Source organism: Macaca thibetana, chromosome 5, assembly GCF_024542745.1.
Source record: "Macaca thibetana thibetana isolate TM-01 chromosome 5, ASM2454274v1, whole genome shotgun sequence".
Classification (NCBI taxonomy): Eukaryota; Metazoa; Chordata; class Mammalia; order Primates; family Cercopithecidae; genus Macaca; species Macaca thibetana.
The window spans coordinates 86541422-86685600 of NC_065582.1; the positions used below are offsets into that span (position 1 = coordinate 86541422).

General features: G+C 38.2%; 1 protein-coding gene across 1 annotated transcript; it reads left to right on the forward strand.

The window, feature by feature from the left end:
• The first annotated feature begins 19475 nt into the window (after window positions 1–19475).
• SLC39A8 (solute carrier family 39 member 8) lies at window positions 19476–105069 on the forward strand. The gene is given in 10 exon segments (XM_050791926.1): window positions 19476–19659; window positions 19900–20371; window positions 49518–49539; window positions 49542–49679; window positions 58051–58220; window positions 60548–60670; window positions 61157–61321; window positions 98367–98574; window positions 98791–98975; window positions 103545–105069. Coding segments are annotated over 9 exon segments (1380 nt in total). The 5' UTR covers window positions 19476–19659; window positions 19900–20152; the 3' UTR covers window positions 103695–105069.
• The last annotated feature ends 39110 nt before the right edge of the window (window positions 105070–144179 follow it).

The following is a 144179-nucleotide window of genomic DNA, read 5'->3' on the forward strand; positions in this document are numbered from 1 at the left end:
ATCCCAAAGATAACACTAGTAGCTGTTATGTATATCTATGTTTTCTTTTCTCTTTTTAAATCAATATTTATGCCTGAAAGTTTATTTATGTCTCTATATGCCTCCATTAATTGTTCTTATAAGCTCGAGGATTATACTCTATAGTTTTGTATCCTTGCTTTTTCTTCCCACTTAATATTATGTGTACATCATGGAAGATGGGGTATTCACTCCCTCAAGCATTTATCCTTTGTGTTGCAAACAATCTAATTACACTCTTCTAGTTATTTTTAAATGTACAACTAAATTGTTATTGACGGTAGTCACCCTGTTGTGCTGTCAGATACTAGGACTTATTCATTCATTTTAACTACTTTTTGTACCCATTAACGATCCCCTCCCCGTCTCCTCTTCCCCCCTTGGCAACCTGTTTTGTTCATCGATAATCCCTCAGTACACAGAAGAGTATCTAGAGGGCACCCCAAAAATATTTGTTGAATAAGTGAAGGAATTGTATTTTTGAAATTTGCATGATCTCATTAGCTATTCCTTAGAATCAAACCAGAACTTACTTGTAGTAAAAGTTATTGCCTGTTAAATTGAGGATCAAAATAATCATGCTGTCTCACAGTGTTTTAAAGGAACTGATTTCTATAGTGGCTTTCTCATATAGTTAGTGATGACAATGTTTTTACCAGCTCATCTTTAGCAGGTTGTGCAACTTGAGGTTTTTCATTGATGGGGTAATATTGTTCCTGCCCTGCCCCTTCTCTTGAGAATAAGAACACACTGTTGCTAAGAGGCTGGTAAGGATTAAGCATTCTCTTGAGCAAAATAACACTGGTTTATGCTGGAAATAACTGTAACTTGGTAGTAACAATGCGCTGCTGACAGGGTCCCAGCTAGAACATGCATTCCTCACCATCTTGAGGCTTCCTGGATGAGAACCACTCACTGAGAGCAGTTTGTAAGATTCATCAAGGCTGTGCCTTGTCCTCCATATATTTCCTGTAGATTTACCTGGGAAACCAACCTCTTCACTTCAGCTGACCTGAAATCCCCACAGGTCCGCTCAAATGCTGGTATTTGTTTGCGTCCAAAGCGGAAGTACAGGGAGTATCAGTGATAACATACTGTTTACATGAGTGATAGCTGGGAAGAGAAGTTCACCAGGAAATCCTGGTGAGACTCCTACATTCACCAAGGGGTGTGGCAATGGGCAGACTCAGGAGTCTTCAGATTTCAGAGCAAGGACCTGCAATATAGGCAGGAAGAGGACAAAGGGTGCTGTCAGGGTGAGCAATTATGGAGTCAAAGCCTGGAACAGATGTTATGTACTTCTCAGTCTCAGTGAAGGCTAGCCCTGTTCAACATCTTACAGTTCTATTGGGTGAGCTGATAAATTAAAGCCATCTCCATAAAATGCCATTCCAGACTAACATATGGGATTGACTTAATTTTTCCATTTAAAAATGCCTGCTTTATATTATAAGCTTTAAAATTGCTTTCTAAGTAATGGATTTAAAAAAATCTGAGTAGGCATGTATCCATGGTTATAGCAATGATGATAGCAAAGATTTCTGAAGATAGAGTTTTTGTCCTAGATTTTTATAGGGTTTCTATTTATCAACCTTGCTTCTGCTTTCCTTCAGCTCTTTCTATATGATTTGAAAATTTGTTTACCAGTTTTTTGTTGTTAAAAAATTTAACATTATTTAACATTTTTATTTTACTCATCAAGTCATTTATTTTATCAGTTATTTATTGAATACCTAAAATATGTGGAGTATTTTAGACACAATGGGAAATAGAAAACTTCAAAAACTCTAATTGAATAGATGACATAAACAAATCTAAACAGGTAATTAAAATACAGTGTAATGTTTTAAGAACACATAGGAGGGGCACCTAACCAAAAATTAACATTACAAGATTTTCAAGAGTAAATGCAGTCTAAACTAGAAGCACTAAAAAGCTGGAAGTGTAGATGAGGAGTGAAGAAGAGCATTTCAAGAGAAGGAGGCAGCATGTGCAAAGTTCCTGAGGTGACAGACCACATGGCTGGTCAGAGACCTGAGAGTAGCTCATTGTGACTAGTGTATCAGGTGAGAAGTAGGAATGGTGAGAGATGTGACTGTGGAGGAAAACTAGGTCTTTATTAGGACATAACTCAAAAATCATATTACAGAACTCAAAGACAATGGGAAATAATTGAAGGCTATTATGACTGAGTTGGATTAGATAGTCCATTTAGAAAGCACACATTGACTTCCCCATGGAGAATAACTTGGTAAGGGACAATTTGCAAGTCAGGGAGACAGAAGATGACAAATTATCCAGGTAAGAGTTGATGGTAGCCTATCCTAGGATAAAGGCAGTGGGCTTAAAGAGAGTAGATCAATTTGAAAGCCATAGTAGAATTACCATGATTTGATAATTGATGGCCAGAGAGGGTATACAAAGGAGAAAGATAAGGGAATGACATTGACTGTCTTAGTGTGGTTTCTCCTAAAAGCAAGTCTGTGTCAATAACTGGGATGCAGGAGGTTTATTTTAGAGATTATCCCAAGAAATAAGAGTGAGAGAATGAGGAGGGAGTGTTAGAGAAGGAGAAAAGGAAGAAAGCCAGTAAAGGGTGCACTATTGAACTATTTATTGCTGTAAAACCCTGGGGCACATATCGTAGGAATTCCCTGAGAAACCATGTTGAAAGCTTTTCAGAAGTGACCCTTTGAAAGACTGGAGACTGAGCCTTTCTTCTCTGACTCTCATTTCTCTTTGGTTTAAGGTTGCCTCCAGGGATGTTAACTCCTCTATGCTTGAAAGCTGCTGAGCAGGTTATTAGAATTCTAAAGAAAACCTGAGGTAAAAAATATGAGAGAATGACTTGAAGTGAAACTACAATTAGAGGTGGGCTAAGAGGATATGATGTTGGGCACAAGTAGGGTCTACTACAGTGACCATGTTTCTGGCACAGGTAACTGGATGAGCCAGCATATGTTGAATTCCTGAAATATTTTTGAGACATCCATGTGGTGAGATCCAGTAGGTAGAGGGATACAGTCTGGCATTCAGAGCTGGCACCACAGTAATGAATTTAGAAGCCACAGTCTAACCGGAGGGAGTGTATTAGTTTTCTAGGGCAGCCCTAACAAAATACCACAGGCTGGATGGCTTAAAAAACAGAAACATATTGCCTTCCAGTTCTGGAGCCTGCTGACAGGATTGATTTCTTCTCAGGTCTCTCTCCCTGGCTTGTGGATGGCCGTGTTCTCCCTGTGTCTTTACATAGTCTTTCCTCTGTGTCTGTGTCTTAATTTCCCCTTTTCACAAGAATGCCAATCATACTGTATTAGGGCCCACCCATGTGACTTCATTTTACCTTAATTACCTCTTCAAAGGCCTTATCTCCAAATAGAGTCACATTCTGAGGTACTGGGGGTTAGGAATTCAGCATATCAATTTTTTTTTTGTGGGGCAGGGGGGGGGGGGGGGGGTAGGTGGGACACCACCAAGCCCATAACAGGTAGTAATCGGCACAAAGGGAGTAGATAAGGTGTTCAAGAAGCATGTGTAGAATGAGGGAAAGAACAAGGTTTGAAGGGATACCAACATTTAAAATGACTAGCATTTAACACTAACAAAACAATACAAAAAATGGAAGGAAAACTGGAAAGTATGGCTTCCTGGAAGCCAAGGGCAGGACTGTTTGAAGAAGGATGGAGTAGTCAGCCAATGTCCAGTGCTCCTGAGAGGCCCAGTAGAGGAAGACATATGAGATTGCTGAGCTTATGGGTTGGTGTTTGAAAAGAAGGTGAAAACTTGGGCTGGGAGAAGGAGCATCCTCAGGACACCACCAAGTAGGTGTACAGGTTTGGGTGCTGCTGAGAAGAAGACAGAGGTGGGTAAGGAAAGGTCTAAAGAGGCAGGAAAGAGAGCAGCTGACTGGCGGAGCAGCTGACTGGCTTGTGGCAGTCGAAGAGAAAACTGTCCACAGCTCAGACACAGAATTCATCTTAGATGAGTGTAGAGACACCACTTCCATGTAACTAGGGTGGAAGGAGGAGATGATGTGAAAAATGATTGGAGAGTAATAGGGGATGGTTATACGAGCAGAGCTTTGAGGGAGAGAGAAGTTCTTTTGAATTAAACTAAAGTTTGAAGTAAGATGTGATACAAGAGCATACAAATGTACATTTAAATGATTTCTATGCTGTGAAGTCCAATATCACTTCATCATTGAAATTTCTCAAATCTTTCTTCATGAAAGCGGTATTGTTAAGGCATCCTCTTAAAAAAGATGAGTTCAGTGGAAATATGAACATAAAGTATTAATAAAATTATTGTTATTATGTACACACATAGATTACAAAAATGCTGTTGTTATATTAACTCATGTCCAAAAGGTAGCTTGAATAAAACATATAGTGCTCTTCTTCTATGGAGGCCTTGATAGAAAGTATAGTAATTTAAGAAACTGTAACATTTCATCCCTGATATCTTCAGTTAGCACAGTATCTTTAATATGCTGCTCTATCTTGCTATTAAACTACTGTTTACTACTGATAAACAAGGCAATGAGAAAATGGAAAAGGCAAATTTATGTGGATATAAGTGGTGATTACTGTAAATTATCACATCATAGACTAATGTGATCATAGCCCCCTTCAAATTAGATATTGCGTTTTATGAATACATTTAACAGTGCTCCTTAATTTTCTCTTTTTACTCAGTTCATTGTGCTAAATTTCTGCTGGCCCACAGAATAAGAACTGAGCAAGAAATCTTCATTTATTGCATATATTTGCATAATATCTGATTTCATATTCCTTATCTGTAAATTGCCCTAATATCCAGGAGGAAGTTATTTTTTCTCATTTGATATAACTAAGATAATAATTGTACATGTCAATGAAATTATAAGGTGGTGTTGTTGCTGGGGGATTTTAGTGAAAATTAAACTGATTTGATAGTTCAAAGTTCTTATCCCAGTTTGCATTTTATCATTTATCCACTTAGATATCACAGAAAGGCCCTTTGGTCTTAAGTCTCTTCATTTCCAAATCTGTCAGATAAACGTTAAACATCTCTTTTTCCTAATACATAGGATGAATGTGAAGATTAGTGTCTGCTAATAGCTGTAGAAGGTGTAATATAAAGACATCATAATTTACCTTGGGATAAAATATAAGTGATAATGTATGCTTGCACAGCATATAAACTTTATATTAGTAGTAACTTCCAAATTCTTGAAAAATTATAACAAAATCCTTGCAAAATTTTACCGTCCATAAACAAAGAGTGTTTATATCCAAATGGAAATTTTCTGTACTAAATGTAATTAAAAATCTGAAAGCAAATGTATTGCATCAATTTTCTTTGAAGATATATGAAGTACCAGGGCCTGGAGTGTGGTTAAAAAATACATCTATCCCCTGTCTTTTTGGAACTTACAGAGTCTAGTAAATGAAACAGAAAATAGCTACATTAAAAATAAACATATAATATTACATGTTATAAAGAAAAATAAAGTACAATAAATTACTTTGACAAAACTATCTTCTGGGGAGTGGAGAGTGGGATGAGGGATCGTGACCAGAATAAGTGCATTTGAGAATGGGAGGAGAAGTAAAGACAGCAATTGTAGGTAACTCAAGAAATTTGGCATCAAAAGCAAGCAAAACAATAAGGCAATAGCTTAAGAGAGATATAGGGTCAAGGAAACTTTTAAGAGATAAGAGATAATGTTTTCTGCTCATGGGAATGATTTAGTACAGAGTGGGAAACTGATGACCTTTTAGTCTCCTAGGGCTGCCATAACAAAGTGCCACAAACTGGATGGCTTTACTGTCTCGCACACAGTTTTGGAGGTTAAAAGTCTGAAATACAGTTGTTGGCAAGGGCCATGCTCCCCTGAAACCTCTAGGGTAATCTTTACACGCCTTTTGCTAGCTTCTGGTCGTTGCTGGCAATCTTTGGCATTTCTTGGCTTGCAGTTGCATAATCCAATCTCTGTCTTTGTCATCACATGACATTCTCCCTGTGTGTCCCTCTGTCTTCACACAGCTACCTTCTTAAAAGGACATCAGTCATATCAGATTAAGGGCCCACCCTGTTGATTAAGATGATCTCATCTTAACTAATTCCATCTGCAACAACCCTATTTTCAAACAAGGTTACATTCTGAGTTACTGAAGGTTAGGACTTCAGCATATCTTCCTTTTGGGGACACAATTCAACCCATAACAAATAGAGTGGTAGCTTGACAGAGATGTAGGGTGGGAGGAACTTTTAAGAGAAAAGAGACAATATTTTCTATTCATGGGAATGATCTAGTCCAGAGCCGATGATATAGCAGGAGAAAGAAGGTTAGAATTGTGGAGACAAATAACTTGAGTAGGAAAAAGGATGAGATCCATCGGAAGGCTGGTCTTGTAAGAAAGCGTGGAAAAATCATTTGCTGTAACAGAAAAGAAGGCAGAGTTTAAGAATTCAGATAAGGTTGGGTTGTAGATATTGTGATGGCAAAAGTTTCTCTTTTCAGTGCTTATATATTTTTTACTAAAGAAGAAATAAATATCCTCCCTTCCCTCCCTCCCTTCTTTCCTTCTTTCCTTCCTTCCTTCCTTCCTTCCTTCCTTCCTTTCCTTCCTTCCTTCCTTCCTTCCTTCCTTCCTTCCTTCCTCCCTCCCTCCCTCCCTCCCTCCCTCCCTCCCTCCCTCCCTCTTCTCTCTCTCTCTCTCTTTCTTTCTTTCTTTCTTTCTTTCTTTCTTTCTTTCTTTCTTTCTTTCTTTCTTTCTTTCTTCTCTTCCTTCTCTTCCTTCCTTCTCTTCCTTCTCTTCCTTCTTCCTTCCTTCCTTCCTTCCTTCCTTCCTTCCTTCCTTCCTTCCTTCCTTCCTTCCTTCCTTCCTTCCTTTCTTTCTTTCTTTCTTTCTTTCTTTCTTTCTTTCTTTCTTTCTTTCTTTCTTTCTTTCTTTCTTTCTTTCTTTCTTTCCTTCCTCCCTCCCTCCCTTTCTTTTCTTTCTTTTCTTTTCTTTTCTCTTTTCTTCTTTCTTTCTTTCTTTCTTTCTTTCTTTCTTTCTTTCTTTCTTTCTTTCTTTCTTTCTTTCTTTCTTCCTTCCTTCCTTCCTTCCTTCCTTCCTTCCTTCCTTCCTTCCTTCCTTCCTTCCCTCCCTCCCTCCCTCCCTCCCTCCCTCCCTTCCTTCCTTCTCTTTCATCTCTCTCCTTTATCTTTTTTTCTTTTTTTGTGATAAAATCTCTCTATTGCTGAAGTTGCAGTGTAGTGATACAATCTCAGCTCACTGCAGCCTCAACTTCTTGGGTTCAAGCCATCCTCCCCACTCAGCCTCCTCAGTAACTGGGATTACAGACATATGCTACCATGCCTTGCTAATTTTTTAAAAACACTTTTTGTGGAGATGATGTCTCACTATGTTGTTCATGCTAGTCTAGAACTCCTGGCTCAAGCAATCCTCCAGCCTTGTTCTCTCAAAGTGTTGGGATTATAGGCGTGAGCCACTGTATCTGGCCACAAATGTTTTTGATATGAAATTCAGACCAATGTCATAATCATCATTAGTATTCTTTTAGGGCATTGTGGTATATACTGGAAAAGGAAAGAAGTATATGAAAGCACAGCACCATGCTTGAGATACACATACATATACTTTTATACATTTTGCATTTACTGAGCCTCTGCTATGTGGCTTTATGCTAGACACTTTATATATACTATCTACTTTAATCCTCACAACATTTCCGAATGGCATTCCCAGGCAAAAAAGTCCCTCTTTTTCCATATATACTTATACTATCTAAATATTAAATAAGTTCATGTCATAGGCCAGAGGCTAATAGCACACAGTCACGTGAACAGGTCCTTTGAAGGTTGTTATGTAGTCAGTACAAAGTTGAGAATCATAGAGTTTTATAACTTTTTAAAAAGAAATATTTAGGATACAGATTAAAGACCAATTAAAAAATAAAAAAGCCAGTATTTTAACAATTTTAAAATAATTGAAGGTAAAAATACACTGTGACCAAGCACACGTAGGTTCTTCATAACAAACTTCACGGGCTGATCAAACACTGCAGTCTCTTTGTACTTTAACCTGGGCTCTTGGCAAGAAGCCCGGTCAGTAGGCATTTTTTTTGTTTGTTTGTTTCTCAAATGTAGATCAGCTTATTAATAGATAATGGTCTTGATCATCTCTATCAATATTTATATCAAAAGAAGATTATAAATTTGAAATATGTATTGCTTATGATTTTTAATTCTGATCTTTGTTTTAAATGAATTGACATTTAAAAACAAATTTGTTTGTCTGTATTTTGTCTATCTTTGATTTAAATTCACTCTTAATATTTAAGAATATATAGAATATATATATTCTTTGCGTATGCAAAGTGTTCTTGTCTGGTTAAGGCAATAAATTAATTTTCCACATATTCACATACCAGAATTGAAACATCAGATAACAAGTCAGGCAAAGGTTATACAAGGAAATGAATATCTGTAAGAAAATGATGGCCTTTAGCTGATGACATGTTAATCTGAATGGCATAGTGAAAATACTGTTATCTTCAAAATAGGCTTCAATCAGATCTGCCCCACAGACCTAATTGCTCCAGAGTGATTATGTCATCATAATAACTGTGGATTAGAGAGGGTAATTATAGATATTATTTTTGTTGATGGTATTGTTTTTATAGTCATAAACATTGAATTCTACAGCGTCAACAGGGACATAGATGAGTAAAAAAAAAAAATACCAGTGATAAACATTCTCTATTTATCTTAAAACCCAGGCATCTCTGAACTAACTCTGCAAACAGGTTTGATATGCTTTGGTCTGTGATGACGTCCATTCTTCAGTTCTATACCTATCACACAGGCCAGGTGTAGTGTTTGCAGACAGTAATGCTAAACATCCTGCTTCCTTTTCTAGTCCCATTTTTCTAATCTTACTTTCCAGCATTGGCTAAGATGGAGGACTTACAGGCTTCTCTTAAGATAAAAGAGCAGAAAGGACATTTGAGCTTATCGGCTTTGACTTTCTGTCCTACTCTCTGAATGGCAAATTTATTTCGGTTCCATGTTTGTTCCAAGATTTTTCTGAGTATTTTTAAAAGATTCAAATCCCAGAATCAGAAAATGATGAACAGAACAGGCAGCGACCTAAAAGACATAATTTTGCATTTTAAAGATTGAAAACTTTGACATAACATTGGTAAAAGTTTTCTTTGTATTAAATCTCAGTAGTCTAAGTAGGAAGAAACAACTTGGAGAAGTTGCATTTTATTCCTATTTTAGATACTCATATGAAATATTTTTGGTGATTTTATCTTAGATTAAATATTTAAAGTTTATTTAGACACTTAGTAATATTTTAGATTAAAACTCTCTAACTTATTTACTATCCCTATGAAATATTTTAGACGAAAATTCTGTAATGTGGTAGCTATTTATTAGGTCACCTATTATATCTTACTCATTTGGATTTTAAGGTTTTAGTCTAAATTTTCCCTTTACATGTGGGAGGGTGCAGTTGCAGTTGGCAAGTTTTATGGAGCATAATAATTCTGGCCTTGGGGAATTTCTTTTCCTGCTAAATATAGGGTTTGCTTACTTAGTTCTTGTTTCTACAGCAGTAGGATTACAGTTTAAATATATAATAAGTCCTCAAGGTAGTTTGAAAATAAAAGTTTGAAAATTACAGTTTGAACATGTGATTACACCTTTAATAATAAAACAAATTGGGAAATGTCAAAGGAAAGAAGAACTTAATATGTGAAACATATTGTCAAACTCATCCTGTTATAGAATATCTCTTCTACCCTCCTTATTTCTTTCTTTCCCCCTCAGATTCACAAATGATAAATAATAAAATATTGAAAACGAATCCATATGAACTCCCTATTTTGCTGGAATTAACTCCATCATAGCAATTTATTCTTCTTTTAGATAAGAGAAATGTAGGCGATTAGGCAAAAGGGACTTCGGAACAAAGCAAAGCATCTACTTATTCCTGTTTGTTGTTAACCTTAAAAAGACTCATGTGCTTTTGTCTAAGTAAAGTTTTACACTTCTTTGAACATAAAAAAATTGTTTCAAATCTAAATTAGTTCCAAAACTGCAGTGGAAAGTATATTTTTTCATTTTTAGAAAGATAATAAGCATGTTTTGGTTAACTTGAATTAATGACTGGATTGTAGGGTTCACAGAAGACATACAAGGTCCATATGTTGCCCACAGACTTTGAGAAATACACATTTACCAAAGAAGGCAAAGTGTAGTGTTTGCAGACTTTATAAGCCAGCAACAATTAGGGCCTGGAACATAAAAATCATTGGACATTAGTAAATCTGTCATTTTTTCCATGGCCCTAGACTTTGTGTCTTGTGAATGTTTCTTCTACCTCAAATACAAATTAAACATTTCTTTATGGTTCTTAGGATATTGGAACATACTATTTTTGGACTGTAAGTTTCCTGTGTATTTAAACCATTATCTTTTCCTGTAACATCTGTCCTTAGTTTTAGTTTATTTTTGTGTAAATCATACTTTATTTCAAGTGCATTGATCCTCATTAAGTCTTTACTACAAGAATGGCTTATATATAAATGTAAAACCACAGGTACCAAATATTGGTTTGTCATTTGTTTGTGCCCCCCCAAATTTTTTCTCTTCCTGAAGTGTACCAACCAAAAGTATTAGAACAGGAAATAGAACCGGAAAACATTAAAACAGTTCATGGTAAAATGAAAATTTCCACCCAGGTTAAAAAAAAAAAAAAAAAAAAGAGAGCAGTGTTGTCTGCAGTGGGTTCCCTGGAGCTGCAGAGAACTAATTTTCCATTCTAGAGAAGATGTGCTACCTAGCTTGTTTGATGTTGTTATGTGTGTACAGACAAACAAGTAGTGTCACAATGCTGTAAATCATGCTCAAAATGACTTCTCAACCTGGTTTGGCCAGTTTGAAATTTTAGGTTTCCTTGAATATATAACTTATAAAATGCTTTAATTTATGTCATCTTAACTAATTCTTGTAATAACCTCCTGAGATACACAGAATTGTTAAGGGACTCAAACTATGAATACTACAAAACTGTTCACATTGTTTCAGTTAGAATCAGAACTCAAATCTTCATTCTTATTTCATTGCTCTTTCCACAATACTGTGCTGCCATGAAACCTTGGGTTGGGATAGTTGATGCTCATTCCTTAGGGAACATAAACCTCTTTCAAACAGGGCTTTTTGATTTAACCACAAGTTACAGATGAGTACCTAATAATAGAGAGAGTAAACACATCATTTCACAAAGGTGTTCTGCAGCAAGAATGTGATGTGAATAAATATCTGGAAAAGACGGAAACTAATCAAGAAAATTCTTGTATAGATTTAAGCTCCTAGTAGTGCATATACTGAAGAGAGGACACTTTCTCTGTTTGTTTTTTAAATTTCCAGTAGTCTCACTTAAATTCTTAAGTTAAAGGTACTTTGCAAATTACATAAACCAGGGATATCATTAACAAAAATAAAAAATAAAAAATGCAAATAGAGCTTGATCAGTTATCATTTTTTGTTCTTAATTTTTAATATTTTAGCATGCATAAAGTTACTGGGGTTAAGAGATTTGAAGGAAAAGAAGGCAAGAGAAGAAAGGGAAGAGAAGAGGCTGTAGGTTCCTGGTACTAAGGGGTTGAGAACCCAGGGGAGAAGAGTTCCTTGTCATAATTTCATTTCATAAGTTTGTCTAAGGCTAGGCTTTGTACTAAGCTCTTATCTTGAAAGGAAAGTTTTTAATTGTTCTCACATGATTACATTTCCCAGCAGCTCAATTTCAGTCAGGCTTTTGGACTCTGATCGTTAAGAGTTGGGAGAGTGGAGATATGGGAAGTACTCTCATGGAGAATTATTCATGCCTGCTGTTCAGCTTACCCCATGCTGCATCAAAGACGTGGCATTATTGAGAATTCAGAGTGAAAGGAGTTGGATGCTTTTCAGGGCTTTGTAAAACATTTATTTTAAATAAATCTCTGCTTTTTGGTTAGCTTTCAGTAGTAAAGAAGCATGCCAGCCACACAGCATGGGGTCTTCCTGTCTGCTGCTCAGGACTCTCTTCTCACCAGGTATAGGGAGACAATCTACTGAGCCTTACTCTCCCTGTCCCCATTTAGAGTCTACTCAAACTTCTTCCATCATCTACATTTTGATAACTTTTTACTCCTTTAAGTAAAACATGCCTTTTGAAAAAATGTTAAGTACTGGCCAGGTGTGGTGGCTCACACCTGTAATCCTAACACTTTGGGAGGCTGAGGCGGGTGGATCACCTGAGGTCAGGAGTTCAAGACCAGCCTGGCCAACATGATGAAACCCCATCTCTACTAAAACCACAAAAATTAGCTGGGCATGGTGGCACATGCCTGTAGTCCAAGCTACTTGGGAGGCTGAGGCAGGAGGATTGCTTGAACCTGGGAGGCGGAGGTCGCAGTGAGCCAAGATCGTGCCCACTGCACTCCAATCTGGGTGGCAGAATGAGACTCTGTCTCAAAAAAAAAAAAAAAAAAAAAAAGAGGATATAAAGGAAAACAACACATTTTTCCCCACAGAGAAACGTATTGTTCTTCCCCCTTTGAATCACCTGTCCTCAGACCTACTTCTTAAAAGGAAAACATCGTAAACAGCTTGGCACATATTCCTCAGACCTTTGTTAATGTACACACAAACACGCATGCGCACAGTTGTTTACATTGTTTTAAAACGTGTTCTGCCTCAAATTTTTTTCATTAATTTACTCAGTATATTTCCATGTTAGTATATGTAAATTTTCCCAACACTCCAATAATAATTTTAAAATTTACAGAATTATAAAGCACAGAAACCATGCTGAGCTAATGCTGGATGAGCTCAAGTGAAACAGCAGCGTAAAGGGTGGGGACACTGGTTCAGGAGAAAAGAATGAAAGGAAAGGGATAAAGAAGAAGAGCTAGGAAGAACATAGGTTAGTATAATTTCCAATTTCACTTACTCAATGACATTAAAGTCGTAAGGGTGTTATTCTTGAAACATTGACTGGTGTTTATTTTGTGGTGGTGAAATGGAAAAGGACAAGTTTGGGCTTTCGTTTCAGTCTAAATGTGTTACTTGGCCATACTGCTTAACTCTCCTGAGCATTCCTTTCCTGATCCCCTAAATGACAAGATTAGACTTGGTGTAATTTATGGATCTTTCCATTTCTGATTAACGCTTTAATTTCCTGGAAAAAAAACTAAGAGTTTTGTAAGGTATAAAGTAGTCTTTGTTCTGAGATATTCTTAGTTGTTCTTGTCCATTTCCCATTGGCCTTTTGCTAGGCTTATTACATGGGTCATGTTACCTACCATTCCAGCATATATGAACACCTGCATTCAGCTTTACAGTTGATAAAGGGATTTCACACACTTTATCACATCTGATTTTCACAATTATTCAGTGTGGTAAATTTAGCAGGTGTTATTTTAATCCCCATTTTAGAGATGAGGAATTAAGAGGGGCCTTGGAGAAATCTAATTCCTACCTATACTGTCTCTGGTATGGATGGCTGAATAGACATAGATGGTCCAGATATAATAATTATCTAGCTCTTATTTGAGCATTTTAGGTATGGCTTATTGGTAATAATGAGAAATAAATATTGATACTGATAATACAGGATAAAGGAGGTTTAAATTCACTGAAGAGATTTTGTTGTTGTTGTTGCCTCAGATGATCATAAGGAATCTTTGAGGATATCATTAGACAAAGACTTGGAACTTTGAGACTTTTCCTGATTCTGCCAGATGCTGCCTTTATATTCCAGATTCTCCAATTCCAAGAACCCCCTTGCAGTTCTCTTTATTCTCTCAGGTCTCTCAGGGCATTTTATTTTGCATTTTCTCATCTTGGAATGTTCTTCCTCATTTTTTATTTTTTATTTTTTGTCTTTCTGTTAAACTTCTACTTATTCTTAAAGCTCAGGGTTTACCCACTCTGGAAACTATTTGCTCACTTCATCTGCAGACACTGGTGCTCCTATCTCTCTCCACCGCAACATTTAAAGTCTTCATTACAGCAACCATCTTTCACCTTCCTCCAACCTGTACCTATAAGCTACTTAAGAGTAAAATAAGGAGTATCTTTTCATTCTTATATTCCAGACACAATGGACTGTGATGCAAATGCTAAAAATATGTATTAGTGAGTAAATTAATTTCACTGAAAATTACACTTTTTGTAAAATTTTAGATTTAATTTTAACGTAATTTGTTGCAGGAACTTTCTCCTTTCCTCATCAGTATTCAATGTTTAAATTTTAAAATTAGGAGGTACATATAGGGAAGTGGTCAGCACGGTAAAAATACTTGTATTCATTCTGATCCATTTTAGAGTAAGCTGCTAATCTCATGTTATCCTGGAATAATTTAACATGCATTTTTGGACCATTCCCTTGCTTTCAGGCACAAGGTGATATTCCAGGTTCATCCTGTTCTTTGTCTGCTTCTGGAATCAGCCCTTTTTCTAAGGGGCTCTGGTTCCGTTTAGTAGAGAATAGTAATATTTAGAAGCCAAGCTCAGTGCCCTAGTTATGCTCTTTGCTATTAGTGTCATTGTTCTCAGACCCGGTCAGTGGACAGAGCTGGTAATTATTTACATATATATATATATAGTGTGGAAACACATGCTACACGTAGCAAACCATGAATTGATACTGATCTCTCCAATTCCTACATAAGACCAGAGGGTTCGTTCATTCTAGTTTTCTCCCTCTCCATATTTGCAACTCCCTACTGTGATAACGAGAAAACTGGCTATTATAATCTAATATATTTACTTATTTAATGAATCCCCTTATGTATAACTAATGTATTTCTGCTGCATCCTCTTCCCCACTGATTCTTTCCTTATCCTCTTTCGGTTCTGACACACCATGCCAGGCTGCCATCCTCACTGCACAGACTCTGACACCTCATGCTACTGCTCTTCAGGGTCACCTTCCTCCCCCTTGCCCATCTCTGACATTCTCTTATGACCACTGTCAGGCCTGGCTGCCTTCGTCACCTTCTCAGGCTCTGACTCTCCACACTGGCTGACTCTTTCTCTCTCCCCTAGATCCATGGATGCTTCCTAGCTGTGCTCAGTCTTTGGCACCCAACACCTGGCCACTACTTTGGTGGACACCCTGCTCTTCCAGCTTGGGCTCTGACAGATCATGCTTGGAAGGATACTCTGCTGATCATACTTGGGTCTGATAGTCAGTGCTTGTGCGCACGCATACACCCTTATCCCATTAGTGATGCAGCTCTGATTTCCCATGTCTCTTCCCAAATCTGGACACCTTCAGGACCCTACTTGGGCTCTTACTGTCCACGCTACATTCTCTCCTACTTAGATATACTTTTTTTCTTGTTCAAGCTCCAACACCCCTCTTTGGGTCCCTATGGCTCCCCTTCACACAGACACTATTGTGCTACACTCCACCTAATGACTTCCAGGCTGGATGGTAAGGAAGAGAAGGGAAGAAGAAGAAGAGAAAGGGGTGAGCCATCTTTTAGATTCCCTCATTAGTCCTTCCACAGAGAAGATACATGCATGAAAATGTTTAGAAGAGGCCAGTTTACTTCATATTTGCAATAGTCACAAAAGATCTGAACTGAGAAAAAACTGAAACCATTAGAGAAAGTTAGATTTGAAGTTAACTGTCCTTTCACTTGGGGAAGTGAAGTCTTATTTCTTTTTTAGGTATTTCATGTTTTGTTCTGACAAGCGACTTCCAAATTAGACACTTAGAAATAATAAGGCTAGTATGGAGACTTGATATTCTTCTGTCCCAAGTATCTTGTTTTACAGACGAGGGAATTCATCCTGGTGAGGTCAAATGACTTTCCCAGGTTTCCCAAGTGCCTGAGTCAGAAACGTGACGTTTTTCAACACGCTGGCCAGTGTTCTTGGCATGCTACCCTCATTATCATTTAAAAGTATTCGATCTTTAAGGCAAATTTCTAAGTAAAATATATTTTATATATTATACATTATATTTTAAATTGTAAGTATTTTTCTTTTGTAATAATAGTACTTATAGAATGCCATATTTTGGGCCCTAAAATTTATCTGGCTGGGTGCGGTGGCACAGGCCTATAATCCCAGCTATTGAGGAGGCTGAGGTGGGAGGATCACTCGAGGCCAGGAATTCTGGGATGTAGTGGGCTGTGCCAATCACTAAGTTTGGCATCAATATGATGCCCTTCAGGAGTAGGGTGGTGGTGAGTGGGGACCACCAGGTTGCTTGAGGAGGTGTGAACTGGCTCAGGTCTGAATGGAGTAGGTCAAAACTCTGTGGTAATTAGTAGTTGGATTGTGCCTGTGAATAGCCACTGCATCGCAGCTTGCGCAACATAGTGAGATCCTGCCTCTTAAAAAATAAATAAATAAATAAATAAATAAGTAAATGAAACATTATCTGGTTATTAGTTGATTTGAAATGCTTGGGACCAGAAATGTTTCAAATTTGGATTATTTAAGATTTTTGAATATTTGCATATATATAATGAAATATTTTGGGGATGGGACCCAAGTCTAAACACAAAATTCATTTATGTTTCATATACACCCTATAAACATAGGCTGAAGGCAATTCTACATAATATTTCCAATAATTTTGTGCACCTGTCAAATGAGGTCAGGTGTAGAATTTTCCACTGGTGTTATTTCAGCACTCAAAAAGTTTCATATTTTGCAGTATTTTGGATTTGGAATTTTTGAATTAGAGATGCCTAACCTGTAGTTTTTTGGTGATTATAGTTTATTAGTCTGGATGATCTAGAAATTAGCCTTACCTATTTGGTAGTTAGTAACTTGAAATTTTCTGAATACTTTCTCTTAATTGCATTATGTTAACTGGGCTTAGTAAAGTTGGCATGCAGGTTGGTCATTTATTTTACTGTTTCTTATTTTGTGGAGTTGATGGGCTGCCATAATGTATGTGCATAGACATGAATGACTGATAAATAGATAAATTATATATTCTAAAAATCCACAATGTAAGATTTGTATTTGTATTTTTATTATTTTCTTTTTTGAGGCAGAGTCTCACTCTGTCACCCAAGCTGGAGTGCAGTGTCCTGATCTTGGCTCACTGCAACCTCTGCCTCCTAGATTCAAGCCATTTTCATGCCTCAGCCTCCTGAGTAGCAGGGATTACATGTGCTCACCACCATGCCTGGCTAATTTTTGTACTTTTAGTAGACACAGAGTTTTTCCATGTTGGCCAGGTTGGTCTGAACTCCCGATCTCAAGTGATCCACCCACCTTATTCTCCCAAAGTGCTGAGATTACAGGCCACAGTGCCCAGCCAAGATTTGTGTTTTTAAAAACCTTTTATAGTTGTTAAAATCCAACACTTTATGAACAAATTTAGTTTTAGAAAAGCTGGAAATAAACAACTTGCTGGGTATAGATTAGCCATTTAGAGTATTCATTAATTTCCAAAAATCATTTTGCATCATGGAGGTCCAAAGGAAAAATAGGTAACAAACTATATTTTAAAATCCAATAAAAGGCTTGAAGAGTCCCATGAGCTGAGTGATTTAAGAGCACAACTTACTCTTAATATCAACAAGTGATATTAACTTACTTCTGGCCCTTAGGTGAAATATTTGCCCTTTTAGCATCAACATAATTCTGTATATTATTATTAACAAATGCATAGATTTTATAATTGGAAAGAGCAGAGTGTTAAGATCATTTAGTTAATCTTCCTTCAGGCATGCATCCTTCTAGCACATATTATAGGTGGTCACCCAGGATCTGTTGATTTGAATCACTTTTGATCATGGAGAAATCACTATCTCCCAAGGCAGCCATGCCTTATAATTCTGCAGAAACCTTCCTCTGGGTGACTTTGCCCCATGACTGCTGCCTTCTGTCCCCTGGAGTTAGATGTAATATAGTTAAACCTTCTTCCATATGACAGTCCTTCCGCGTCATCTGCCTAGATCCTTAGCCTCTGGGAATGTTCTCTACCTGTCTCTTTCTTTTGCAGTTATGTCTTTAGGTTCCTCTTGTAAGATTAAGATTTTTTTTCCCTTTCCCCATCTTCTCCCCCTTGTCTAGACTTAATGTCTCTTTAAAATGTGCTATTTTAGAAGGCTGTGCATTCTCCTGATGAAAGGCAAGAACAGCACCTTGAATTCTTTTTATTGTCCTTAGTCACGTGAATGCAAAATATCTGAGACAGGTCTCAGTCAATTTAGAAAGTTTATTTTGGCAAGGTTAAGGACATGCCCCTGACACAGCCTCAGAAAGTCATGTGCCCAAGGTGGATGGGGGGACAGTTTGCTTTTATATATTTTAGAGAGACATGAGACATCAATCAATATGTGTAAGATGTACATTGGTTCAGTTCAGTAACTGGAAGTGGGGGCTTCCATGTTAGAAGTATAATAGACAAGAGACAAAAGGTTACATTCTTTTGAAGCCACGATCAGCCTTCCACTGAATACACAGTTTAGTCTGGCCCAGTGAATCTGCATTTTTTGCATAAACAATGGAGAAGAGAAAGCAATCAGATATTCATTTGTCTCAGATGAGCCTCAGAGGGATGAGTTTGAATAGAATGGGAGGCAGGTTTGCCCTAAGCTGTTCCCTGCTTAATGTTTCCCTTTAGCTTGGTGATTTTGGAGTCTCAAGATTTATTTTCCTTTCACAGCCATCTAACAGTGAAGCATGGTTTCACTTTACACTTGAACCGCTATATCCACCAGATACAACCTTTGCCTCAAACACCACACTCACTTTACACAAACCTGTTGACATCACACCTAAGTCAGCTTTTCTTGAGCCTCCATATGAACAAATAAACATGCCTCTGATCTGCGGATATCCCGCCAGGAAGTGCCGGCTTGGGTAGTGCTGGCTCAGCTAGCCCGCCACCGCTACCGTTGGATTTCCTCTTTCTCCTCTGATTTTAAGAAGTGAGACAAAAAAAGCAATTCCTGTTAATCATGTAGACAATGCAAGGGTCTCCAGGTTCCATTTCAGGAAGCTGGTTTCATCAAGGTCACGAAAAGGTGCATGCGTATCTGAGACCAGAGAGCAGTTAGGGACCCCGACACGGAGGTGGCATCAGGTAACCCTTAGGGATGAGGGTAGGGAAGAGGGCCCGGCTGATGCTGGGAATGAGCAGCGCAGGCGGAGGGAAGGCCGGCGGTCCTGCGCCCCGGCGTGGACGCGTGCGGGACTTCAGGCTGGAGAAATGGGTCACCACGTGCTATGGAGGCGGGGACATGGCCCTCCTCCCCTTATTTGTAAAGAGCGCCGGAGCGGATCGCGGAGTTTCACTGCGGACCTGTCAGAGATACAGAGGTTGTGGGGGCGGGAGACAGAAAGAGAGAGATCCAGAGACCGAGTCTCACGTTGACACGCAGACAGAAAGACGCAGAGACAAACAGAAACAAACAGATAGGAGAGGTGAGAGGCCAGCGAGTCCTTCTGATTAACTTGCCAAGCCCAGAGAAGAGATCCGGGGAGAGGGAGGGTCCCGTTTAGACACACAATCCCCAGGACTCCGGAAGAGCCCCTTTCTGCAGTTCCTTGGGGACTGCACGTCTCACCTCTTCTAAGTTTGCGGCGGAGAGAATAAAGCAGAAAGACAGGAAGAGGAGGTAGAGTTCTACAGTTAGTGTGGTTTTAGTTTTTCCTAAGAAGTGGCGTGGTTTGGGGCTTTATATCCGGGAGGAGCATATGTACGCAAATCCTGGGGCGTTTGCAAACCCGGATCCGGGGCGTCTGGCCCCATGCCCGGCCGGGCTTTTGAGGGCTACTGCCACGCAGCGTTTCTGGAGCCGGCCGGCTGGTGCCCTGGTGGCCTTTATCTCTGTCCCCCTTTGTCCTCTTTATCTCAGGCTCTCCAGGAGGCCGGGGGGCCCACTCCGCCTATCGCTCCCCGCGGCTACGCTGCCACTTCAATGCCCCGCAGGTCGCGAGCTGCTGTTCTTTCGAAGGCGTCGGAGAACCAGAGGCGTCCCGCGCCACCTCTGACTCGGAGCAGCGCCGAGCACTGACGCTCGCGCCCTTGGGCACGGACGCCAGTGCGCCCGCGCGCGTCCCTCTGCGCGGCAGCCAGTCGCGGGCCCTCAAGGGGAAGCCCAGGCCAGGATGACCCCGGTCCGGGCGGTGGCCGGGCTCCTGCTGCTGGCGGCCGCCGGCCTTGGAGGAGTGGCGGAGGGACCAGGGCTCGCCTTCAGCGAGGATGTGCTGAGCGTGTTCGGCGCGAATCTGAGTCTGTCGGCGGCGCAGCTCCAGCACTTGCTGGAGCAGATGGGAGCCGCCTCCCGCGTGGGCGTCCCGGAGCCTGGCCAGCTGCACTTCAACCAGGTAAGGCCGCCAGGCCCGGGCAGCCCTCTGTACTGTGGGTGTCCCTAGAGTTCACTTTGTATATGAGCCGTTTTTATTTGGGAAAAGGGCAGAAGAAAGAATCTTGTTTTATTTCTGAAGTAGAAGGCGGTATCTGGTGACACTTACTTTTCACTAGACGAAGCTAAAGGATTAAAAGGTTAATATTGTTAAGGGATTTGGCAGCCAGAAACTGCAGTTTTACGCCCGATGAACTGAGAGGTCAGACTCTTGTGATTATAAGGTTTTATTCAAAAGTTTATGCAGTAGTTGAGGGTGTGACGCCACCTTAACATGCTTTTTAGATAGGAATGAGTTACTTAAATCTTCCCAGAAAGATAACGGCTCACACACTTCCTACAAGGTCAGCAAGGAAGAAGATTATCACATGCACCCTGGTTAACAGTTGCCCGGTGGGTAACCAGTGCCATTTGAAAACGAGATATAATGTAGTTCTGGCTCCTGTGTACATTACATGAGGCATTCAGGGCTGAAACAGGGGCGGCCTTGAGACCAAGCTTCTAATTTGGTCATCCAGATGGTGGTAGACTAGGCTTATATTGTTAGTTCCTTGTCATATGTCAGGTCTAATATTTGATTCTAGTATTTATCCAAAATGATTAAAAAAAATATTCTTCAGTACATAAACAGGGTACTACTAGGCATTTGGTAATACCTTGGCTTTGAGAACAGCTTGGAACTACCTAGGAGCAATTAAACATCATACCTGTTTGTAAACATAAAATCAAATTATCCTAATTATTTCTATAATAAATACTCTGTGATTGGGTAATTCTTAAAATTGTGAAGTAGACAAAGTGTAGTTTCTGCATCCTTCCGAAACTGCTCTCTGTCTTTTAAAACTCAGTTAATTCAGTGCTTTGACTTGTTTTCCTTTACTCCTGTCCCACTGACAATTGCTACTGGAGAGCAGAATATAGTATTTTCCACATTGTTTGTCATTTTTGGACGATGTTAGTTTGTTACAAAAAATTTTTGGAGTCCAAGATGTTTGGGAAATGCTACATACTATACTCTGCTCTTGGAAATTTGGCGTTTCCTAATGAACATGACTTTAGATTACAGTTAGGGAAACTGTAATCAAATAAATTCCATGTTAATAACATTATAGGTAGGTTGGTATTCTTTTTGTTAGAAATATCTTACCACAATTAAAGTATATGGGCCTTAAGGAAATGTAGAACTTTCTGACGCCATGACGTATCAGAGGTGGTCTCTCTTTGACCTAGAAGGGCTTTGTGGTCCCCTTACGCATGTTCTTTAGTAAATTGTCTATAGTTCCAGTTCTGAGCATGCTGTTATATCTGGGGTAATATCTGAGAAATGATGTGTTGGAAAAATGGAAATGCCCACAAATTATGCTAATATTTAAGAAAATAAAGTATTTGCTGTCTAGTTGCATTCTTTTCTTATCAAATACGGGGAACAGCTGAGCTGACTCCAGTATTTCCAGGTAGGTATGGTCATGCACTTGGAAAGAAACTTAGAGGACTGACTTGAAGCTGCGTATCTGTAGCCCACACATTGTTTTGACTTGCATGACCTCCTTATCTTGCAGTGTCTGGAGGTGTTGATGAATTTTAAAGGGGCAAAAGACCTCCCCGCACCACATTCACAAAGACATTGGAAAACATGCCTAAATTATTTAGGAAAATTGGTTAAGTGTACCAGTAATATGATTCTCTGTTTATTAGCAGGTAGGATGTCTCAATAGGTAAAATTATATGTATCTTGCCACCTTTTTTTCTCATTCTTATGTTTGCATATTTAACTGCCCTCATTATGGCCTCTGTGGGCAACAAAAAGAGACAGGAAGAAGCTCATAGTTACCTTGGAAAGAAAAGGAAGCCAAGGAAAATTTGCCACTTAATCAGCCTAACAAACATCTCTTTGATGTTCTCTCTTTTTCTTTCCTTTTCTTTTTTTTTTTTTGAGACTGAGTTTCACTCTTGTTGCCCAGGCTGGAGTGCAATGGCACGATCTCGGTTCACCGCAACCTCCGCCTCTCGGGTTCAAGCAATTCTGCAGCCTCAGCCACCCGAGTAGCTGGGATTACAGGCGTGTGCCATCACACCCAGCTAATTTTGTATTTTTAGTAGAGATGGGGTTTCTCCCTGTTGGTGAGTCTGGTCTCAAACTTCTGACCTCAGGTGATCCGCCAGCCTCGGCCTCCCAAAGTGCAGGGATTATAGTCATGAGCCACGGTGCCCTGCCTGATGTTCTAAAAAGTCCTAGTGAAAACAATAATCATTGGTTAAACGATGACAAATGAAATACCAATCCAAAAGAATCCATCGATTTGCTGGTAGTTGACGGACTTGAGCCCACGGCATTTGTGTATGCTCCAGTGTGAAACCACCCAATTCTGGAGTAAAATTTTAGGGTCATTAATGCTTACATACCCTAAAGAATACAACTTCAGTTTCCTCATAGGGTGGAATAAACAATGCACATGTTTATTGTGAGACACTGGTTTTTGACTTTGAAAAAGGCTAATAAAATTTCTTTTAAGGTCCAGGAATTTACTGAATCTTCTACAAGACTTAGTTTTCAAATAACTGTTCTTTTGGTTGAGGGCTGTGATATTTATTAGGTCAGCTTTTCTCAGGTGATAGACTAATGAACTCTGGAGATTTGTTAGACAATTTTGGAAGGTTTTCTAAATATTTTTCTTCTGTATCCTTAAGTAAGTACTATTAAATTAGCTTGTTGCTTTGGGATATCAAAGAGGCCTGAGTTCAAACTGTAGACAGTAGAACAATTGAGCCAATAGTTTTGCTTCTTATAGCTACTGACAGTGCAAAGAGTTAGATAGAAACAGTAACCCAAACAACAAAGAGGAGGGAGCCCTTTTAGCCAAATGGGTCTCTGGAGCCCTCATTTCTGGATAAAGGTCTGATCTATTGAGGGGAGTTCCGAGCATACACAGGGAAGCCCCAAATATCTGGATACTCCTGGGTTATTAATCTAGGACATTTAAGAATGGCCTCAGTGCTGCCTTTTGTTTGTTCAGGTGTTCCTTTCTCATTCTTCGAATGTTCCTTTCCCTCATTTCCTCTTTCAATTACTGTATTTTCAAGTTCTTATGTGTAGATAGTGGTTAAACAGCCTGATAGAAGGAAGATCCTATTTTCTGAATTATCACACTGAGCTGCTGGAAATGCCTCCATTCAGAGAGTTTCTTCTTCTGATACATAATTTTTGATATATATCTTGCAGCCCATCTCCTGCATTGCACATAAGTTTTTTTCTTCTCACATTTCTACCATCACCTGGTTGCCAGGTTCTATTTTTAACCTTTTTCAATTTTCAATATTGAGTCTTCTCAAAGCAACACTCTTTCTTTCGAAAAACTTCCATGAACTGTCTCTTAGCTGGTAAACTCTAAATCTTGAGCCTAGCATTTATGGCCTGATCGTCCCGTGTCATCCTACTGCTCCAGACCTAGCACCCACTAAACTAAACTACTCACTGCTCTATGGATTCCCATAAGCTTTCACTCAACCACTTCTGAGCTCATTATCTTCCTTGGACCCTTCCTGCCTTTGGCTGAAATGTTCTTCGTTTCCTTAAATTGCTCTGTGAAAATCTACTTTCTTAAGCCCAGTTAAACTGCACCATAAAACCTTTCTGGGGTATCACAGCCAGCACTGATTTACTGATTTCTGTATTTTCTGAATTCCTGAAATATTTTTTACCGTGCTAATGTCACTTAACTATTCATGTGTTCTACAGACATTTTAAATGTCTGCTGCACTCTAATTTGAGTGGTTATTTTAAAATACAAATCTGATCATATCATTCATCCTGTTAAAACAATTCAGTGCCTTTTAGATAAACTTCAAACACTTATAGTGGCTTTAAAGTCCTTTTCTGATTTGGTCCCTGAGTGTTTCTTAAACCTTATCTTTGTCACAGTTCTAATTTTAATGGACCATTTACAGTGCCTGGTTCTCTAGAAATACCTGATTATGCTCTGGTATCAGTTTAGACATTACTTCTTCTGAGTAGCCTTTCTTGATCTTCTCAAGAGTGTAGTCGAAGTCCCTTCAATGAAATCCTGTATTTCTTGGTGCTTGTGCAATTATAACATATTATATATTGCAATTATATTATAACAGGTAAATTATTTTATATGTATTGCAGTTTTCTGCTTATGTGGCTATAACCCCTGCTGCCTCCCTCTACCCTCCAAAAGATTTTTAACAAGTTGAAGGGCATGGTCTGACTCCTCTCTCTAGGGACTAGTGTAGTGCCTGGTTTATAATATGTATTCATTAGAATTTTTTTGAATAGATGGGTGAAGATTGTTTAAGATGAGGTCGATAATTTGAGTGCTTACATGACTTTACAGTCTACTGGAGGACATATGACATATGCACATATAATTATAATGTGTGATACAGTGATACGTCTGATTAAGGAACAACCCATTTATGCCTAAGGTTGCAGTTTTTTGAATTTTTGCAATCAGACCTTGGCAATGACCTTCAGCAGAAGGATATAAATAACTCCCACTAGGAATAAATGTGTTTAAAAACCAAAGTGGGATAAGACCTTTGTTTTCAGAAAATTAATCTGATGTGAGAGTGTGGAATGTATTGGAGTGGGTCAAGGTGGGAGCTAAGGAGCCATCCATCCACAGTGGATTTCGTGAGATGTAAGGACCACTTGAATCTGGAGAAAGTCAGAACGTAATATAAAGGCTCTGCCTGCAGAGACTTCTAGAAGAGCAGGCATGGCTGAAGAGTATGCAAAAGGCCCCAAAGATAAGCCTTTTCTATTTCAATATTTTGCCTGTAATGGTTATTTATTTAAGTATTGTTAGATCTCTTCCTTCATTATCTTCTGGCCCTGTGATGCCAGAGAGGGAGAACGAATAACTCTGGGCTCATATTAATGGTGGCCAGGCTAGTGGTATGTAGCAAAAAGGAGTGTATGTATGTGTGTGGATACTGCAAACATGTTGTTTGCATTGCCTGTTGTCATCTACTGCAGTTTTTCCTGGGGTAGGGGTAATGATGGGTTAGATGAGGGTGTTTCTGGGAAGCACTGACTGTGGACAGAAGAGATAAAGAACATTAGTTCTTCTTCTTCTTTTTTTTTTTTTTTTCCTCTTTATGGGCTGAGAAATGGTGGGGGTAAACCTTCTAGGAATGCCTTCTAACCTGCTTGTTCAGGTGAGAAACTGGAAAGGCAGGACAGAGGGTGAGGTTACCTGGGTCTCTTGTCAAGAATCCTCCAAGACAATGGCCCCATTCTGATCTATTAGATCACTCTCACATAAGGTGATTGTGTACAGTATGTTGATTGTATTTCAAGGCTTTGGGAAAATGAGGGACATTCGTAATTCATTTGACTGTGATGTCAAGAGCTTAGTTTGCCTTGATGCCAGGTGTGATTGGGATCCATTAGGAAAATGCTTTTCATTCCTTTCATATCTAACTCCCAAAATCACATCTTTACCCACTATTCTAGGAGTCATATGAACCCTTTTATATGTAATATAATAATTATAGCTAGGATTTATTGATCTTTTACTATGTGACATTACTTCCTTAACCAATTTATTTGTATTATCACATTTCATACTCATACCAACTCTATGATAAAGGTCCCATTATTATCTTCATTTTATACGTAAGAAAAATGTGGCACAGAGAGGTTAAGTAACTGGACCAACGTCACGAAGTAAGTAGTAGAACCTCAGGCAATCTTACACACTATGCTATAGTGCATTTTTTGAATTACAATCTAGAAAACCATACTTTCTCTAGCTAGAGCAACCGTGACCTTAGAATTTGAACTAGGGACAGAAGTTACTAGTCATCCACTGCCTATCTGGCTACATTGCTTAGTCACATTAAGGAAATGGTACTAGAGCTGCGGAGGCTAGGATGATGATGACTTTTATCCTCAGAGACCTTATAATTAAGAAATAAGATGGAGGCCGGGCGCAGTGGCTCTCGCCTGTAATTCCAGCACTTTGGGAGGCTGAGGCGGGCAGATCACGAGGTCAGGAGATCCAGACCATCTTGGTTAATACGGTAAAACCTCATCTGTACTAAAAATACAAAAAATTAGCTGGTTGTGGTGGCGGGCACCTGCAGTCCCAGCTACTGTGGAGGCTGAGGCAGGGGAGAATGGCGTGAACCCGGGAGGCGGAGCTTGCAGTGAGCCAAGATCGCGCCACTGCACTACAACCTGGGCGACAGAGCGAGACTCCGTCTCAAAAAAAAAAAAAAAAAAAAGAGAAGAAATAAGATGGAAACTGTGAAAAGTGACTATGGAAGGCAAATCTGCAGTAATCACGAAAGCAGACATTGTAAAACATATCACAAGGCCATATATGATTGTCACATGGGTACTAGAAAACATCTGCTACTAGTTTAGAAAGGTGAGGGATTTTGGGGGGTTGGAAATCCCTCATGGAAAAGTTACGACTCAGTCAATTCAGCTTATCTCGTTTGGGTTTTAAAAAGTTTGTTGATTGAACTCTTGCTTATACCAAATGTGATGAATTTTCATGTGAATTACATGAATTCTTTTTTAGAGGATGAAATTTTCTTTTACTCTTTCATATACAATGAATTTTTTTAAGGGACTATAAGCGACAATAGTACTTTCTTCTATGGATAGACTTCAGGCATGTCTAGTATGAAACCTTTCAGTCCATTTGTCACTTTTATGCTAGTTTTCTGCCAATGAATCCACTGTCTCTTCGGCAGTTTAGAATGGAAATCTTCCCTTATGATGCCTCTGAAGCAATTGCATTCTTAACTGCACAACACTGGAGCAAGTGGTTTGTGCATAGGTGTTAGGGAATGAGTTGAAGCAAGGAGGGAAGAGTAGGTGAGCCGAGCCGAGTACTTCAACAGAATCACTGACTCCTTACATAGGTAAGACAGTGCTGCTAGGAGGCAGTTTGAGCTTTCTCACACAGTTATCAGGTGAACTTTCCTGAATTGGGATAGGTCTTTGTTTCTCTCTAGGGATGTTCTCTAGAGATGTTCTCTCATCTGGGTGGGAGATTTGCAGCTGTTATGCTTTCCATGGTTTATTCTTATCTTGGGTGATATTGAGGGGCAGGGACTTAGTTTTCTGCTTCCTAGTCATAAAAACCCATTACTTTTCAACCATAATAATCGTTTAAAGGTGTTTTCTTTGAATTTAACATACTTTTGTTGTTTTTTGTTTTTTTTTTTTTTTTTTTTTGAGAAAAGTGAATTTCTTTTGGTGGTAGTAGGGATTGGGGGAGAAAAATAGGAATATAAATAGAAGTGGAAAATAAGGCCTGAAGTTGAGAAGGATCAGTGATCCTCAGGAAAAGGAAAGCAACCTCTAATGAAAGTGGTTTAATGTGGCTGGTAATGGGTTTGAAGTTATTTGTATTCCAAGTGGTGTTTCCTTAAGGGATGTACACATTACTAAGTGCAAACAGCTAGTATTAGGGTCATTTACAATGCAATTTATTTTAAAAAAAGAATGTTTACTCTAGACTACCTAAAAAACTATGTAATTTTCAGAATTTTCCCATTTCCAACTTTATAAAACAGTAGATTCCTGTTTGCAATCAAAACTAATTAATTTATTCTCACACTATTCCAATTGTCTGTTTCAGTAGTCTTGAGATTTATTTTATAAAGAAATGGAACTTTCATCCAATTACCTTTGTGTTGATAGGATTTGGGAGCATTGAAAACATTCAGAATGGAGCCTTGTTTAATTTGGCTTCCGTCTCTTTCTAAGATACTCTGTTGTTTTTCTTGGCCTGAAGTTTAAGGAGAATAAAAACAAAAATCTGTGAGTCTAGATTAAAGGTGAACCTGAAATGTAGCATTATGCCCTCCAAGGTCAAATATTTAACACCTTGACTTTTTTTTTTTCTTTAAATAACTAATTGAATAGCTAGAGAAAAAAAATCAAGTGAGCATTGATAATGCCTCTAAGTCTTTAGTTTTTTGAACCTAATTAAAAATAATCCATAATTGTAACCAGTTTATTTGGTGAGCTTCTTAGACCTCTAACTATCTTAGAGAATACAGCATAATGGTTTACAACTTGGCTTCTGGAGTCAGGCAAGCCTGGGCTGAAATTCTAATTCTCTTGTTTACCACCTGGGAAATCACAGGCAAGTGACTTAACCTCTTTTTGTAATCCTTAGGTTTTACATCTGTCAATTGAGAAAAAAAGAGCCTTACTCATAGGACAGCTTTTTGGACTAGAAAATAAGAACAATATTAACATTTATTGAGCATTTAATGTATTTCGGGCAGTTATATATTTAGTATATGTGCCAACTCAATAAAGATATAAGACATTTTTAATTACCTGCATTGCTTCCAATAATACATCATACAAAAGACAGTTTATGTAAAATACTTAGCATTGGGACTGGCTCAAATTATGTCCTCAATACATAGTTATTATCATCATAATACTATGTTACTCGATATAGCTACATTATCCTTAACAAAATTGTCTTCCATTGAAGATCTGAACACCCAAGGGTCTGTCAACTTAAAGAAGAAAGCATAGCCATAAAAAGACAGTAAGAATTAATGAAATAAAAAGATCAGTGAGAAATAAGTCAGTCCAGTGCCTTTGATTTCAGTCTTGGTTTCCATGGTGACTCACCTTCAGAAAGACTTTTACAGTTTACCTCCACTTCACTTTCACCAAGCACTGGCAGTAAATCCTTGAAAATGTAAACCTTAGGTGTAGAGACTACTAAAATAATTTGAGTACTTCAATATGCATTGAAATTATTACCTCCCCTCTAGGGGACTTCTGGTGCTACATTTAGGAGTTGGCTCTATTTTACTATTTTTGCCGCAGATGGGCATCACCACTGAAATGTGAATGCTTGGGGAACCATATAATACTTCCAGAAATGGATAGAATTGTGGTTTTAAATTGAGATCTACTTCTAAATCTATATGGACCTCTATATGGATTTTGCAAGCCAAAGAATCCAGGACCCTCTGCGTTTAGCTGAACCCTGTTGATTAGAAAGCAGATAAGAGAATGAGACCATTTTGTTCTAACAGGAAGGAGTGAGAGATGTATCTCTTCAGGGGCAGGGAAAGTTAAACAGTGAACAGTAAAATCAGTAGACTGATTCTGAGCTTGGCAAAAGATCCTACTTTATATAAATATTCATCGTATGTTCTATAAAACACACAGCCCCTTATGTTAAGAGATGCATGCTATGATGGTCCCAGGTAATAGAGTTTGAAATATTAAATCATAATGCTCTACAGTTTTCTTCAGGAGCAGAGTTCCCCAGAACATGAGTATATTATTTGGTTACTTCACCTACACATATTAGCAGGAACAGCTAGACACTGGCTCTGTCTCTAGTCCTGGGATGAACACTGTTTAAGTAAATGTTGTGGGCAGGGCCTTTACTGTGGCAGAGGAAACAGGTCCTGTCCTAGTAAGAATATTTACTAACAATTATGGAGCACTTCTTGTGTTCCTTGTGTTCCAGGCATCCTGCTCAGTTCTTCCTTAGACACCATTCTGTTAATCCTCCTGATCCCATGGAGTAAACACTCTTGTTATTCCCTTGAGGAAATTTAACTTTAGTTAGGTTAAGTAACTCAAGTCAGATGACTCATATTGGCAGAGCACATATTCCATTCCAGGGTGACTGGATTCTCTAACTGATGCACTTTCCACTGTTGCCTCTTATGCTGAAGAGTATCATCCCACAGAAGGACTTATTTTCCAAAGAGCCAAGTGCCTCTTGTGTCATCCAAGTGTCTGGATGTCAAGCTGGAACTAATGCCATTTTCTTGAAGCCACTGGGAACCGTACACTCATTTATTTGAAGCAGGAATATGTTCTCTGCTCATGTTCCCCTCTTGTTTGAGTAAAAAGAGGGGAAAAAAGTTTTTTCTTCCCCTTGTTAAAGTTGTACTTGCAATAATCAGGGCTGGCCCTAAAACTCATTATTACTTCCTCTACAAAGTAGTTTTTAATCTTGCAAAGTTATTTCCTGACAATTAACATTTGATACTCAAAACAGTATTGTGAGAAAATTGGGACATATCCGTTCCCCCAGAAATTGAGATACGAGTAAGTCATTTGGTAAAAGTTAGACAAAGTGCCCAAATTTTTCTGGGAGACCAGACATTCCAATTTTGAATCCTCAGTTCTTTTCCCTTGGGCTAATTTTAATCAGATGCTGTATTAGCAAGGCCATTGTGCTCTGACTCACCTGAATATTCCATGGTCTTTGTGCTTCGTTTTCTGTGGATAACTGGACCATAGAAAGGTACGAATGCCTATTCTGTTTTCTCACCTCTCAGTCACTATTCAAACCATTGGTTCTGGCTTTTTTCCGCTCACCCCCCACCCCCACTTCCCTGAAATTTATACCAAGTCACGTGGAACCACCTTATTGTTAGGTTCAGTGGGTGCTTCTCAGGCCTCACTGCTCTGATAATTTTGTTGGTGTTGATCACATCCTACTTGAAACACATTCTTTTCTTGCTTGCAGCTGTTTGTGCCATGTTTTTCTTACTTCTCTGGCTGCTGCTTTTGAGTTTTGATTTTCTTTGCTCACTCTTTAAATATTGGTGCTCCTCAGGTTTCCATCTTGAGCCTGTTTTCTTTTGATGTCACACAGTGTTTCTGTATATCTTCAATGACTCATATGGCTGTGATTATCTATCTGTAGATGCTTTCTACATGAGTTGGCTTACTTCGGATTTCTCTCTTGAGATTCAGCCTTGCGCACTCAGCTGACAATTGATGTCTAACTCTTTTCTTTTCCCCAACTCAACAGGTCTAAACCTGCCTCAAACAGAACTCATCAACTCCATCCCTTTCTCCATCAAAATCTTTTGGTATTCCTGTTTTGCCCATCTTAGTGATAGGTATTACTATCTGCTCACTGAACTAAACTGAGGAACTGGATGTTAACATTGACTCCTCAGTTTTTCTTTCCCCTTCCCGTATCAAATGCACATAAGCCTTGTCATAATAACTTGCAGATATCTCTTAGTTAATCTCTTGAAGCTCCAACATCCTTTTTGTGTAATGGGGAAAATTGTACCTACCTTATGGGGTTGTAGTGGAGATGAAATCAGATATGTCTAGCCACTCTGTCTTTTGCCTGGCATGCTGTAAGTGTTCAATACAGATACACTCGGTTACTGCTGCCGCCCTCTGCATGCAGTCTTGCCTTACATCTCTCTTTTCTCTACATTTCTGCCAGTCTTGAATATGTGTATACTTTTTGTTAGACTTCAAGTTCTGGGATACATGTGCAGAACGTGCAAGTTTGTTACATAGGTATACGTGTGCCATGGTGGTTTGCTGCACCCATCAACCTGTCATCTACAGTAGGTATTTCTCCTAATGCTATCCCTCCCTTAGCCCCCCACCCCCTGACAGGCCCCAGTGTGTGAGGTTCCCCTCCCTGTGTCCATGTGTTCTCATTGTTCAATTTCCGCTTATGAGTGAGAACATGTGGTGTTTGGTTTTCTGTTCCTGTGTTAGTTTGCTGAGGATGATGGTTTCCAGCTTCATCCACGTCTCTAAAAAGGACATGAACTCATCCTTTTTTATGGCTGCATAGTATTCCATGGTACGTATGTGCCACATTTTCTTTATCCAGTCTATCATTGATGAGCATTTGGGTTGGTTCCAAGTCTTTGCTATTGTGAAAGTGCTGCAATAAACATACGTGTGCATGTGTCTTTATAAAAGAATGATTTATAATCCTTTGGGTATATACCCAGTAATGGGATTGCAAGCCATCAATTGGTATTTCTGGTTCTGGATCCTTGAGGAATTGCCACACTGTCTTTCACAATGGTTGAACTAATTTATACTCCCACCAACAGCATAAAAGCTTTCCTATTTCTCCACATCCTCTCCAGCATCTGTTGTTTCCTGACTTTTTACTGATCGCCATTCTGACTGGTGTGAGATGGTATCTCATTGTGGTTTTGGTTTGCATTTCTCTAATGATCAGTGGATGATGAGTTTTTTTTCATATGTTTTGTTGGCCACATAAATGTATTCTTTTGAAAAGTATCTGTTCATATACCTTGCCCAGTTTTTGATGGGGTTGTTTTTTTTCTTGTAAATTTGTTTAAGTTCCTTATAGATTCTGGATATTAGCCCTTTGTCAGATGGATAGATTACAAAAGTTTACACCCTTTCTGTGGGTTGCCTATTCACTTTGATGATAGCTTCTATTGCTGCGCAGAAGCTCTTTAGTTTAATTAGACCCCATTTGTCAATTTTGGCTTTTGTTGACATTGCTTTTGGTGTTTTAGTCATGAAGTCCTTGCCCATGCCTATGTCCTGAATGGTATTGCCTAGGTTTTCTTCTAGGATTTTTATGGTTTTAGGTGTTATGTTTAAATTTTCAATCCATCTTGAGTTAATTTTTGTGTAAGGTGTAAGGAAGGAGTCCAGTTTCAGTTTTCTACATATGGCTAGTCTGTTTTCGTAACACCATTTATTAAATAGGAAATTTGTCCCCATTGGTTGTTTTTGTGAAGATCACATGGTTGTAGATGTGTGGCGTTATTTCTGAGGCCTCTGTTCTGTTCCATTGGTCTATATATCTGTTGTGGTACCAGTACTATGCTGTTTTTGTTACTATAGCCTTGTAATATAGTTTGAAGTCAGGTAGCGTGATGCCTCCAGCCTTGTTCTTTTTGCTTAGGCTTGTCTTGGCTATATGGGCTCTTCTTTGGTTCCATATGAAGTTTAAAGTAGTTTTTTCCAATTATGTGAAGAAAGTAAATGGCAGCTTGATGGGGATAGCATTTAATCTATAAATTACTTTGGGCAGTATGGCCATTTTCGCAACATTGATTCTTCCTATCCATGAGCATGGAATGTTTTTCCATTTGTTTGTGTCCTTTCTTATTTCCTTGAGCAGTGGTTTGTTGTTCTCCTTGAAGAGGTCCTTCACATCCGTTGTAAGCTGTATTCCTAAGTGTTTTATTCTCTTGGTAGCAATTGTGAATGGGAGTTCACTCATGATTTGACTCTCGTCTGTTATTGGTGTATAGAAATGCTTGTGATTTTAGCACATTGATTTTGTGTCCTGAGACTGTTAAAGTTGCTTATCAGCTTAAGGAATTTTGGGCTGAGACGATGGGGTTTTCTAAATATACAATCATGTCATCTGCAAACAGAGACAATCTGACTTCCTCTTTTCCTATTTGAATACCCTTTATTTCTTTCTCTTGCCTGATTGCCCTAGCCAGAACATCCAACACTATGTTGAATAGGAGTAGTGAGAGACAGCATCCTTGTCTTGTGCTGGTTTTCAAAGGGACTGCTTCCAGCCTTTGCCCATTCAGTATGATATTGGCTGTGGGCTTGTCATAAATAGTTGTTGTTATTTTGAGATACATCCCATCAATACGTAGTTTGTTGAGCATTTTCTTTTAGTATGAAGTGGTGTTGAATTTTATCAAAAGCCTTTTCTGCATCTATTGAGATAATCATGTGGTTTTTGTCTTTGGTTCTGTTTATATGCTGGATTACATTTATTGATTTGCCTATGTTGAACCAGCCTTGCATCCCAGGGATGAAGCCCACTTGATCATGGTGGATAAGCTTTTCGATGTGCTGCTGGATTCGGTTTGGCAATATTTTATTGAGGATTTTTGCATCAATGTTCATCAGGGATATTGGTCTAAAATTCTCTTTTTTTGTTGTGTCTCTGTCATGCTTTGGTATCAGGATGATGTTGGCCTCATAAAATGAGTTAGGGAGGATTCCTTCTTTCTCTGTGGATTGGAATAGTTTCAGAAGGAATGGTACCAGCTCCTCCTTGTACCTCCGGTAGAATTCAGCTGTGAATCCATCTGGTCCTGGACTTTTTTTGGTTGGTAGGCTATTAATTACTACCTCCATTTCAGAACTTGCTATTGGTCTATTCAGGGATTCAGCTTCTTCCTGGTTTAGTCTTGGGAGGGTGTATGTGTCCAGGAATTTAACCATTTCTTCTAGATTTTCAAGTTTATTTGCCTTGAGGTGTTTATAGTATTCTCTGATGGTAGTTTGTATTTCTGTGGGATAAGTAGTAATCTCCCCTTTACCATTTTTTATGTGTCTATTTGATTCTTCCCTCTTTTCTTCTTTATTAGTCTAGCTAAGCTTTTCAAAAAAACCAGCTCCTGGATTCAATTATTTTTTGAAGGGTTTTTTGTGCCTCTATCTCCTTCAGTTCCGCTCTGATCTTAGTTATTTCTTGCCTTCTGCTAGCTTTTGAATTTGTTTGCTCTTGCTTCTCTAGTTCTTTTAATTGTGATATTAGGGTGTTGATTTTAGATCTTTCCTGCTTTCTCCTGTGGGCATTTATTGCTATAAATTTCCCTCTAAATACTGCTTTAGCTGTGTCCCAGAGATTCTGGTGCATGTGTCTTTGTTCTCAAAGAAATTACTTATTTCTGCATTAATTTCATTATTACTCAATGGTCATTCAGGAGGAGGTCGTTCAGTTTCCATGTAGTTGTGTGGTTTTGAGTGAGTTTCTTAATCCTGAGTTCTAATTTGATTGCACTGTGGTCTGAGAGACTATTTGTTATGATTCCCATTCTTTTGCATTTGCCGAGGAGTGTTTTACTTCCAATTATGTGGTCAATTTTAGAATAAGTGCCATGTGGTGCTGAGAAGAATGTATATTCTGTTGATTTGGGGTGGAGAGTTCTGTAGATGTCTATTAAGTCAGCTTGGTCCAGTGCTGAGTTCACAGAGTTGAATCTTTTTTTTGAGACAGATTCTCACTCTCTCCCCCAGGCTGGATTGCACGATCTTAGCTCACTGCAACCCTGTCCTCCAGGTTCAAGCAATTCTCCTGTCTCAGCTTCCCAAATAGCTGGGACTACAGGCACCCACCACCATGCCTGGCTAATTTTTGTATTTTTAGTACAGACAGGGTTTTACCATATTGGTCAGGCTGGTCTTGAACTTTTGACCTTAGGTGATCCGCCTGCCTTGGCCTCCCAAAGTGCTGAGATTACAGGCATGAGCCACTGTGCCCAGCCAACTTGAATCTTTAATATGCAAATCTGAGCATGTCACTATCCTCACATGACTTCCCATTATTGTTAAAATAAACTCTAAACTATTTGCCTGGTATTTGCAGCCCTGAAGCATGTGCCCCCACTCCCATATTTCTCCAGCCTTATTTCTACTTTTTATTTCACATTTCACCTTCAATGCTGCTTTCTCCAGGAACCCTTTAACAGTCTAATTGCTTCAGAGTTGGTTAATACCTCTGTCTTCTCCAAATTCATGGAGCTTACCTCCGCACTTACCAGGCCATGCTGCAGTTATGTCTTTTTTTTTTTTTTTTTTTTTTTTTTTAGAGGTGGAGTCTCTTTCTGTCACCCAAGATCCGCTTCCCAGGTTCACGCTATTCTCCTACCTCAGCCTCCTGAGTAGCTGGGACTACAGGCGCTCACCACTACCCCCGGCTAAGTTTTTTGTATTTTTTTAGTAGAGACAGGGTTTCACTGTGTTAGCCAGGATGGTCTCGATCTCCTGACCTCGTGATCTGCCCACCTTGGCCTCCCAAAGTGCTGGGATTATAGGTGTGAGCCAGTGCGCCCAGCCCCTGCAGTTATATATGTCTTAATATGGACCCTGCAATAGACTGTATGGTCCATGAGGCAAAGGACTGGGTTTACCTGGAAAGCGTCCGCTATGCCCATAACTAGCATAATGTCTAACATTTAGGCGATATTCAAGAAATATTTGTTGAATGAATGAAATGCTTGATAAATAACTTCAACCTTTTTAACTGATACATTTTTAATGATCAATTTTAAACCAATATAACCTAAATTAATATTCCTTTCCCTCCTCAGCATCCTTTAAAAGGACACATGAACTCTCTATTCTGCTGGTTTAAGCAGATCTAGACATCAACCTAGATGCATCATTTAATTTAATTTAAGGTAAACTAGCAATTCAGTTTTTTGTTGCTGACAATGAATTAAAAAAAAAAATTAACAGAGAGATAAGGCCTGAGAAGCACCCATTGTATTTAGTTCCAGTGACCTTGTGTAGAATACTTTTAAGGAAGTGGTGGGAATAGAAGCCAGACCACAATGGGTTGAGGAATGACTGAGAAGTGAGGAAATGGAATAGGTATTCATACATTTCCATGGGTCCAATTGCACACATAAAAAACATAAAAGTAATAGTACATTAAAATTTAACCCATGGGTCACCTAAATAGAAGGAAATAAAGTTTTTATTACTTTTAGTTTATGAACTTTCCAGGAATTTTTTTCTTCTCATTTAGCCTGGGATTTTCTCTGTAGCCCATTACTATATTCTTTAGGGTGACTTAGAAACACTGATGTCAGGATTAGTTTATTTGTAGCATCAGGGCCACATTGAGCTGATTCTAGGAAAGTTTCATAGAATGAGAAGAAAAACTGATGGCTGGAATATTTGCCTCCTCACAGGTCCTGGAAGATGATTCCCAGGTTATTGATTTGTTTTTCTCAGAATTGTATTCAAACACAGTGTGCTAGTTTGAAATCTCCTTTCATTCACTTCCTTTCCTTAATCTACAAAATTAACAATTGTTTATAAATTGAGTGTCTTACGTGTCCAAGGACTTATTAGCAGTTGAAGAAGATATAAAAGGGAAGAAGTCCATCCTCTGTAGATTTTTATGATCTTATTGAAGAAATATCCATTTCATGAGAAGATAATAATACATGGAAGCACACATTAAGTGCTATACAAATAGATAACAGGGATGTCTGGAGTCTGAAGAGAAGGGCTGGGTATAGCAGTATTAGGCAGAGAAGATGAATTCCAAATGGGCCTTGCAGGACAGACAAGAGTTGGGTACTTTGAGAGGAGGTGTATTGTATTCTAGGCAGGGTTCATGGGAGATGCAAAGTCACAGTGAAGTTAAAATATAAGGCTGATTATAACTGTTTGGTTAGAATAGCGTGTTCATGTATCCTTTTACAGCGTGCTGAAGGGGGAAAGGAATATTAGAGACAGGCAAGTGAGATTCTTAAGTGTTAGGACTTTAGACTCTTGGCATAAATGTGTAAAATTTTTTTGAGACAGTGTCTCGCTCTGTCACCTACATTGGATTGCAGTGGCACGATCATGACTTGCTGCAGCCTTGACCTCCTGGGCTCAAGCAGTCCTTGTGCTCAGCCTTTTGAGTAGCTGGAACCACTGGTGTGCACCATGATGCATGGCTAATTAAAAATTTTTTTTTGTTGTTGTTTTTCAGGCTGGTTTTGAACTCCTGGGCTCAAGTGATCCTCCTGCTTTGGTCTCCCAAAGTGCTAGGATTACAAGTGTGAGCCATCGTGCCAGGCCAGAAATATGTAATTTTGAAGGTTTTTGTTTTCATTTTTGTTTTTTTGGTATGTGTGTGTGCAGCCGGGGGCAATTTGGGCAGAAGAAGGACATGCTGATGGGTGATGCATCAGTAGCAACAACCTTGTGGAGTTGTAGGATAACCAGGATGAGAAGGGTATGGGATATGATTAGGTTAGAAGTGCCTAGCTCCTCAGTGAAGTGGTATATAAGGGTTCTGTTGGTGTGTCTTTCTTATCTGCTAGATTCTCAAACGTTTTGGTCTCAGGATCTCCCCCTTGTACTCTTAAAAATTATTGATAATACCAAAGAGCCTTAGTGTATGTGATTTATATCTATTAATACTTACCATTATAGAAATTAATGTTAAGAAAACTTGAAAATATTTAATTTATTAAACATAAAAATAAACCCATTCCATGCTAATTTTTTTTTCTTTTTTTGAGATGGAGTCTCGCTCTGTCACCCAAGCTGGAATGCAGTGGCGCAATCTCGGCTCACTGCAAACTCCGCCTCCCAGGTTCACGCCATTCTCCTGCCTCAGCCTCCTGAGTAGCTGGGACTACAGGTGCCTGCCACCATGCCCGGCTAATTTTTTGTATTTTTAGTAGAGATGGGGTTTCACCGTGTTAGCCAGGATGGTCTTGATCTGCTGACCTCGTGATCCACCCGCCTCGGCCTCTCAAAGTGCTGGGATTACAGGCGTGAGCCACCACACCCGGCCCCATGCTAATATTTTTAAATGAAAAATAACTATATTTTCCATGACCAAAAAATTAGTAAGAAGAATGGCATTGTTTTACATTTCTGTAAATCTCTTCAAAATCCAGCTTAAAAGAAAAAAGTTTGAATCTCATATATGCTGCCCCATTCCACCAGTTATGACATACCTCCTGTAGTGTTCACACATAAAAGAATTACAGTGAAAAAGGAAAATGCAGTCTTCACACTATTTTCAGAGAAACTTTGACCTTGCATTTTCTCTGACAGGGTCTTGGCAACCTCCAGGGGTCCCTGGACCATGCTTGGAGAACCACCACGCTAAAGAAGTGTCATATACTAGGGCCTGTGATGGACACAGCTGGTCCTTGTATGTGGAAGTGAGATGGCTTTGAAAGGCGCACTCGTTTCTCGTGGCATCTCCCCAGCCCTGAGGTGAAGAAGCAGCATGCTCTCCACACTTTATCCCCAGAGGGACTGAGTGGGAGACCCTTGGTGCACAGCAAGGAAACAAAAGCTTTGATCTTGGCAATATGCGATAATGCCCATGGGATTCCCTGGCAGATGATGGGAAGTAGGGTGGCCTCTGCCCCCTGAAGACATGTCAGGAGTGGGAAGCCAAGGATCTAGACTGGGTGTCTGTGCTCTGACAACACACCAGGCTTTCAGGGCTCTAAAAGAACACCTTCTCTTTTCAAGAGAAGATCTTGAAAAGCTGATTATGGAATTGGGTAGGGCTGGGAAACTTGTCCGTCACTATGACAAAGACAGACAATGTTGTAAACGTCTTTTAAAAAGATTGTTGTAGCTTTCAACATTCTTTTTCTTTAGTAAAATCTTTAAAGAATTCCAGCCTGCCTGGTGTTTAGGGGAACCTGGAAAAAGAGATTTTAAACAAACAAATCATGACTTAATTTTATTTTTCTTAAAAGAAACTGAAATACAAGTACATTGTTAAAAACTTTGGCAGATATAAAGAAGCAGAAAGGGAAAAAATAAAACCACGCATAATTTTTCCACCCAGAAATAAACACTGTTAACGTTTTGGAGCACAGATTTATCCTTATTTATAGTATCATTCTCTATATATTGTTTCATATCTTTTTATCCCTAGCAGTGTATCATAAAACAAGGCATCTTTCTCCTTTAAATTATATATTCAGGAAAAGCGCTCTTCATCTTCTCTTCAAAAAGAGTTTTGAGTGTGAATGTAGGTGTGTGTGTATGTATGTGTATACATGTGAGTGTGTGTGTATATGAGTGTGAGTGTGTGTGTATGTGAGAGAGTGTGTGTGTTGTGGGTGGCATCAGTGCCAGAGTGGCTTCAGTAAGAAGTGTAAGAAAACCTGAGGAAAAATGGAAAAATTAATCTTGGGGAAACAGAGTTGGGGTCACTTGACTGGCCATACCTTAAACCTAGAGATTATTTTTATAGAGTGTTCTTGGCTCAAACCTTAGAAAACTGTATTTTATCTTTTTGTTTTTTTGTGTTTTTTTTTTTTGAGACGGAGTCTCGCTCTGTCGCCCAGGCTGGAGTGCAGTGGCCGGATCTCAGCTCACTGCAAGCTCCGCCTCCTGGGTTCACGCCAAGCCTCCCGAGTAGCTGGGACTACAGGCGCCCGCCACCTCGCCCGGCTAGTTTTTTGTATTTTTTTTAGTAGAGACGGGGTTTCACCGTGTTAGCCAGGATGGTCTCGATCTCCTGACCTCGTGATCCGCCCCTCTCGGCCTCCCAAAGTGCTGGGATTACAGGCTTGAGCTACCGCGCCCGGCCATCCTGTATTTTATCTTGATAAAATAATAATGAGTAAACTTTGAAGAGGACTTTAAAGAAGGAAAAACTTCAAGAGAAGATGGAGAGAGTGATTCAGCATGTGTGTATATGTGTATATATATGCGTGTGTGTGTGTGTGTGTATGTATATGTCTATATATATGCATATATCAGGAGATTTGGAAGTGAAACTTGAGTGCCTTGTAATTGAGGCAGTTCCATTATTGCAGGAAGAACCAATCTGGAAGCAATTTCCTCAGTCATTCCTGCTTTGAATGTTCCTGCCATGAGTGTGGAACTTGTAAGTCACCAATTCCATTGTTCAGTGAGCCCTAAAAGGATAAATTAATGGGACTGTTCACTTGTTTCAAGGGTCAGAAGTGGCCTCCCAATTGTTAAACTCAAACTACCGTTTTAAATTTAGGTATTTCAATTGCTCTCTTGGGATCTTTGGCCAGTTGCCATATTCGAAACACTTTTAGTATCCCAATGATTATTTAATAGGAAAGAAACCTCTGGAATCCTGGAATTCATATCTACCTTAGTATTTATTAAGACAATTACTAATATTACTATGTGCCTGGCATGTAGTAGTGCTCAGTTAATATGTGTTGAATGTATGAATGAGTAAATAAATGAATGAAGCTCTCACTTGTCTTCATAGCATTTTTGGAGCCAACTGCAAAAATGGTTTAAATTCATAGCTGCAAACTAAACAAAATTATGAAAAAGCAAAAGAAATGAAGTGCAGAAAGTGAAGTATACCTAAAATTTTCACCCTGGTGAGAACAGTTGGCTGATATTTGAACTGTAGGATTTTTTTTTTTTTTCTTGAGACGGAGTCTTGGTCTTTCGCCAGGCTGGAGTGTAGTGGCACAATCTCAGCTCACTGCAACCTCTGCCTCCTGGGTTCAAGCAATTCTCCTGCCTCAGCCTTCCGAGTAGCTGGGATTACAGGTGTGCGCCACCACACTCAGGTAATTTTTGTATTTTTAGTAGAGACAGGGTTTCACCATGTTGGCCAGGATGGTCTTGATCTCTTGACCTCGCGATGTGCCCGCCTTGGCCTCCCAACCTGCTGGGATTACAGGTGTGAGCCACTGCGCCTGGCCGGCTTTTTAAAAATTTGTATAAATGTAAGGAGTACAAGGGCAGTTTTGTTACATGAATATATTGGGTAGTGGTGAAATCTGGGTTTTTAGTGTAGCTGTCAGCTGAATAATATACACTGTGTCCATTAAGTAATTTCTTATTGTAGGGTTGTTTTTGAAGTCTGTCTCTGAGTGGGATCCTAAATATGGTTTAATAGTTAATTTAATTGTGTGTTTCAACTCACTGTTGGGGCAACAAAGTACATTCTCTGCCAGGGTTTCAATGATTCTTTCATTGAGTCCTTGTCAGTGTTCGACTTAAGACATAGCAGCCAGAATACTGGCTTATAAGTCAAAAGGCATGAGAAGACATATATCTGAATTTTGTCTTTAACACTTATATGTTGTTTAATCTTGTACTGTTAGAAATGTACTTTTCTAGATGGGATTTCTTCATCCAAATTTAATGTAAAATCTATTTGAGTGGTTGATTAAAGAGGTTATATGTGTTAAGCGTATATTATGGTTTGCTATTACTGTAGTCCTTATATGCTTCCCAGAACTCTTATGATAAGTATTGTTTATAAAATTTATTCACCAACTAATTGCATACTCATTTGCATTGCTGATCTCTCCATTAATTTTTTTTGTGTGTCATGTCTTATTTCCCCAAGAATCAGATGCATCAAAATAACAAACTTAGCGCATGTATCTCCTCTTCTAGGAAGCCTTCCCTGACCTCATTCCTTTAAGCACATAATATGTCGTGCATATTTTTATTTGCTTATCTGTTTTATATGTATCTCCTTTATTTATTTATTTATTTATTTATTTATTTATTATTTATTTTTTGAGACAGAGTCTCACTCTGTTGTCCAGACTGGAGTGCAGTGACATGATCTCAGCTCACTGCAAGCTCCGCCTCCCAGATTCAAGGGATTCTCATTCCTCAGCCTCCCTGAGTAGCTGGGATTGCAGGCACCCACCACCATGCCCGGCTAATTTTTTTATTTTTAGTAGAGACGGAATTTCACCATATTGGCCAGGCTGGTCTCGAACTCCTGATCTTGTGATCCGCCCTGCTCGGCCTCCCAAAGTGCTGGGATTACAGGTTTGAGCCACCACGTCCGGCCTATATGTATCTCCTTTCTATGCTGAATGATGAGATTGTTGAAGATGGAAACCATGTCTTATTCTCAACACCTACTAGAATACCTGACTCAGAGAAGGTGTGAGCAACCTGTTCAGTTAATGAATAAATGAATGAGAATGAAGGAGAAGTGGAATAGGCTTCTATAAGAGCAGAACAGATGAAGATTTTAGGTGGATTCTTATTAAACCTCTTGTTGCATCTCTTTAAAGAACAGGAGATCGCCATTTACTTGGGGTGGGAGAAGGATGATGGCTTTCATCACAGCTGCATACATGGCAAATTTCAGAAAGTACCTGTAGTTCTTACTGTTTAACAACAGCTGTAGCAATCACTGGCAAGGGCAGCGTAGAGGTGGCTAAAATGAAGGAAGCTGGACAGAGCTCTTTCAGACTTGGGTTCTAATCCCAGTTCTGCTGCTGGCTCCCTTTGGGGCTTTCTAATGGTATTTAAAGTGGATTGTCATTGAGTCTAAATGCATTACAATAATCTGTCTCTCCCTGCCTTTACCTCCACAGAGAGAATAAAACTACACCTAGCACTGTCCTTACTGGGAATGTGAGCTACTCAGCCTCCCATGGAATCTCAATCTATTGCAAAACAAAATCTGAAACCGTTTCTGGGGTGGCTTTTGAATGGGATGATATTTCATTTTTGGTGTGGTGTGAAGGCCTTGGTATAATGGTACAGGATCAGATGGTCTTACTGTATTGTATTATTTAATGGGTGCCACTTGATAAGACAACCAAGTAGAGAAAACAGCCTGTGTGTGGAGAACAGGAAGAAGTGGGGAAGATTTAAAGAGTGGAAAGGCTTATCTTTTTGTTCTCCTATAGGTTATGATTAGCATTCATTCACTAGCTTTTAAAAGTGACTTTTAAATAATTAATTTATGTATCCATCAGCACTCTTTTATTTCTAAGAATAAAGAATAAAGAAATAAAGGATAAAGAAAAAAATATCAACTTTAATTAGCTTAAGCCGAAAGGGAATTCATTGGCCCACATAACTTAAGAGTCAGGGTGCATATCAGCTTTAGGTACAGCTGTATCCAGGGTGTTGTGATGGTATTGAAAATCTGTCTTTCTCCACTTCTTAGTTAGTCTTCCTTCACATGGCGGCAGAAATGGCTTAAGATGACCCAGACTCACAGCAGGACTAGTGGAGAAAGAGTTTTTCAGTAGCACAGGTGAGTATAGGATCCAGGTAATCCTATGCTTACCAAAATCACATGGAAGGGAGTTCCCATGGCAGTAAGGAGGTCTGTTACCAGATGGGACAAAAACCCAAGGGTTACATGTCTTTCATCATTCCAGGAAGGCAAAAACCACAGACAGCTATCAAATTTGACTGGCCTGGGTTGTTTCTTATGTTCTGAGCTTAATTCACTAGGGCTTGTACACTGGCTCCTTTTCTTGCTTTTGCACAAATTGTTTGTATTTACAAGCCTTTGTTCTTCTTTCTATATGCTGATTCTCCTGATCAGCTCTGCTACTCCCACTCAGCTATGATCTCTTTGCAGAAGCAGCCACATCCTTATCTCTAGGCTGTACTTTTCTCAGAGAAAGCTCACCAATCATTTGCATTGGGGTTCCAGGAGCATTGCAACTTGAAATGTCTAAAACCAAAGTTGCCACCATCCTGCCAAATGGGCTTCTCTTCCTAGGTTCCCTAATCACAGTGTTGCAGAACTTTGTTCCTTAGTTCAGCTTAAACTGGGTTCTTGTCACACGACCTGAAAAAATTAGGCACATAGACACATTGAAGGGTGAGGAGAGTGGAATTTATTGGGCAAAAAGGAAAAAAGGAAAAAACAACCTCTCAGCAAAGTGAGAGGAGTTCCTGCTAACAGGCCGCCATCTCACAGATTGGTTCCAGGTCACAAACACAGGAACTGAAGAGGGCAGGCTCCTCCCCCTTGCACACACGGGAACTTCCCACGGCTCCACCCTATTCTCCCTCCCTGCAGGCGGATAGAGATTCTCCAAGGACCATCCCTTTTATCTGCCTCCTGCATCTATCAACAGCAGTGGCAGCATCCTCTTTATACTCTTCCAGCATTCTATTGTCAACGTTGTTTTTGGCTATTTCCTCTGCATATCATTTCTCCCTCTTGCGGACTCTCAGAGTTCTTTATTATTATGTGTTTTTTTTGTGAATTTATAATTTCCTCTCTGGTTCTATAGACCTTCATGTATCTGATTTATTTCTGCCACAGTTATTTAAGTTTGCTAATCGAAGGCAATTTTACTTATTTATCTTTGTACTATTTCCTTCCTGGTTGTCATCCTCCAGCTTTCCCCACTTTCTATTACTCCCGTCAATATTATACCTAGACTTTTATGGTTTGATAAATATTTGTAGAATAAAGGAAGGAGTTAATGCAATCTGTAGTATAACTACATGGCTATTATACTTGATAGTGTTAAAAAACCAGAGCCTAACAGCAGTTGAAGTGGTAAAAACAGGTTTTATTCAGGAAACATTGCAATAGGGGTATGTTAGAGTTCTCCAACAAAACAAAACCAGCAGGAGGGGTGTGTGTGTGTGTGTGTGTGTGTGTGTGTATATATATATAAATATACATAAATATATATTATATAAAAATATAATATATAAATTATATTATATAATACATAAAAATTATATTTTATATATATCTATATATTAGAGTGAGAGAGAGATTATGAGGAATTGGCTCATGTGATTGTGGAGGCTGAGAAGTCCCAGGATCTGCTGTCTGCAGGTTGCAGATTGGGAAAGCCAATGCATAATTTAGTCTGAATCTGAAAGCCCGAGAACCAGAGGAGCCAGTGGTGTAAACTCTAGAGGGAGTTTTGGAGAAAACGAAATAAAATGACCCAGTTCAAGCAATGGGAAGGAAAAAAGGGACAAATTCCTTCTTCTGCCTCTTGTTCTGTTCAGACCTTCAATGGATTGGACTCACATTGGGGAGGGCAGTCTACTTCACAGAGTCCACTGATTCCAATGCTAACCTCCTCTGGAACCACCCTCGCAGACACCTCAGAAATAATGTTTAACAGCATAGAAATAATGTTTAGTTTGGGAACACAGTGGCCAAATTGACACAAAATTAATGATCACAAGGGGAAAAGAGACCTCAGTACAGAACTTGGCTCAACTCCAAATACAACACGGACAAGTGGGGATTTACAGTCAAGGAGGAGGAGGGGTAGGAGTGGGGAGGTGGTCAGTCAATGGAAAATTACTAAGAGGAAACGTTAAGGGTAGGGGGGATTTTGGTTAAACAGACCTAACAGGATTCTTGCTGAAGACAGAACCAGGGTGATCAGATATGGAGGGTGGGGAAACTCTCTTTAAACTGATTAGAAGGTTTCTTGCTAATACTGGGTGATGCAGGTCCTGTAAGGATGGATACTAGGGTCGAGGCCTGGGCTCAGAGGAGCCTGTATGCAGTTTAGCCAAGGAGAGAATCTGTCAGTATTGAAGCTTTCAGATCTTGCCACTCTTCCGCATTTATTATAACCAAATTTCAATTGTGTATAATGCTAAGGAAGGAACTTGCCCTAATTCCTTGAGCTTCCTTCATCCCCTCCCTGAACCAGCCCCCCACTTTCCCATAAGGACATGTTTAGGAAAGAGGCAGAAAAACTTCTGACTTATAAAAACTGGTGAGGAAGAAGGAAGAGCAGAAGCAGAAGCCAAAATGCACAGAACTGTTTGCTGAAACGGTTTTGAGCATGCTAGGCTGTCTCTTTTGAAGTATATACCTGGCCTCTACCTCTAATGCTACCTTACTTTGATGTTTCACATATATAAGGCCCATTTGAGGTCACCCTAATGTGGCAAAAGACCAGTGAATAGGAGCTTAACTTCAAACTTAGAAAGAGTCTTTATGTCTTTATGAAAAACGTCAATCGGATGAACACGAGGACATCTGAAACCTTAAAAGGCCACAGCAAACATCAGGGCAGCATGCTTGAGAACAGCAGTGTCATAAATACAAACATGAAAAGAAGTAGAGCTGTCATAAATACGAAGGAGCTGGTGAAAGCACATGGAGTTTTATCAAGGCACATAGCATTCCGTACAATCACCCTGAATTGTTTTCTGAGGAGCCCTGGATGATCCTACCCTTTCCGTAATGTGTTTGTTCATTGTTTTGGAGGTGAAAGGGTGTGCTTGTGAGGGTGTTTGGGCCTCCTTGTCCATGGTATAACCGGTTGGTTTTGTTGCCCTCACTCTTCAGGCGCTGGACTCTCATCCTGTTTGTTCCCGCTCTGGGAGGCACCACCCTTTCTAAGACAACGGCTTTCTTTTGTTTCGGGTTCAACTTTGTTAAGTCAAAGTATAATAAATATCAAGATTGTTTGAAGCCAAAAATAGGCCACTGTCCAAAATTGTGTTCATTCCACTTGCTGGTAGATAGCTATTTTAAATAAGTCAGGCTTGCCATTAATTCAGTTCTGCTGCACTGTTAGCATTCTGTTCTCATTCTCTTATCATGAGGTGAGGCTTTGAGTTTTATCATCTCTACATCTCTGTGTTCTTCGTGGTGATTGGACAGTTGCCACTCTCCATGACTACCGCGACTATCCCTGACCACCTGTCCGGCTAAAATTTCAACACAAATGCTGCACAGCTAAGCTATCTGATGGTATTAATTATATATTTATTTGAATGCACTATTTTTTTTTTCTAATTGTAGATAGGAGGGTGTCTTTAATGATGCACAGTGGGCAATTCTGACATCCTTAAGGCTGGTGGCATTCAAGCTCGTGACTGCCATTCACAATAAGAAATACATTTTACATCGTGATCCAGTATACATGTGCATGTTATATATGATGTGTAACTGAAGCTAAAGTTTGGTTAAGCAATACTTACCCTATTATGTGTGATATAGTTTATAGTCTCTATTCTTTTGCATTTTACTTCATTAAAAAATGCTGACTGTGCCTTAGCAAGTGGACGTCCTTATTCAGGAATGGGTTACAATTTGAGTCTGAAAAAGAACTGCTTAACAGTCATCAGGTGTTAGGGAGTCTTACAATGCTAATTCCGAAAAGTCTTTGGAGATTATCTAGAGGCATCTTCCCTTTTTCCTCCTATTTTACAGTTGGAGGAATTTAAAGTCCAAGTAGGGTAAGTCTTCCTTGCAGGGGAACAGTGGTGCTCTCTGTGTGCTATCATGTGCTATCATGCCTATTTTTTCCTGGAAACACACAGTGTCCAGTTCAACCACAAGGGTTGTGTACTTTTTGAGTCTAGTGATTATGCTTCTGGATGCCTTCATGGTGATGAATAAGCTGTGCACACTTTCCCTTCCCCAGTTGAATCTTGAGGTATTTTCTCCCTCCATTAGTTTATTATACATCATTCTGAGTTAAAGGGAAGACTGTTAACAGGGCATTGGGTGTGGTGTATCCTCTTCTATGGATGGCACGCAGCTATCATTAATCATAAACTCAAAAGAGTGGGTTGAATAAGGAACAATTTTAGGTACATACTTAGACATTAAAAAAATCTAAATGTGCATTTTCTATAAGGTAGTTGTAATCTTAGCTTTGGAAAACTGCATAGATCTTGGTGTATTTGATGTTTTTTTCATTTTTCCTTTATAAACAGTAGTAATCTCCTTGTATCAAAATACGACATTTTAAATTTCATTGTTTCTGTCGTAAAGGGAATTACAGCATCCTATGGTCAAACAGTTAACATCAACTTTTGAGTTATTGATACCATTCATAGTGTAGTAGTCAGCTCAGGCTGCCATGACAAAGTACCATAGCCTAGGTGGGTTAAGCAACAGAAATTTATTTTCTCACAGTTCTGGGGACTTGAAGTCCAAGACCAAGGTGCCAGAATGGTTGCTGTCTGTGAGGGCTTTCTCCTTGGGTCGCAGAGAGCATTTTCTCGCTTCCTCATATAGCAGAGAAAGAGCAAGTGAGCAGGCTCTTTGATGTCTCTTTTTATAAGTGCACTAATCCTACTGGACCAGGGCCCCCCAACTTCATGAACTCATCTAAACTTGATTACCTCTCAAAGGCCCCATCTCCAAATACCATCACACTGGGGATTAGGGCTTCAACATGTGAACCTGGGGAGACATAATTCAGATCATAGTACATGGCTAAGGTCTTAGTGGGGTCTAAGCATTGGCGGAAGCATGCAAATAACTTGCCTAAATTACATTTATTAAAGACAGACTCTTCCATTTGAGTGAATGGATGTTTTTCACACTATAATTCTTATGACATTCATTAGCATTTATTTTATATTTTTCTTAATAGTGCAAGTACTGCATATGGAAGAGAGCTTACAGTTAAAATGTGAGAACAACATTATACCTTTAAAAAGTTATTTTTGCAGTTTTTTTCCTAATGCAGATTCTAGTCCTCGTTAATAGTTAATGAATTTCTAAACAGCCCAGCACTATTTTCAAAACTTAATCTAATATAGAAAAGCTACCCACCATCACTGAGAATAATGCATATTTTAACAAAAAACACTTTGTGCTAAAGACATATTTTAAAACAACTTTTTATATTTATATTTATTACAGTGTAGAGAAGAGAGGAATTTCTTAGCATGAAACTGTAGGGAGCCAGGTGTTTGTCTACAAGAAAGGTCATAGAGACTCATGCCAGTAGCACACAGAAAATATCCATTCAAACTGAAGAAAAGTAAACTAAGAGGGGGTACTGACAACATAAAATTGTTTTAGAGCCCTTTGTTTGAATGGTGTTGGTGCACCCCTATTTAAGTCCTTGGTATGCCCAAACCAATTTTTATCTTTTTTCTGCTGTAGGAAGGCTGTTGATTAAGAAGGGATTTTTTTTTCTTCCATTTTTCTTGTTTCTACGTTTAAAGTGGCGTGGGCTGTTTTACAACTTTAGGGGCCTTTCAATTTCTGTGGTGGGCTTTTGTATAAAGAGTGCTGTGCATCTAGATGAAATAGTGTGTGTCTCTTTATAGCATTTTTGCTTATGTGCTTTTACACATTATTAACACTTTTTTTTTTCTTTGTTTGTTTTTTCTATTTCAGTGTTTAACCGCTGAAGAGATCTTTTCCTTCATGGCTTTTCAAATGCTACCCAAATAACCAGCTCCAAATTCTCTGTCATCTGTCCAGCAGTCTTACAGCAATTGAACTTTCACCCTTGTGAGGATCGGCCCAAGCACAAAACAAGACCAAGTCATTCAGAAGGTATATTGAAAGCATTTTTTCTCTTTTATTTGAAAAGTCTATAAAACCATTATGAAATGAAGTTAATATGCCTCTCTTTCTGCTTTATTGCTTTTAATTAATCTACACAGAGCCTCTTAGAATAATACTTATATTCTGAAAGTATTTAGAATAAGAGAATTATAACTTATTTAAGCTTTGTAAGTTACGCTCGTCTCTTTGTTGAATCAAAATTGTATTTAGTACACTTAAAAACTATAAAATCCAGTTCTTGATTTTAAACAATATATATTTTATGCTGTGCATATTGGATTGCATTTTATTTGACTTATAATTGATCATTTCATTTCCATTATCTTTTGCTTACCATATTATTTTAAAACTTGTCAGTTTATCTGCAGTTACCGATGAAGAGATAAGAGAACTAGCATACTTCTAGATTAAATCTTCAGGGACCAAATTATTAGTTTTAATTTTCATAGGTGAAAGAAAATACCAGAGGCTATTTTAAGTGACTATAATGGTATTGCCATGAATATGGTACTTTAAAGGTATGATCTGCTGCAAAGAAATTTTAAACCATAATAAAATATGTGTATGCTTAATATACAGCTCACGTACTTGAATGTGTAGAAGAGTAACTTTCACCAATGAGATAAACCAATTGTTCAGCGAGTCTTTTTGACAATTATGTTGGAATTTAAAATTTTTTTTCGTATGTTCATTAAGCAAATATTTATTGAACAACATAACAAGCATTGTTCTGTGCACTAAGGAGTCAATAGTAAACAAGAAGAAAAATTATGTCTTATTAGGGCTTACAGTGTAGTGGAGAAGAGAGATAATAAATATTTAAACAAACAAGCAAATAAACAACATAGTTTCAGAGTGAAAGGTGCTATGAAGAAAATAAAATATTAGTAGGTGAGGGATAGAAAGTGATGGTGGATGAGTATCATCTTAAATAGATCAAGAAAGCCCTCTCTGATGGGGTATCATCTGAGCAGAAGGAGAGGGCCACAGCAAGGTCTTCTCTAGGGGAAGAGCATTCTTGATTGAGGGCACAGCCAACATAGCTTGGCAATGAGCTTGGCATGAGTGAGGAGCAGCAAGAGGGTCCTGTGTGACTGGAGCCTAGTGAGTTGGCGGGGAAGGTAGAAGGAGATACGTCCTGGCAGGAGATGGAGGCCAGATGAGGAAGCCTTGTGGGAGGTGGTAAATTGACTGGGTTTTATTCCGAATGTAGGGTGAAGTCATTGTACCATTCTAAACAGGGGAGTGCTGTGATCTCATTCAAGTCTGTAAAAGGGCATTCCACCTGCCTACAATCTGAAGAACAGATTGTAATGGGGCCAGAGTAGAAGCAGGGTGATTGGTCAGGAAGCGACTGCCAGGAGCTGATGCTCAGGATGATGGGGACTTGGACTAAGGTGGGGGAAGTAGAAGTGGGGAGAAGCAGTAGATTTGGGATGAGTCCTGGAGATCATGCTAAATGGTTTGCCCTGCATTGATTGTGGGAGAGGGAACAATGAGTCAAGGCTTGAGCCAGAGAAACAGGAGAGATCGTTATACCATTTCCCAGGATGGAGAAGACTGGGAGGAGCCATTTATTGTAGAGGAAGGGAGTGGTAAGGATGAAGAGTATAATTTTTGGCGTGGTTGCTTTGAGACATTGACATACACAGGTAGACAGAGAGGTCCAGTAGACAAAGACACACAGACATTTGGAGAGGAGATTGCTTTCAGAGGAGAGGTCAAGACCGGGGATTTGCCTGTCTAGAGATGACATTTAAAGACACTGGGGCTAGGCACGGTGACTCATCCCTGTAATACCAGCACTTTGGGAGGCCAAGGTGGAGGATTGCTTGAGGCCAGGAGTTCAAGACCAGCCTGGGAAACATAGTGAGACCTCATCACAACAAAAATTAAAAGAATTAGCTGGCACGGTGGCATGCATCTGTAGGCCTAGCTACTTGGGAGGCTGAAGCAGGAGGATCACTTGAACACAGGAGGTCAAGGCTGCAGTGGACTATGATTACCCCACTGTACTCCAGCCTGGGTGGCAGAGGGAGACCTCATCTCAAAAAAATAAAAACAAAGATGCTGTTCTGAGTGAGCTCATCTGACATGAGTATAGATAGAAAAAAAGGGAAGACTTAACAAAGAAAGTGCCTGTTTTCATTTCCGGATTCCTTTGTGTATATACACTTCAATCTCCCTCTATATGAATAAAAGAGATAACAACAATGACAAAAATAACAATGATAGCCAATTCTTTTGCAGTACTTACTATATGACAGGCACTCTTTGAAGTACTTTACACATTAACATATTAATCACATGCAACTATATGATGTAGGCACTACTATTCCCATTTTACAGCCAAGAAAACAAAGGTACAGGGAGTTTAAAGTCATTTGCTCAAAGTTACACAACTTGCATGTGGTAGAGCCAGATTCAACTGAGGTTGTCTTGGCTTCAGAACCCATGTTCTCATTGATATTCTGTATTTATATATACAAAGTATAGAAATCATCAAGTATCATTTATCAATATAATTCACAATTTTGTGAATAACAGTAATTTCAATTTTGAAATATTAGTAATTTTGAATTGCTAATTGTTCAAGCAAATATTTTTGCTAGAGTATATTTATATTTCTACAAGCCTGTTTAATACAATTTGCACTTTACTTTCAAAAGTAAATTCAGCAAATGTTTTAGGATACTACCCTTGACTAATAGTATTGCACAGTAAAAGCACAGACTCTGAAGCCAGTTTACCTGGGCTCAAATCCCAGCTCTGTAATTTTCCAACTATGTTGAGAACATGACTTTAACCTTTTCCTGCCTCAACTTCCTCATCTAAAATAGTACCTTTCTTATGGGCTTGCTGTAAAGATTAAATGACTTAGTATTTGTAAAGTACTTCAAACATTATTCAATACATAGGTGCCGTAGTGGGCCTGTTAGTTAGGTCTGTTATTAACTACATCTAACATGTGCATAACTCTAGGTACAGGACGTGAGGTTTCAGAAAAAGCAAATACTCTACTCTGTTCAGGTTAGTTACTTATATTCAAAAGTAATTTTTTAACCCCAGTTGCTATGTGCAAGTTAATTACTCATATTCAAAAGTAATTTTTAAACCCCGGTTCTGTTTCAGGAACCAGGAGTTGAGAACTGGAAAGTCAGAAGCAGGATGTGAGAAGTACAATTCTAGGGCCAACACTACAAAGTTATAAAATAGAAAAGTCAACAATTCTGAGTTATGAGATCATAAAGGCAACAAATATTCAGACAACCCAATAAAAAGAGAAATGCCTCTTAGGGTGCATATTGTGTTAGGAATTGAAATGAGGCTGGAGTGGAGTGGGATAGGGTGGGAGAAGATATGGAAATGTTTCTCAAGGAATTTAGGTAATCTAGTAGAGTGCTTGTTACTACTCATCTAAGATGTTTAACTTGGCAGTCTATTGCTATTTTGATGTGATATCTTGATTGTTTTATTTTAGTGCAACTGTATGATTATTTAATATCTCTATGGGTCAGTTACTTTAATAGTACCTTTATACAATTGTTGGGAGTATCAAATGAGTTAATATATGTAAGTGCCTAGAACAATGCCCGGCACAGAGGAATAAGAATGTCTTTGTTCTTATACATGTGTTCATAGATTCACCACATTCCCTGGCCCCTGTGTAATCCTATTGTTTTTCTCACTGAGAAACACATTTTAAAATAATTAAATGCACTGGATTTTTCATATAACTTTTCACTTAATGAAGAGTCAAGTCTTAGCCCATCCAAAGCAATAAAAAATCAACATAAAAGCAATCAAAATGATACAAGAATTTGAATACATTTATGTTGACATTTCAGTGGGCAGATAAAATAATATAATTTCTCAGAGGCCTCACATTTTATCTTTGAAATGTATTTCATGTGCTTTATAAAATGATATTGATGAGTACAGTAAACTGATGATAAGTTAAATTCTCTAGGGGAGAAATTAATTGCATTTTAGTAATAATTTAATGATCTGAAATTGCTTCATTTTTTGATGAAGTTACAGAATAGTATTTAATTCAAATAGTAGACAAAATAAAGAATATTACTTGAAGCATCCTTGAAAATCATATTGTCCAACTCTGTTATACAAGCAGTGATATAAGTCTAAGTTCCAGGGAGGTTAAGCGGCTTCTTGTAGGTGTAGTACCTAAGGTGAGATGAGAACTCCTGATTCTTAGTTTGTTATTCTTTTCACTGAATAACAGTGAATTAAATGAACTAACATTTATATCATGGTCTACTTACTAATTTTTAAAAACATAATAATAATCAACATTTATTAAAAGCTTGCTATATTCCAGGGACAGCATTAACTGGTTTTATTTTATTCTTGTGAAAACTCTATGAAATATGAGCTATTTTAATCTGCATTTTAAATAGGAGAAAACTGAGCCTTAGGGAAGTCAAAGAACCAAACTATGATGCCAGTGAGGGGATGAGCTGAGATTTGAACACAAATCCTCTAGCTCCAGAGTTCACACTGTTAAACACCATTCTATACAGTTTCTCAGTTGAATGGGGCCAGGCAAAAATTGAAGCCTGGGCAGTATGCAGATCTGCAAAATGGGGATCATAATAGAACCATATTTCCTTGCTAGTAAAACTGGAAAAATAATAGTACTTATCTCATAGGGTTGTTGTGAGAATGAAATGAGTTAATATAGGTAAAGTTCTTAGAAGAATCTTACACAGTGGACATTCAATAAATGTAAACTATCATGACTATATTTCTTTGAAATCTATTAAAAATCTTTCGGGGTTCACTTATTAGGAGACTGGTCCCTCTCTGAAACATATCATTTGAGAAAGTCCCATGTATATATGGAGATGTCCAAGGAATAGATTCATACCAATGTATTCTTTTGGTGCTTCAGTTAAGTGGAAAGTGCTTCGGCTGAGTGGAAACTCCAGACATTATTTTTCTGAATAATGTTCTAACAATACAAGAAGGGGAAGCTATGCAGTGTGCCCAGAATGTGATGAATTACACTCCCACCATCCCCCAAGTTGTGCTCATAAATGTGCAAGGGCAAAGAAAGTTAGAAAGGTGGATAAGCAGATGGATTGGTATGTCTTTTTGACAGAGTTCTGCTGCACTTTGAAATGGGAAATTTATTAATTCATTCAGCAAGGAATGTGTGCTTTTTCCTGGACGATTTTCTAGGCACTGAGGATGAATAAAACATAGCCCTTCTCATTGAGAATCACACAGTTTATATGATGTAGGCAAACGTATCAGTAATAAAATTACTGTAGCACACAAGAAGTGGTGAGCGAACCAATTAGTTTCAAACAAAGAGTAAAGGGAATCCTGATCAGCCAGGAAGTACTATCTGGAGAGCAGGGAAGCTTCATAGAGGAGATCTTTGCATTGGCTTGGAAAGCCACGTGTGAGTTTCTTAGGCAAGGAAGATAGGAAAGTGTTTTCAGACAGAGAACCACAGTGTAAAGGTAAAGTTCGGTTGGGAAAACATGGTGTTTGGGTAAAGGCCATGTTGAGAAGAGGCTAAATAACACTGGAGAGGCTGTGTGAGGGTCAGTTTATGAGGGGCAATTTCATATGGGGGCATGAGATGATCATTTCTGTGATTTAGTATAAGTCTGTAGGCCATGTCAGTTAGTAGAAGGGGCACCAGATAGATAACTGCCACGTTATATAAGATGAGGGAGTGAGAGGTGATGAGGGTCTGACTTCAAGGCCACTGGCAATGAGGAAGGAGAAGCTGGAGGTGAGAGATACCTGAAGCAGAATTGGTAGGGTTTGATCACCAGTTGTCTACGGAATTAACTGGTGGAAAAATTGAAATTGATCCTACTGTTCCTGTTATTTATGTAGGTAGTGAACGAGGGTAATGGAGCAGGTGTTTGCAGGGAAGCTGATGAGTTTAACATGTGCATGTGGCTTTGCTTCTATTGGCACTTAACAATTTCTTTGCCTTTTAATTTTAGTTTTCAACATTATATCTTGTCTACGCAGTGAAATTATAAATATTTGTTGAATGGATGAATGCATGTAGGCTAGTGATGGACAGAAGTATGTTTGTGTTAAGAGAAATTCCATGTAGATATACCATGAAAAAAGGTGTGGAATTGAGAACTCTCTCCAAGTGGAATGTCTGTGGAGACTAGTAGTATTGTTTAAGGTGATAAGGTAATAAATGGGAATGAAGTGGGCTGTTAGATGAAGTTGTAGGGCATGGCCAGGACCTGAAACTGATAGGAAAGTGTCTGGAGAAGATGCAGTCATCATGGTCAGTGCTGTGATGATTCTTGGAGTTATATAGTACCATTTATAATCTCACCTTTTCATTTGGTACTTAGCACAGGTGACTTTGTATCACGCTGTGTGTGTGTTTGCACGTGTGTGTGTTTGTGTATGGTGGCAGGAACCATGGTTTGGTCCACATCATCTAGGCTGAATGAACATTTACTAAGTTTGTTTATTTGTACATAGAAATTCTAGACTAACAATAATTATAGTGAAAGCCTGGCGCGGTGGCTCACACCTGTAATCCCAGCACTTTGGGAGGCTGAGGCAGGCAGATCACGAGGTCAGGAGATCGAGACCATCCTGGCTAACACGGCGAAACCCTGTCTCTACTAAAAATATAAAAAGTTAGCCGGGAGTGGTGGCGGGCGCCTGTAGTCCCAGCTGCTCCAGAGGCTGAGGCAGGAGAATGGCGTGAACCTAGGAGGTGGAGGTTGCAGTGAGCCGAGATCACGCCACTGCACTCCAGCCTGGGTGACAGAGTGAGACTCCCTCTCAAAAAAAAAAAAAAAAAAAAATAAATAATAATAATAATAATTATAGTGAACAATCTTGTGTTAATGAAGTACATATAATTCAGGATAACATTTTTACAGTTTTGTTGAGTCCTTTGGCCTTTCTAAAAATGAGATTACCTCTAAAGGAATAATAAAGCATATTGCTAAAAAATGTGGGCCTGGGAGCCAGACTGTCTTGGTTCAAAATTCAGCTTTCTATCTGTGTGACTCGGGCAGCTTACTTCAACTCCATATGCTTTGGTTTCCCTAACTGTATGAAGGCGGTAGCAATATTTCTCTTACAGGGTTTTGTGAGGTTCAAATAAGTTGGCCCATGTTGATCACTTAGCACAGGGCCTGGCACATGGCAAATGCTCCCTGAGCTGTAGGTGTTACTAGTGTTCTCCACCGACAGTGCCATGGAGAGAAGTGGCCCACCATTTAAACATGCTTTCTGGATATTTTAAAGAAGTGGCTACGCAGAGGCAGCTTTCTGCTCTGTCGCATTGTACTTTGTGTACAGTGTGTGGGGCCAGAGGCAAAGCCACATGTTGCACAGCCCTGAGGCCAGGTTGTATCTCAGCCTGCACCCACACATAGGTGACTGTCCTTGGTATGTTTCACTTGTGTTCCCATTTTTTCCTTAAACCAGCCCCTCTAGGATAGAGAGAGGGAAATTGAGGCCCAAAGGCAACAGGTCACACACGCCACTAGCTATAGAGCTTAGGATAGTATTCGTTCATTTCATTCTAAGCAACACTTATTGTGTGCCTACTGGGTGCCAGGCCCTGGGTCTCGAGAGATGAAAGATGCACCACGTTCTTCTGTCACCAGCATCTCTTCTGTATGGAACATTTTTGCCTAATCTGTGTCTCGCAGGGTGAGTTATGTAATGCAGCCGCTCCCTCCTGTCCCCATGTGCTCACTTCCTGAGTGCTTATTGCATCAAGCTGACTTTAGTTCCCAGGAGGCCCCAGCTGGGGAGCTGAGGTGCTGCTGGGGCCACCTTCTCTGAGGAGGTGCTGTGCTCAGGAGTCTGAAGACAAATGATTGTGACAAGCTCAGTGTTAGCAGCTATGGTCACCTTGAAGCTAGCCCACTGTGACCCATCTCCATCTCTGCCCTCCACCCATCATCCCATACCTTTGTCCTGAGGCTCACACTGCCTCTGTTTTTTTTTTTTTTTTCCCCCAAAGTGCTGTTTTAATCTATTCCTTGAGCCATAGATGAAACTAGGTGGCTTGGAGCCTGTGGACCTCAGATTGTTTGTCACTGTTCTAGATGTTCTCCGAGTTCCCTGTAAGCTGTAAAACTCATTAATACCATAAAGATGATTTAGGGCTGATTAAAATGTAAACTGTATTACTATTAATGCTTGCTATGCCATAATTTATATTCTCAGTTTTCTGTATACTTTTCGTTGAGTAGATTTTGTTCTTTTAAAGACGACATGTGTCTTAAGCTTTTAAAGACACTTTTAAGCTTAATGTACAGGAAAACTTCATTTGGTTCCTTGCTCTAATTAATTTCTACTCTCTTTTCCCTCTGACCCACAGTTTGGGGATATGGATTCCTGTCAGTGACAATTATTAATTTGGCTTCTCTCCTCGGATTGATTTTGACTCCACTGATAAAGAAATCTTATTTCCCAAAGATTTTGACCTTTTTTGTGGGGCTGGCTATTGGGACTCTTTTTTCAAATGCAATTTTCCAACTTATTCCAGAGGTAAGGATGTTGGCTATTTGTTTCAGTGAATAATTGTTTCTTTTGAATGTTTTAGCACTTTGTATGTTTTTAGCCTCCATAATTCTTACAGCGTTTTATGGTCGGGTTTATAGTGTCTTGGATAAGAGAAAGCTGAATCACAGCAATTGTAAAGGCTTGTCCCAAGCTACAGTGGATGTCAGTGTCAGAGACAAAATTAATATTCTAGGAGGCCAGCCACTAGGACGTGCTCAGACAGCTCTGGGACACCTCAGAAGGCCTTAAAACTTTATTCTGCCTTGCACTTGGCAAATTTAATTTTTTCACACACAGTTTCATTATTTATTTATTTGTTTTTCTAAAGAGGGTGCAATGTCAAATATACTGCGAATGTCAGATGTAAATTTGTAATTTATTTAAGATATACCACTAAATTCCCTCATATATTTACTACAGCTATAAGCGACTAGAGAATAAATGAGAGCACGGTCAACAAACCTTTTCATTTTTTCCAATTGTGGAAAACATATCAATTGAGGACTAATAAATAAATAGCAACTTATTTTTTTCCTTTGATAAAATGTGTTATTGATCTGATCTTGACTGTAGTGCACACTATTCAATTTATTTCAAATCTGCATTGTGCCCATATAAGGAAGAGAAATGGAGGGAGGAAAATAAATGAAAGGAAAAGAGAGGCAATGTTGAAGAGGAAGGAAAGGAGAAAGAGACTTTCATAGAAGGGATCCACAAACGGGAATTAGAGAAATATATGCATACATGGACTATATCTGCCACCCACAATGCACACACAGAGAGAGAGACAAACTCCATACAGAGAGAAACTATTAATAGTATTTTAGGGAGTATCACCCTCATCTCATTATTTTTAGAAAATTATGACTAAAGCTTCCTTTAATTTTCAAGCTATACGTGAAAGTGGGGATATAACTTTTTAGGGTTATAGATTTATTATCATTATTTGATCTAGAACCTAAGAGAATATCTATTTCAAAGCTTCAATTGCAGAGATGAAAAATATTAAAATTCAGGGTGATTAAATAATTTGAGTATAGCCTTACAATCAGCTAGTAACAAAGCTAGGATGACAATACAGATTTTCTGATTTAAAAGAGTATTATATATATAATATATTTAATATGATATAATATATGTGTTTATTATCTCATCTGCTTTATGGGTCAAATTAAATTAAACTAATACTGTATGTGGACTAGAGACTCTACATTTATGATGTTAAGGTTTTCTATTTTATTGAAATTTAACAATATAAATAATCTGTAATAATATCTTGAATTTCCATAGAGTTTTTTATAGCAAAATGATTTTCCTTTTCTTATTTAACTTTATTTTCATAATGTCAATGTTAGGTAAATGGAACAGGCCTTTTTTTTTTTTTTTTTTTTTGCCATTTTTGCATTGTATAAACAGGCACAAAGAAGTTACTCAAATGAAGATGCGGCCATGATGTCTCCCCAGAGGCAAACAGGGGACAAGAACCCAGACATCTTCTATTCTGCTTCAGAGGGGAGACTTACAATGTGTGGAATGGTGTGAAGCTGTGGCTTTTCACCCATTAGTCTCTCCTCTGATTCTGTTTATTTGAAGTTTATGTGTCTTGTCTGTTAGGAACACCTTGACTCTTTATAACTTCAAACTCTAACTCCAGTTCTTTGTCCTTTAGACAAAGAATTATTCCATTCTTATTGCTGTGTGTGTGTATGAGAGAGAGAGAGAGAGAGAGAGGTGGCAATTTTAAATATTCTTTTTGCTTTTATTCTTGGGCCTAGCTCTTGATTTATTTGCCTTTTTAGGATTTATCACAGTTTTGTAGGCATAAGAGGATTTCTCTTGGGAAAACAGTAATCCAAGTGGCCTGCCATATTTATTTTAAAAGTTTGACTCTGGATATCATGGACTAACACATTACTTTTAGAGACAGTAGGTAATCAATATCTCATTTATCTTCATTATCTAGACCTAATATTGTATTCTAAGGATGGGAATCAGTGCTGCTGCTTTACTGCTAAAAGTTTAGTCTTTCAAGGCAAATATTGCTGTAGGTGTTATAGCTGGGAAACTGTAAGGTTCTCTGGTGGCTTTATTTAATGAGACTTCTGGTTGTAAGATTTTTGTGCCATTTCATACAGTTTTGTCATTCAAATTTCAAAGTTTTCATTTTGTAATTTTTGGCAGCTAAGTTTCCAATATTACTTGGATGTGAAGAGAGACTTAGAACTTTGGTGAGAATTGTATACTGGTATTATTTTCCAGAAATCAAGTTAAATTTCTTGGTTTTACTTGAATTGCCCTTTTTTCTCCCTTAGGCATTTGGATTTGATCCCAAAGTCGACAGTTATGTTGAGAAGGCAGTTGCTGTGTTTGGTGGATTTTACCTACTTTTCTTTTTTGAAAGAATGCTTAAGATGTTATTAAAGACATATGGTCAGGTAAATGGACTTTATTTAAAACATATGACATTTTACCCCCTAAAGTTACTTTATATAGGCAAATAAAGACAGGATTTTTATTCTTAGAATTATGAGAATGGTTCAGTTATTAGGCTTGTGAGTTTGAGAACGAAGAGTCAATATATTGACAAGCGTAAGATAAATACTTGATTCATGTTGTAAAATTTGAAACAAGTACCAGCAATTTAATACTGAATAACGGATGTGCCTAATTTGTATTCTATTCATGTTCATCAAAATAAGAATGTGTACGTGTTCTAGCATGAACAAACAGTAACAACAGAATCTAATAAATGAAAATACATGTAAAAAAGAGAAATTTTATATATCTAAAAAGATTTCTTTACATATAGAATAGACATACAATTTTCCTCTTATAAATAAAAAGCAGTAAACTCTATTTCCCTGTCTGTATGAATCATCTTTTTTCTTCTTATAATCTCTTTGGTTTTTGTTCCCATATAGAATGGTCATACCCACTTTGGAAATGATAACTTTGGTCCTCAAGAAAAAACTCATCAACCTAAAGCATTACCTGCCATCAATGGTGTGACGTGCTATGCAAATCCTGCTGTCACAGAAGCTAATGGACATATCCATTTTGATAATGTCAGTGTGGTATCTCTACAGGTATATGTTGATTCCATTTTTTCTTGATTATACTACATTCTTTATACTGTGTAAACACGAATGTGTATGAAGCTAAGTCAGTATTTTGTACCTTTATGTATGTCAGACTTATTCTTATATATGTGGGATAACTGGAATGTAAGTCTGCATTGTTTTTCCACCTTCCCTCTAAATGTTTACTCTAAACAAGTGAGTTAAGAAAGAAATTGTGGATCACTGGTCTGGGCTTCATTATTCTCTAAGATTATATACTATATGAGAGTCTCTCAATTGCATTTATACAATATTACATAGCAAAATTAATTCAGGGCATTTATTTTACAATTGTTTGAAGATCCAGAATCAAATAATGCTTTGACTGATTTTGAAACTGCAAGAAGAAATTATTAAAATTGTTTTTATTAATTGTCTGACATACAATGTATATTTATATCCACATTTTCTAAATAATATTAATAGGCACAGGCCAGGTGCGATGTCTCACGCCTGTAATCCCAGCACTTTGGGAGGCCGAGGCGGGTGCATCACAAGGTCAAGAGATCAAGACCATCCTGGCTAACACGATGAAACCCCGTCTCTACTAAAAATACAAAAAATTAGCCAGGTGTGGTGGCAGACGCCTGTATTCCCAGCTACTCGGGAGGCTGAGGCAGGAGAATGGCGTGAACCCAGGAGGCAGAGCTGGCAGTGAGCCGAGATTGCGCCACTGCACTCTAACCTGGGCGACAGAGCAAGACTCCGTCAAAAAAAAAAAAAAAAAAATAATAGGCACAATTTCTTGAGTGACTATCATATACCAGCTAATATGCTCAGCACTTAATTATTTGATCTCATTTACTTTTTATAACAACTACTCAGTGTAGGGATTATTTCTTATGTATTAGAACTGTATTGGTTTCAAGTGATAGAAATCAAATTATATACGCGCAAAGGAGAACTTACTGGAAAGATATTAGATGCCTAATGGAACAGCCAAGCTACAGGAAAAACAAGAACCTAGGAACCATTAGAACCACTAGGACTCTCCCTCCTTCTCTTTCTTGCCTCTTAGTATCATTCTTTTCTTTTACCGTAGGCTATCTTTTCCATAAGTGGTATACATAGTCACTAGCAATTCCTGAGATTTGTCTTAAAATTTCAGCTACTAGAAGGAAATTGACCTGACTCTTTCAGTCCTAAATCCAAAGTCTCTGGCAAGTGTCTTCCTGGTCCAGCTTGAATTAGATGATCACTTCTAGACTAATCTAAGTGCTTAGAGGGTTGGGCCCCTTTAATGATATCAAGGGAGTGTGGATGGAGTAGAGGAGTGGTTATCAAAAAGGGATGCTGAGAAGATAGTATCACTGGTGTCTACAACAATTCTCATTTGACAGATGAAGAAAGTGGAGCTTTAAATGTTAAATAACCCCCCCCCAGGTTTACTCAGCTAGTGAATGGCAGATCCACAAGCTATATAGTTAAACATGATGTAAAAGTGAATAGTTAAAAACAAAATAAAAAGGAAAGCCAGGTAAGGGGGAAAAAAGCAAAAAAAAAAAAAAAAAAAAAGAGCAATCTGGAAGAGATTATTATGGCAAATACCTGAGTTTCCTTCTGGAAAGAAAACATGATTGGTCATATGCTTCTCTCCACCTGATTAAGGAAAATTTCAAGTGTATTTGAAGAGCCAGTTCTGTGTTAGCACTATAGTAGCTAAGGGGAAATTATTTTTTTGCAGTGTGATGAATGATGCTTTCAGCCAAGAGTTTGCAAAGAATCTGGAAATGTTCGAATATATAATTTCTTACAATAATACTTGCAGCTAACATTCATTAAATGCTCAAGGACTATGCCTAGAACGTTAGATGAATTACTTCATTTGTTCTTCCTAATAACCTAGGGGGCAAGTGCTATTGTAATTAGGAGAGTATGACTTAGAGAGGTTAAATAGCAAACCCAAAGATGCTCAGTTCCTAATGGCAAAGCTTGGATTAGTACTGAGGCTGCCTTATACCGAAACCTGTGTTCTTATATACTTTGCTGGAGTGGCTTCCTTACGTTGCTACTCTACTGTAAGCAAGATGACAACATCAACTCTTAAATATTTATTTTTTTGTAATGGGGAAAAATAATTTGGCCAAGGATATTGCTTTCTGAGGATATATAATTTAATGCGAGGCACAGCAGAAAGAGCCTAAAGAATAGTAGTTAAAACCCTTCCTTATGTCATGCGTCTAAATTCTAGTTGCCTTATGCAAGCTTTTGACAAATACTAGATTATAGTGAGATTATGGTTGAACTCTGACAAGTCATTCAAGAGGTGCCAGTCAGCTATATTGCTAATTTAAACACTGATTAATAATTATTTAGATACCAGATGGCAGAGGGATAATCTGCCATGAAATTTGGAGCCTAACTTGAATTCTTGCTCTGATGGAAGATTTTCCTGTATCTTTCCAGGGTTAACAAGATAATTTTAGGCAGGGCTACACTTCTACAGAGAAGGAGCTTTGAACCTGGTCCAACCTTGAACACATTCTCCTTTGGGATCCCCAAGTCCTGTAACACAAAGCACGGAAGAGATACAGTTTGAGATTTAAAATATTTAAAGGGCTGATAACCTCCTTGACCATACTAGAAATTCAGTGTGACTTCTCCTGATTTCAGGAAAGTTCCTTCTAATGAACCTACTACGATAAACTAGCTGCTAAATATGCCTTGAGTATCAGAATGAGCTGATAGGAATATTTATATTTAGAAAGGAGGATGGTTATCAAAGCCTTCAGTTTTTGTAAGAGGCTAATTTTTAAAAAAATAATAATTAACAAATAAGTTTAACTTCTCAAAAGTTACATTTTAGTTAAACCTTTAAGGCTCCTGATTTAGGATTAACTATGAGCAGAGGACATGTTTGCAGTAAATCTAAGCACCATGACAGAGATGAGGCCCTCGACATGATCCTGTTTTACATAATTTAGAAACACAATCAGAAGGCTGTTTTTACTCCACTTATGACAGGAGGGCTTTCATTTACTTATTCAATAAACATTTATTGAGTTTCTGTTCATTGTCCTAGGCACTGGAAATTCAGAAGCAAATTCTCGAGGAGATTACAGCTTATTCAGTGGAAACATAAAATATAGAAATGGGCAAAACAAGAAACTATCGTATAGTAATAACCTACTTTGATGAAACTAAAGCATGGTGATGTGAGAGTGATGTGTGGGAGCTTCTTTTGGTTGACTGGTCAGAAAAGGCCCCTCAAGATGTCAGCAGAGAATTGTATAATGAGAAAGAACCAGTCATGCAAATATCGGGGAAGAAAATGTGCTAAAGACTTTGAGAATAATCAAACAGATCACACACAAGGGACCCAGAAGCTGAATGGTAGTGGACTTCCCCACATCAATGCTGGAGAGCAGTGGCACAATTCCTTCAATATTCTGAATGAAAACAACTGTGGAATTGTAAACCTAGGTAAACTACCTATCTAGCGAGAGGGAAAAATGGAATTAAGATTCTGGAAATACACTTCCAGGAATAAGAAGGCAGCTGAAGAAAGAAGAGAAGGTGCGTGCCAGGGTGGCAGCCCCACACAGGCCTTGAGATAATAGTTTTCATGCTAATTTCTTATGGGGACTATTTTCTCACTGTTTTAGTTGAAGGTATAGTCTCAAGTAAATAGACATTTAAACCAATTGAGCAACAGACTGCAATTTTCAGTTTTGTTTACATTGCACAAAAAATCAAAAGAAATGAAATTTAAGAAATAAGTAGGTCTGGATATTGCTTTAAGAGAGTAAGTATTACAATATAAGTGATAGTGATTTTAATAATAAAATTAAAATACTTTCTAATATTTTATATTATAAAAATAATCTAACCTAAGTGACCCCATTAAAAGGATTGAACATGATAATATAACTCAGGGTTCAATTTGAGTTACAAGTGTGGATTTAAGAATTTTGTTGACAATCCCAGTTGTCACTGCTTCAACAAAGTTTTTCCAAATTGAAAATAATAAGGAACTCTCTAAAAATTACAGTGAGTTAGGTGGTCTAATTGGCGTTACTATCAATAGAGTGCAAATTAGGTGAAAATCTAGATTATAAAAGCATCATTTTTGATCTTGCTGAAATGTAGGAAGAACAAAGACATGTTATAGAATACTTAAACTGTATGACTTAGGAATGTCTTTGTTATTCATCCGAGCAATTCTGGCTCATCACAGAATACTCAGCTAAACCATAATATATAAATTTAGAAGTCTCTGGTGTTTTATCTATGTTTAGCCATATAAAAATCATAGTTTTACACGTTTTTATTTTGTTTTCATGGAAGCATATTTATCACAGTGAAATAATGGAAGATATTAACATTTAACAGTTACCTTGATTATAACTTTTAAATATTTAGACTAAATGATTTGAGAGTTCCTTAATACCTTTGCTCCAGGCCTAGTAAGTGTGAGGCACAACAGTCCATGTGGCATGTGTGTGTGCACGTGCATGCGTTTTGGGGAAAAATGTGGGTCATAGAGGGGTAACAAGGAAGATGTAGGGAAAAAGAGGGGTGCGCGAGATGCTGTTTCCCCATGTGATTCAGTTATTGTTACTAGGTAATGTGTCACATGTCACCTTGTGACATGCTTTGTTTTTTTCTCTTCGACTTTCCTGTGTAGCCAAGTGTGGAGTCATTTCAGTATCTGTGCAGCCGGGTGGGGCTCCCCAGCCCAGACACAGCCTTGGTGTTTGCTGGATGTTGATTGCTGAGGAATGTTTGGGACTTTGGGGAGGGTGTCAGCACTTCAAGGCCACTAGAGGGCCCCTGGAGCTCGTTCCTCCAGCAATCTGTCACCAGTCTCTCTTTTTATGAAATTTTCTGTACTTTCATTTAAGAATAGATACTACTAAATATAAAGTGATTTTTAGAAGTTGATTATTGTGAATTTTATGTGTAAAGTTGAGGTGCAATGAAATAGAATTTAGCTGCAAAGTGTGGAGATGCTAGGGAGATTTTCTTTGTTGATGACTGATACGAAGTGACACTCTACGAATAGGATAACATTTTTGAGGTGGTTGGGCCTCCATGAGAGTTTAAATACACACAATTCATTCAACAAGTATTTTTCCAGTACTTAACCTATACTTGGCACTATTCTAAGTGCTGGCACAAAGGCGACAGTGGAGAGGAGATGAGGACCCAGAGCAGTTTTCAAGAAGTAACAGATGAGGTGAGACAGCAGAGTTCACAAATTCCAAACTTTCCACCTTTCCATAACATAACTGAAATATTACACATTTAGCACAGAAAAATGGAAAGCACTCTCTTTGTTTTTAAGGTATGAAGTACAAAAAAACTGACTGGCAGCTCTGTATGTACATATATGTGTGGGGCTTGTCTACCGTCTTTTGGGTGGTGTCTTTTTCTACATTCTTGCCTGGCGTTGGGAAGAATGGTAGAATATTACTGACTACCTTATGTTCTAGGGTACATGTGCACAATGTGCATGTTTGTTACATATGTATACATGTGCCATGTTGGTGTGCTGCACCCATTAACTCATCATTTACATTAGGTATATCTCCTAATGCTATCCCTCCCCCCTCCCCCCACCCCACAATAGGCCCCGGTGTGTGATGTTCCCCTTCCTGTGTCCAAGTGTTTTCATTGTTCAATTCCCACCTATGAGTGAGAACATGCAGTGCTTGGTTTTCTGTTCTTGCAATAGTTTGCTGAGAATGATGGTTTCCAGCTGCATCCATGTCTGTACAAAGGACACGAACTCATAAAAAAAAAAAAAAAGAGTCCTTAAACAAAAACAAAAACAAAACAAAACAAAAATAATATTACTGGCTACCACTTGGGAAGTGGAGTTGCAGGAGAAGGGGACGGGGGCACTAAGAATATTTGACGTAACACCCCTTTCTTTAGTACTGTACTTCACAACAGTCTTCAGTTTGCTCTGTGTCCTTGAATTGAGGGTCTCTGTGGTTCACTTTCCCCAGGGGTAGATCTCCAGTCATCATTTGGGGTGGCTGCCTTGCCACATTGGCTTGGGAGGAAGGACTTGAGGTTCTACTTGTTCCCTAAATAGACTTGCAGCCACTTCTCTTATGTTTAGTTCCAGTCTTTGCCCTCTGCCTTCAGAAGCACTTGGCGCCTCTAATCCCTGAACTTTTTTGAGGTTCTGGGTCCTGCATCACTTTGCTTCTTGTTGACTTTCTTCCTCTGTGAACTCAATTAGAACTTGCCTTCCTCTTTCCATCTGCCAAAATACAAATCTCAGTGCTGTCATGTTGTCTCTCTTTCTTCCTGTCCTTGCGACTTTATGTCTTCTTTATTCCTTTATAAGGACGTAGTTTCAGGAGGGCATTTCAGGAGGGACTAGAGATAAATACATATATCTGGTCCACCCTATTTCACTAAAAGCCCATTTACTATTTTAAATCATATAGTTCTTGAACATCGCAAGATTTAAAAACAAATTAATTTCCCCTATAATAATAATTAATTAAAATAGAAAACTATACAAATAATAAAATGACATAACAAATGATATCCACTGATCTTGATTGACTGGTACTTACATAAAAACAGTAACTAGAGGCAGATGATGTAGCCAATCATGAGGTGAAATTCTGGGTTGCCTTTGCTATTAGTGGAATTTCTCACTCACTGTGTTTATCTCAGGGCATCCCTGAGACAGTTCATTTTATCTGGCTTCACTCTATGTGTTGCTAAGGTCATGAAAATTGGTACCTGAATCCACTGAGTTTAGCCTACATTTCATTGATATGAAGTATACTTTTATTCATGAAAAACTGCTCTAAAGTTTTTTTTTTTTAATTACTCCACGAAATTCTTATATCTCATTCTTCTTTAACAAGGAGACTGAGATGATTATTTGGAATCTGTGACCTCTGCTGTCTTGCCTCATTACTTCCGTTACTTCTTTAAAAAACTACTCTGGGTCCTCATCTTCTCTCCACTGTTCCGCTGTCCCCTTTGTGCCAGAGCTGGTGTCCTTTCTCCTTTTTAAGGCCAGTTCCTCTAAATATTATCATCTTTCCCATGGCCTCTTCCAGTTTTGTTTCATTTTGTTGTTTTAGAACAGGGTCTCACTCCATAACCCAGGCTGGAGTGCAGGGCTTAATCAGAGCTCACTGAAATCTCAAACTCCTTAGCCTCAAGGGATCCTCCCACCTCAGCCTCCCAAGTAGTGGAAACTGCAGGCACATGTCACCATGCCTGGCTAACTAAATTTTTTTTTTTTTGTAAAAATGGGGTCTTGCTATGTTGCCCAGGCTGATCGTGAACTCCTGGTCTCAAGTGATCCTCCTGCTTTAGCCTCCCAAAGTATTGGGATTACAGGTGTGAGCCCCCATACCTGGCCTGTTTTCGTTTATCTTTCCTGAATCTCTCCTTTTCCTGTGTCTACAAACATGTTCCATCTTTTCTACCTCATGGTATTATTTTTTTCCTCAATCTGCTACTCCCCAAGTTTTCTCAAACGTTCTTTCCCACAACTGTCCAACTTTCCTAAAGACTGGCTAATTCTGAAATAAGACTATACATGTTAGGCAGGTTCTTAAGTGCTTTAAATATATTTACTCATTTAGTCCTCACAGTAACAACCCTGTGAGGCAAGTACAATTGTTACTTCCATCTTGCAGATTTGGAAACTGATGTACAGAGAATGTAAGGAACTTACCCAAGGTCACACAGGTACCACATTAGGATTGAAGTGCAGGAATCCTGTTTCCTGGTCTGTGTGGTTAACTGTTACCTTATACTATGCTGCCTGTTGTTTCCATTTGTTAGCCAGCCTTTATATGCTCCTCCTCTTCCTCATCATCTCCTCACATGCTTAATCATGTACAGTTTCTAAAGTCACTCCCTATTCTCTGAACTTTCTTTTTAGAATAATGTAAGTGGTTGTTCTAGGCAGCATGCTATAATCCTCTTTTTAAAATTAAATTATTCATTTTTTTTTCTTTTTTTTTTGAGACACGGTCATTGTAACCTCAGACTCCTGGGCTGAAGCAATGCTCCCACTCAGGCTTCAGAGTAATTAGGGCTACAGGTGTGGGCCACAAGCTATGTTCCTAATCCTCATTCACTGTTTCTTCCTGAGCCATTCCTACAGTTTAACACATAAGTGAGTACCTACTATGGGCTAAATGCTAGAAATATAAAGGCAGGTTTTTCACTGGAACCCCTCCCCTCCCTGTTGAAATTACTTATGTCTTGGTGACATGATACCATCCTTGCTCTGTCACCATTTTAGCTGCTGTAATACTTTCCTGGTGCTTCTTCTGAGTCTCCTTTTCTTGCAGGGCAGTTGGACGTGGAAGAGAAACATAGGCTTTGGAATTACACAGGCCATTGTTTGCATCTTAGCATTAAAATATGTTGTGTAATTTGGGAAAAAATAATTAACACCTTTGAGCCTTTGCTCATCTGTTAGATGAGGAGCAAAGATTCTTAATTTACTGAATTTTTGTGAAAATGAATTAATTTCTTATGGGTCAACTATGCAACATTGTGTCTGATACATTGTACACTTGTGATAAATATACATCTCCCTCCCTCTTCCATTTACCATTTTTGTCTGTTCTTAGTTTTTATCATAGTCATCTTATCAAGTCGTATCACTTCATCTTTTGCACCTATGGGAATAGCTCCTAAATCTATATGCTTAATTATGTAAAGATCATCACTTAAAAGATGGCTTCTTGTGTTAAACCATAAAGGTGTTTGAATCTATTTGTATATGTTCCCTCTAGGTTAGGGTAACAAAATGAGAAAATAAAATGTATAGAATTCCATGCTTTCTCATTTCTCTTATCTACCTTAAAATTTGAGTAGATTTTCTAGAAAGTAAAGCTGGACTTTAAAAGCTCATAGGTAATTTAGTAATAAAGATAACCTTCTGAATATAAATGCCCACAAGCCTGCCTTTGACCTGTCTGATAAATTAAGAGAATTTGGAACATTTACTCTCTCTTAATGGAGGAGAACCTTAAAGTCCAATATAATTTGCTATTCAAATGACGATTTATCAAGCTTTGCACCACAGATTCTCTGTTAGAGCCTTGAAATACCAGCTAGAGCCACTTGCCAAGGAAGGAAAACAGTACGTTAAGAACTACTTGCTTTTCCAGATAAAAGCACGTCTAAGTTATGTAAATTTGACAAAGCATTTTATTTGATAGCTAATGTCAGGAGGGATCTAGGGTTATCTGTTGTGGTTCCTTATATTAGCTAATCATTTGGCCAGCTAGTATATTCCGTTCTTGTGGAGGCTGGAGCATCAACATTTACACAGAAAGTTATTAAAAAATAAAACAAACATTGGGCCAGGCACTGTTGGCTCATGCCTGTAATCCCAGCACGTCGGGAGGCCAAGGCAGGTGGATCACTTGAGTTCAGGAGTTGAAGACCAGAGTCCAGGAGTTGAAGACCAGCCTGGGCAACAGCGAGACCCTGTCTTAAACAAACAAAATGTTGATGTTGCCAACTCTTAGGTCAGCTAGTATAATCAAATAAGATTAGGTATGAATGTGCTTTTAAAGGTACCCAAATCTGTACTATTTACTCTATTTGGAGAACAGACAGTTACTTATGGGTGTCAGTCATGGACTACTTTGATATCCATATGAAAAGATAACATTCTCATTAATTGCATGATAAACATTTAAATAGTCAGCATTTTTGTGGAGTTTATAATTTTAATCCTTTGGAATGTGTTTTCAGATCCATGCAAACATAATTCCAATGTTATAAAGTTTTGACTTCTAGAAATAATCTGTAGACTTTTAGGTTTTTCTTTTCCCTCTGTGTATAGTTTTTCTCATATATATATTATATATATACACTTACATATATGCACATATATAAATTTTTATATTATATATTAATATGTATTATATACATATATTATTATCTAATAAATAGATGTATAAAAATGGGTCATAGAGTATGCACACATTTAATTTTGCTGAATAACAACAAAATGCTCTCCAGCCTCTTATGTTTGTTTACCCTCTCATGAACAGCAAAAAATAATTCCTGTTTTCTCTTTGTCTTTAGCAATACTTGGAAATTTCAGACTTAAAAAGATTATTGTCAATTTAAGAAGTTTGAAGTGGTATCTTTTTCTGATTCGTCTTTCTGATTATAGTGCAGTTGAGCATCTTTTCATATGTGTTTTGGTCATAAGTTCACTTTTATGTTTCCTATTCATCTGTTTTGCACATTTTTAGTTGAGTATTTTTCCTTAATGATTTGTGTTAAAGAAAAAACTATTCTGACACTTCTTAAAACAGTAAGGAAGAGTTTATTCAAGACTGTTGCATTAAGGGTTGCCTCTATGGCAATAGCAGGGAAAGATTGGGTTCAACTCTAAATGAAGACAAGATAAAGGTGGGCATTTAGAGCCAATAAACAGAGAGAGGGGAAGAATGCATGGAATATTATTATTAAGAGAAAATATCAAGGGTAGGGGGATTCTTACTAAGCCGACTTAACAGAATTCTTGCTGAAGGCAGGCGAGGGTGATTATATATCACTTGGGGGATGGTGGGGAATGAAGAATTTTTAAAAAATAATTATTTGATTTTTCCCTGAATCAGAGGGCATGAAGAATTTGATCAGATATGAAGGGTGATCATATATAAAGGATGAGGGGATTCTTGCTCGACTGACTTGGCAGGATTCTTGCTATGACTGAACTCTGCAAAAATGGACACAGAAGTCCAAGATGGAGGTCTAGTTGAGAAGAGACCTCAGAAGAGCCTAACTGAAATTTGGTCAAAGAAAGAGTCTGTCACTTGTAGGAATTTTACATATATGCTAGATGTTAATTTTCCTTGATTAAATGATTTACAAATATATTCTCCAAATCTATTGTTTCTCTTTTCACTTTGCTTATAATATACATTGTTTTCCAAAAGTTTTAATTTTAATGCAGTCAAATATATCAGTACTTTTCTTCAAGCTGACTGCTCTGAGTGTTATTTAAGAAATATTCCCTAAAAAAACATAAAAGTTTCTTTCCATATTTCTTTCAAAAATTTTGTTTAATTTATTTTTGTATATGAGGATCCAGTTTTTTCCTGTATAGATAAACAATTATCCTCGCTGCTTTTGCTGAACAGATCATTTTATTCCTGCCATGTATCAAGTGTGTATGTATTAAATTATCTGTATTTTGGCTTTCTAGTCTCTTTTACTTGTCTATTTGAAAAAAAAAAAAAAGACAACAAACCTCTGACCTACTACCACCCTGCCATAATTGTTATAGTTTTTATTCAGCTATAAAGACAAGGTCTGCTCCTCACCTTGTTTTTTCACTAAAAGTTGTCTTTGTTCTTCCATATCAATATGATTGTAGAGATTTTCATTGACATTGCATTGAATTTAGAGATTAACTGGGCTGCAGTTTACATTTTTATGATATTTAAGATTTTTTGGTTTGATAATTTACTGTATTAGAAATATTTTAAAAATATTCTGTTAGATTTCTTCCTAATTACTTTGTAGCTCCGTAGGTATCACAAATGATATCTTTTTTCCTACTGTTTTCTTTTTTTCTTTTCTTTTTTTTTTTGAGACGGAGTGTCGCTCCGTCGCCCAGGCTGGGGTGCAGTGGCGTGAACTCAGCTCACTGCAAGCTCCGCCTCCTTGGTTCACACCATTCTCCTGCCTCAGCCTCCCAAGTAGAGTAGGGGGGACTACAGGCCCCCGCCATCACACCCGGTTAATTGTTCTTGTATTTTTTAGTAGAGACAGGGTTTCACCGTGTTAGCCAGGATGATCTGGATCTCCTGCCCTTATGATCCACCCGCCTCGGCGTCCCAGAGTGCTGGGATTACAGGCATGAGCCACCGCTATGTAAGAGTACACTGATTTTAGTATACTGGTTTTCTATCCTGCAGTAGTGCTGAATTCTGCCAGTATTGTTTTGTTTGTTTATTCTTTTGGACTTTCTGCATAGATATTGAAGAGCAAAAAAGCCCTTTTTAATTTTTTTTCTAATTGTTTTAACTTTTATTTTTCTTGTCTTATTTTATTGGCAAGAGCTCATAGGACAGTGTTGAGTAGAAGTAGTGATAGTTGGTATTTTGTCTTGTTTCCAACTTTAATAGGAATGCTTCTAAGCTCAGTAGGTTTGCTTTCTTTAGTTTTCTTTTTCTTTTAAATAGCCTTACTTAGATTAAGAAACATTTTTCTCAGTGTTGAATTTCATTGCAACATTTTTCTTTTTCTATATTGCAGCTAAATATAGGTAATCTGTACTTGGCTGATTTTTCTTTTAGAATTAGGGAGGCTTAAAGCAGAGTGAAAAATTAAATGAATGAATAATTATATTTTCTCACAAAATTTGTTTCATTTTTGAATTACACATTATTCATTAGGTGTTAATTAGTAACATGAAAATTAGAGCAACTTATCTTTTTCAAAAGTACTTGAGTCAGGTAGATTTGAGTTTAAATCTGACTCATAACTAATTGGGTTACTTCAACTTCTAAAACTCACTTTCTTCATCTGAAAACTGGCAATAATATCTACAAGGCAGGATTATTATGAGGATTGAATGAAATATTATTAAAGTTGTGACTAAGAGTAGGTATGCGTTAAATCCTAAATCTTATTATTTCTGTGTCTACCATACAACCATACATCACCATCACGCTCCTGATAAGTGAGGGTGATGGGTATTAAGTAAGAGAAACAGCATCTAACATTATGTGTAGATGCAAAGCCACAGAGTCCTCTATTTCAATGACAGAATATTGAGCAGCTGTTGAAAGAGTAGGAGACTTGGTTCAAAGTTGTGGCATCACATGCCGAGTTTATAAGCACTTATCAACTGGAAGGAAGAAAGCATTTTATGCAGTGGGGTTTCTTGAAGGCATAATGGGGATCATTTCAAAGATTCAAAAATAGATGGATTACTTCATGTAAGAGCAATCTGTAGCCAAGAGTGATATTTATGAAGGCTTCCAGACTAGACTAAGAGAACAGGGCCTCCATGGCAGTTTGCAGATAGCAAAATCAAACAGCAAGTTTGAGCAAAGGCTGTAAAGGCAGTTGGATTGAATTCTTAGAAGTTAGTTAATTAAATCGACAAGTAATAATTGCATATATTTATAGGGTATAATGTTATGTTTTAATATGTGTATACATTGTAGAAAGATTAAACTAACATATTCATCACTTCACCAATTTTTCATTTGTTTTGTGGTGAAAACATGTAAAGTCTACTTTTTAAAAAGCAGTTTTGAACTATACATTATGCTATCATTAACTATGGTCACTATGTTGTGTAATAAAGCTCTAAATCTTATTTTTCCTTTCTAAGTGTAACTTTGTCCCTTTTGACCAACATCTGTCCTCCTCCCAGTCCCCAAGCCTCTGGTATCAAACATTCTACTTTGTTTTTAGGAGCTCAACTTTTTTAGATTCCACATGAAGATGAAATCATGCAGTATTTATTTCTGTGCCTGGCTTAGTGTCTTCCCAGGTTTTAAAATAGCAACCTTTAAAAAGAAGGAAATAACAGGATTTCCTTCTTTTTAAAGGCTGCGTAGTATTCTCTTGTATGTCATTACCACATTTTCTTTGTCCATTTATCTGTTGATGGATTGAATTTTGATGGTTTGCCTCTTCCTGAGAACACACTTCCTAGTGTCAGATTCATTAGAAGAGAGCTTGATAGACAAAGTCCCATGTGCTAGGCAATACCGTCCTTAGGGGCATAACAAAGAAAAAACAGAAGAAACAGAAGAAAATGACCAGAGGCCAGAGTGGAATGGAGTGGTGGTGTATTTTTAGCTGTGAATACAGTATACTGGACCTTCTTTGAGAAGATGTGTCTTTGTTTGCATTGCCCTGGCTCAGACAAATGAATGAGAATAATAGATCATCTTCCATAGTATGTTTATCTGAAGATAGAGAACTGGTATGGGGTAGGGAGAGAACATTTTAGAATAATTTTCAAGAAAGAGAAGGTTGGGAGTATCTGCCATGGACAGCAGAAACTCTGTGGGTAAGGTGAGAGGTCCAAAGTATATTTAGGAAGTGTTGCTGTGTGGTGTGTGTGTGTGTGCTGAATAACTCCTTCCTTGGTTTAAAAAGCCTTTGGCAAAGAATGTAAAAATTTTCAGTGCTTCTAAAGTTACAAGTAGCTACTCTGGGGAACATTATTGTGCTGCAAGGAGCTGAAAGAAGAGGAGAGACTGGATCTGGGAAAGAGATATAGGAAAAGACTAGAAAAGTAAACCATTTCAAGTAGTTTGTCATTGAAGTGAAAAAAAAATGAGGGATAACAGCAGTTCAGTGGAATGTCAGGATTTGGGATTTTGTTAATCTGAAGGAGATTTAAGACAGGGAGGAAAGGCCAGGTGGACAGGGAGAGGGTGAAGATTCGAAAGAGAATGGAAGTCATGGTAGGGGTATCTTATGGAGTGTATTTCTAGAGAAGAAATGAAAACAGAGTACAAGTGGAGTTGTTCACAGTGAAAAGGAGAAGCACTCTTATTCTAAGATGGGATGGAAGGTGGAGAAAGTGTTTGTGGGTAAATTATGTGTTAGATGTTCTCAATTTCAGGCAGGTGGGAAGTAGGAATGAAGGACTGTGGGGTTGGGGAAAAGTGGGAAAGGCTTTTAATAGGCTGTCTCTCAGTGTGGTTCACGTTGACTAGCGATGATAATACATTGCTGAGTAGAAAGTCAGAATCCTCAGCCCTGAGCCAGTGTCTTCACTTTCAGGGGCCAACTGTTGACTTTTACCTCCTTCATACCTACAAACTAAACGATGTACTACACAGCTGTGAGATACAGAGTGGTGGCCCATCTAGTTAGAATCACACACTGTTGTAGACAAGGAGAACAGTATGCCTTGAAACTCTGGAGTGCCCCGGGAGCCAGGTGATCACATGAAATTAGTCTACTTCCTCGTATGAAGTTCCAGAAACATCATTGTGTTCTTTACCTCCTGGAAGGCTGTCCCTGCTCAGATTTTCTCTGAATCATAGTCAGCGTCAAAATCAGGTGAATTTGGTTCCAGACCACTGCAATAAAGCAAATATCACAATAAAGCAGGTCACATGATTTCTGGTTTCCCAGTGAATATAAAAGATATGTTTTCACTACACTATAGTCTATTAAGTGTGCACTGGCATTATGTCTAAAAAATGACATTGATATCTTAATTTAAAAATACCATATTGCTAAAAAGTGCTACTGATCATCTGAGCCTTCAGCAAGTTCTAATCTTTTTGTAAGTGGAGGGTTGTGCCTCTGATGTTGATGGCCGCTGACCAGGGTGGTGGTTGCTGAAGGTTGGAGTGGCTGTGGAAGTGTTTTAAAACAATGAAGTTTGCAACATCGATTGCTTCTTTCATGAAAGACTTCTCTGTACATGCGATACTGTTTGACAGCATTTTACCCACAGTAGAACTTCTTTCCACATTGGATGCGATCCTCTGAACCTCTACCACTGCTTTGTCAACTACATTTATGAAGTATTCTAAATCCTTTTTGTCATTTCAATGTTGTTCACAGCATCTATACCAGCAGTAGATTCTGTTTCAAGAAACCACTTTGTTTGCTCATTCATAAGAAGCAACTGCTCATTTATTCAAGTTTGATCATGAGATTGCAGTAATTCAGTTCCATCTTCAAGCTTCACTTCTCATTGTAATTCTCTTGCTATTTCCACTACACCTGCTGTGACTTCCTTTACTGAATTCTTGAACACCTCAAAGTTATCCATGAAGGTTGGAATCAACTTTTTCCCAACTCCTGTAAATGTGGATATTTTGACCTCCTCCTCTGAATTGTAAATGTTCTTAATGGCATCTAGAATGATGGATCCTTTCTAGAAGATATTCAACTTCCTTTACTGAGATTCATTATAGGAATCACTACTATGGCAGCTACAGTCTTGCACAATGTATTTCTTAAATAATATGACTTGTGAGTCAAAACTACTCCCTGACCCATGGACTTCAGGATGGATGTAGTGTTGGCAGGCATGAAAACGACATTCATCTTCTTGTACATCTCCGTAAGAGCTCTTAGGTGACTAGATGCACTGTTAATGAGCAGTAATATTTTGAAAGGAATGTCTTTTATTTTTCTGAGCCATAGGTCCCAACAGTGGACTGAAAATATTCAGTAAACCATGCTGTAAACAGATATGTTGCCATCCAGGCTGTGTTCTTCCATTTCTAGAGCACAGACAGAGTAAATTTAGCATAATTATTAAGGGCCCTCGGAGTTTTGGAATGGTAAATGATGATTGGTCTCAGCTTAAAGTTACCAGCTGCGTTAGCCCCAAACAAGAGAGTCAGCCTGTCCTTTGAAGCTTTAAAACTAGGCATTGACTTCTTCTCTCTAACTATGAAAGCCCTGGATGGCATCTTCTTCCAACAGAAGGCTGTTTTATCTACATTGAAAATTTGGTGTTTAGTGTAGCCACCTTCATCAATGATTTTAGTTAGATCTTCTGGATAACTTCTCCATCAGCACTTGCTGCTTCACTTGGCACTTTTATGTCATAGAGATGGCTTCTTTTCTTAAACCTAATGAACCAATTCTGCTACCTTCCAACCTTTCTTCTTCAGCTTTCTCCCGTCTCAGCCTTCATAGAATTGAAAAGAGGGGCTTGCTCCTACTTTAGGGTATGTTATGGCTGACTTGATCGTCTATCCAAACCACTTAATTTTTACTGATATCAGAAATAACGCTGTTTTGCTTTCTTATCATTTGTGTGTTCATTGGAGTAGCACTTTTAATTTCCTTCAGGAAGTTCTCCTTTGCATTCACAACTTGGCTATTTGGCACACAAAACCTAGCTTTTGGCCTGTCTTGGCTTTTTGACATGTTTCCCTCGCTAAGTTTAATCATTTCTAGCTTTTGATTTTAAGTGAGAGACATGCAGTTCCTCCTTTCACCTGATCACATACAGGCCATTTTAGGATTATTAGTTAGCATAATTTCAATACTCTTGTGTCTCAGGGAATAGAGAGGCCCTACAGAAGGGAGGAAGATGGGGGAATGTCTGGTCACTGGAGCAGTCAGAACGCATACAACATTAATTGGTTAAATCTGCCATCTTATGTGGGCACAGTCATGGTGTCCCAAAACAATGACAATAGTAACATCAAAATCACTGATTACAGATCACCATAATAGATATAATAATAATGAAAAAGTTTGAAATATTGTGAGAATTACCAAAGTGTGGCACAGAGACATGAAATGAGCACATGCTGATAGAAAAATGGTGCTGATAGACTTGCTTAATGCAGGGTTGCAACAAACCTTCAGTTGTAAAAATCACAATATCTGGAAGCACAATAAAGTGAAGCACAGGAAAAAGATGTATGCCTGTACCTGTCACTCCTAAATAACTAATAGAAATAATAATGGTGGTAGTTGGCGGTGTGATACTGGTGGTACCTGTCATGTGCAAGTAATACACCAATACTTTGCAAATAGTATTCATATGCAACATTCATTTAGGTATAATTATCTCAATTTTATAGATAGGGAAGCTGAATTTCAGGGAGGTTTAACATTAGAGTAACGGTTTGAACTTAGATTTGTTACACTCAGAGTTCTTTTAAAAAAGCAAAATTTCTTCCCGATTTGTATGCTTCTCATCAATTAAAATGACTACTTTAAATAAAATCTAAGTATACATTTTTGTGAAAAAATTATTATTTCACTAGAACTTTTTGAGCATGTAAAACTAGAACTTACCGACATGTAAAAAATAGTTATTGTGTAGTGTGATGAGTACTAGAGTAGAGGCATATACAAGTTACTGTGCTGAGAGAGATGTTGTGTGTGTTGGGGTGGGACGTGATGCAAGTGGAGTGGCACATATTGGGGATGGAACGTGATGAAAGCGAAATGGTCAAGGATGCTCTTCTGAGAAAATGATGCTTGTATCCATCTTGACCTTGCATCCATCCTGACAGATATGTAAGACTTTACTGGGATAATATGCTTGGGCAGAACAGCAACTTAAGTGCAGAGGGTGCTTCCAGTCATTGTTTTTAAACATTTGTCATTTTCTAATTTTGAAAAATGCAAGAAAGTGGCTATAGAACAATGGCTTTTAATCATTCCCTTAGACAACTGCTTGATGAAGCTCATTACCTTTTGCAACAGACCTACCAAATTTTGCATACAATTTAAAGGGGTTCATGAACTTGCTGATGCTCCTCTATGACCTGCCAGCCAACAATCTCTGATATAGAGAAATACTTGAACAAGGAACATAAATGCCTACGGGTAAGAGCAGAGGGCACTGGGGTAGCTTTTTAGCTATTATTCTGTTAAATTCCTACAATAGCACTGTGAAATTGGTATTAAGTCAACTTACAGCTGAATAAATTAAGATCCAGTTAAATACAATGACTCCCTCAAGTTCACACAGATAATAAACAGCAAAACTATGCTGAGATCCCCTTCTGGGGTCTTGCATTCCAAGCTCATGTTTGCTCCATATACATAATACCAACTTCTTAATGAGAATATGGCTCTAATAAGTTATGATTTCTAACAATTAACTTACAAATGAACTTTTGTAAAACAACTCGTAGTGAGTTGAGGATTGCCCGCATAGCGAAACTTTGTTAGTTTTGATTACCAGTCTGTCATAGCTGATAAGTTATGATTTGTTCTATTTTGCTATGGGCTTGGCTGTAGAGTATTTTGGCAGCATCTATAAAAATTTCTTTTGAAATAATTTTTTTTGGCAAGATTGCACCTAAAGCTTCTAAATTATCTAGAGAAATTCCAAGTTGTTATTATGTGTTTGATATATTGTGTTAGTCTTATCCATACACTGTGGCAGGTTTTCTTAAGAACCTCAACAAAGGATCTCGCCTTTGATCCTGGAAAGCTCAGTTTGTTAGTGTTAAGTTCTGGAAAGCTTAACACTTAAAAGTGCATCTATCTAAACATGTTCTATAATAAATTGCTTTCACTAATCAAGCAGGACTTATCCCTGTTTAGAAGAATTAGTGAGGTTTTAGTCAATTAGGCTTGATGTCAAGTTAATTTTGCCTCCATTAGTGTAATGAAGAATTGCTATGTTGTTCTGTCATGCATGCTGATTGATAAAAAAAGTTAATAATGAATGCCAATACATTTTTTCTCTTGAAAAATGAACAAATAATATATGAGGTTCAAGTAAATTATTCTGCTCATCAGAAAGAATTGCGTATTCTACTGTGTGGAAAACCCAGTGGCAAGCCAGGGGAAGCAATGGAATATTTAAATACTTACTCTATTGCTGGTCAGTCTTTAACATCAGCTTTTTAAAAGATTGCCTTATAAAGGATATCCATTTCATAATTGTTGGATGACTAAAATAGATCACTTTGTTTTCTTTGGCTTCTGCTATTTGCTTATTTAAAAAATTTATATTGTGCTCTATTCTTTGCATGCTGCATTCTGCAGTTTGGGAATACTGAATCAAGACCTGGTGAGTAACTTTTACTCAGTGGATTGCATGATGGAAGATTTGCCAAACCATGAGGTGTTTTATTGTAATAAATGAAATCCATCTCCCTTGAAGAAGCACTTGCAGAGGCAGAATTTATTCTACATTTTATTATTCCATTTTATTTATTATATGTATTCAAAATAAGAATTCTAAATTAAAAAGATACCAAAGCTAAAGCATCCTGTAAATGAAGTGTGGTCTTGCCAAACTGCTTTCTGAGGTCATTACTATATTATATAGTAATTAGCAGACTGGCTCATGCACACACACACACATGCACACACACACACCCTCACCTATAATATTTATTTGTCTCTACAATCATATCTATTCAGTTTTGTGTCTGAGGTAAATTTCCAGATAACAAATTTCACTTTTATAACTATTAATACTTCACTTATAATCTTAGTGAATAAAAGAGAATTGAAGGTATTTGAAGAACAATTTAAGTGCTCACTCTTAATAAAAGTATTAAGTGTTAGAGTTAGGGCATTGATTGGGTGATGAAATTTGATTCTACTATATGTCTGCTTCTTAGATAGAGAATTTCAGTCCTGTTCTAAGGCTCTCAATTCAATTAAGTTAATAACTCCTCATTTATTTAAATTAAGTGGTGACATTCTCCTGCCTTTAACTTTGCTCTCCATGCTAATTATTGGCTCAATTTATTTAGAAATATTATTATAGAAGTTTTGAATTCTAATAAATAGAAGGGAGAGACCAATATGTGAGCCTAATTCTTTTTCAAAGTGGTTAAGGTATTATTACTTTTTATTTGTTATCAGGTGTCAGAACATTAAAAGTAAAAACAAAAAAAACAGACTTTATTTTACTGAATCTCTTTCTACTTAGGAATATCAAAGTGCTTAATGAACATGACTTTACTGAACCTTTATACCAACTTAGTGAAAGTGGATAAAAGTCAGAAACATTTAATAGCAGAGGAAACACCAGTAGAGATTACATTTGAAGGTTCCAGAAGACATTCAGGCCTCTGGCCTTATGCTTTCTAGTGTATCCTCCTTTATTACTAGGTTACAAAGTATATATTGGAAAAAATAAGTGAGGGATCAGCCATCATTAATAGTTTCCTGGGTTGCAAACACACACCCAAATCTAGAGATTGTTTCCATTTAGAAAGTAGAATCTCAAAAATTCTTTTTTGGACAAACACTACTTTTGCAAAAATAGTCTGTATTTTTTCTGTAATTTTTATAGTGTTTGTGACTTTGATCAAAATCCCAGAATCATGTAACTTTTATATTAAAACAATAATGGCAATCTTAAACTGGGCCTCTGTGATATATCAGGCTACTTTTAAGACAACATTTTATATTCTGAATGATATCCTGGTCCATACACTAAATCAGTGATGCCATATTAAAGTGTAGGAAGATGGTATTCCGTCATTCAATCCATCATTTATTTTCTTCTCATGTATTCAGTGATCACCTGTCAAGTGCCAAGCTCTGCTCTACATCCTGGAAATGCCATGACAAACTAGATAGAAAATGTTCCTGTGCTCTGGCATTCCAGTTCATTCTAGTGGGACACACAGCCCAACATCATAGAATTACAAAAGCCATGCTGGCATTTATAAGTACGAGGTACCTAATGTGTACATGTGGACATAGAATATGGAATGATAGACAATGGAGATTCAGAAGGGTGAGCAGGAGGGAAGAGGGTGCGTGATAAGATATTACTTAATGGGTACAATGTACTTTATTTGGGTGATGGATATCCTGACATCACCACTACTCAATCTATACATGTAACAAAATTACACTTGTACCCCATACATTTATACACATAAAATACAAAAATAAATTTTAAAATGTCCTGTGGGGAATTAAAATGTGATAGGATGATGTCTGGGTCACTATATTAGTGTGGGTGGTCAGGGATGACTTCCTGAAGGAGAACACATTTAAGTTAAAATCTGAATTGTAAGAAGGAACCATCCATGTGAATATCAGAGAGAATAATGTTATGGCTGAGGAAACAGCAGTGAGAAGTCTCTAGGGGAGGAAACAGTTCAGCTGGTTTTAGGAACAGAAAGATGAACAGAGTAGGTAGGCACAGTGGATGCTTGTATAAAATGACATTGGAAAACATTCTGGATAGAAATTCTTCTTCAAAGTAAGCATTCCTGTGTTCTAACACTTTAACAGTGTTAATAATGCAAGCCATTGGCTCCAAAATTACATTTTATTAAGTGTGATAAACTAAGAACAGGCCAGTCAGGAAAACAACTGTCTTTTGCAATCAATTTTTGCAATCTGTAAACAATAGATTATACATAGTGGATTTGAAAGCTCTAGGATGGTGCTTTTTTCCTCCTCAACGATTGGAAGTATTATTTTAAGTGTGTGTGAAGTGTTAGCAATCCTCAGAACACCTCAGCACATTAATTAGTTCAGTGTCTTCTACTCAAAACCAGAGTTACTTGAATCCTGGAGGTACTCCACCTTCCAGGATGGAGACTGGCAAACAGCAATAAAATAATTTCTTTCTTTATAGCAACAAAGAAAGTAGCAACAAGCTACTTAAATCAGAAATTCCTCATCTGAAAAACTCAATTCTCTTGAGCAGTCTCTTGGCCTCTTATTGCATAGGCTTAGGAGTCAAATAGTCTGGGCACAAATCCTGACTTTCCCATTTTCTAGCTGTGTTGTTTTGGGCAAGTCCTTTCTTCCAGTGTCCTCATTTACTTCTTCTGTAATCGGGATGATGCACTCATCACAGGCAAACAGTGTCTTGCAAACAGTAAATCTTCAACAGGTTATCTGCTTTCATTGCTAATATTCTTACTTTTATGCCCTCCCTTCCCAAATGATCTTCTGAAAAAATGTGTAAGTTCACAAAGTTAGATGCAAAATGGTTGCCAATAAAAATCTCCTGCTTTGAGGGCCGGGCGCGGTGGCTCACGCCTGTAATCCCAGCACTTTGGGAGGCCGAGGCAGGCAGATCACGAGGTCAAGAGATCAAGACTATCCTGGCTAACATGGTGAAACTCTGTCTCTACTAAAAATACAAAAAATTAGCCAGGCGTGGTGGCGGGTGCCTGTAGTCCCAGCTACTTGGGAGGCTGAGGCAAGAGAATCGCTTGAACCCGGAGGCAGAAATTGCAGTGAGCCGAGATTGCACCACTGCATTCCAGCCTGGAGGACAGAGCAAGACTCCTGTCTCAAAAAAAAAAAAAAAAAAAAAAAAAAAAAAAAAAAATTCTTCTGCCTTGATCACTAGAATAGAGGGGGAAGCCTCTGAGGTCCATTGACTGAAATGTATTTTGATATTTCATTTCTCTACATAATTCAGCACCCCCCACCATTTAATTAAAAATAATATTTATTGAGCACCCATTAAATGCTAAATTCTTGGCTAAAAAGAAAAAACGAACTTGTCCTGCCAGGAGATTTTGATCCAGTTCTTCAACTTTCAGTAGCTAAGAATTGGCAAACAAACAACAAAAGCATCTCTGCACTGAATTTTATGTTATAGTGATGAATCAATTTGGAATTGATTAGTGAACTTTTTTTATGCACACCCTTTCCATGTTGTTCTTAAATGTCCATGTGTTTGCTCTTTGGAAAGATTGGAATACATGCTTCATGGGACAATGATTTGTGAACTTGTCATGAGAGAAGATGTACTTTTACTATTACTACACCTTTATTTAGTCAGTCAACAAACACTCACTGAGTGCCTTCAGTGCTACATTCCGGGTGAACAGGAACAAACAACACAGAAAATAAAATTACTTATATATCCTAGGGATCACAGGCTTAGCTTCTTTGGCATGGAGGCTCAAATCCTGTTTCTAAACATTTCTAGAGGTATGACTTTGGTTAATTTACCTAACCTTTCTATACCTCAGTTTCCTCATTTGTAAAATGGGGATCATATCTATATCGGGTTGTGAAGATTGAATGATGGTATATGTAAAATGCGTAGCACAGTACCAGAAGAATAGTGAGTGCGAATGTGGCAGGAGGCTCTGTTATTAGTATGAATATTATTATCACTACTGCTCTGTGCTCCAGTAGTGTATTCTGTATATTTCATGCCGAATTCTTCTTTTCTTAAATGGGTCAGCACATCTTTAGAGTGGCACAGTGACAGCTTTCAGAGGGAATGTGGTCCCAGTACTTTTATCCTGTGTGGCTCCTACTTCTCAAGCTCCATGTACAGAGTTGAGACAGCTTCTGTTGTCCTGAACTATTGAAATATAAACCAGGGTGCCAGTTGCCCCTTGCAGGTAATAGCTTTATATTTGTCTCTCTGTTGGCACCTTGCCTATTCCTTATCACCCCTACTTGGTCCTAAGTACCCGTTCTGTTGTGTTTGCCGTTACCACTGGCTCTAATCTCTCATCTCATCTGTTTCTTTGCCTCTTGCCACTTTCCCTAAGCTCCTTGACAGTGTGTTTTTAGATCTTCTCTGCCACAGAAGTCAGTCTCTCTTTTTTTGCAGGTGAGTCACATGGAGTATATTGAGTGGGATCTTGAATATTTCAGTTCTTGACGTAATTCATGTCAAATGTTAAGACATGACAGGCAGCTGCTGCATGGGGTTGGTTTCTCCACGACACCCCATCCTATTCCTGTTTTCTCATATGAATTATTCTGAAAGCCTTGATGCTGATCAGTGTACATATTCCTTATTTTGGAAACACTACTTTTAAGGATCCTAGCAACTGATTTCTCCAACTTACATTGAAACTTAAGAAATTTCCTGGTGCCTCCTGAATCCCTTTAAGATGTTGCAGTAAGAATGAGAGTTGTGTAGGCTGAGAGTTACATTTTATGGGCTTTTTATAAGAAACGATATCCTGTGTCCTGAATGTACCAGTGCATTAATGCCATCCTCATCTGTAGCAACAGTAAGCAGCCTTTTAGAGTGGTATAAATAGTCCATTAAGATAACCGTAAATATTTAACTATTATTTACTTTAGATTCCATTTGCAAAATAGTAGCAGATTTCTTGAAAACCTCTCAGGTTTCTCCTAAATTGTTCTTTTCAAGGCAGTAAAAATGCTATGGTCGCAAACTGAAAATAACTGATTATTAATTAAACTACTAAAGACCAGAACAACTTTACTCACATTCCACAGAAGGATTGGAGACACAGGAAACAACTTGCAAGGTTTCTAGAAATTGTCATTTTCTTGTTAATGGTTATTTTAATTAGCAAAGAGAGTTTTGGAAATAGTTTTGAGCTTTGCCTGAAACCGAATGACTGGAAGGTAAGTGCATTTGAATTATATTTGGTTACATGCATTAAAGATAAATAATTTTTCCTTTCTCATGTGAAACTTCATTTTGGTTGTAGTTAGCTGACTTTTCAGGGTGAGGAGAAGGACCAAGTAATCACCAGCTATAAAATACAAACATTGAAATCATTGGAAAACCTAGTAATAAAAGCAACGCCTATCAAAACTTTATATTTTTAGAATGCATTTAACTCTTTTTAGTATATTCATGTCTATGTAATCCTTTTTGTTACTTTTTTCATGAAAACTTATTTAATAGTATTGTGTTGTTGAATGAGCATTAGACTTTGGATTAGTCAAATCCTTTCCAGAGAGAGATGGCCCACTCAAATAAGGATAAATAATAGAGGAGAGACAATTTATAAAACTCTGATCAGGGTGTAGGTGAATCACAGGGCAGTAACCTGAGGCTATTAACAGTGGAGCTGTCAACAACCTATGTCCAAAGGGAAAAGGGAAGAAAGAAGGTTCTCTAGAACTGGAAAGGAGCTAGTTTTGTATAGAAAGCTACTGTAAGTGGAACAGTGATCTTTAGTTGTGGACATAGCCAGCCTAAGTTACCTAACCTTCAAGGAGGGAGCCAGGGGAATAAATATCCCGATCCCCACTCCTCCTTCCCTCCAATTTTGTTAGAGCTCACTGTCTGGAACCTGCTGAGCACCTGGACATGAGGGCCTTTGATAGAGTGCATATAGGCTTTATGGGGAAAGAAGGGTGGAAAGTGGATCTGGAGGGAGAAATGAAAGATATATTGAATACTCTACCCCTTTTTCTCTCTATCAACCTCCAATCTTGTCCTCCATGTGGTTAACAAATGCATGTTCCTAACATAGGGGATGCATAAAATCCCATCAACTACCATATCATTCCCGTGATGTCTTTTACTAATTCTGCAACCTGACTAAAATATTAGTCCCCAGCAACACTCTTCACATAAAATATTGGGAGAAGATGATGCAATTAAGGAACATTAATTATAGCTGCAGCTCACTTCTGGAGCTGGTCATGAGGCCTAAACTGCTCATTATAGGGTCTCCCATTGACAATACCTTCTGTATTTACCACACTGTCTGACATCACCTTGACTGGATGAGTCATTTTCCAGTTAGGGCAATTGAAATCTTCATTTCTCTAAGATCTGAGTGCTTGGTAGTCTTGTTTTTATTGGGGGATGGTTGCTATTTTCCCTTGACCAGGACTATCGGGGAGGAGTACTTAGAGGCATCCCACTGAATTCCCTGAGTTCTAAGCACTATCCTTGTCTTCATTCTGTAGCAGAAAATCAATTCCCCCGGATCACTAGGTGTGATAACCCTAGCTAGTTATAGTGACTTCCTCATCTCTGTTAGTTCAGGGGCATAAAGAACTTTAAATTGCCAGGAGTTAGTCTCTACTTCCAATGAATCAGAAAATGACCATGTTTCCTGGTATAAGAATTACTGCCTTGGACAGTAGGTCCATCAAACTCATCAAGTCCAAGGTTTTGGGGACAGGAGACAAGAATTCTTTTTTTTTTTTTCCATACTTTAAGTTTTGGGATACATGTGCAGAAAGTGTAGGTTCGTTACATAGGTATACATGTGCCATGGTGATTTGCTGCATCCATCAACCCATCATCTACATTAGGTATTTCTCCTAATGCTATCCCTTCCCTTGCCCCCACCCCCCGAACAGGCACCGGTGTGTGGTGTTTCCCTCCCTGTGCCCGTAAGTTCTCATTGTTCAGCTCCCACTTACAACTGAGAAGATGCAGTGTTTGGCTTTCTGTTCCTGTGTTGGTTTGCTAAGAATGATGGTTTCCAACTTGATCCATGTCCCTGCAAAGGACATGAACTCATCCTTTTTATGATTGTATAGTATTCCATGGTGTATACATGCCACATTTTCTTTATCCATTCTATCATTGATGGGTATTTGGATTGGTTCCAAGTCTTTGCTATTCTAAATAGTGCTACAGTAAGCATACATGTGCATGTGTCTTTATAGTAGAATGATTTATAATCGTTTGTGTATATACCCAGTAATAGGATTGCTGGGTCAAGTGGTATTTCTGGTTCTAGATCCTTGAGGAATCGCCACACTGTCTTCCACAATGGTTGAACTAATTTACACTCCCACTAACAGTGTAAAAGCGTTCCTATTTCTCCACATCCTCTCCAGCATCTGTTGTTTCCTGACTTTTAATGATTGCCATTCTAACTGGCATGAGATGGTATCTTATTGTGGTTTTGATTTGCATTTCGCTAATGATCAGTGGATGATGAGCTTTTTTAAATATGTTTCTTGGCCACATAAATGTCTTCTTTTAAAAAGTGTCTGTTCATATCCTTCACCGACTTTTTGATGGGGCTGTTTTTTTTCTTGTACATTTGTTTAAGTTCCATGTAGATTCTGGATATTAGCCCTTTGTCAGATGGATAGATTGCAAAAATTTTCTCCCATTCTGTAGGTTGTCTGTTCACTCTGATGGTAGTTTCTTTTGCTGTGCAGAAGTTCTTTAGTTTAATTAGATCCCATTTGTCAGTTTTGGCTTTTGTTGCCACTGCTTTTGGTGTTTTAGTCATGAAGTCTTTGCCCATGCCTATGTCCTGAATGGTATTGCCTAGGTTTTCTTCTAGGGTTTCTAGGGTGTTGGGTCTTACATTTAAATCTTCAATCCATCTTGAGTTAATTTTTGTATAAAGTATAAGGAAGGGGTCCAGTTTCAGTTTTCTGCTTATGGCTACCCAGTTTTCCCAAAACCATTTATTAAATAGGGAATTCTTTCCCCATTGCTTGTTTTTGTCAGGTTTGTCGAAGATCAGATGGCTGTAGATGTGTGGTGTTATTTCTGAGGCCTCTGTTCTATTCTATTGGTCTGTATATCTGTTTTGGTACCAGTACTATGCTGTCTCGGTTACTGTAGCTTTGTAGGATAGTTTGAAGTCAGGTAGCGTGATGCCTCCAGCTTTGTTCTTTTTGCTTAGGATTGTCTTGGCTATACAGGCTCTTTTTTGGTTCCGTAAAAAATTCAAAGTAGTTTTTTTCTAATTCTTTGAAGAAAGTCAATGGTAGCTGGATGGAACTAGCATTGAGTATACAAATTTGAACTGTATGGCCATTTTCATGATATTGATATTGATTCTTTTTATCCATGAGCATGGAATGTTTTTCCATTTGTTTGTGTCCTCTCTTACTTCCTTGAGGAGTGGTTTGTAGTTCTCCTTGAAGAGGTCCTTCACATCACTTGTAAGTTGTATTCCCAGGTATTTTATTCTCTTTGCAGCAATTGTGAATGGAAGTTTGCTCATAATTTGGCTTTCTGTTTGTCTGTTATTGGTGTATAGGAATGCTTGTGATTTTAGCACATTGATTTTATATCTTGAGACTTTGCTGAAGTTGCTTAGCAGCTTAAGGAGTTTTGGAGCTGAGATAATGGGGTTTTTGAAGTATATAATCATGTCTTCTGCAAACCAGCCTTGCATCCCAGGGATGAAGCCAACTTGATCATAGTGGGTAAGCTTGTTAATGTGCTACTGGATTTGGTTTGCTGGTATTTTTTTCAGTATTTTTACATCAATGTTCATCAGGGATATTAGTCTGAAATTTTCTTTTTTTGTTTTGTCTCTACCAGGTTTTGGTATCAGGATGATGCTGGCCTCATAAAATGAGCTAGGGAAGAGTCCCTCTTTTCCTATTGTTTGGAATAGTTTCAGAAGGAATGGTGCCAGCTACTGTTTGTACGTCTGGTAGAATTTGACTGTGAATCTCTCTAGTCCTGGGCTTTTTTTGGTTGTTAGGCTATTAATTACTGCCTCAATTTCAGGACTTGTTATTGGCCTTTTCAGGGTTTCGACTTCTTCCTGGTTTAGTCTTGGGAGAGTTTGTGTCCAGGAATTTATCCATTTCTTCTAGATTTTCTAGTTTATTTGTGTAAGGGTGTTTAGAGTATTCTCTGATGGTAGTTTGTATTCCTGTGGGATCAGTGGTGATCCCACTTTACCATTTTTTATTGTGTCTATTTGATTCTTCTCTCTTTTCTTCTTTATTACTCTGGCTAGCAGTCTATCTATTTTGCTAATCTTTTCAAAAACCAGCTCCTGGATTCATTGATTTTTTGAAGGGTTTTTCATGTGTCTATCTCCTTCAGTTCTGCTCTGATCTTAGTTACTTCTTGTCTTCAGCTAGCTTTTGAATTTGTTTGCTTTTGCTTCTCTAGTTCTTTTAATTGTGATATTAGGGTGTCAATTTTAGATCTTTTCTGCTTTCTCCTGTGGACATTTAATGCTATAAATTTCCCTCTAAACACTGCGTTAGCTGTGTCCCAGAGATTCTCGTACATTGTGTCTTTGTTCTCATTGGTTTCAAAGAACTTAATTCTTTCTGCCTTAATTTCGTTATTTACCCAGTAGTCATTCAGGAGCAGGTTGTTCCATTTCTTTGTAGTTGTGTGGTTTTGAGTGAGTTTCTTAATCCTGAGTTCTAATTTGATTGCCTTATGGTCTGAGAGACTGTTTGTTATGATTTCTGTTCTTCTGCATTTGCTGAAGAGTGTTTTACTTCCAATTATGTCACAGGTCTATTTTAGAATAAGTGCTATGTGGTGCTGAGAAGAATGTATATTCTGTTGATTTGGAGTGGAGAGTTCTGTAGATGTCTATTAGGTCAGCTTGGTCCAGAGCTGAGTTCAAGTCCTTAATATCCTTGTTAATTTTCTGTTTTATTCATCTCTCTAATATTGAAAGTGGGGTGGTAAATTCTCCCACTATTATTGTGTGGGAGTCTAAGTCTCTTTGTAGGTCTCTAAGAACTTGCTTTATGAGTCTGCGTGCTCCTGTACTGGGTGCATATATATTTAGGATAGTTAGCTCTTCTTGTTGCATTGATCCCTTTACCATTATGTAATGCCCTTTTTGCCTTTTTTGATCTTTGTTGTTTTAAAGACTGTTTTATCAGAGACTAGGATGCAATCCCTGCTTTTTTTTTTTTCTTTTTTTTTGCTTTCCATTTGCTTGGTAAATATTCCTCCATCCCTTTATTTTGAGCCTATGTGTGTCTTACATAAGATGGGTCTCCTGAATACAGCACACTGATTGGTCTTGACTTGTTATCCAATTTGCCAGTCTGTGCCTTGTAATTGGGGCATTTAACCCATTAACATATAAGCTTAATATTGTTATATGAGAATTTGATCCTGTCATTATGGTGCTAGCTGGTTATTTCACCCATTAGTTGATGCAGTTTCTTCATAGTGTCAATGGTCTTTACATTTTGGTTTGTTTTTGCCATGGCTGGTACTGGTTGTTCCTTTCCATATTTAGTGCTTCCTTCAGGAGCTCTTGTAAGGCAGGCCTGGTAGTGACAAAATCCCTCAGCATTTGATTGTTTGTGGTGACAAAATCCCTCAGCATTTGATTGTCTGTAAAGGATTTTATTTATCTTTCACTTATCAAGCTTAGTTTGGCTGGATATGAAATTGTGGGTTGAAAATTCTTTTCTTTAAGAATGTTGAATATTGGCCCCTACTTTCTTCTGGCTTGTCGTGTTTCTGTAGAGAGATCCGCTGTTAGTCTGATGGGCTTCCCTTTTTAGGTAACCTGACCTTTCTCTCTGGCTGCCCTTAACATTTTTTCCTGCATTCCAACCTTGGTGACTCTGACCAAAACTTGGTGAATATGTGTCTTGGAGTTGCTCTTCTTTAGGAGTATCTTAGTGGTGTTCTCTGTATTTCCTGAATTTGAATGTTGGCCTGTCTTGCTAGGTTGGGGAAGTTCTCCTGGATAATATCCTGAAGTGTGTTTTCCAGCTTGATTCCATTCTCCCCATCACTTTCAGGTACATAAATCAAATGTAGGTTTGGTATTTTCACATAGTCCCATATTTCTTGGATTCTTTGTTTGCTCCTTTTCATTCTTTTTTCTCTAATCTTGTCTTCATGCTTTATTTTATTAAGTTGATCTTCAATCTCTGATATACTTCTGCTTTATCAATTTGGCTATTGATACTTGTGTATGCTTCACAAAGTTCTTGTTCTGTGTTTTTTGACTTTATCAGGTCATTTATGTTCTTCTCTAAACTGGTTATTCTAGTTAGCAATTCCTCTAATTTGTTTTCAAGGTTCTTAGGTTCCTTGCATTGGGTTACAACATGCTCCTTTAGCTCAGAGGAGTTTGTTATTACCCACCTTCTAAAGCCTACTTCTGTCAGTTCGTCAAATTCATTCTCTGTCCAGTTTTGTTCCCTTGATGTTGAGGAGTTGTGATCCTTTGGAGAAGAGGCATTCTGGTTTTTGGATTTTTTAGCCTTTTTTATGCGAGTTTTCCCTCCTTTTGGTGGCTTTATCTACCTTTGGTCTTTGCTGTTGGTGACCTTCGGATGGAGTTTTTGAGTGGTCATCCTTTTTGTTGATGTTGATGCTACTGGTTTCTGTTTGTTGGTTTGTAACAGTCAGGTCCCTCTTCTGCAGGTCTGCTGGAGTTTCCTGGGGATACACTCTATACCCTGTTTGCCTGGGTATCACCAGCATTGGCTGCAGAACAGCAAATATTTCTCTCTGCTCCTTCCTCTGGAAGCTTTGCCCAGAGGGGCACCCATCAGATGCCAGCCGGAGCTCTTCTGTATGAGGTGTCTGTCGAGCCCTGTTGGGAGGTGTCTCCCAGTTAGGAGGCACAGGGGTCAGGGACCCAGTTGAGGTGGCAGTCTGTCCCTTAGCAGAGCTTGAGCACTATGCTGGGAGATCTGCTGCTCTTTTCAGAGCTGGCAGGCAGTAACATTTAAGTCTGCTGAAGCTGTGCCCAGAGCCACCCCTTCCCCTGGGTTCACTGACCCAGGGAGATAGGAGTTTTATCCATAAGCTTCTCACTGGGGCAGCTGCCTTTCTTTCAGAGATGCCCTGCCCAGGGAGGAGGAATCTAGAGAGACATTCTGGCTACAGCGGCTTTGTGAAGCTGTGGTGGGCTCCGCCCTGTTTCAACTTCCTGGTGGCTTTGTTTACACTGTGAGGGGAAAACCACCTACTCAAGCCTCAGTAATGGCGGATGTCCCTCCTCGCACCAAGCTCGAGCATCCCAGGTTGACTTCAGACTGCTGTGCTGGCAGCGAGAATTTCAAGCCAGTGGATCTTAGCCTTCTGGGCTCCATGGAGGTGGGATTTGCTGAGCAAGACCACTTGACTCCCTGGCTTCAGCCCCCTTTCCAGAGGAGTTAATGATTCTGTCTTGCTGGTGTTCCAGGCACCACTGGGGTATGTAAAAAAACTCCCATAGCTCACTTGGTGTCTGCCCAAACAGCCACCCAGTTTTGTGGTTGAAACCCGGGGCCCTTGTATAGGCAACCTAGGGAATCTCTTGGTCTGTGGGTTGCAAAGACCTTGGGAAAAGCATAGTATCTGGGCTGGAGAGCACTGTGCCTCATGGCATGGTTCCTCACGGCTTCCCTTGGCTCCAGGAGGGAGGTCCCTGGCTCTTTGCACTTCCTGGGTCATCACTCTGCTTCTGCTCACCCTCCGAGGGCTGCACCCACTGACTAACCAGTCCCAAAGAGATGAACTGGGTACCTCAGTTGGAAATACAGAAATCACCTGCCTTCTGCATTGGTCTCACCAGGAGCTGCAGACTGGAGCAGCTCCTATTCGGCCATCTTGCCTGTCAGTAAAAATTCTTTAAGTAGTGTATTAGGCATAAAAATAAGATAGATTTATTTATTTATCTGTTTATTTAGAGACAAGGTCTATGTCTGTCGCCCAGCTGGAGTGCAGTGGCGTAATCATAGCTCACTGTAACTCTCCCACCTCAGCCTTTCGAGTATCTGGGAACATAAGCTCATGCCACCATACCTGGGTAATTTTTTTTTTCTTTTTTTTTTTTTTTAAAAAAAATGGAGTCTCGCTGTGTCACCCAGGCTGGAGTGCAGTGGTGATATCTCGGCTCACTGCAAGCTCTGCCTCCCGGGTTCACACCATTCTCCTGCCTCAGTCCCCCGAGTAGTCAGGACTACAGGTGCCCACCACCACGCCCAGCTAATTTTTTGTATTTTTAGTAGAGATGGGGTTTCACTGTGTTAGCCAGGATGGTCTCGATCTCCTGACCTCGTGATCCACCTGCCTCAGCCTCCCAAAGTGCTGGGATTACCTGGGTAATTTTTAATATATTTTTCGTAGAGACGAGGTCTAGCTATGTTGCTTAGGCTGGTCTCGAACACCTAGCCTCAAGCATTCCTCCCCCTTGGCATCCCAAAGTGCTGGGATTACTGGCGGGAGCCACTGAGCCTGACCTAGACCCCTTTTACTCTCACCTCTTGGTTCTTGGATTTGTGCATTCTCTACAGAGAGATGACACCATATGTTTGGCTGCCGAACCTATGGACAGAACTCCAACCTCTCAGGGTGTTATCTTTTGGCTTGCACCCTGGCTGAGGCTTCATCAGGACATCTCATCATTCTGTCAAACGGGTTGCTACTAGAGGGTGCAGGTGATGTGATCCATGAATTATATGGATTGAGCCCATTGTCTCACTTCCTTTGCTAAAAAATGGTTAGGAGATAGTTTTCACAGGAAACTTTGGCTATATATATCAACTTTGGTGCGCTATAAGTCCATGAATGATGGTGCTTGCAGAGGCACTGAAGGCAGGGAAGACATATATTGTATATGTCTATCTTTGTGAGTCCAAGAGCATCCCCTTATAATGGGAGGAATCCAATGGAATCATTCTGCTACCACATACAGCCATCTGGTCCTCTTGCCCTGTTGGGCAGTGATGTCTTTCTGGGGGCTCAGCATCAGCCTTGGCTTTTGAAGGTTGGGACTTCTTTAGTGCTGGAAAGCCAGATCCCCCTTGGTAGGGGAAGAGAATGCTGATCCTATATATAGCCTCCCTCAGCACCACTCTGGCACTTTATATGTGGGCCCATTAAGCAAACATTTGGATGGCTGAGGAAGGATACTGAGTGACAATCAGATCTTCTTGTTCACTTTATTATTGAAACTATCCTCTGTGATAGCCTTTTATGAGATTCAGTGGAATAGAATTAGATTCGCATTCTGCACTTATTAAAAGAGGCTCATCCATATATTCTTCACCTCCTCCTTTGTGTCCTTCTTGTCTATGTCCTTATCTTTCTCCTCCTTTTATTCCTCTTCCTGCTCCTCTTACTCATGCTTGCTCACTTCCTTCTCCTTCTTCTCTCTGTTTTCTTTTTCCTCCTTCTCCACATGCCTCCACCTTGTCCTCCTCCTAATCATCCTTCTCTTTGTCCTCTTCCTCATCCTCCTTCTCATCCTCCTTGTACTTGTCTTCCTCATGCTCCTCCTCATCCTTCTTCTCCCTTTCCTTGTCCTCCCTATTCCCCCAGACCTCCTCCTCCTCTACAACTTTCTCCTCCTTCCTTAAACTGTTCTGCAAGTAAACCCATTTGTTTTCTCCATTTTAATTTCTAAGTACTTTTTTTTTTTATTTTGTTTTTTCCCCTCCAATTTATGTTGGGATTCAACATAGTCTCCCTCTATTTTTATAACTTTGGTGTATGATATTCTTTCTCCCCCATTCTGATAATACTACACATTGCTTTGACTTTCATCCCCATTAATAACTAAGTGAAAGGTGTTACGAGTCTTGCTGAAGATTACACGGTAATTCTTCTCAGAGCCAAGCTTGAACTCAGTTCCAGATTCCAGACTTAGGGTCTTTTCACTAGGTTGAGTTGCCTCATCATGGCTGAGGGTAGAAATAGCCTCATATTTAGAGTAAAACTCAGACAAGAAAGCAAGGAAGTGAACAACAATAACAACAGAAAACAAAAATTTAAAAAGGAAAGAGAGAGATAGGCATAGTCACTAACTTAACTACAGGAACTTGAATTTAGTTTTCTCTCTGCTCAGTGATTTAATTCTAGGTGAATTAGAAAAGAAGTTTCTGTGAATGTTTGCCTACTTTGGTTTGTTCCAAAACTATTAAAAACATATAACTCTTACCCTGCTCAACAGTATCATTTGGGACCAAAACTCATCGAGCTAATATGAGGCATAATAAATAGAGTCAGTAATATCTGTACTTAGAGGTAAGAGAATCATTCCTGATATATTAATTTAATTTCTTCTGTAAAATTAAGGGTGTTTGTATACAGATTCTGTATGTGATATCAGGTAGTCAAGACTTGGTTTTGTAGTCTTCTTCTGAAATCATCACAATAAGGAAATTTTAAACATGTAATTAGATAAATTAGATTGGAAGATGAAAACAACTGCTTTAATTCAAAATAATTTCATTAAGTATATCACGGCAGTAAGTTTTACAAAGCCCAGGTCACTTCCTCTGTGGCATTCCCTACGACCACCTTTGTTTCTATTTCAGCTTTAATTGCTTCCCGCTCTGGGGCATTTTTTATGCAAACCACCTGATCCACCTGTGCTAAATTATGATTGTTCATTGTGTTGTTCATTTAAGATATAGCTATACAGTAAAAAAAATCCACATTTTAAGAAAAGATAGAATTATTTTTATGCAGATAAACTTTGTTTCTTAAAATAAACAAGATTCGATACTTATTCAATGTTGCGTCAGTTGTTCAGGAGAATTTTCTGAAAGGTGGGGAAGTCTCCTTGGAATTACCGTCAGATCCTATTACAGAGAAGAATCCCCCTCCCGATATGTTTGTAGTAGTAAAGCACTGTTGCCAAAAATGCCCACTTACTCTTTTTTTTGTATCCCTGGGTAAGTTTACCAACCTTTTCGCGCTTTAATTTCCTCAACTATAAAATGATGGTAACAGTTGTACTTTCCTCATAGAATTGTTCTAGATGAATTCGGTATTTGAAGTGCTTAGAACAGTGCCTAGCACATTAGAAATGCTATATGCCTTTGCTGTTTCTATTTCTACTACAACCACATTGGTGATGACAATGATGATGAATCCTATTACCAACAGTTTCCCATTCATTTCATATTAATTAAAAAAAATATTTGCTCCAAATGCTTTTATCTGTGCCTACAAACAAAAATCCAAAGGTGCAGATTTGCCACTAATGAAACAGTAAAGAGATGTATTGCAAGATTTAAGGTTGATTCTGAAAGTGTTGGTCCCCAAAGTGTTCGGAGTAGTGAAGTGACATTGGAGTAAATGTAAAACCTCTCAGATGGTTGCTCTGAAGTAAGCCCTCTCTGTTGGATATATATTGCAATTTTTTAAAATGTATCTGTATATCTTATGACTTATTTCTCCAACGTAAATACACCTCTTAAAGACAGAAGCTGTGTTTTCCATTTCCATGTATTTCCCATAGCATTCAACAGAGTGTTCTACAGATTTCAGATGTTCAATAAATATAATGATTAGCTGCTTAGGCAGAGGTGAGAGGAGGAGAATTAGGAATAAAATGTTCTCCAGTTAATTGCAAACTGCTTTCATACTTAAAAATGAATTTGCATTTTATCTTTTTCTACAACTTCTGGAAAGTGTTTTAGTTGGCATTTGTCTGTACAATTTGATTCGATTTTGTACAATTTTGTAAATTTCCTGGAAATCTAAATTCCTACAAAGAGTCCATCATAGGGTTTTCTATTTTTATTATTGTTTCTACATGAAAAGAAGTGTTAGTGTAAAGGCTAGCCTGTTCCATCTACACTTCATGCAATTTGTTAAGAAAATAATTAAGCTTTGGAGCTTGTAGGAACCATGTTGTTACAACCTAAACCCTCCACATGGTACCTGGAACACAATGGAAACTCAATAAGTTGTTGATAAATAAACAAATCATTTAGTACAATGTCTTCATTTTACAGTTGAAGGAACTCTGTGATAACTTGCTCACTGTCACATGGTGGCATAGGAGGGATTAGAACAAATGTTCCTAATATCATCATGCTCTAGTTGTGGATTTCATATTTAAATTGTAACATGAAAAAGACTTTAAGTTTAGTCTTTGAATAACTTCCTTCATTTTAAATCTTGTGTATCAATAAATTTCTTAGGTTAATATCTGCTGCATTTTAGAAAGGCAGTAGGAAGAAGTTTATATAAGTCAAAAGGATTGTTTTAAAGGGAAAGTAAAGGAAAATGTCTGTTAGTGGCTTATTCAAGGTGTGTCAGTTGATTAATTTCCTTTCTCTCAACCATAAGTCTTATTTTCTCTGTTATGTATTATTAGGGTTTCCTAGTTACTCTAAAAGACTTTCTGTTGGAACAATTTGTTTTTTTCAAGACATAACCCATCTCCAACTTGTCTGTATTTCTAAGACTTTCAAGAAATGTTGGTTATCATTTTAATTGGTTTTCTGCTAGGATGGAAAAAAAGAGCCAAGTTCATGTACCTGTTTGAAGGGGCCCAAACTGTCAGAAATAGGGACGATTGCCTGGATGATAACGCTCTGCGATGCCCTCCACAATTTCATCGATGGCCTGGCGATTGGGGCTTCCTGCACCTTGTCTCTCCTTCAGGGACTCAGTACTTCCATAGCAATCCTATGTGAGGAATTTCCCCACGAGTTAGGTAAGGAGCTCTGCTTATATTGTAAAAGTCTGCTTACTTCTTGATTTCAGTGGAATGAGACTTTTCAGGTGACATGCTCTTAAAAGCCTTCTGATGCACTAAAATGAAGACCTTGTTGGACATTGATGATTATCTTTGATCTCATCCAGAAATTAAAAAGAAAAACAAAAACAAAAACAACTCAACTATTCACTTGATATTTTCTTCTTCTTCTAGGAGACTTTGTGATCCTACTCAATGCAGGGATGAGCACTCGACAAGCCTTGCTATTCAACTTCCTTTCTGCATGTTCCTGCTATGTTGGGCTAGCTTTTGGCATTTTGGTGGGCAACAATTTCGCTCCAAATATTATATTTGCACTTGCTGGAGGCATGTTCCTCTATATTTCTCTGGCAGATATGGTAAGAAGCTTAAAATTTGTATTTTGTTTTAATTTAAAATTTGGAAATGAGTATCTGGATTATGAGTTAACTATGGCTGGCCTTCTGCTTTCCGCAGTGCGGAAGGCCTTTCTGTTGTAATTCAAAACATTCCCATTTCAACAGATCATTCTACTTGAGTAGTTTACACTAATAGTAATTTGAAACTGATCCTCATTGGTTCTTTAAAACATAATCATATTGTTTGAAGGTGAAATGATTTGTTTTTGTTGAAGTAGAGATATTTTCCTCTATCTCTATTCCCCTTGTGGCTGGCACATCTTGTCTTATAGTATGTCCCTATAGGACTTTTTCTCCCTCTTTTGTGTCTGTGTCACATTTGGAAGAGGAATAACTTATCAGAGTAAATAGCATTTTGTTATTTCAAAGTTCTAAACAGTGACAGCTTTTTGGGTTAAACTAAAACTGGTACACTAAAATTGGTAAAATTTTGACAATATTTATTTGACATAGTATATATTTATATCTGTTCAGTGTCTGTGTCTTTGCATCTGTGTGTGTGTGTGTGCTCAAAAGAGTGTGCATGGCTGGGTGTGGTGGCTCATGCCTGTAATCCCAGCACTTTGGGAGGCCAAGGTGGGCGGATCACAAGGTCAAGAGATCGAGACCATCCTGGCCAACGTGGTGAAACCCTGTCTCTAATAAAACTACAAAAGTTAGCCGGGCGTGGTGGCATGTGCCTGTAGTCCCAGCTATTCAGGAGTCTGAGGCAGGAGAATCGCTTGAACCCGGGAGGTAGAGGTTGCTGTGAACCGAAATCGTGCCACTGTACTCCAGCCTGACAACAGAACAAGACTCCATCTCAAAAAAAAAAAAAAAAAGAGTGTGCATGTGTGTGTAAGAGAGAGAATATCCTGTGCATTTTCAAATAAATCATGGACATCTTTCTAGAAAATGATAATATGGTAGTGTATGAAAATCAAGGACTATTTCTTTTGTATTTGGAAATGGATATATTACATACATAATTTAATAATTTAATTTTTTTCATCTGCATTCTTACCTCCAAATTATATTTGTCTAGCTCTGTTCATTGTTCTCTGCAGACCCTCAGAAGAGCAAGGATTTAATCTCTTAGAACCAATGCTACATTTATAACTTTTTTCACAAATTAATGTCTCATACTGTCTTATAGTCATTTTACTTTCTGATATAAGAACAGAATCTTATTAGAGTTGCTCAGTTTAAAGAAATAATACTAAGAAATAATACTCATCCTGGAGTGAGCAAAATAGGCACAGTTCAAGGAGCTTTTCCATTCGTGGGGCTTTTCCTCTAGAAAGAGGGAATCCTGAAATTAAACAACAACAACAAGAAATCATACAGATGACTAAATAATTACAAATAATGAAAAATGCTATGAAATAAGAAAGTAGAATATATGATGAGAGATGATAATAAAGGAATCTAGAATAAACTAGGATTGGCTAGCAGAAGTGTTTTAGCAAGATATAAGGTAAAAAGTGAAGGATTTAGTCCACTGAAAAATTAGTGAAATACAAGTTCTGGTAGAGGTGATGGTAGGTGTGAAGATTTTGCTGGGTAAACTTGAGGTCGTGAAAGAATGGGATAGGTGAAGCATAGAGAACGGGTAATGGAAAAGGAGAAAGAGAACATAAAATGAGGTAAATTCCATCCCACTGATTGATTCAGTTGGGGAAAAATACTGCTTCAGTACTTTTACTCTTGGTGATGCCTGAAAGAACTAGATATTCCTATTAAGCTATCTGTTCTAAAACCTTTGAACATCCAAAGTAAATGACATCATATCGCCCCTCCCAGCATTCTATTACAGGAGCACCTTGTTTTATTGCACATTGCTTTCTTGCACATTGAAAGCTGTGGGCAACCCTGCCTCAAGCGAGTCTGTCAGTGCCATTTTTCGAATAGCATGTGCTTATTTCCTGTCTCTGTCACATTTTGTTAATTTTTGAAATATTTCAAACCTTTTCATTATTATTATGATATCTGTTTTAGCGATTTGTGATCAATGATCTATGATGTTACTATTATGTTTTAGGGTGCCATGAACCACATTCGTATAGAATGGTGAACTTAATTGACAAATGTTGTGTGTGTTCTGCCTGCTCCCTAATCAGCCATTCTCCCATCTCCCTCTCCTTGGGCCTCCCTATTCCCTGACACACAACAATGTTGAAATTACACCAAATAATAATCCTACAGTGGCCTCTAAGTGTTCAAGTGAAAGGAAGAGCTGCACATCTATCATATTAAATCACAGGCCAAAATGATTAAGCTTAGTGAGGAGGGCATGTTGAAACCCAAGGCAGGCCGAAAGCTAGACTTTGTGTGCCAAATAGCCCGGTTGTGACTGCGAAGAAAGGATTGATGAAGGAAATTTAAAATGCTACTCCAGCGAACACACAAATAATAAGAAAGCAAAACAGCCTATTGCTGACATGAATAAAATTTAAATGGTATGGATAGAAGATCAAAGCAGCTACAATGTTCCCATAAGCAATAGCCTATTTCAGAGCAAGGAATAATTCTCTTCAGCTCTATGACGGCTTACAGAAGTAAAGAAACTGCGGAAGAAAAACTGGACGTTAGCAGAGGTGTGTTCATTAGGTTTAAGAAAGAAGCCATCTCTGTGACATAAAAGTGCCAGGTGAAGCCGCAAGTGCTGACGGGAAGCTGCAGAAAGTTACCCAGAAGATCAGGCCGGGCGCGGTGGCTCAAGCCTGTAATCCCAGCACTTTGGGAGGCCGAGATGGGCGGATCACGAGGTCAGGAGATCGAGACCATCCTGGCTAACACGGTGAAACCCCGTCTCTACTAAAAAAATACAAAAAAAAACTAGCCAGGCGAGGTGGTGGGCGCCTGTAGTCCCAGCTACTCGGGAGGCTGAGGCAGGAGAATGGCGTAAACCCGGGAGGCGGAGTTTGCAGTGAGCTGAGATCCGGCCACTGCACTCCAGCCCCTGGGACAGAGCAAGACTCCATCTCAAAAAAAAAAAAAAGAAAGTTATCCAGAAGATCTAAGATCACTGATGAAGGTGGCTACTCTAAACTAATAGATTTTCAGTGTAGCTGAAACAGCCTTCTGTTAGAAGAACATGCCATCCAGGATTTTCCACACTAGAGAGAAGTCAATGACTGGTTTCAAATCTTCAAAGGACAGGCTGACTGTCTTACTAGGGACTAATGCAGCTGGTAACTTTAAGTTGAGGCCAATGATCATTTACCACTCCCCAAATCCTAGGGGCCTTAGGAATGATGCTGAATCTACTCTGTGCTCTAGAAATGGAACAACACAGCCTGGATGATAACACATCTATTTACAGCATGGTTTAGTAAATATTTTAAACCCACTGTTAGGACCTACTGCTCAGAAAAATAAAATAAATTCCTTTCAAAACATTACTGCTCATGGACAGTGCATCAAGTCACCTAAGAGCTCTTACGGAGATGTACAAGAAGATGAATGTTGTTGTTGTGCTTGCTAACACAGCATCTATTCCGCAGTCCATGGATCAGTCCATGGAGTAGTTTGGGCCTACAAATCGTATTTTTTCAGAATAATCTGTAAGTCTATAGTTGCTGTAGATAGTGATTCCTCTGATGAATCTGGACAAAGTAAGTTGAAAACTTTCTAGAAAGGACTCATCATTCTAGATGATATTAAGAACATTTGTGATTTGTGGGAGGAGTCAAAATATCCACATTAACAGAAATTGGAAAGAAGCTGATTTCAACACTCATGGATGACTTTGAGGTGTTCAGGGAAGGAAGCAACTGCAGAGGTAGTGGAAATGGCAAGATAACTAGAATGAGAAGTGGAGCCTGAAGATGGGACTGAATTGCTGCAATCTCATGATTAAACTAGAATGAATGAGGGGTTGCTTCTTATGGAGGAACAAACAGTGATTTCTTGAGACAGAATCTATTCCTGGTGAACATTGCTGAAATGACATCAAAGGACTTAGAATATTCTACAAACAGAATTTATAAAACAGGGACAGAGTTTGAGAGGATTGCCTCCAATTTGGAAATAAGTTCTACTGTGGGTAAAATGCAGTCAAACAGCATTGCACACTACAGAGAAATCTTTCATGAAAGAAATAATAAATTGATGTTGCAAATGTCATTGTTGCCTTATTTTAAGACATTTTCACAGCCAGTCCCATCTTCAGCAACCACTACTCTAATCAGTCAGCAGCCATCAAGATGGAGTCGAGACTCCACCAGGAAAAAGATTACAACTTACCGAAAGCTCGAATGATTGGTAGCATTTTTTAGCAATAAGGTATTTTTTAAAATTCTGGTATATACATTGCCTTTTTAGATATTATGCTATTCCACACTTAATAGTCTACAGTATAATGCAAATATATCTATTGTATGCACTGGGAAACCCGAGAATTCATGTAACTCACTTTATTGAGATGTTTGCTTTATCACACTGTTCTGGAAGCAGACCCACACTATCTCCGAGGTATGCCTCTAAGTGACTGTTTTGTGGTTTGCCACAAGATGGCAACAATTATCTAACAATATATCTGTCTTCTAGTTTCCAGAGATGAATGATATGCTGAGAGAAAAGGTAACTGGAAGAAAAACCGATTTCACCTTCTTCATGATTCAGAATGCTGGAATGTTAACTGGATTCACAGCCATTCTGCTCATTACCTTGTATGCAGGAGAAATCGAATTGGAGTAATAGAAAATGGAAGATGGTGTTGTTAATAAAGGCATTTAATAGATAAAAACATCTCCAAAAGGGATTTTGAAGCTGATCCTATTTAGTTAAAAAGATAATTTTGCTTTCAACTGTAGGTCAAGAAAACTAATTATTGGTGTCAGTCTGTGAAATAGTCCATTCTTTGTTGTTAAAAATGCTTCAGAAGGTTTTCAGTGTCAGTCGGAGATGCCTGGTATATAGGAATCTTTGGGAAATACCTATTTTTCAGTATTTCATGCATACTGGATATCACCATGAAGCAAGAGACATGCATTCTATAATCATGTAGACACTCAGACTCGGGAAAATACAAGTTACCTCTTGAAAGCCTTTAAAACTCTATGGTAGGATCAAAGGTTCAAGTGGTTTCAGAGAGGTTTTATTTCAATTAATTTGTTCTAGTGCTTTCAAGAGCAAGTACGTCAAAATGTAGAAGGTAAAATGTATGCAACACTAATATAAATGATTCCAAGTCTTTAAAGAGCCAAAGAAAAAAAGATTTCTCACAGCTTTTTGTTCTGTTTTGTATTTCAATTAGGAACTTACAGGATTATCTTGAAAACCGTTCTAAAATAATAGGAGTTAGGAAATTAATAAAGTTTTGCTAGCCCTGCTAAGTTCAGGCTTAGAGACTTATCGCTAAGTGTAAACTTCACCAGATTCACGAAAAGCTGGATAGCTTTTTTTCTGACTTATGTTGTGGTTGCACCCCTCACAAATGGCAGAACAGTATGTAAAGCTGGTAACACCTCAGTTTCAGTGCACCATGTGTTTGCTTTGTGAAGGTGAAGAATATGTTGGTTTAGAGAAAGAAATTGGATGTAATTTTATGCAATTTACTTTTAAAGACGAACATAATTAGTTAGCAGAGAATATTTTAATAAATGCAAAACAACAGCTGGACTGCTGTACATCAAGGACTGATTAACTGGAAAACATATGTTCCTCATGTGTGATCGAGAGCTGTTCAGAAAAGACTTCTTTTGTGTTCAGCCTACACTTTTCCATATGGCATACCTTGAAAAAAATTAGCACACCATGGTTATTTTTCTACCTTTTATAAAAGATAGAGCCTGTTTACTCATTTAGAAGATAGAGAAAATTGGTCTAAAATTGAACATCTTAGATTCACACTCCCAAGTCACTTAAGGAAAGATGATTTGATGGTGAGGAAAATGATGGACAAAGCCCAACAATGATCTCAGGAATTACATTTTCCAACAGACCAAAAAATGTTTTCACGTAGCAGCAATGCGGATTTGGTGAATATTTAATATATATTTTAGTATATATTTCACTTTATGAACTCCAATTAAAAATTGTTTGACCAAATAGTAAACACCTTTTGAAACCATGCATTGTGTCATTTGTTATTTAATATGGGTCCTGTTGAGTGACTACCATGTATCTGGTATTATGGGGGAAAGATATAAATAGGAAATCAGTGATGTGCTCAAACTGCAAATCTAACCCTGCCATGGCTTATTTCTATACCAGTTGCTTAGCATGGCCAACCCGAGAGTCCACTATTTTAATAATCCCTGAATAGTAGTATGATGATTTCTCATTGCTTAGTAGGGCCCTACCTAGTAGACTGTTTCTGATTTACCACATCTAAAAGGGTTTCTTTAATGAGGTGCTTAAAGTTTTAAAAAGTGAACTAGTTGAGAAGAGCCAAAACAGCACCACGAGTTTACCAGACAGTTAACATAGGTGTATCAACAGCTGATTACTGATGGCCTGTGCCAGGGGAACATTAACTGCCAGTCTGTCCTCCATACTCTGGTTGGCATCATCTTCCTTTAGGTCTCACTTTGGAGACCAGACTTCTGTGTTCATTTAAGGTCCATTACAGTAAAGAGGTTCTTAACCCTATAATAAATAAGATCCTCCAACACTGATGTTACTACAGCTTCTTTCTCACTGATACTTTGCCTTCCATACAACTGTGGGTGGCAACGTCTGTGTTGGATTGCTTTTCCTTAGCTTCCTTTCTGTGCCGGGTATGCACAAGGCATTCTCTCATGGCCATTTCTCTTCCATACTGGAAATTTCCAATTCTGGATGTTCCCAGAATCAGTGAGTTAATGAGTAAGATTTCAGGCAAGCTAAGGCAGCCGGATAAACTGAAGACTTCAAATACCTGTTTCATTAATTCTAAGACATGCATTTCCCCAAATGGTATGCTGTAATCACCGACAGCTGGGTGGCATTGTGAAGGTAGTTATACGTGCCTGAATATGAAAATCATCTGTTGCAATATGGTAATGCTAAGAAAATGCCTGTAGCACTGTGTTTAGGATTCGATGGTGTATGATAACAGGGGATTATCTATGTTAGGTTTACTTTCCTTCTTATAAAAGCATGGAAGGAGCAGTGCAGGACTGGCATGGCAGTTCCATGGTGGTTGGGAACCCAGACTCCTTTGATCTGTCAGCTCTGCCATCTTTAGCTTGTGACTCCCACCTTCAAGATTGCTTCATGCTCTAAGATGGTTGCTAGAGATTCAGCCTTAAGGTCTAAATTCTACATAGCCAGAAGGAGTAATGGGTAGAAAGGCAAAAAGTTCACACCCAGCTCTTCATCCCTCTTTAAGGAGCCTCCAACAATCTCCACTTGCATTCAATTACCAGTATTAATCACATGGCCATACCAATCTTCAGGAGAAGCTGAGAAACATTGCTTTCAGCTGGATACATTACCAGCAATAAAATCAGAATTCTCCTACTGAAAAGAAGCCCTGAATGGATGTCGGCTGTCTCAGGTACAGACAGGCTTGTATCAGTTTAATTCAGAAACTTATGACTCCAGATTGTTCTTCTGCAGCCAGTTTATGAAACTGCTTTTTGTAGGGATTCTCATGACTTGTTTCAGATCACTCCCTTGTCACTTTAACTATTTTAATTCTACTGGTCCGTCTGAGCAGTTTTGCCTAATAACCAGTATTATTCTTTACACACTTGTACTACTTGTCTTTATAGTTTCTCTGTCTTAACCTCTTGCGAGTAGTATTTATTTACCTTGAAGAAATCCTATGTTTTTCACAGGATGATCTAAATTCTAAGGAAACGGAAACAAAACTCTTTTTCTATGGACTTTGATCTTTCTGTTTAAAACTCTTCTGATTACTGAAGCCATATCCAGAACTATGAAACTAAGTACTATTAGCACATACTGGCAAAAATAAATGTAAAAAGCCACTTATTTCTCCCCCTGCCCCATGTGGGTTATTATAGCTAGTCAGTACAAGAAAAGTTGGATCTGAATAGTTTATCATCTGATTCTTGTAGATAATTAAATGGGCTACTGGTGACATCAAATCTCAACTTCATTTACTTTGGATATATACGGTAAGAATACCAAGGAACAATTTTAATGGGTAGGGCTTGCATGTTTTAAAGTTTATACAATGGCTTAATTCCTTCTGCAGTGACTGTGCATGTTATCCCCACAATAGTATAGACCAACTAGTAGTAAAACCCCAGTGAGGCAACACGTGGATAATTTATTGCCATGCTTATGGTCACCAGCAGGATGTTTGCTTAGGGGTCATAGGAAAGAAAAATAAAGATGAAAAGTTATGGAAATCTTGGAAGAATTCAAAAAGGAAATTCTTCCTTCTCTCAAAAAGCTGAGGAAGTTTATAAAACTTATATCAGTCTGTATTTTGTGGCAAGCTCCATTAGCAGACGTCACAGACACTGTGGATGGTGTCTGACTTCCAGGAAATAGAGAGGCTCAGAGGAGGGCTGCAAAGTGCCTTTGCAGGTGAAGTGAGGAGAGTTGTTGCTACCTCAGCTTGACCTTCAGTCCTAGAGTTTGTTGGGACAAAGGGTAGTTGGATATTCCCTTGGTCTAGTGTGAGCCGAGTGGTATATAAGATCTGGTTTGGAACAATTTAAAATCTTGTGTAAGAGGGGTGCTATCTTGAAAATAGAAGAAGGTCAGTACTGAGTGGACTTCTGGAAAACCAAGGACTAAGTCATGTGGGGCAGTTGGAGAACTAGATTACATCACTTGGCAGGAGCCCCTCTGAAGAATCCCAAAAGTGCCTATAAGAGAATGGTTAGTCTTAAGCATTTGTCAGACAGCATTAAGCCATATTTTGACAGTATCTGTCAAGTATGAACGTTTTTATCCCCTCTTTTCTTTCCTTCATCTAAGCACTTAACCCTGGAGGGGCCAAAAGCCAATTAGCGAACAGTGGAGAGTGAGGAAATAGAAGGATTCCTTCCCAGAAGTCTTACCTTTGAATACAAATTGAATTACAGATTGATGCATTGGATTGGACACTTTCTATAATTGACTTGAGACTATGTGTCTTCAAGTGATTGTAGGATTTTATATTCCCCCAAAGTCCTGTGTCAGAACAGCCATTGTGCCACCCCAAGTTTCATCCAGGGGTAGGAGAAGGGCTAGCCAGTCCTTCTCCCCCAAGAAGACTTACAAGGACAATGAGGAACAAAATTAAAGTTGTTTAGTTACCCCTGTGAGAACTGCATGTTAATATACTGATTATATCTGCCCTTTAAAAATTAGTACTTAAAACAAGCCTGTGAAATGGGTTCTATTTTTAATACTAGGCCAGTCTGCAGGTGAGAAGTTGCAAAGGAACCACATGCTCAGGGCTGCAGCCAGGCAAGACCATGATCAAAGCCCTCCCACCCACACTGCTGACCTCTTGCAGCAGCTGCAAACAGCAGGAGAGCCCCTTCCTCTTGCAGTATCCCTCCAGCGCCCTCTACTGAGACAGCTCAATATCCTGCTCACTGTAATGGATGGGTGCTAAAGGAATTCTATTCATTATGACAGAGCATGTATTTAGAGTGAATCTGGAGTTCAGCGGCAGTAAGCTGATAAGTGGCACAGGGAGACATTACTCTGTGACAAATGACATCATTCTGTGGTGATGGGACTTCGTGCATTTGCTATGTTGGGGATATAGACTTTTCAACTGTACAGGGTGGGGATCCACTCTCTACCCTTCTGTATCCTTCCCCAGAGACTGACCCACATGGACCTCAATGGGTATAGCCAAATGGAGAACTTCAACAAGAGACTGGAGGAAGTGAGGAGAGAAAGGATAGAGTATCGATTTCCTTGACTATCCTCCTATTGGGTATCCTTGGGCTGCCTGTTTTGCTCAAGAAGGCCTGCTCCAGAGAAAAGCTTCTTAAAATATCTGTGGTGAAGGCCCAGCATGTTTTCCTTATTTCCAATTTATCAATAGCTGGCACTTCTGTAAATAGATATAATTGAAAGAAATTACTAGAAAAATTAAATACAATTAAAAATAAAGATATAGGCCAGGTGTGGTGGCTCGTGCTTGTAATCTCAGCACTTTGGGAGGCTGAGGTGGGCAGATCACGAGGTCAGGAGTTTGAGACCAGCCTGGCCAACACAGTGAAACCCCCTCTCTACTTAAAAAAAAAAGAAAAAGAAAAAATTAGCTGGGGGTGGTGGCAGTCACCTGTAATCCCAGTTACTCAGGAGGCTGAGGCAGAAGAACTGAACTCAGGAGGCAGAGGTTGCAGTGAGCCAAGATCATGTCTCCGCACTTTAGCATGGGTAACAGAACAAGACTCCATCTCGGGAAAAAAAAAAAAAAAAAAAAGACATAGAAAATTCGACCCTATTTTTATTATTAGATAAACCTCATTTTTTATTAGACACAATTATTCTATGGAATTGCTGTTGAAGTTTATAAATGCTTATTCTCAATTTCTGTACCTAGTTCATCTAAAAAACAGTTGCTGGGTCAGCATCTGCCTGTGGATTCCTCTCCTTTGGTTTTGGTGCCCGCTATCTCTCTGTCCCTTTGGCCTAGGGGTAGTAACAGCTCTGCTGTCTTCAGCCCTGCATTCATGTAGCATCACTTGTGGTTTCCCTGTACCCCACTTGCATGTTTGTAACTAGTCCCTTTGTAAATTATTGGACCTGCCTCACCTTATCCTCATTTGAGCATGGCGGTTGTTTGTTTCCCTTGTGGCTGTGATTGATCAGCAGTAAATGTCTTATTCTGGAAGAGGAGGTGACTGTGTGAATTTGGCAGGAGAAAGAATACACTACAAGTAGGTAGATGGGAGTGAAGTTGCTACTCACTGAAAGCAAGGAGAAAATTTATGGGGATGAAAGATGATAAGAAGTCATTATCATTAAATGTTTTAGGGTAACAAGATGGAATTGGGTTAGATTAATTTGTACGAATAACTATGCATACAGAGAAAAATATCTAGGATATTTTGAGAGACTAGTTATAAGTGGACTTATCACATTTCTGGCAGATAAGAATCTTTTGACTAGATAAAAGACTGTAACCAACTGTCCGACAACACGTCCTTAAGCATCAATCGTCACGTATTTTTAAATAAAGACATAGATTTCTAGATGGGGATGAATACATTTTTATGATTGTTTATTGAACTGTTTATGCTCTATGGGAATCTTTCTCATGTAGATGTATCTATAGGTCACATTCCCTCACTTAAAGCATACTATGAAGTGTTACGTGGAATATCTGAGTGAGAACACCGGGACGGCTGCTTGTGACCATATTGCTGAGACGTTCCATTCATTCACAGCGATGCTTATATATAGACAATGTTTTTTCCTTGGGAGTCATTATATGTGCTAACTTTAATGGTGTTACTCTAATAATTATGTACGAGCTTGTTAATGAACTGGGAAACATTGATTTTAGAAGCCTTAGAAACTGGAGGAAGGTGCTTCATGTGGATCTTTCTACTTTTTGTATCTTTTGTGTCTCCATGAAAAAATCTTTTAATTTGTGAAAAGTAAGCCTCAGAAATCATGTCTAAGCATTTTGTAGAAGGATGCATGTGAGAAAAAGCACCTGCACTGTCATAGCGATCCTTTGGTGTTTTAAGATGAAAAAGTTCAAAGCATTTTAGAATAGTCATAAAGATGACATTGTATAAGTTAGGAGCTGGTTGTCCTGTTACTTTGTGGTGACAAAACTGGTGAAAGTGGTATTATGTTTGGATATGTTTGGAGCAATGCACTTCTGTTGATAGTGCCTGCCTACCTTGATTTCTGCACTTCTCCATGTAAAAGCTTCACTCTTTCTTTTAGAAACTGGTTTCTCCCAACCGCTACTGAAGATTGTCAACCAATGCACTTAACCTCACCAGTTAGCCACAAGCTGGGCAAGTCACCCAGTCTGGGTCAATTGTAATCTTTACACAGAAACTTCTAAGGATGTGGAGAGCCAAAGCTCTTGCCTCTTGTATTTGACACCAGAGCTGCTGGTGGTCATGTTCCTGGCACAAGGGGAAACCTGGGAAAATGAGATGGATGCTGAGAAAAGAGTAGAAGCTATGGGGACTGGATGGAGAGAGTTGTTGTGTTGTCCTTGGTTCCAGTTCCTGACATCCTTAATACTTTTCAGTTATTTTTCTTTAGTTCCTTCAATTTTGTAAGTTACCCAAGTTATTCTAATATCTTAGTAAGTCCTTTTTGGCTTTAGTTAATTTGATTTGGGTTTCTGTTTCTTGCAATAAAATTTTTCTAATTAATACAGCAGTTAAATATTGAGATATTTATTTCAAACAAAATTCCCAGCTCTTGAATTTAGCACAGTTCCTCAGCACTTTCTGGAACTCCACTATCAATGTCGGGAGTCAACTTCCTAGGCAGAGTATAGTAAAATCTCTATTATGTTCCAGTAGTGGGGAGTAAAAGTCTTTCAAAACTCGTGGATAATTTCTATTTATTTTTATTTCACTTTGGAAGACATAGAAACATTGTACATATTTTACATTTTTTCATTTAGCACAATTAATACATCAAAAGTGAAGGTTGTTCCTCAGTGATAACTATGAGAGGGTAACTAACATTTGATGCCACTGAAAAGTTTTGGAGCCAAAAGGGGCCTCAATCTATAACCTAAACAACCTTGAGTTCAGAACAGATAATGGTGTTGAAATAATATTCTATGTATAGAACCATATGATTTCTAACAGCAGGAGCAGGATAACTGAGGGAATAACTTACATACCTTGACAAGCCATGCAAAATCAGACTTTATAGATAACTCCAAGGAAGATGTTTAATGTAGGATATGAATCTAGGCCACACTTCATACATCATGTGTTCACAGAAAAATGCAGTCTCTTAGCAACCATCACCTGGTTGTCAAGTTATTACTTGATTTTTATAGACATCTGGCTTTTTGAGGCACATGCCTCACTGATATTTAAGCATAATATCTAGGTTAGTGTTGAAATAATTATATTTCACTTTCTTCCAAATAATACTTAAAAATTTACTGTTCAAACTTTGCCTCTTTTTTGAAATTGTGATAAACCATTGTAGGGAACTATGGTAGAGAATAAGGAAAAAAATTCTGAGCTTGTTCTTCTGTGAATGAATGAATGAATGAATTCATTTGTTCAATAAAACACATATTCAATGTCCACTGATGCTAGGCCTGGAGATATAAAAATAAATCAGAGCTCATCTCTGCTCTCAAAGGCATCCTGGCATGTGGAAAACCAATAATACCACAAATCAGAGTGTTATGTTAGAGAACATGGACGGTCAACTCAACAGTAATTGTGCACAACTGGGAGAATTCTCCTTGGGTTGGAAGAGGAGTCAGTGAAAAATACTTCACAGAGGAGGGGGCATTTGACTATTTGACTTAGGTTTAATGAATAATGTCTAATTCATTTCTCATCAGACCTCTTCTCTCCTCTTGGTTCCAGGAGCCTTATCCTGTGACTTAACTTGAGCTGGAACTCTTTTGCAATTAATGATACCAAAAGAGAACTGTAGAGTGTAAATATGTGTTGGGGGTAAGGTGTTCCAGATAGTTGTGATTAATAACATTACTACAGGGAGAAAGGAAATGCAAACAATCAAATTAATACTAACTGAAGAAAGGCAGGCTACTCAGAGGTATGCACACTAAAGCCACAATTTTTGTTATATATGTATGTATGTATACATAACATATACATATGGGAAAATATTTTCTAGTACATTAGTAGGGGATAGCTCTATGGGATTATGAATCATTTTAAATTGGTTCTTTTTAAAATGTTAATGTTGTCTCAATTTTTTTCAATAAACACATGCTTACCAGTAAATTAGAAGAGAAATTAGAAGAAGTCTTGGTGGGATTTTTGAATTATTCAAAATACATTGTTTTTAATGCTTTCCAATTTTCTTCAATGAACATGTGTTCTAAAAAAAGCTAATAGATGTGATTAGGAAAAAGGAGAAAAGCTAACAACTTAGAGGACTGAAAGATTACGGTAACATGGTAACTCACACGCTTAAAACTTTACTATATTCCTTCTCTTTGTCTGTCAGGCAAAATAGTAATTGCATTATCTGGAATATTTCACCTCCACATCTCTGCAATACCAGTGCTTTCAACAGTGATTGGTTAGAGGTAGGCATATGACATAGTTATGACCACTGAGACATGATGCTGTGTGTGCTGTGAAGTATCTCAAAAGGAGTAAGGAAGATACAGCCTCTTCTTTCTAGGGACTTTCTTTGTAGTGTGACACCTGGAGCATTTTGCTACTGTTTTGTTTTGAATTGTGTCCCCCACCCCCGAAAAAAGATATGTTTGAGTTCTAATCCCCAGGATCTCAGAATGTGACCTTATTTGGAAATAGAGTCATTGCAAATGTAATTCGTTAAGATGAACTCATACTGGAGTAGAGCGGGTTCCTAATCTAGTATGACTGGTATCCTTACTAAAAAGAGAAATTTGAATACTGGCTACACCATGTAAAGATTAAGGCAGAGATCGTGGTGATGCATCTACAATGTCAACAATTGCCAGCAAACCATCAGAATCTGGGAGAGAGGTATGGAATGGACTCTGTCTGGCAGCCCTAAGAAGGAACCAATTCTGTGCATGCCTGAATCTTGAACTTCCAGCCTCCACAACTGTGAGACGATACATTTTTGTTATTTAAGCTACACAGTTGTGGCACTTTATTACTGCAGTCCTAGCAGACTAATACAGCTACCTTGAGAGGAAATAGCATGGGGATGAAGGTGATGTGCTGAAGAAGCACAGCAGAAAGTGGAAAGATGGTCCATGAGGACCTCCTTAGCCATTGAATTGACAAGCCTCTTCCCTAGAGTCCCTCTTCCCCGGGATTTTTTTTGGTATGTGTAATAACCACTTTTCCTAATGGTGCAAACCATTTTGAGTTGCCCTTTGGCTACTAGTAATTAAAGCAAACTAACCAAGTCAGCCCTCCCCAGTGTTCCTTTTTACAATCTAAATTCTGATGTCCAACTCCTCCCTGGGCCACTCACTGTCCCCATCTGTCTATAGATCTAAAGAAGAAAAAGAAGAATAAATCCTTTTTTTTCCCAAGAGATCTCTCTGCTTTTGTGAAAAACAGAAAGGATGGCATTATCTAACTTTTCTCATCATTAGAAGTCAAGCCCGGCCGTGATGTTATGACATTTTGATGGCCACATTTTATGAGAAAAGCCCAAACAGACAGACCTGTCTGTAAATTCTTTCATTCTTTGCATTCCTTCCTTGACTGTGCCTTAGAGAGTGTTTGATTATTGCAGGGTAGATGGAAAAGAAGCAAGTTCTGGCCTATGCTCTAGTTCCTCACTTTCTGGAGTTATCTTTTGGGCCTGGAGTCCCTTGGAGTGAGGAAAGGAAGCCATTTTTACACTCTACTGTGGTAGCAGTAAACTTCATACTCTTAGGAGGCTGCGTGCCATCTTCAAGAGGAAGAGAATGAAGAGGTTAAGAATTATGCCATCGAAATGTGCTGCTCTGGCATATTGACTATTTTGAGTTAAAGATATTTAAAAAATATCAGACATGAGGAGGTCACTCTGATCTTAATTCTGTGTCTTAACGGCAGGAGATGAAATTCTTACGTGAGAGATGGCCTCCCTGTCACAGAAGGAATACCATTCTCCTTATCAAGGATGAGAAATTAAAGCCGAGAGAATTCTGTATAGACTTTGTTCAAGTAATTCTTATATTTTAAGCCTCCCCACAAAATTGAGCTGCCTTTTCAAAAATGTACTGTCCTTTGTGCAACCAGTGTGGAAGCGATTGACTCTCACTGCTTCCTTGGATCTTCTTTTCCCTATATGGGCTCTTATGTCCTATAAAACATGTATTAAATAAATTTGTATGCTTTTCTCCTGTTAACCCGTCTTATATCAATTTAATTCTTGGGCCCAGGTAGGACCCTAAGAGGATGGAGGTTGAGTTTTGCCACCTCTGCAAGGGAAAAGAGAGATGCCCAGACCACCAGGGCAAATCTTTGATTTCCCAGGCTTCGAAATGGGCACTGTGTCTGAACCTGGCCCTCTGAAACTTCCTCTTCCTGGACATCCCAGCTGCTGATGTAAGTGGCCCCTGCACTGGCTCAGGGCTGGGACATTAAGGAATTTCCCTTTTGTTGACATAACAGTAGGATGGCTATAGCTAACAACAATATATTATTTAGTTTCAAATAACTAGAAGGAGGATATGAATGTTCCCAACACAAAGAAATGACAGCTATTTGAGATGGTGGATATGCTAATAACCTTAATCTGATTCCTATACATTATATGCATTACATATGCATACCTTGTATGTATAATATCACTATGTACCCCATAAATATGTGCAATTATGTGTCAAATAAATTTAAACGAAGATTCCTATGGTTTTATCATTTTCATGTGGCTTCCCTATGTCTTTTAAGCTGCTAAAGTAACTCACACTTCCACAGAGGATCTGGATTTGGGGGAAGAGAATAATTATTTATACTCACATGAACTCTTCAGCCCCTGATCACCAGGCAGAACTCCTAACTGGTATCCTGCCTCCATTTGTGTTGCAAGTCATGGGTTTGAGGGATCTCCTGAAAAAGCTTTGGAGTTTTTACCCAGAAATGCTGGTCTGGATTCTCATCTTATTTACTCATTCATTTAAGAAATGGTGATGGATTGGCCAGGCACGGTGGCTCACGCCTAATCCCAGCACTTTGGGAGGCCGAGGCTGGCGGATCACGAGGTCAGGAGATCAAAACCATCCTGGCTAACACGGTGAAACCCTGTCTCTACTAAAAATACAAAAAAAAAAAAAAAAAAAAAAAAAGTAGCAAGTAGCTGAGTGTGGTGGTGGGCGCCTTGTAGTCCCTGTTACTCGCGAGACTGAGACAGGAGAATGACGTGAATCCGGGAAGCGGAGCTTGCAGTGAGCTGTGATAGCACTACTGCACTCCAGCCTGGGTAACAGAGCAAGATTCCGTCTCAAAAAAAAAAATAGAAATGTTGATGGATTGATATTCAGAGAAAGGTATTTTTGAAGCTGGTGTTTTTCTCCTGATGAATAAAGAATGGGAAATGACTTCCTTGAATGCTGTGGTTATCAAAGTTGAAATTAATGATTGTGAAGTATCCTTACAAAACTTGTGAGAGTAAAAAGCTTTCTTAAAAGGGTGCAAAGAAACTACATTATTCTTCAGCCTAGTTATAACATATAGAACTTGCTACTTACAGATGAGTATAAAAATAGGTAATATTGATCAGAGAACATTTTATTAAATATAACACATGGTTTTTGGTGCTGACTTATTGTCAATCAATAAGTATTAGCCACTAAGTGCTTCTATTTAAATTATAAGTTATATTATTTATGTCATTTACCACTTATACTGTCACTTACTAAGTAAGTATTACTTCTGTTAAAAGTAATTTTCCAGGCTGGTTACAATGACTCATGCCTGTAATCCCAGCACTTTGGGAGGCAGAGGTGGGAGGAGCACTTGAGGCCAGGAGTTCAAAGAAGCTTGGGCAACATAGCAAGGGCCTGTCTCTACAAAAAATTTTTTAAAATATTGGCTGAGTGTGGTGGTGCTCATCTGTAGTCTCAGCTACTCAGGAGGCTGAGATGAGAGGATGACCTGAGTCCAGGTTCTAGGCTGCAGTGAGCTATGATAGCACCACTGCACTTCGCCTGGGTGACAGAGGGAGACTCTGTCCCTAAAGAAAAAAAACTAGTTTTCTTTTTGAAATTTCTTTATGTGTGTAATTATAAAAATACATTTCTGGGGCCGGGTGCAGTGGCTCACACCTGTAAGCCTAGCACTTTGGGAGGCCGAGGCGGGAGGATCAAAAGGTCAGGAGATCGAGACCGTCCTGGCTAACACGGTGAAACCCAGTCTACTAAAAATAAAAAAATTAGCCAGGCGTGGTTGCAGGCGCCTGTAGTCCCAACTATTCGGGAGGCTGAGGCTGAAGAATGGCCTGAACCTGGGAGGCGGAGCTTGCAGTGAGTTGAAATTATGCCACTGCACTCCAGCCTGGCCGACAGAGCGAGGCTTTGTCTCAAAAAAAAAAAAAAAAAAAAAAAAAATTTCTGGGATGATCATAGAAATATTTTCCTATTTAAAATTATTTTCAGTTATTAAATTTTTCAGTTATGTAAATTTATTTTCAGTTATTTAAACTTTTATATTGGATCATATATCACTCAAAACAATACAGTTTATTTATTTATTTATTTATTTATTTGAAATTGGAGAAACAGCAGATGTGTTGAAAGGAAAAGTGTTTTGCAATCAGAGAGACGAGACATTAAATTCTACCTCTGATGACTACTTGCTGTGTGAACTGGGTCACATCTCTCTGGACCTCAGTTTCTTCATGTGTAACATAAGGATAATAATTTTTATCTCACTGAATTAAATGTGACCATGGATGAAACACCTGGTATGTAGTAAACACTCAACTTTTAAAACCTCTATATTTTCTGAATATAGGCACGTAGGAAGTGTGAATGGTTGATATTTCATGGTTATAAGGCCATAGAGCTATTATCAATTATAAACAATTTTAATTGATGCTATTTTTACAGTGCCGCCACTACCCTAGATTTGTTTCTTTTTAATGTATGTGTGTGTCTCTAGTAGGAATATTACTAATACACTTAAATGCCATTTTCACTGAAAATGTTGGTGTTTAACCACAAGTATGTAAGATCAGTAGGATTCCTGCCTGGATTCAGATGGATTCATTACATGACTTGTCATCTTGAGCTTGTCCAACAGAAAGATTTGTTTTGATTTTAGTTCTTCTTTTTTGATGACTTCCAATTTCTTTGTAGTTTGTGGTTTTAAAGCACACATTACTAATCTCCAAATGCCACAGACTTTTTCCTTTCCTATATTGCATCTGTTGGATAAAATATGATTTAATGTTACTGTAGCAATAATAATTCTAATATTTGCATAGCACTTGGAGCTAAGCATCTCTTTATCTCATATAATTTCCTATTCATATTAACTCTGCATGGTACATAAGGCAAAGAAAATTGTCTTCACAATTTAGTTGAGGAAACCAAGCTCCAGAGAAGCTGAGATTTGTCTGAAATTAAAAGCAGGTTCTGGAATTCGGTGTTAATATTACCTTTGCAAGATTATTTTTTACTATGTAAGAAACAGTTGGTTCTTAAGCTTGTTTGGATCCTGGAATTCTTTAAATCTCTGATGAATGTGATGGTGTCTCCCTCCATGTAACAGCAGAAATAAAAATATCTACACACATTTGTCCACTGTTCATCCTACCTTCCCAACTCAGCTAGTAAAGTGAACTTCAGTTTAGTAGTCCTGCTATGGATGACACTGCAATTCGCCTAACAAGACAACCTGGTTTTGCTGGTTTATGACGCTGTTATAGCTGTAAGTGTGAACACCCAAGGCAAACCCTTCTCTCAGCAATGTACTCTGATAATTTTCACCGCAGATCGAGTAATTCATTCAAACTGTGTTACATGAAAAATGAATAATCTACAAATGTTAACATCTTTAAGAGAAAAGAATATTGTGTTCAAAGAAGTTTAGGGAATGCTGCATATCATAGTCTCCTCATGGAGGTTCACTTTAGCCTATGAAAGACTCTAGAAGTCCTGCACTGACAAAAACTGTGTAACTCTTTTTGACCCAGCTTCTCCCCATATCATCAAACTACATAGCCATATACCCCCTCCTATTTGTGGTATTCTTATTAGCATCACCTAGAATACAATTTTGGAAATGGTGACCACTTTCATTCAATCTTGTGATCCTTAACATCTGCCATTCTTCTTGGAAACTACTGACAATGTTGTGGTTGCATCACCATTTGAGACGTCTGGAACTGCTAGGTCTTTAACTGTTTCCTCTTCCTGTGTTATCACTTTCACCTAGGCCAGCTTTGAGGACTGCTGCCTTGTTCTGTCTAATTGTTTAATGTATTCAGACTGATACTGATGTGAAGCTCATTCTTCTGCTTTTTGTTCTAACAACTTTTGAAGATAACAGATAGGGATCAAGGGTACCCTTTGTAGTAGTTACCTCCTTTTTCACTCTCAGCAATTTTTAATCCCACCCTCCCCCTTTTTTTTTTCAGAGGGAGTTTTGCTCTGTCGCCCAGGCTGGAGTGCAGTGGCATGATCTCAGCTCACTGCAATCTCCACCTCCCAGATTCAAGCGATTCTCCTGTCTCAGCCTCCAGAGTAGCTGGGATTACAGGCGCGTGCCACCTCACCTGGCCAATTTTTGATTTTTTGTAGAGATGGGGTTTCACCATATTGGTCAGGCTGGTCTCAAACCCCTTTTTTCTTAAAACCGTGGTATTCACTATTTCAGTGACGATTGAATAGAGATTATCCTGCTAGAATATTCCCACATTCCATCATCAGGCAGGTTTGAGAGGAAGAAGTGGCTCTGTGACCAAGAGCCAGCCCTAGGTCAAGTCCGAGGTCCACTGTGTACTGAACCAGCTTCTTGAGCATGCCAGTCCACTAAGCTTCATCTGTAAAATGTGGGTAATAATGGTGCCTACCTCATAGATGCCATTGACCTGAGGCAGTGACTACATATCATGGAATTAGAAGAGGGCTTGGTTGATAATAACTGAGTGTTATAACTATTGAAAACCAATTTGATCCTCATGACTTACTGGCCTTGCTACACAGCAAGCACCCAAATGTTAGCTATTGCTATCATCACTATTACTCTTCCAATAATTCTGTTGATTTTAATTGTCTTGAGTTACCTGATTCCAGAATAATTTTAATATAAACTGTTTCCAGAAATTTTAATTCTAGTGTCCAGAGTTTCTGTTATGGAATTGATCTATTATTTTGTTGATTTTTAATAGCATATATCCAGTACAGAACAGACTGTTTTCTTTCCTGCTGATTTGAAAGAATTTCCCTGCCAAACTGAACCTTAGGGTAGAAGAGCTGTGTGTGTGGGAATGTGTCAGGATGTATCTAAACGAGCTTCAGGAAGGGAGAAGAGGCAATTATGTTTAACCTTCTGGAAATGCACAATCATCAAGAAAGCCACAGTTAATGGAAAAACAACCGAGTCCTATTTCTATGTTTATTTCTTTTGCTCCTAACCATTTCATTACGTGGCTACAGAGTCAAGGGATAGCTTCATTGTAAGTTTGCTCTGACAACCTAAATAAATGGCTCAGAAAAACAAAGGAAAGTAAGGCCTACATTTCAATTCTATGCTTATTTGTTCCTTGCAGATTCTAGTGTTCCTCCCTTACTATGGGAATACTTGTTCAACCATTTTAAATGTGAAACAGTTTGTATGAATCAAGGTTAGTTTTCTCTTGAAAGACAAAAACATTACCGATACCAATTTAGATTTATTAAAATTGCTCATTAGCCATGTTTCATCAGTTAGAACTATGACCCTTAAAAAAGGAGGTCAGTTTGATTTGAAAGCAGGTGGGTTGGGACCTATTGTGAACTCTACTGTCGACAGGCACTCGATGAAGACATGTGAAAGAAGCCCTGGCCTAAGCAATGCCCTGTTACACATTATCAAGCAGTTTTCAGACACTTTCTAAAATTGTGGGACTATTTACATGAAATCTTATTTGGAACCCAAATCTATAGCAAGAGGCAACAAAAATGGTTGAAGTGTGAAGATTTGTTGACTTTTCCTTGCTCTTATTTTTCTCCCAAGATTATCTCTGAGGAACGTGAGAACTTCAGTTTTGAAAATCACTGAGATGTGGAATAAAGGGCGATCCTTGTTGAGTTTGTTACTCTAGTATATTAGGGGAAATACTTAAAAATATTTTAAAATTTTTATATTTTTAATGAATACTTTTGAAGAGGGTTTGGCAAATTGTGTTTTTCTGTAAACAGATGTAAAATTTTAGCCTTTGTAGGTCAAGATGCAAAATTGAGAATATTATGTAGATACTTATAACAAGGGAGAAAACAAATTTTCATAACATTCTTTGATAAAATTTAAAGTATAATAACAATCATCATTGAGTTCCAGTTTTTGTACTATAGGTTAGCTAATGAGAAAAATTGAATTCGTGTTTTAAAAATAACTTACTGATTGATTGGGGTACCAATTGGTGTTTCTGATGAAATCTCTTGCAAACATTCATCTGTAAAAACAATTCTTAACTTGTAAGATGTACAAAACCAGATGACAGGGGAGATTTGATGAATGGGCCATTGTTTGTGGACCCCTGCCCTAGAATAAACTGCAATTGGAAAACAACAATTAGGAGATTTCAATGATCTTTTAATGTGTTTCATTTCACAATGCCGGCAATGAAACACTTTGGCAACTTTTTTTTTTTTTTTTTCTCTTTGACAGGGAAATTCTAATACCCAGTGTGGATAAAGTTCCTGTAAAAGAGAATCTCACAACTTCTCTGTGGGAGTCTTTTCTGGAAGGGAATTTGTCAAAATGTGTCAAGAAATCTAAAAAAAAAGCGCACATATACTTTGTTTAACCCAGTGATTTCACTTGTAGGAATTTAACCAAATGAGGATTTATATCAAAGTGTTTATGTGCAGAGTTTTTCATTCCATTGTTCCTCCCTTACTGTGGGAGGCATTGTTTATTATAGAAAAAATGTAGGCACATCCTAAATGGTCAACTATAAGGGGATCAGTAAAATACATTATTGTAAAGGCATAAAAAAGATGACAATGTAGCCATTGCCAATTACATTATGACACTTGATTTATTGTCAAGATGGTCACAGTATATTATTAACTGCTTAAAAAAAGCTACAGATGTTATGCATAGTACAATCCCTTTATTGTATTAAAAAATACATGCAAACATAGAGGAAACAAAAGACTACATGCTAAAATGTTAACAGCACTTATTTGTGAGATGTGAATATAGATCATTATTATTAGTAGCATAATGATAGGAACTATTTCTTGAGCATTTAGTAACCACAGGCACTCTGGGAAGTGCTTCACATAAATAATCTCATATAATCTTTAAATCAATGCTATGAAATAAACATTCTTATGTCTTCTAATGACAGGGACACTGAGGCTTACAGAAGTTAAACAGCTTGTCCAGTTGGCATAGTTAGAAAGGGAGTGTCTGGGTTTTGGACTCAGATGTGTCTGATTCCAGAATTTGTACTGCTGTCTTTCACACCACACTATTTCTCTTACTTTCTTCAGGCTAATTTGTATTTCTAATCTTGCTGTCAAGTATTAATGGGTGTTTCATTAAAAGTTGAAAATGAGAATATTGCGTGTAAGTATATTAAAAGCACTAAATTACCATGTAGAAGATTTAACAATTTCTTGTTCCTTTACTGCTGTTTCTAGGAACTCTCATTTGTTTACCCTTTATACTGGCCCAAGAGGCTTCCACAAAGATTTGGAAAGGTAGAAATCATTACTCAGGCTTCTGTGAAGAGTTGGGTATTCTAGTTGTCTCTAAGCCTATAATCTAGCCAAAAAAAAAAAAAAAAAAAATTGGCTTTTTCCAAGATGAGCAATCTTCCATACTTTTTTACGGTAAATTTCTTTGTTCCAAGAGACAATCTGACTCACCTTTTAGAGTCAGTGTAGGAAGTGGGAGCAGGAGCAGAAACTTCCTCACCCTTCACCACCATCCCCACCACTCCTTGCTCCTTACCACATTCCCTCAAAAGTGAATAGGGATAACATTGGTCCAGGAAGAGAGGGTTAACTTGTTCAAATTAAAACCTTATGTGCTTACATAATGATGTGTCTACCACAAATAAATTATTACCTGGATTTAAACTTCATGAGTTTTTTTTCTCTGCATGCAAGTCTACAGATGGTATAAAAATGATGACTCTTAAACTCCAACATTTTCCATTCACTGAACAAGATGAACTGCTCGCTCCTGCTAAATTGCTCTTTAAGATAATGAGGCCTGTCACCAAAGGACTGTGATCATCTTGCCACTTAGGTTTGTGTGATTACTGGGTTACAGTGCATAGTCAACATGATCAATTTTTTTCTTCTGGCCTGTTTTGTCACATCATCTGTTCCTAGTTCCTTGAAAACAAAATGAGGGTAAATTCATCTTTCTTAGGAGTTGTGAGGGCCGTAGTTTTATTTATTGAATGCAGTTTAAAGTGGTCTGTTGTGAAATGATGGCACATCACAGATAGATAAGGTCATACAAGGTGATTACAGGAGACACACGAAAAATTTTGAAATACTGGAAGATTAAAAGTGATTATAAATAAAATCAAGATATTGAATTGGAAATTTAATGGTGATTATTGGTTCTGAATCATCTTGGAGCAGGTGAAAATCATATTTTACAGTGAAGGATAATAATTAGTTATGTAGAGTAATCAGGGGTGAGGGGGTGGTGAAATCTAGTATATACTGTTATCTTTTTAGTTCCCAGTCATTCATGCTTTCATTTAGCAAATATTTATGAAGCTCCATAGCCAATGAAGATAGAGAGCTGAACAAAGCAGACCCAATTTCCATTCTCATGGAACCTAGAGTTTCCTGGTTGGATGCTGAGTATCTTGTAGTGTCATCTGACTTGGCAATTTTCATAAAGTATGATGATGTATGAGTCTTCCGCCCCTTAACTACATAGACAGATTATGGTAGCATAAAAAGGAAAGAGAGAGGGTAGTATAAAGGGTTGACTTTTTTGACTATACAAAACTTAGATTGATTGATATTTTAAAAATACCCCAGTATCACTGATTCAGACCAAAGGGAGAATACTGCTCTCATAATTCATACCAAAGGGAGAATACTGCTCTTTTCACAATATCTTTAGGGTTTTCATTCTCAAGAGGTGACGTCAAATGCTGACAATAGCAGAGCTATCCCTTCTGCCAGCTTTGCCTGAGCCCATAGATAGGGGCTTACTGCTGGATCCTCTTTGTTTAAGCAGTCAATTTTTCAAATTCAGTGTATTTGTGTAATGTAAAATAGCATTAAACAAAAAAATTAATTTTGATAAATTATGTTTTTTAAAAGAACTGAGAAAAACTTTTCTTTCCCACTAATATAAACATTTTCTTTACCCAATCTTCAAGAATTCTGGTTTGGAATTTTAAGCGTCCCCCAGTAATTTGTCCTTGACCTTCATCTAGTTGACTGACAAAGTAATGTATGCTGTTTGTCATTTAGCAGTTCTTTAAATTATTTTCTGTATTAATAAACCGACCCAATAGCCCCGTAGGTAGTTTTGTTTTTTTTCTTTAAAAACAACAACAACACACACACACACAGAAATGGATACTTTTGGTCTTAAAGCTTGAAATTTACTTTGTTTATCTGAGTTTCTTCCTCAGGAAAGGACCTCTAGGTCTCCCAAAAAGTATCAAAGAACTGAAACTCATTAGATCATGGCATCCAGACAATGAAACTTCAGGTCCCTCATTCATCATGATTACTTCTTTACTCTTCCCGAGTTCCTGTTTTCCCACACATAGTTACATTTCTTCCCTGCTATATAAACTCCTAATTTTAGCCAGTCAAAAAGATGGATTTCACACTGATCTCCCATATCTTTGGCTATAGCACCCAATTAAAGCCTTCTTCTCTGGCAATACTGGTTGTCTCAGTGACTGGCTTTCTGTGTGGTGAGCAGCAGGACCTACACCAAACCCCTGGCATTTTGATAACATTAGGAACAATTAGTATTTGGTTTTAGAACCTTTATTCTTGTAGGGGAGACAACATTTTATTTCAACCCTCTTAGTGCCACCAGCTGGGCCTGAGAATTAAACTGGCATAAGATAGATTAGCAGGGGAAAAGCATATAGATTTTTGCATGTACGTGAGAGCCCCCATAGGAAAATCAAGACTCAAAGAAGTAGCAAAGCCAAGATGCTTAAACAGGAGGATGAAGAAAGTGTGGCAGTTATGAGAAAGTAATGAAAATGCATGGAGACGCTAAGGAAGATAAGACTTATTTTTAACAAATTGTTTATGTAGATTTTTTTCTGCCTCAACTCCTCATCTCTGGTGACAAGAATGTTTCTTTTTTGCTGGTTCTAGGAGAAAAGGGGAAATCAGAGTGACTCTTTTGTGTCAGCTGTTTCTCAATTGCCTTTAGTGCAAAAGAATTCTCACGCCAAGGTGGCGTATTTTGGGGTGGCATATTTTACCATACTTCCTTTTTAAAATTCATTCATAGTCTCAGGGAAAAAAAAAATGTTTTGAAGGACAAGAGGACTGCAGAAACCCCAAGAATCATATCCTAATATCCTGAGATTTGGAAAACACTATCTCATTTCTGTATTCCGTTTCCAGAGCTCTTTGAAGACTCTCCTTATGATTCACTGGGCTGCACCTAAGCCAATCCCTGGCAAAGGGGAATGGAATGACTGTGGCAAATCATGATTCATCTACAGGGTCTGGAGAGCCTCAAGCTCCCCTTTGGCCAGTGTCTTCTTGCAGAAGGATGGGCACAATTTGGTTTCTGCTGGCATAAAGGAAGGGCGAATGACTGTTGGATAGGCAAGCTATGATGTTTGCCAAAGTTGTTTTTTGCAAGTTAATGTTATCAATTTTGGTTAAAGATTTTTTTCCTCTTACATTAGTTAAGATTTTTTTCTTACCTCACAGTATTCTGATTCTTTTTCAAATTATTAATTTTCTCATAAAACTCATTGTTCTATCTTTTAAAATATTACATATTTTTAAATAAATTAAATACAATTTTAAAATATTTTATTGAAATTTAAATATTTAAATTATTAAGTATTTCAATAATATTTTAAAATATTTTAATTTTTAAAAATTTTACTTTAAGTTCTGGAATACATGTGCAGAACATGCAGGTTTGTTACATAGGTATACATATGCTATGGTGGTTTGCTGCACCTATAAACCCATCATCTAGGCTTTAAGCCCTGCATTCATTAGGTATTTGCCCTAATGCTCTCCCTCCCCATCACCCCCACACCCTGAACAGGCCCTAGTGTGTGAGGTTCCCCTCCCTGTGTCCGTGTGTTCTCACTGTTCAACTCCTACTTATGAGTGAGAACATGCAGTGTTTGGTTTTCTGTTCCTGTGTTAGTTTGCTGAGGATGATGGTTTCCAGCTTCATCCATAGCCCTTCAAAGGACATAAACTCATTCTTTGTTACGGCTGCATAGTATTCCATGGTATATATGGGCCGCACTTTCTTTCTTTATTCAGTCTATCATTGATGGGCATTTGGGTTGGTTCCAAGTCTTTGCTATTGTAAATAGTGCTGCAATAAATATACGTGTACATGTGTCTTTATAGTAAAATGATTTATAATTCTTTGGGTATATTTCCAGTATTAGGATTGCTGGGTCAAATGGCATTTCTGGTTCTAGATCCTTGAGGAATCACCACACTGTCTTCCACAATGATTGACTAATTTACACTCCCACAAACAGTGTAAAAGCGTTCCTATTTCTTAGCATCCTCTCCAGCATCTGTTGTTTCCTGACTTTTTAATAACTGCCATTCTAACTGGCATGAGATGGTATCTCATTGTGCTTTTGATTTGCGTTTCTCTAATGACCAGTGATGATGAGCTTTTTTTCATGTTTGTTGGTTGCATGAATGTCTTCTTTTGAGAATTGTCTCTTCATATCCTTCACCCACATTTTGATGGGGTCGTTTGTTTTTTTCTTGCAAATTTGTTTAAGTTTCTTGTGAATTCTGGATATTAGACCTTTGTCAGATGGATAAATTGCCAAAATTTTCTCCCATTCTGTAGGTTGCTTGTTCATTCTGATGATAGTTTCTTTTGCTTTGCAGAAGCTCTTTAGTTCTATAAACCAATAATAGACAAGCAGAGAGCCAAATCATGAGTGAGCTCCCATTCACAATTGCTACAAAGAAAATAAAATACCTAGAAATACAACTCACAAGAAATGTAAATGCTCAAGGGAATGAGAGAGGACACACACAAACAAATGGAAAAACATTCCTTGCTCATGGATAGGAAGAATCAATAGCGTGAAAATGGCCATACTGCCCAAAGTAATTTATGGATTCAATGCTCTTCCCATCAAGCTACTATTGACTTTTTTCACAGAACTAGAAAAAATTTTTAAAAATTTCATATGGAAGCAAAAAGGAACCCGTATAGCCAAGACAATCCTAAGCAAAAAGAACAAAGCATCATGCTACCTGACTTCAAACTATACTACAAGGCTACAGTAACCAAAACAGCACGGTACTGGTACAAAAACAGATATATAGACCAACAGAACAAACAGAGACCTCAGAAATAATACCTCACATCTACAACCATCTGATCTTCAATAAACCTGACAAAAACAAGCAATGGGGAAAGGATTCCCTATTAAATAAATGGTGCTGGGAAAACTGGTTAACTGTGGGCAGAAAATAGAAACTGGACTCATTCCTTACACTTTATACAAAAATTAACTCAAGGTGGATTAAAGACTTAAATATAAAACCTAAAACCATAAAAACCCTAGAAGAAAATCTAGGCAATACTATTCAGAACATAGGCGTGGGCAAAGACTTCATGACTAAAACACCAAAAGTATTTGCAACAAAAGCCAAAATTCACAAATTGAATATTTTAATTTTAAAAATATTTAACATTTTAAAATATTTAATTAAGATATTTTAAAATAAATACTCTTGAAATGTAATTTTATTGTAATGACATTTTATTAAAGTGGATGTGTTTTTAGAATCACTGTCTAGAAAATTCAGTACCTACAAATGAAGCAGGGGAAGGGCAAGAAAAGTTAACAGTATATTGAAGGCAAAAGGAAGTAAGTACATACAAACTTCTTCATTTCTTCAGGTTATGGTACCTAGAGCATTGAAATACCTATTTCTTTAGATGCATTTTTCAAGGTAGTTGGATTATGTGAAATGAAAAGGAACAATAAAGCTGAAGTGTAGTGTTAAGGACCAACGTGTGTCACCTAAAAATGCTGAAGCCTTAACTTCCAAGACCTCAGAATGTAACTGTGTTTGAAGATAGGGCCTTTAAAGAGATAATTAAGTTAAAAATGAAGTCCTTAGGGCAGGCTCTAATTCAATATGACTGGTGTTCTTAGAAGAGAATAGTACACACTGAGAGACCTCAGGGATGCACACTGAGGAAAAATCATATGAGGATACAGTGAGAACCCAGCCATCTGCAAGCCAAGGAGAGAGGCCTCAGGAGAAACTAAATCTGCTGACATTTTGATCTTGGACTTTTAGCCTCCAGAACTGAGAGAAAATAAATTTCTGTTGTTTAAGTCACTCACTCTGTGGTATTTTGTTTCGGTGACCTAGCAAACTAATACAGAGAGTAATTATGTAATTTTTTTTTTTTTTTTTTTGAGACAGAGTCTCGCTCTGTTGCCCAGGCTGGAGTGCAGTGGCACGATCTCGGCTCACTGCAAGTTTCGCCCCCCAGGTTCACGCCATTCTCCTGCCTCAGCCTCCTGAGTAGCTGGGACTACAGGCGCTTGCCACCATGCCTGGCTAATTTTTTGTATTTTTAGTAGAGAAGGGGTTTCACCGTGTTAGCTAGGATGGTCTCTATCTCCTGACCTCGTGATCCGCCCACCTCGGCCTAATGCAGAGTGTCAGAGATGTGTTAGAAGTCCTTTATGAACTGCCCGCTGGAGGTGGAAATTATCTCTTTTACAAAACTGAGAAACTGAGCCTCAGAGAGGTTAAATAACATGGAATAGAAGAATTGAGAATCAATGCACTCTAAATACTATGCAGCCTGGATAAAGTATGTTTCTGACATATGATACATTTAGTAAAAACTAATCTAATTGGATTTTTCCTATTTTTCAGGAGTTGTGTGCTAAACATCTTACACGAATTAGTGTGTTCAATCTCACAATGACATTCAGACATACTATTATTATTCTGTATATTACAGACAATGTTTGCAGACTTTAAGTTGACTCCCCAAAATCACACAGGTACCAGTGTGGACTGAAGCCTGGATAATCTGACTCTAGAGAGTTCTCTTTTATCCATCATCTAGACTACTTTCTACTTGAATGAATCAAAAGGAGGAAAGGTTTATGATGTAAAGCACAAGTCAAAATTACACGGAGCACCCATAGTAGATCTGAAATGTAAATTCAATGATGTATTAATTGGTGAATGGATTCACCAATTGAAGGGATTTTAAAATGGAAAATATGAAATCATATTTATGATACTATCAAACAATTGGAAATATTTGTTTTTTGTTAGACATCATAGACTAGTCTTTTAATCAGTTAGTCAATCAAAGGATCAACAAAAGAGGAAGAGGCAGTCCCTGTAATGGCACCTTGTGAACAGATTGGTGAACTCTCTTTCCATAGGAACATGCTATAATTAGAGCTCTGGCAGCAAGGACTCATAACCAATACTCACCCATGTGACCAAAGTATGCCACAGAACAGAGACAGATCCCTTTGCATATAAACATGTAAGGTATCTTAAAATGAAAAAAACCCACAACGTATTTAAGTCCCATGAAACGGGAATTGATATAATGTCACTCACCTTTCTCACCAACTTTAACACACTCTAAAGTTTCAAAAACAGTGGTAATAGGCATCTGATGTGTGACTATGGAAAAGATGAGGGAGAAGAAATCATTCCTGGTGATGGCAGGTGGGTGGTGTCTATGAAATCACAATGCAGCTATGACTCTCTATTTTTTTTCTTTCTAAATGTCAGTTATACCTCTTTCTCATAGCTTACTTGAGTCGCTGCCCAGAAACCAATGGATAAATGGAAAATTCAGTAAGATGTGAAGTGAAGTGTTAATTAGTTAGCAATGAATGAAAACTCATGATATGTGAAGAACTCAGAAGCAGGACTGGCTCTAGGAATTCCTGGGACTTATATAAAATATCCTATTTTTTTGAGCTATAAAATCCTTTCTTAGTTAATTTGAGTATTATCTCTAATGACATTGATAAATGTGTAATATGTCATGTGACTTTGAACTAATGTTATTTCTGCTTTGAGAAATTTTATATCAGTCTCTGGTACAAATACCCACAACCTCAAAAGCTCAAGACCGAGAATTATTTCCTTTGAGTAGAATTTACCATACTGTTGGAATAAATAACTTAGAAAGCATTTCAGCATAAATTATGCCACAGAGATTTTTATGACGGAGAGTAGAGTATGAGGTTAGGAAATAGTAGACTATCTACAAAATTTACCTCACTTTCTTATAAAGGGAAAGCCCAGTAGGTTCAGTAACTAACCCGCTAAAATTTACCTCTAACAGGCAGGGGTAATAATCGTGACTCAGCACTTCTAAGAGAGACTGAAAAATACTCAGACTGATCTTTGACAAGATTAAGAGGAAAAATTTCTTAAGTAAATTGGAAAACTTTTTATGGTGCCTAAATTGAGATTTTTTTTGCTTTGACTAAAAATTATACTTTTCCTTAGAGATTTAGGCCAGAATTTCTGGACTAGTCTCAGCTTATATTCATGAAGATGACCCATTAATGCTGCTGGCAAACATACCATATTTCCCAAGTCCATTCACTGCCTGGTCTTCTGGATCACGACATAGTTCTCACCATCATCTCCTTCAGACTTCCAAAACTTTTTCACCATTCCTCCTCTTGTTAATGAATTTGTTCCTCATTTCAATGACAAAAAAAGCAAATAGAAGAGGACTTTTATAAGCTGCCACCATGACTTCTACACAGCTGCATGCAACTGCTTTCTCCCCTGATGTTATAGATTAACAATTTATTGCTAAAGGAAAAAAACATTCTGAGACTACTCCCTCCACATGTCTTCTGCTAGCTCCCATCGCTTCTCCTTTATTCAAGGGCATTGCCCCTCCAATTTTTCCCTCTAGTCTCTGTAATCAAAGCACATCTTCCTACTTGAATATTCTTTGAGATTGCAAGCATTCTTTAGATTCTAGAAATTTATAAAAAAAGAAGAATAAAAAAACAGGAAAGAAAAAAAGGAAAAGAAAAAAGAGAAAAGAAAAGAAAACCTGACTTCTCTCGACCTCATCATTTTTCTTCATTATCACACATTTCGCACCTCCTCTTTAGTATTAAGATCTTGAATGAATTTTTTAATACTGGCTTTCTCCAATTCCTCTTCTATTCCTTCATGAATCCAGTGAAATCAGAATTTTGATGCTGCCGGTACATCTAACTGCTCTAACGAAAATCGTCAGTCACCTCCACATTGCTAAATCCAGTGGTCAATTCCTATCTTCATCTTATGGACCTTCAAGCATTTGACATTGTTGATCACTCCAATCTCTTTGAAACATGCTGATTAAGGTGTAGAACATTCCACTTCAGTGCTTTTTCCTCTTACTTGGCTGGCTTCTCCATCTCAGTCCCTTTGATAGCTTCTATTCATCTCTTGGACCTTTAAATGTCGAAGTACCCCAGCACTTAGACATTGAATTTTTTCTCTTTCCATTTACACTCACTCCTTTGGAAATAACATCGAGGCTGGTGATTCACTGGTTCATACATCCAGACCAGATATCTTTCCTGAATTTCAGATTCATGGATCCAACTGTCTACTTGATGTTGGTACCTGGATGTCTAACAGATATTTTAATCTTAACACATTCAGAACCCTGCTTTGCCCGCTGTCTTTCACATCTAGGAAAAGGCAGCTCCATCTTTCCACTTCCTCAGATAAAAACATGATTCTTCTCTTTCTTGATCCAACATTCGATTCATCAGTAAATCTCTTTGACTCTGCCTTCAAAACTTTTTTAGACTCTTACCATTTCTTGCTACTACGACAGCTGGCAATATAGTCTCATTCAACATCTAAAGCACTAGAATGCTGTTTTACTGGTCTCCCTTTCTCTGTCTTTATTTATTCTCGACTCAGGTGCAGATTGATCCTTTCAAACATAAGTAAGTTCCTGTAATTTCTCAGTTCAAAATCTTTCTATGGCTTTTTCTGGTCTTGTTTTGAATAAAAGTCAAAGGTCACAATATGTCCCACCTCCTTCCACCAGGAGTGTTATGTTTCACCTTATCTACTACTTTGTACCTCATTTACTCTGTTCTGGCCACACTGCCCTCTGGGATGTTCTGCCTCAGGGCTTCTGCACTTGATATTTCCTCTGCCTTGACCTTTACCAGATAATTGTAATATTTGTTCCCTCAACATATTCAGGTTTTACTCAAATGCCATTTCCTTTTGAGGTCTTCCCATAACAGTTATTATTTAAAACTGCAACCACCTCTTCCCTTGCTTTATATTTTTCTATAGTGCTTTTCACCATCCGACATGGTAGATATTTTACTTAGTTGTTTATTGTTTATTCCTTCCTAGAATGCACTCTGTGGTAGTGGGGGCTTTTGACCTCTTTAATTCCAGCATATAGCAGATGCTTCATAAACATTTGAATATGTGAATGTATGAATAAAATCAGATGCCATCTAAATATAGCTTATGCAATTTTTCAGGAGCTATGAAATACATAAGTAATTTATAGCATTAGGTTTCTGTCTTTTAACATAAGAATCCTCTCTTACAAAAAGTAAAAGAAACTCTGTATGATAATATACAGACATTATGATAACTGGTGAGACAATATAGACAAAATTAGTCAAGCAATAAGTTACACTTTTCATTATTAATATGTACCTGTTTTCCTAAACATAGATTTTTTTCCTTTCACTTCAGTGGTTGTAAATGCTTCCCTATATATTTTTTTTGGTCTCAAAAATTGATTACCTTCATAGGTCATCCGTAGAAAAGTAGAATCTGTCACATTCGTAAATGATCTGAATGCCAACACAAATAGCAGAGTGGAGGGAAGTTAGCTAAAGTTAGATGTTTGAGTAACTCTCAAGTTCTAAGTGAGTGGTTGCAAACTATAGGGTGCTTAAGAACCCCCTGGAGCTACTTGTTAAATACAGTTTCCTTGGCTCTATTCCAGGTTTGCTCTATTAGAATCTACTGAAGATGAACCCTGGGAATGTGCATTTAACAATGCCCTCAGGCATCCTGATGCAGGAGCTCTGTGGATCTTGCTTTGAGAAGCATTACTCTAATGTTTCAAAAAATGTTCACTATCTTTCCTAGAAATCATGTAAATGCATAAGGTAAGGAGAAAAATACCATAAATTTCATTTCTGTGGAGACCAATTATCTTGCAGCTTGGCTGCAAACTGTCCACTGTCCCCAGGGTGCCATCTTGCTTATGTGCTGTGGCTTATAAGGGGGTAATGAGTAATTTTGACTAAGCTCTGCTTGATCAATATTAACCTATCACTCCTACTGAAAATACAGTTCTAAGGGAATGTCACATAAGTAGAGGTACTTAGAATCACCTCTGGGCTACATTTGCTGGCTTGTCATCATCTGCTCCAAGAATGGCTACTGGTTTTTGTCTTAAAGTTTTTGTCTCCTTGCTCCTTTCATTATCCTGAGAGAATCAGGTGATTAAAGAGGTCAGAATATGGCACACTGTTACCATGGAGACCAGAAGCTACTCAGCTCCTGTGCTGGTTACTTTTTTTCCCCCTCTCTGGCCAGATGTTATTTTATCAGAATAAGGATTTTTACCAAGTGAAAAATATTAAACTTTAAAAATTTTCCCTTTAGTTCTAGTATGTGTGAGAGAGGAAAGCTACCAAACAGTTTTCATTATTTTGAGACAAAGTGCTAAGAAAGTGGTGGGCTTTGGGTGGTGAAATTTCCTGCCACTATGATGTTTGGTTTTGGGGCTTGTAGTTATTTTATGTTAAGCTTTTGGTTAGCATTTTATAATCATGAGTGGGAAGACACAGAGTGCTTATAATACATTTCCCTCCTGCTATGAGAGAAAAAATGGCTATGTTAGTAAATTGCAAATAATTTGATAAAATTCTATCGACTCCTTTAAATATTTACTATGTTCAGGTGCTCTTCTGAGTGCTTTACATCTGATTATCTAATTTAACCCAACAGCAAACTATAAGGTGGATTCTATTATGTCCATTTTACAGATGAGGAAACTGAAACACATTGTCTTTAACTGACTTGTGCACTTAGACTTAGCATGATGAAACTCAGAGTAGAACTAGGCAGTTTTGCCTCAGAGCCCACACTGGACTATGATTACTACTCCAGACACACAGCTGAATCAACTGTCTTGTGACAGTGCTGCTCTATAGCCAGAATTAAGGTTACGTTCATGTCACATGTAAGTGTGCAAGTCACAAGGCTGAACTAATAGTTATTTCAGCAAGATGTAAAATATCTTAGAAGTGGGGTGCAGCAGACACCCCTGGTGCCTGCACCACAGTCACTAGGGCCAACTCTAATTTCAGCAGCAGCTATGGTGGACAGTTACCTGATGGCTCAGTCTTAGCTCAACACAGTTAACATCCCACTTGGAGCCCAGTTATGGGTCTTCCTGTGATTTAGCCCAAGTTCTTCTCTGGTGCAAAAGAACAGCCAGAAGGTGTGCGAGTGTTAAAAATGCCCAGGGATAACACTCATCCAAAGGGGTTACGGGTGAGACTAGCACATAAATTCTTCCATTGCCACCTGGATAATCCTAGACGGCATCCTATATATTCCTGAGAGGTTAGAGTAGAACCCAGAATCCATCCTAGAGGAATCCATCAGCAACACACTGGATAATAGTTTTCCTCTTTCTTGTCTTGCTGTCTCCCCTTACTTGCTCCTGCTTTCTGGGATCAGCTCCGAAATCCACTGCCTGCACCCGAGTCTTTGTCTCAGGCTCTGTTTTCTAAGGAAATCCAAACTAAGAGCCAGTGTTATTTATCTACATTCAGAAGTATGATGATTATGCTGTACTGAGAGTACAACCACCAACGATGTGGTCATGTCCACATGGTCAAGACACACTTGTGTATGTGTTTGGATCCTGGCTCTGTCACTTATATACCTTATAGCACTGCCGTTTAGTCAAATATTTGAAACCTAAATAACCTAGGAAAAATACTACCTTATGGCTTGTTGTGAGCCTGCTTGGAACCTTGACATACAAGTCTTGGTGAAGAAGGTGAACTAAAGGTGGGCTAGAGGTCTCTGTTCATACAAATGTGGGAGAGGATTTGCTGGGCAATGTTTTCTCAATATTATTACAAGGAATTTTATTAAAGAAGCATCTTCTTTCATCCATTCACCTTAAAGGAAAGAGCTATGAGTCTACTATAACTATGTGTAACATCTAGAGAACTCTGGGACCTCCAAAAAAAAAAAAAAAAAAAAACTCAAAACTTCAATTTAAATTGTACTTCCATTTATTAAAATCCTTCTACTTTATGTCTCTTGCTGTTAAAGTGATGTTATAGCAAATGGGAGCAGAAAGTCAGTGAGTGTGGAATCGATCTAGAGTTGCTATGGAAACAGTAGGTGCAACCAATCAGTCAAGAGAGAGTGTTCATCCAGGAAGTCCTCAAATTGCCCCCAAAGGCCTTCTGACTGTATAAATGAACTGCATTACCATAGCTGGTGCACTGTGCCCACTGTGAAACCCCAAATCGAAGTGAGAGTAAAAGAAAACTTACCTTGCATACCCAGCTATGTGGCCCAGAGGATAGTAGAAGTCATCTAAGCTACAGTTCTCTCCTCTGCTTTTGCAAATGGCAGGACAGACAGTGGGGTTGGTAATAATACTTACATGTTTATAGCTCTTACATTCTTACATTTTCAAGGCATTTTATATTAATTGGCCAATTTGATCCTGTAAGACAGACAGCCTTGGCCTTATACTATCCCAGTATCACAGAAGAGAACACTGAGGCACAGAGGGATTTGTTCAAGGACCCGCAAATAGTAAGTAATTAAACTGGGACCGATTCCTGAAATGTTTGCAAAGCCTTTCCCATTCTGCTAAGTCACAGCCCAGAGATATCCCGGAGGAGGATAAAGAAGCTGGGTGTCAGCTTCTCTCGAACCTGAAAGAAATCCTGATGGTGCTATTGAGAGCTCAGATGCTCAGGTGTTACCACGGGTCCACTCCCCTCTACCGTGTCTTTTATTTCTGTCTTTATCTAAACCTCAGATTCTTTTTCTGCAGGACAATTCCTCCATGAAATCTTTCAGAAGTTACCTATACCCACAAATATGTCTTTCTTCAATTCTCACATCATTTAGTTCTCAGAGCAACCCACATGGTACTTAAATAACTCTTTTTGTACCATTTCATGTATGAGAATCTTTCCTCTTCAGCTATTAATAGATTATAACTTCTCTGAAGGCAAAATTTATAAATGTATGTTATGAGTCCTTTGTTTCTTCCTAATTTCTGGCAATGTTGGACACAAACTAAGTGTTTAGATATATCAGTTGATAATATGTAGCACCTCCTATAGATAGATTTGTAGCCCCTCCTATATAATAGAGCTGTGGTTGCTATTGTTTGCTTGTTGTTTTTCAGCATGTGTGTAAAACGTGATATTAAATTTTATGAGATCATATCCTTTTTACGACTCACCTAAAATTTTGACAGAAGCAAGTAAACAAATTATTAACAGCACTAGAATCTCCTTTCAATTGTTATAGGCTTGCTGATTTTCTGTGCTAATGTACTGAATTCAGAAACGAGTTTAGCTGCTAGAATCTTAGGATAGTTTACTGACCTTAACATGTTTTCCTACATCATGAGAATGAGCTGTGTTGTAAGCCTAACTCAAAGAAGTTAAGAGACAACAACAATAACAACAACCATTTATACAGGTGAAGCATCTATTCACATTGTAACATACTTCCATATTCTTTCCTAGCTGAGTCTTTCTCTATAGTTAGGGTCTAACTGCTGTGGTAAATACACTTCCAGATGAATAATGGCTTAAACACAATAAAACAGTATTACTGATTCACCTAATAGTCCTTGGAGGGTTGACAGATCAGAGATACAGTCACCTACTTATCCTCAGACTTGAGGTGATAGCTGCCCCGCCTTCCTTAAGGAGTGGCTTCCAAATTCACTCTGAGAGTGTCTCCATTTCAGTGACAAGGGAAGGAGTGAGGAGTGAGGAGGACCGCTTAGTGGGTTTTTATGGACCACGCCTGGATAACATGCATTCACATTCAATGCCCTCTCCTAACTGGAAGGGGGTTGGGAAGTCTGGTCTGTGTATCCAGGAAGAAGAATAATATCTGACACCTCTCCTGCTCCGACAACAAATTTACGTTTCATAATAAATACTCAGACTTGGAGTGTTATCTGGAGATGCCAAAAAGAGTGAAGAAGAGCAAATTTATGAATATTTCCTTCATGTTCAAATAGAAGTTGATCTTTGGAGGTATCAGTTACTGATCTTGTAGTCTTTTAATTCCTTTTAGCTAAGATTAACAGGGTTTCAAAATGTCCTTGGAGAATAAATTAACTGTCACAAAGGCTCTACCTAAAGACAAAGGAAAAGGGAGAGGAATACTGGTTGGCCAAGCAGGGTTTGCTATATTCAACATTTTTGAACTTGGGTGCCCAGTACATCTTATCTTTTTTTGGAATATTTATTCTCCCTTTAAAATCTCACACACATCACTATCCTCCTTTCTTGGAAAGACTAGCTCTGGTGACTGGTTATAAGGGAGACACTTGAGCAGGGCACGGTGGCTCACCCCTCTAATCCCAGTACTTCGGGAGGCTGAGGCAGGTGGATCACCTGAAGTCAGGAGTTTAAGACCAGCCTGACCAATATGTTGAAACCCTGTCCCTAATAAAAATACAAAAAATTAGCCAGACGTGGTGGTGTGCACCTGTAGTCCTGGCTACTCGGGAGGCTGAGGAAGGAGAATCGCTTGAACCTGGGAGGCGGGGATTGCAGTGAGCCAAGATCACACCATTGCACTCCAGCCTGGGTGACAGAACAAGACTCCGTCTCAAAAAAAAAAAAAAAAAAAAAAAAAAGAAAGAAAAAAAAGCGTGGGGGAAGAAGGGAGAAGCCTGAGAATTTGTGACTGAGAGGAAGGGGGCTAGGGCTGTTGTAAAGCTGTGGGAAAGGTGTGCTCAGGACCCAGTGCAGAGTGGGAGTTTTCTGAGTTGCCCTCTAGGAAGTGACTTGTCAGATTTTCATGAAATTAGTGGTGCTGGGTAGCCCCAAAATGTTCCTGTGCCTCTTCATCAAGGTGAACAGCATCACTGCCTTTGTGCATTGTGTGGAGTTTTGTTTCAATTTTTGCTTCTGTCACACATATCTACTCCTTACAAGCAGCTCCAGATTGTCTCCCCTTTTCATGACCCTTCTACCAGAAATACCCCCTCCTATTTTCTGCAGGGTCATGTATATAGTTTTCTTATATTAAGAAACCATAAACTGGAAGGCAAATAGTGGAGACTATCAGTATAAAAATATAAACACAGGTAACTTGGTAAAAACTGTAATCAAATATATATGTTTGGAGAAATATGATGAATTCTTAACTGTGAAATGGAGATGAGAAAATTACATATTATTCATTTTATATTTACAGCAATGCTATGAAACAGATACTATTATCCTATTTGTGTTTAATAGAAGGGAAAATGAAGCATAAAAATTATTTAATCATCTTTCCAAGGTCAAATAGTTGGTGTTATAGAAAGGCATTGAACTTGGTTTTAATTCTAAATGCTGTGTATTTATATACTAGTTAACTTCATCCTCGGAATTCATATTTGAAAACCCTTTCTGTTTCTTCTTAGCTACTGCTTGAAAGTATATAATAGGAAGTGGGGTTGTTTGGACAAAGTGACTGAAAATGATCATCACCAAATAATGTCTTAAGTTCATATCTGTGCATTGTATTGAAATAAGTGTTAGGAAAAAATTCCACCTCTAGAAGTTTATGCTTGAAAACACCAACATGCTTAGTATTTCTAGTATCCTGTGTGTGCCCCTGTGTCTTCTTTGAATGTCAGGGCTCACATTTAATTGCTGACATCTGGCTTACTTCATAAGATTTACTTTGACTACCACCACTTTTAAGAATTTTTTCTAGATCTGCTCAAAAGAAAATTTATTTCTTTCATATACTCATAATATTTTGTCAACATTCTACAAATGCAATGAAATTTTTACCCATGACTTGCCTCACTCACACAAGGGTTTCTGGAAGGTAGGGCTAAATGTTGTTGTACATATTTTACTCTTGCTGATGTCCTGACTGGAGCCTTACACATAAGGGTACTGTAGACAGCTGTTAAAATGAGATCATATGTCTTCCTTTAGTTTGAATATGACCATATTTTAGCTTTGGCTTTTATATTTATTTATTTATTTATTTATTTATTTTAAGATGGAGTCTCGCTCTTTCACCCAGGCTGGAGTGCAGTGGCGCTATCTTGGCTCACTGCAAGCTCTGCCTCCTGGGTTGACACCATTCTCCTGCCTCAGCCTCCCCAGTAGCTGGGACTACAGGTGCCCACCACCATGCCTGGCTAATTTTTTGTATTTTTAGTAGAGATGGGGTTTCACGTGTTAGCCAGGATGGTCTCAATCTCCTGACCTCGTTATCTACCCGCCTTGGCCTCCCAAAATGCTGGGATTACAGGCATGAGCCACCATGCCTGGCCAGCTTTGGCTTTTAATACAGAAAGTTCTATCCTGAATTATAGGTTTTGCTTCAAAATAAAAGTGATACATAAGGAAAGAACTTGATTGATTAGATAATTTAATCCTCTCAGACTTTTCCAAATTTGTTCCAAAATTTGTGTCATTGACTTTTTTTTTTTTGCTTTAGTAATAGATTGAACCAAATATTTACTAAAATATTTAAGTTCCAGCATTTATGTTTCATTCATGTAGAAGATACAGGCATACACTGTTACCACAAGAATGTATAAACAATGATGAAAATATTGATCGTCACAATACTAGTGTGCTAAAAAATTGTTTTAAAAACTACTTTGTACTGGAATTGAAATTAATGTTTGTTTGTTCACATATTCATTACAATTTTTTCTTTTTGTATTCCCTGACTTTTTGTTTTAACGGAAATTTGAATTTTGATGGTAGCTTCTCTTCCAAATTGCCAAGAATCAACTCAACTCAGTGCTTTAAGAAACAATTGATTTCTATTATGTAGATCTTTTGGTTAATCATTTCTCTGAAGCCTTTGTTTTGAAAGGGGAACTGCAATGATATTCCTTCCATTTAAAAAAACCATATTCTTTGTTGTAAATGCAATGACTTATACTATCTATAAAATAGTTTATATTTTATAAAACTTTTACTTATAAAATAAACTATTTGGTTTTCTGTTTCTGAGTAATTCACTTAGGATAATGGCCTCCAGCTGCATCTGTGTTGCTGCAAAACTACAACTATGTGTCAGGCCCAAATGATCACATGTTAATAGAATGGCTGAAAATTTGAACAATTTATAATACTGCTAATATTTATTATTTTGTAATTAAAACTGATGATAATGTGGTATATTTTCTAAGAAAAAGTGCTTGAGTTCGTCTTGTAGGACCTTTGAGTCCTCTAAGTTTTTATTATTGTAAGGTGTCTCCTACATTTCAAATGCAAGGCTTTGTTCTATTGCCCATCAATCGATCACCCTCATTATTGGCATTATCACAGAATTAGAGTTGAACTGGGATAACCCAATGCATTTTGTGTTGCACTCTGACAAGCACCAAGGAAGGAGGAAGATTAAAGTAGATCAAAGTAACTTCGACAGAAGCACCCAGCAGGGCAAATGGGGACAAGACAGAACATCATTTTACCAGTAAGTGTGTACAACTTCAATGATTTATTGAAAATGACACATCTTGGCCTGGCGCAATGGCTCAAGCCTGTAATCCCAGCATTTTGGGAGGCCGAGGCAGATGAATCATGAGGTCAGGAGTTTGAGACCAGCCTGGCTAACATGGTGAAACCCCGTCTCTACTAAAAATACAAAAAATTAGCTCGCCATGGTGATGGGTGTCTGTAATTCCAGCTACTCAGAAGGCTGAGGCAGGATAACTGCTCGAACCCGGGAGGTGGAGGTTGCAGTGAGCCTAGGTCGTGCCACTGCACTCCAGCCTGGACAACTGTGAGACTATGTTTCAAAAAAAAAAAAAAAAGGAATAGAAAAAGAAAATTACACATCTTATACATAAGTTCTTACGAGAGAGTGTGTCCGGACAGGTTTTTAACAGTGGGTTAAAGAGAAAAAGAAAGAATTTTGTGGAACCCATGAGAGAACTAAGTGGAAAGGAATACAAAAATCATTAAATAGCATTTAATCACATATATACTTAAACCTGAAAACAGTGTCTTAGCTCAGAATGACATGTGTCCCCATTTCTCTCTCAGATGTCTGAAAAACTAAAGCATTGCATTTTTGGAGAATGTGTTCATTGACTTCCTCTTGGCTTCCCCTCCCATCTCTTTGCTGCCTGTCTCTCCTGCTCTTTCTCCAGGATGATGGGAGGGCTGAGAAGAGAAAAGAAGTCCAGCAGTGAGCTTCCCGGTGGTTTTGAAGCCCTGCTCAAAGCATGAGGGAGTTAGCTTCTGTCTTCTTTCAGTCTGTGATATGGTTTGGCTCTGTGTCCCCACCCAAATCTCATACTGAGTTGTAACTCCCACAATTCCCACATGTCATGGGAGGAACCTGGTGGGAAGTAATTGAATCATGGGAGTGGGTCTTTCTCTTGCTGTTTTCATGATAGTAAATAAGTCTCATGAGATCTGATGGTTTTTAAAATGGGAGTTTCCCTGCATAAGCTTTCTCTCTCTTTGCCTGCTGCCATCCATGTAAGATGTGACTTGCTCCTCCTTGCCTTCTACCGTGATTATGAGGCATCCCTAGCCATGTGGAACTGTAAGACCATTAAACCTCTTTTTCTTCTCAGTCTCGGGTATGTCTTTGTCTGCAGCATGAAAATGGTCTAATATAGTCTGGGATTTCTGAGCATCTGGGAATTCCTTCCAAGCAGCCTGTATTAGACCAGATATGACATTGAGGATGGCTAGTAACATGATATTTTAGCCACATTGATTCCAACAGCAGTCAGCTAGAGAAGCAACAGGTGTCATGCTCAAGTTGTCACATGTAAATAGAGTGACTGTATATTTGGCAAATATAATTTGCTGTCCAAACTATGATGTATTTGAGAGTGAAAAGAGAAACTATTAATAATTAAATATAAAACTATAAATAATTAAATCAAATTAACAAGTTTAAATAGGTTTGCCACAGGCAAACCAGGATATATGATAACCTTACATATAAATCAGATTTTTTCTCTTTGTAATGTCGTTCTTTGCCTGGGATACAAATCGCTGTACTTCCCCCCGAGATTTTCCACTAACAGATTGCTAACTAGACTGCATCACACTCAGCATCTATTTACTGATTGCTACATTTGCTTGTGGCTTTTTTCAGTATAATGCCATAGTAAGAAGTTGAGGTTTCCTATTGTTAGAAAAAGTAGAAATGGAATGTGTGCAATGCAATCTTGACTGAGACCATTAATTTGGTCAGATTTCTTCTGTGTTCTTGTCCTTTATCACTCTCAGTGATAAAAGAATATGAGAATACAAACTATTTCAGTTTTACAAGTTTTCTCTTCGTAGTATTGATCTTCCAGTCCAAATTATGGCTGGCCAGCTTTGTTACTGATTTAACTTATTCTGTTCCTAAATTTGATGCTTTTCCCCTTCCTCCGTAATGAAGTTTCCCTTTCTTTAAAATTTTTTTAAAATTTTAGATTCAGGGAGTATATATGCAAGTATATTACATGGATATATTGCATAATGCTGAGGTTTGGGTTTTAATTAAACCTATCATCCAAATAGTAAACATAGTACCCAATAGGTAGTTTTTCAGCTCTTGCACCTTTCCCACCCTACCCTCTTTTGGAGTCCCCAATGTCTATTGTTCTCATTTTTATGTCCATGTGTGTCCAATTTTGCTTCCACTTTTAAGTGAGAACATGTAGTATTTGGTTTTCTGTTTCTGCGTTAATTTTCTTAGGACAATGGTCTTCAGTTGCGTCCATGTTGCTGCAAAGTACTTGATTTTATTCTTTTTTTATGGCTGTGTAGTATTCCATGGTATGCATGTACCACATTTTCTTTATTCAGTCCACTGTTGGTGGGCATCTAGGTTGATTCTATGTCTTTGCTATCGTGGATGGTGCTGTGATACACTAGTGTGGGTGTCTTTTTGTAGAATGATTTATTTTCTTTTGGGTATATACTCAGTAATGTGATTGTTGGGTGAAAAAGTAGTTCTGTTTTTAGTTCTTCAAGATATCTCCAAACTGCTTTTCACAGGAGCTGAATTAATTTACAATTCCACCAACAGTGTACATGAGTGTTCCCTTTTGTTTACAACCTTGCCAACATCTGTTATTTTTTGACTTTTTAGTCATTTCATAGCCATTCTGACTAGTGTGAGATGGTGTCTCGTGGTTTTGATTTGTATTTCTCTGATAATTAGTGATGTTGAGCATTTCTTAATATGTTAGTTGGCTGGTTGTATATCTTCTTTAGAGAAGTATCGGTTCATATCCTTTGTGTAGTTTTTAATGGGGTTATTTTATTTTATTTTGAGACAAGGTCTGGCTCTATCACACAGGGTGGAGTGCAGTGGCACGATCTCACCTCGACTGCAACCTCCGCCTCCAGGGCTCAAGCCATCCTCTCACCTCAGCCTCCTGATATATATATATTTTTTCTTGATGATTTGTTTAAGTTCCTCTCTGGACACTGACCTACATTGAGAATTTGTGACTAAGTCCTCAAAAACAAAGGCAACAAAAACAATTGACAATTGGGACCTAATTAAACTAAGGATCTTCTGCATAACAAAAGAAACTATCAATGGAGTAAACACACAACCTACAGAATGGGAGAAAAATATTTGTAAACTATGCATCTGACAAAGTTCTAATATCCAAAATCTATAAGGAAGATTTCCCTTTCTGATTAACACTTACCATTGAAACATATTTTTCAGAAAACTTGTGCATATTAGTTGCATTGTTCTTAGTTTTTCTATTTCATGTATTCAAAATACAAATTCATCTGATTTTCTGTAGTTTAGTCTACTCACTTTTAAATGTCGAAAATATTTTAACAATTTAATAATACTTGGATTCACAAAAGTGTAATAAGAACTAACAAGTACCCTACTTTTTTGGCTACAGATTAATATTAACAGTAATTTTTAAGAAAACATTTCCTACTTTTTCAGGGTAAAAGTAAAGGGCTTTATAAAAATGCACATCAATATATATCATATTAAGTATTTAGAATTAAATGTAAAATTTGTTTTTGCTTCAAAGG